We start from the raw sequence: 139261 nt of genomic DNA on the forward strand, positions 1-139261 counted from the left end.
CTGAACCCCTGGGCAAGACAGCATATAGAGAAGAACCCCAAGTTATTGTGTATTTTAAACAAATCTTGTGACTTTGAGTCAGCTTTGAACGGATGGCTTGGGCAACATTACATCTCCTAATCTTTGCTGATAATCTCAGTGCCCAAGCAAAAATCTTATTTAACAGGCAGTACCATTTTAAGAGAATTGTGTGGAAAAGGTTGTACCTTCCAGCATGTTTGCATAGGACATGGCAGTAGGAGGCCTCATTTCCAATTGCACGCTGCAGAGTTGTAATTGCCGTTTGAGCAAATGAAACATCAGGCGCTGTATCAAGTATCTTTTTTCCATCTCATTGTTTTTATTTTACTTCACGGGGAACTGCTGTGTATAGAACAGAATAACTACTGCAATGGATGGCCTGCTGCTCAAATAATGAAAGATGAGGTCTAGGGACTCCGGATTTCTACATTCAACTCTGCAAAGATTTGGAATGTGGTTCTGATGAGATCAGAAGCAGCCAAACTACATCCCTTAGATACAACTACTATTAATACCTACTATATTGCATAGCTCATAAGACACTCGTATCCAGGCCTCTATAACGTAATGCACTACACAAATGCAGAACAGGAGGACTGGCTGAGCCCCCAGAGTGCTCACTACCTCATGACGCATACAGTCATTTTTGGATACTCAGCTTGAAACACATTATGCTCGTTTTCAGAAGTCCCAAGGGGAAGTAGCTCTCAGCAATAAGAACCAGGGTTGCAGGTCCTCAGCATCCTTCAGGATGAGACTCAAGAAGTGAACAAATGCTAAGACCCTGTTGCCAGCATTTCTGGTTGGCAGTGTTTTTTTAAAGGTGCATGGTCTGCGAACAGGAAACTAAGCTGTTTTAATAGGGCTCAGCACAAAGCAAATCTCCCAGATACTGAAGATCACAGCATTAGCAAACATTCTGAAAATGTTGGTAGTCGTCCTTGTGCTCATCAGAATGTAATGTGAAGCAGGACTCACCTACATTCTCCAAAGGGTTCATCAGTCATTGCTCAATGTTTTACAGTTGGTATGATTTGACTGGCATGCTTCAAGAATGCTAATGAAAAAACACGAATGACCAATTTCTTCTCAACTGAAGCACCCCATATACTATCCAGGCTGCTACAATAGAACAACAGTAAACATGAACAACACAAAAAAATACTAAAAAAGCGCGAAGCAGTGTGAGTTCCAACTGCTGCTGTTTAATTTCATGCCAGCACTAAGCAATGCAACAATATGCTAAAAGTTGAAGGGGAAGGCTTTTACCAAAACTGCACAGCATAATGTAAGAAGCAGAGACTATCATTAGCGATTCACTTCCTAAGGGGGAGATAGGCAATTACCACAATTTCCCAAGGGGCTATAACGTACATCAATGAACCTGAAGTCTTGAAATTCTATTCAGTGGCTAATACAATTCTGTTTTGGCAAAACTCCAAAGTCAACTGGAATTTCTGTTCAGTTGAAAGACAAGTTTAACACAAGGAAACCAGCTATGCTATCCCTCTCTTCCTTCACTAAGGCACACACCTTACTTGCAAAAAGAGGTTTGGGCTCCACTCTCCCTTGATCCTCCCATGCTGGGTCTAGAACCTACTGAAGGCTTTGAATTCAGTTATTGAATTTGTGTCCTTTTCATTTTCTTTCTTTCATATAGGAGTCCAAGACTATCTGAGATTGTGTTCCAAGGCTTAATTTTGTTTCATTTTTCGTCTTGTATATAGTATACAGTAAAGAGGCCAGCATTTCTTGTTTAAATGCTGGGTATTTTCCTCCTGATTTCAGTGAAGCTAATTATTCAGTATGTTTCCTGGGTCTGCTTTAGCCTCAGATATCCCATGTACTCAACTATTTATGCATCTTCATTGCTTACATTTACAATGCCAACATAACACTCTTTGCAGTATAAAAAACGGCTGTCCTCTGCAGTAATACTCCTTCACAGGTGCTCAGCAACGGCAACTGAAGAACTGGCGTGTACATGAGGGTCTAAATGCCTTGCCAGCGAGACTTTGAAAGGCATGCGTTTTCAGCATATGTACATAACTTGCTTTCATACACTTTAAGTTAAGCATCCAAGGTTTTGAAAACAGAGGTCACAGAGAAAAATAACTGCTGCATGGAATTAGCTGACTAGGCTGTCACTCAGTCACATACATTTTTGACACTAACAAGTGGGAAGACTCAATTTTCTTCTCTCTTCCAAAGCTACTGCTTTGCCAGTTCCCCTTAACACTCTAACTAGTTACCCCGTGGTACTGTTTTAACAAAAGATCAAGTTGATCTTCAACAGAAAAAAAAAATCATTAGGTATACAGTTAACAAGAAAAAATTATCTTACGGGTTCCTTTGATGAAAGTAACTAGTGATTTATAACTGAAAGGAAGAGGACCTTATGATCGGAAAGCAATGCTGTTATTTTTTTAAGCAACTTTAAGGTTGCCAGTGACATTTCCCTGAATACATGCCCGACTTCCTCTGAAAAATGTGCAGTGGGTTTAACAAGCCTTGTGCCTCCAAAGCTTTCCAGAACCTATATCTAACTTTTTCACATGAAAGAGGCAGAGAGTGCATTGCTCCTCCATGTATTCAATCTGTCTGTCACCTTCCCTCAAGTTCTGGTGTTGTTTCAAACCCTTTCATCTGAACAGAGCTGCAAAAAGAATCAAGATAACGAGCTAGATGCTGTCTCATGTTTAGATTTATGAAAACTTGTGTAACAAGTGGAAAATGCATCCTATTTTCTATTTGTGGCTGCAATTGTGTAGGTGATACAGGATGTGGCTTCTAAGGTGTCTGGTGCAAATGCAACAGCATATACGGGTCTTTTAAGCATCCTAAAAAGTGAATCAGCTTTGCAAGGTAAGACATGTAGCCACAGGTGAGTCCCAGCCCGCAGACATAAATATACCCCAGATCAAGCAAAGGCAAGAAAGATAAGCATGAAAGCAGCTCTGAGGTCAACACTTCCTCCTCTCCACCCTTTCCTGCCACCGCAGAAAAGCACCACTGTCTGATACAAAGGAGAAAAACATTGTTCAGCCACCCTGTTCTTGACAGAAAATAGGAGACTGATTCTGTGACGTTTGTGCACGAGTAAGGACACTTGTTGAGTGTGAGGCACTGGCAAAGTACAGCACCATCTACAAAGACTTTTTGGCATTGGTGCTAAACAGCATGGCAATAAAATACCTTTACCAGCTCTATGTAACTACATTATTTTTTTTGTTTGAATCATCATAGCATCAATGGAGCCAAATGGGGTAGGCACTGAAAAAATCAAATGACAGAAACTCAGCCTTCTCATATTTTAAAACAACAGTCAATAAAGGGACATCTGCATACCCTTGGTATTCTGTAGGATGTGTATTTTGGGTAAGATACAGCTGGAATTTCTAAATTAAAACTCTAGCTGATCTTTAGGACAGTTCTTCAATAAAGCATGAGGAAGCAAATACAAATAGAATGACAAAATTCAAATGTATTACTAAATAAATCATTGGTGTTTCTACCTCTTGGAGAAGCAGCCAGAGTACTGCCTAGAAGGGATGAGAGTGTCAGACACTCCTCCGCAGACCCTGGAAAAGCAGTCATGTGGGAGAGAGCAGGAAAAGTGAGAAAGAAGGAAAATGCATCAAAGTCAACATGTCTGATATAAGACAAAAGGTTTCCAATATCAACTAAATAAATAAACAAACAGTTTATAATTTGTTCTTTTCTCTAGTGGAGAGGTTATACCGATGAAAGTACCCTAGTATAAGAGTTTCATCAGAAATGGCTGAAGATTCCCTCTCTAAAGACAAATGGGACTTTCATCTTGACAAATAAAGCAAGTATTGAGTTGCACGTAATTCTCAAAGAAGGCTTAACATACATACAACAAACCTTGCAGTCCTCCAACTCTCTCTCCCTGGAACTCTGTACAGTTGAGTATTTATTTTACAAAGGTGTAAGTACCTTCTTACAGTAAATTCAGCAAAAACATCAATCTTTGAGCTCTGGCCTTGGTTATATCAGAGTGAATGTGAAGCAACCCCACTGTGTTCTGCAAGTTCCTTCCAACACACAGACAAAACAGAAGTCAGGCTCTGCAGCTCAGGTCCCAGCCTGAGTTGGAAATGAGACAGCTAAGTACTTCTAGTTCCATAAAAGGAAAGCTCAATATACTGACAAGATAGTCACCTTCGCTTACTTGCTTAAATTGTCTTCAAGCACTGAACAGTGCATATTTTAGTACTGGGAACTAATTGGAATGGATTGCTGTGAGACACTTATGAGAAGTTGCCCTTTTAATTTGTTTTTTTCAAAGTAATCATCCATATTGACATGCCATTTTGCTCCTGCAGAAGCATAGAGCAGGGGCACTGCTTATACTGTGAACCTTCTTTTTTCTGTTTCTGGCAAGTATCCTAGATTTTGTAATTCAATATTCCTGCCAAAAGCACTGGAAACATTTGAGATGATCCTCATGGGATTAAGGACAAACTGTGGATTACATTCTTGGCGTTGGACTACACTGGAAGCCTGCATTTTTCTTGCTGTTCCTGAATATTTGCAAGCTAACCAAATAAGACCATAGCAGAATTAAGAGTCACTTGATGTTGTTTTACTTTTTCTTCTCAAACCATCCCAGGATCTAATGCACTCCTGCTCTTAGTCTAGGGAACGTGTTTAGGTCAAGCAGATGTGTTTATGCTCATTAAGCTTGCATATTAACAAAAGGAGAACAGATTGTGGTATGGCTGAGGACATGACTTTTACTTTTTTTTTTTCTGCACACTACAAAATGCATACTCGGCCATGAATCCTGTTCCTGTTCCACAGATGTAAGGGGTCACTAACATAAGGACAGCCACAGCGAATCAGACAAAATCTATAAAAAAACAGACTCCTTCCTCTGACAGTGGCAAATAATGAGTACTTTGGGAAAGCATATAAAAAATGGGGCAAGGTTAACTCTTCCTCTAATATACTCTAGTGAGATCTGGTAATTTGCTGTTCAGAGACAGCCAGAGTCAGAGGCTAGTTTTGCATCCGTGCATTTAAAAGCCTTTCTATGATATTCCTCAGTTCCTTTTTTGAGCCCATTTATACTCCTGGTCTCTGTAACACCCTGCACCCATCAGTCTCATTGTTTATTTCTACTGTGCTATGTAAAAAGAACTTGCCTTTGCTTGAGTTAAACCTGCTGTCTGGTGATTTCAATAGACACTCTGACTTCTTGTCCTGTGGTAGAATAATCCCCTCTCTAACCACCCATGGACCATATGTTGAATAACAGGTCGTCAGCAGTAGAACTACTATCACCACTATCTGTCCCACCACCCTCTGGTGGGGCAGGGGCTGGATTTAGAAGTACAGAAGGAGACAGAGAGAGAAAACAAAGAATGTAAGTTTTCTCTTTTGACATCACTATGCCCAAAAATTACAGAGAAAATTTTCAGAAAAAAAACCAAAACATTGAATCTCAACAGTTCCTGAACTTATTAAACAATAACCAAACCACTCAAAGATCTAGTATGTCTCCCTTGAAGAATAAGCTTAGGGTTTTGTACTTTAAACAAACTGCTCAAGCTAATCAATCACAGCTGTTAGAGTTCACCTCCCAGTACTTCCAGCAAGGGCTGGAAAACATGCCAGCTCAGACATTTTCGAGATCCAAAGACCTCAGCATTGAAAAAGTCAATCAAATAAATCAAACTGCTTGAATGCAAGCTGTAACTTGCTATCTGAGTTTATGGAGACCTTATCAAAAAATTATGTAAGAAAGCATACAGCAAAACTTAAAACATATAAAACTGTTGAACAGTTTAAGTAATTTGTCTTTTACAAATGTGCAGTTGAAATAACTGAGCTACTGATATCACATCCAGAACATTGACTTCAAATTAGCAAGAAATAAGTCAGCTTAAAAATTGTAAGAACCTTGCCTATTAAGAACCATGCCTATTTCCTATATTGTAAGATTATTTTTCAAAAAAGGTGTATGTTCTCTAAAATGCTTATGCTTTCATGAAGCCACTCAAGTCATCCAGCGTATAATATTGCTGTAACCCTGTGACAAAATTGCCCTGAAAATGTAACAGGAATGAGTCAATATGTTTTCAGAGCAGTATCTTCCACAATTCCACAGACTAATAGAGAGTATTAACATTGATATATGGTTTTCAATTATCTAGAGAAATTCCACAGCAGTATTAAAAATAACTTACTTTTCTGTTACATTGAATAATTATGTTCAAATAATGCTCCAGAAGTTTACAGGACTTGATGCACAATTGTAGGATATGTTAATATTGTATGTCCAATATCCCTTCCTTTACTTCTTATAGCTAAATACAAAATGAGAAAGAAATGGATCACAGTGATAGAGCAGGGTCACACAGATTCCAGGGTGAGGCAATGGAACAACTATTCAGCTAGCGCATCGTGCCTGTATCCTCTACTTTCCCCAGTTAACAAATGTAGCCCCTTATCTGTTTAAGACAGGGACTGTAAAAACACTAATGATGGATTAAAGCCCAGTTTTAAAATGTATTTTGATACTGTGCAACTCAACTTTCTAACCTAAGAGACAGCCTATTTTAGAAATCAGCAAAGGCAGGTAAGGCCCTATGTCCCATGGTTTTCACATGGCTCCTTGTTTTAAAAATAAAAGCCATCCTCTTACATCTTCCTTTGATAGATGAAAACAAGATAACTTCTCCAAGGCCTCTTATAAATAAATTTAGAGGGAGAAATCCTGTTTCTCCAGGAAGCAGGCCCATTGCTGCTGTGGCTGGTCAGTATCTCACATCAACGGAGAATAAGGAAGTCCAGAAGAGAGGAAAAGTTTGAAACTTGTGGGAGAGGAAAATTTCCAGGTGTTTCCCACCAGCAAAAGTAGAAAACAGCTCTCTTGTGAAAAGTAGACTCAGGACAGCAACACTAAGGGCTTGTGTTTCCACAAGAAACAGGGCCCTTGGGGAAAACCGGTGACGAGCATGTGATAGTCTAGCCAGGGACTTTCACGGCAGTCTTGAAGAATGGGGGAAGGAGGCATTGGGACAGGGCTCTGAGTGTTATTACTCCAAAAAAAGAATGAAACTGAAGAAGTACCCAGAAGGGGAAGATAATGTAGTGCTGAGATCCAGTATTGTCTGGGACTCTCTCATTTAAAAACTGAAAAGACAATGAAATCCCACAGAACTCATGACGAGGCATGCTGCGGCAAGAAGGCCAAGTTATATAAATAGACAAAAAAGGAAGTCTGATGCTGAGGTAGTGCAGCTGCCCTACAATGTCCTACACCTTATCAGCATTTTGAGATCTCGTACCGAGTAAGTTCTTGGCAGACACCAGTATCAGTAAGAAATTGATTCTGTGGCTTTCAACGCACTGGCGTGCTACTCAAATCCATTTTAATCCTTGCAAGCCACACTGTATGCAACAGGGCTCCCCCGGAGTAGTTCAGTCCACCTGAGAAAACGAACTTTTAAAAAACATTAATGGTTTCCAAACTAACTGTCACAAACTGCCCCCAGAAGCTTCTGTTCTCTGCTCTTGCTGTCCACTTTCCCTCAACGTACATGACCTACATTCATCTGTACAAGGGCTCCTCCACTGCTCTACTCCAGCCCAGTGCCCACTGTCCCTGCTCATAGACTCGCCTCTACAGTCCCCAGCCTCACGTCCAGTGTGATCACTTCTGCTTTGGTGACATTGCCCTGTCCACAAAGCTAGACCAATGTGAGATGAAAGATTAAGAAACTCAGGCAACAAAGGAAGTGAAAGTTGTGATTCACAGATGGCAATTCCTCTTAGGCAAGACTAAAATCAGAGTGCTGCCAAGACATTTATTGACTAGTCTTTTAAGGTGCTCTTTTTCAAACCAGACAAAAGAACAGGCAGTAACAAAGTTCTTTGTTTCTCAGAGTTTTGAAAGACGAAAAAAATTGCTCAAGACAGTGAGTTAATTTAGAAATCCACTAATCTTTTGATGAAGTCCTGTAGAGTTTCACTTAAGAAACACGTGCATTTTGTGGGTAAGCAATGTGTTCCTGACACATACTTTGCACATGGTGACAGTGGTCACTATACAAGGAGCTAGTGAGCTACGATTCTCCACCCTGGCAAAGAGACACCTTTGGGAGGCCTGACGGCATGGGTAGCAACAACCCTTCACTGTCTCTGAAGATATTCAAGAATGAGGAGCCGTCAGTGAAGCTAACAGAAGCTGGGTTCTAGGCAAGCCCTACAGATCACAGAGCTCCTTGCTGGAAGATTTTCTAGCTGCAGAAAATTCTCAGGGGAGACTGAACAAGCATTTATAAGAGAGATCTATTAATAGTCAATAACTAGACAAACCACACCAGGTTAAGGAAACCCCTAAAGTGAAAACACACATAGGCTAGGAGAGTATCTAGGAGAAGTATTATGCCTCATTTTTCTGCTTCCCTGGTGTCTGCTTTTGAGCTTGCTTTGCTTTTAGTCAGTCAGCCCAGTTTGTACTCGGTACAACACTACTAATCTGCTGTTGTACACATTACAAGGGTTGAACCTGTCCCTTCAGCACCGTTCCTGCCCTGGGGGATGTGGCAAGTCTCACCAGGCCACACCTAACCATGATTCTTGTGCACTAGCAGCATTTGTACAAGAACCAGATTCTCTTGCTGAGTTTCTCACAATTCTGCTGAGAGATCTCCCATCATCTCTTCTTGCAGCCACACCACTGTCCCCATGAACCATGTGCGCTTCCTCATCTGCTGGCCTCGGTAAGTGTAAGCTAGGCAGGGCTTCCCTAAGCTTGGACCAGCCGCTTCCCAGAAAGCACCCTTTCACATGCTAAACTCCTGGCAAACCATTAGACAGGGAGCTTGGGGCCTTTGCAGGAGACAGGGAGTAGGTACTTGCTCGGTCTAAACCAGTCTGATCATTTGTACATGTTACTTTAAAGGCACAGCCCTCACTGACACTCAGGGTCATGCATGTGGGGTGCTGAAGGCAAAAAAAAATGCCTTTGGATCATTGAGAATCATAAGTGTTTTCAAAACAGAAGAAATACCTTACAATCCAACCAAGTTTCTATGCTGAGGTAACAGACCTCGTTCTACCCCACCCTGTTCTCTATTTCATACTCACCCTGCAGGATAAGAATGACTATATTAGATTTAAAACAATGGAGAAAGTCAGCTCTGTTAGATCTGGTCATTGAATAATGGCCATTGCAAAACCTGTAGTTATAACTTCTATGAACCAAAAACATGAGGAAAGAATATCTCTTACTTGAGAGGAATTAATGTAATAAGCAGGCCTTATCATTAGTTTTCTGGAGACACTGCAGGAAAACCAGTTTATCTTCTTTTTCATAAAACTCCTGTCTGACCTGATCCCTGCAGTGTAGGCTAAGGTTAAGATTAAGATGGCGCATTAAGCCTACGGTTCCACCAGATGGTAAAACAGCCCCCCAGCACCAGGTTGAAAATGCCACAGCCAGGAACCATCATGAGTCCTGAACTGCCAGCTTCTAGCTGACCACAACACCCCTCTTGTGTACTGTCTCGATTCTTACACTGGTCATCTTCCTTGTCAGCGAGGGTGAGCATAGCACCTTTTTCCATGGAAACTGCTTTCCCGTCCTAAAGCTCTGATGATTCTCCACATATGCATCACAACCCTCCCTGTCACCAGTCTTCCTGTTTGTGCCATCTTGGGCGTTGGCACTGATACAGCTGCTACTTCCCCAAGATTTCAATTTCAAGAACTGCAGCTATTGAAAAATCCTGCTGAATATTATATGATGCTCACTTACGTGTGCCTTACGGAAGTGTGATCAGCAAGTGCAGATTGTGAGATTCTTCAATTTAAAAATCTTGAAAACCACAGCAAGCTACACAAAACAAATGTGAACAATTACAAAGTTACTGGTGTAAATATGATTTAGTCCAGCTGAGAAAAGATGAACTAGAACCTAATGACATAGCTTTCATCCTGTCACCATGCCTTATACCAGGAACAGTTATGAACACACAAGATTCTAAGAGCACTGCAGCTCTTTTGAAATAGAATAGAATAGAATCATAGAACTTCAACACCAGTTGCTGCTGTTACCATAGCCACAGAAAAAAATTTTAGCATCTCTCTCTCGCGAGAGTAGGAAAGCTCTTATTTTGTACCATGATAAAATGTGTAGTTCTTTCTGACACCCTTAGAATCAAGGCTGCTTGATGGGCATTACTGAACTTAAGGGAGCACAAGCTCATGATTTTAGATCTATAAGTTTGAAGTTCAGTTCTGTAGATATACAGGAGCATTTCAAAGACTATAAATCTCTGGGCTCTGTAGAGCTGCCCAGAGAGTACAGCAGTTTCAATCACACTGTCACAGTGTATGTCCGTTACTCAGAAATAGCTGCAGACACAAGTCTCTTCAGACTTGTGAGCTAACTCAGCTGGTCCTTTAGCTTAACTGTAAACAACATAATGATTATTCCAGAGAAGATGCAATGGTGTGTATTTTGGCTCATGGATGGACTTTCATAACAGCAAGCATTACATTTAGTCTGTATAAACAGCTAGAGTGGCCACAAGGAAAAAAAATATATATTATGACACTAGGGCAGGGCAGTAGTGTGTTTGACCTGGATCTCAGTATTGAAAAGAAATAGGGAATCCACTTCAACAGATCACTTCTGCTTGTTCTTTCCCTTTGCTTAGAAAGCTGAGAGAGAGGTTGTGCTTTGGTTTTTTTAGCCTTGATGAAACCATCTATGCAATAGCTATGCTTTTGGAAAATTCATTATGTTTTATGAAGATGGTGCTGTGTAACAGCAAATCTGAAGGCAGAGCTGAAGGAAGGGTGCAGAAGCAGCAGAAAAACAATGGACAGACCTCTCATCACAAGGAAGATTGTAGTACCTGACCTGGAGTACTAGCACATTTCCAGAGGAGGTTGCACGTAGCACATTTTAGTGTCTGATTGTCAGTGCAAACCTCTCCAGGGGACTCACTCTGTTTGGGCAATGCTACATTTCACTTTTTCTCTTCACTTTCATTAATTTTGTAAAGGTGATCAAATCTTAGAGGAAGAAAGGCTTTCTGAAGGCATTTCATAACTTCTCTTACTTTCCATGAGGTAGCCTGAAGCAATTTCAGCACAGCAGCTTCTTGCTCATTCTGTAGTTACCCTTTCTCTCCTTCATACACCCAGGAGAATCAATCCTGCATTAAAAAAAGAAAAAAAACAAAGGGGGAGTCCTGTGAACCTGCCATCCAGACAAATTACTAAGATGACAAATATAGAAGGAAAGGTTGTCATCTTTCTTTTACAACCACATCACTTCTTGTTTCAGCTCAGTGCCCAAAGTTTTATTTCTCTCTCTGACACATACTGAAATACTAACTTAAAACAACTTCTACTGTCATGCAAAAACTTTGAGCCGGCCTCTGTTAAACAAGAGTATTTGTCCAATTTTACCAGCCTTCAGCATCACTTTGAGGTCACAATCAAGGCTTTGTGTGATAGAGCAAACTGGATGAGACTGCTCTTTTAACTTTAAAAGTAACAGCAATGCCAACTTGATGGGGACATTTTCTGTTCTCAGCTAATCTTTTTATTCTAGTTTTCTGATAAGCAACTGCATTAATTCAGTGTTCAAAACAAAAGTATCAACCAGCCTCAGTGAAAGCATTGTGCCTGTCTCGGTCTGAATCAGACTTAATTATGCTTCACTAACTTAGAACATGCAGTGTTTCTTGTTCTTTTGTTAATACTCTATTTGTGCATAGATTCTCACAGAAAAGAAAAATAAGGCAGACAGCACCTAAATATACACAGCAGAGAAGCTTCAGAGCTCTTTTAAAAATACAGGTTAAAAAAAAAAAGAAAGAAAATTAGCAGTATTCTTTTCTTCGTTGAAGGTCACCTTACATAAAATGTGGATGAGTCTAGTTCTTCAAATCTTCTTCTTGAAATCACTGTAGCCCTACAACCTTCTCTAGAATCACACTGGTTTGCATTGGTAGAGGTTTTGGCTGCAAAGCAACTCTAAATGGCTTCACTCTCATTGAAAACAAAACCCACCACAAGACTCTCACTACCACAACACATACAGGTATGAAAATAGATGACTCACTAAGTGATACAATATTCAAAGTCATCTGACCATGTAAATTTTCAGTCAGACTTTAAAAATTGACATGAAGATTTCCAAGAGAAGTCAAGACCTTGGAATTTCACCTAGCCCACTAAAAAAGGGTAAGGTACATTTCCCCAGGTTCAATTCTTGTTCAAGCAAATGCAAGAATCAACTACAGGTTTTCCTTTTGGCTTTGATCTAAGCTCTGAGTGCCTTTTCCCTCTTCCTTTTGTATTTCCAAAGAAACAGAAGTGCATAGAAATTCAACAGCACACACACAAGCTGAAAGTCCCCACCCTTCATACCAACACTACACACTGAAAATGCAGATCAAAATGTAAGCTGTCATTTTCTTGCCTCTTATCACTGTTGACTTGTTGAGCACCTCATACACCTCAGTATGTGCTCCTATTCTCAGTAGAGAGGGGCAATTATGAGGCGAGAAGCACACTAGTTCAAATACATTGAAAGGAAGCTTGAGGGGCTCTCTACAATGCTATTTTACCGGCCAGCAGTTTGGTTATACACATACAAACAGGGCTACAAAAAAACCGCTTTCCTGTGCAAGCTGCCATATTTGATGCCTTGTCTGATATTTGCACCTTTTCCACTGCTGCGAAGGGAAAGTACATGGCATTTGGCTGACATTTCAACCTTAAACTGCTGTTAGAGAGGAGGCCCTGAGAAGGAGTTAATGTGAGAGGATTCAGCACAGAAACAGTATGAGTATCAATTTTATGCTCTGTCACTCCTCTTCACCTCCACCAGAGAGTGCAGCCAAACCACGCTCCAGCGTCCAGCCCGAGAAATCCCAGCCTGTAAAGAAGTTGTGCTTCTAAGATTCAGCAGCAAGAGCAAGACACTGACCTGACAATGTGGTTGCAGCAAAGGAAATTCTCACTAGGTATGAGAAAAAATTCTTCCCGGTGGAGGCAGTGGAGTGCTGGGGCAGGAGCCCAGGGACAATGAGGGTGAGGAGGTTTTCCAAATGCAGCCGGCCAAGGAAGGCCCTGCGCAACCTCATCCAGCCTGCGAACAGTGAACCCCTGGAGTGGGACTAGAGGCCTCCAGAGGTCCTGTTCAGCTGAAGTACCAGATGTTATTAATCAAAGTTTGCACTCAACCTAATATAGAAAAAAAAATTAAATGCTCATCAGCATGAATACATTTTACATGTTTTGTGGCCTAGGCATTTATTTATTTTTTCCACTATAGCTGTGTCTAAGAAACCTGCTCAAAGATCAGAGCTTTACTACAGTAAGTAGCAGGGAAGTGCACAATGCACACTGGTTATTATGAAAATGTTTAGGTAAATCCAGTGGACGCAATTCAAGAAGAAACTCAGCTATCCTACCCAGCCTTGATAAGGAACTGTGGGAAGAGTGCAGTCAAGTTAAACAGATTTACCTCAGCCCCTAAGATGGTAGTGTCCTTCTCCCCCAACAACAGATCTCCTCTGCAAGTAAAGACACACTCCTTCCCTCAGTCCTACCACCAACAGCTCAGGTCTCCCCGCTTATCACAGAATCACAGAATGGTAGGCGTTGGAAGGGACCTCCGGAGATCATACAGTCCAACCCCCATGCCAAAGCAGGTTCACCTAGAGCAGGCTGCATAGGATCGCGTCCAGGCGGGTTTTGAATACCTCAAGAGCAGGATCCCTCATCATGGATCCTGCCCTCCACCTGATGGCAGAAGGGAGTCCAGCTCAGAGGTCTCCGTCCCTTCTCACTGTAGAGCTTCTGCAGCTTCACAGCGTCCTCTGCTGCCAAAGACCAGAATCAGATCAGAAATGAGGAAATTGGACTAAGCCTTCGAGTGAACGTTATCGCTTCGCACAGACCTCCCCCCCGCCCCGCCAATTACCCAACAATGAAAAGAGACGTATAACGAAGCCCAGATCCATATTAGGGACAAACCTCCTTCTCTTCCACAGAGCTACCCTTGAAACTGATCTGCTCTTGGGTACTACAGGTGCAAAACAGTCCCGAAATACCAGAAGGCTCACCGTTTCCAAGGAACGGTCCCATACCAGAGTACAAGCGTTGCAGGGCTGGGCTTTTGATGTAGCTGTTATTTTTCCTCAGCCTAACATTCATACGGGCCCTCAGTCAACAGCAGGTTTAATAACTATAATTACTTATTAGAAAAATAGTAATATGCATATTAAAAAAAAATAACATTAGTAAATCAGCTGTTTGATTTGAAAGAAAACTCGTAGCTTGGTTCAGCACAGTACCATCATCCATAGCTACACTGTCACTCTCGTGTTTCCTCGAGGAAAATTGTTGTATTTGGTCGCTGAAGGCTTTTGTCATTGTGCTAGTTGGTTTGTTGTACTGTCCAGCTGTTGATATAGCCGATGTCAAGTCAGCTGAGGAAACAGAAAATAATTTTAATGAATCTGGTGCCAACATCAGCACCAAGAAAAACAAAACTCTGAGCTGTAAGTCGGTGCTGTGCAGTACCTTTTAACATCTGGCTCTATATAACCCTTCTCCTTATTACTGTGAATTTTTATTAGGAAAAAAGTGCTTCAACTTCAGAAAGAACAAAGAAGGCATAAGCACGTGCCCTATCAAATCCACGGAAAATATTCCCATTGCACAAAACCGGTTGTCCCACGAACTGGTCAGAGTCTAAAACATCCTTACTACAAGTACAAAACCAGCAATGCCATACACCGTCGAGCACCTCCACTCGGTTTACAGGACAGCTCAAGAAAACACATCTTTGCTCCTGTTACAGCCGCGCCCGGCCCCGTACGAGCCTCCACACGCCACTCCACAGTCTCAAGCGGCAACATTGACAGCGCCGGGTTATTCGGTACCAGCGCGCAGCGACGTTTCGTGGGCGCAAGAACAGCAGCCCCCCTCTCCCCACGCCGCACCGGGACACCCAGCAGGGGCGAAACCCCCTCTACGGGCACACATCCATTTATATAAACACCAAGTCATGTAGGGGGCGGAGCGGAGCGGCCCCGCCCCCGGCCCGGCCCCGCCCCGCCCCCGGCCCGGCCCCGCCCCGCCCCCGGCCCGGCCCCGCCCCGCCCCCGGCCCGGCCCCGCCCCGCCCCCGGCCCGGCCCCGCCCCGCCCCCGGCCCGGCCCCGCCCCGCCCCCGGCCCGGCCCCGCCCCGCCCCCGGCCCGGCCCCGCCCCGCCGGTTGCGCGGCGCTGGTGCCCGCGATGGCGGCGGCCGCGCAGCTGGTCCGCGGTGCTGCCCGCGCCGCCCGCGGCCCGCCTGCCCTCGCTGTGGCCGCCGCAGCGGGTCGGCGGGCGCTGGGCTCCGCGCCGCCGCGGGTGGCGGCGGGCCGGGGGGGTCGGCGGGCCGCGCTGGCGGCGGCGGGGGCGCTGGGCGGCCTGGCGCTGGGGCTGTGGCGGCGGCAGGCGGCGATGGCGGCGTCCGAGGAGGAGGAGGAGGGGGACGAGGAAGAGGAGCTGCGGCAGCGGTTCATGGCGCCGCCGGTGAGCGGGCTGCGGGAGCTGCGGCGGCGGCGGCGGGAGCTGCGGAGCCGCATGGAGCTGCTCATCATGGAGACGCAGGCGGAGGTGTGCCGCGCACTGGCCGCGCTGGACCCCGGCGCCGCCTTCGCCGTCGACACTTGGGAGAGGAAGGAAGGTACGGGGGTGAGGGGGGCCGCGGGGGTCACCCCGGGCTCGGCCGCCCCGGGGGCGACGGCCCCGGCGCGGTGTGACGCTGGCGTTCGCAGGCGGCGGTGGCATCAGCTGCGTGCTGCAGGACGGCGAGGTCTTCGAGAAGGCGGGCGTCAACGTGTCCGTCGTGTTCGGGCTGCTGTCCGAGGAGGCGGCGCGGCAGATGCGGAGCCGGGGGAAGTCTCTCAAGGCCAAGGACGGTGAGGCGGCCGGCGGCGGGGGCTGGCTTGGCGTGGGGCGGGGGCCGGGGCGCGGTGACCGGAGCGTTCACCTGCGCGCCGGCCATGAGGACCGGCCGGACTGGTGGACGCTCGAGGGCTGCACGTGTGTCGTGGTGGTCTCTAAGCCGTCAGCCTGACAGGTGGACTTCCGTATCCCTAAGCAGCCGGGTATCGGGGCGTTTCTCCCTGTCTTGCTGCTTCAGTCAGCGTGCGGTAGGCGCAGGTTGCTTCTCGGTAACGACGCTGGAGCTCAGCGGTGAAACGGCGCGGGAGCTGGGTACCGGAGCGGTGGGGAGAGAGAACAAAGAAGACCTGAAGGCTGAAGAGGGTTCAGCCCACGTTTGTGTAGCAAAGGGTGATTGTGAGGACCAGGGGTGGTGGAACGCCTTGGCAGTGCCTTGCGTTTTAAGTGGTCTTCTTCTGTTGCATTTTAGGACAAACATCAAAAAAAAAGCTTTTAGTGAGGTGCACAGAAGTGTGTGAATGAGAAGTAAATTGCACATTGATGAATAATTGCGGTGACCCAACATGAGAGATTTTCCTCTAGTGGAACAGTAGCTTGGAACCTAATGAAAAATAGTGATGTTCCTTAGATGGTAATAAATGAAGTTATTTGAAAAACTGAAGTTTTTCTTCTGTGCATCTTTTCATCTAGGGAAACTGCCTTTTTGTGCCATGGGTGTGAGCTCTGTTATCCATCCAAAGAACCCTCATGTTCCAACCATGCACTTCAACTACAGATACTTTGAAATTGAGGAAGCGGACGGTAAGAATTTGGATGCAGTGAAGTACATATGAAATGTGTGACTCCACGTGAAGGAAGTGTGAGCGCATGGCTAGGGTAAGAGGTTAAGAACCGGTCCAGGTTTGTTCCTGGCTGTGCCAAGAATCTCCTGTGTAGCACTGGGCCTCTTCATCTCCGGGCCTTCGTTTGTAAAATCAGCGTGATGTGTGCATCTGGTAAAGGGGTTTGCAGTTTACTTTTTGCAGAGTGCACCAGGGTTTCAGATTTAAGTTAAAATGTGGGAGGTTATAAATATATGTAAAACATTCAAAGAAGGAGTTCTAGAATTTAGTAGAAGAAAGGTCTGTGAAGGACTGATAAGCATTCTGGTCAGGGTGTACCTTTGTCTCAGAAGCTGGGGGTTGTACTGTTGGAAACTTCGTGCTCTAACTGCGTTGTGCCTTTTTTCCCTGATGTTCTGCAACTTGCCGCTGTCAGAAGTGGGACTCCAGGCTGGGTGGTCAAACACTGAGAGGCCGTCTGTACCTTGTGACGGTGTATGTACTGTCAGGAGCTCAAAGAGGTTTCTTTCAATTATTTTGCCCGAGCATTATGGATCATTTCTAGTCAATTACTTCCCTGGATTTAATAATAACGTTCCCCTTCTTTGGCATGTAGCAAAATGTCTCTGGATTCTTGAATAGGAGTTGCCAGCCCATCTTCTGAAATTGATATCCTGTAGTCAGGGTCAGCGGTCCAAAATACTGAACAAACAGTTTTCACTGCTTTGAAATTTGTGTCACATTTTCCTGATCATCACACTACCTCGAACTCAAATTTTTCACAATTGAGATTTAGGGACACCACTGAATAATGATTTTGGTTTGTATTGTAAAAATAGTTGCTAGTTCTTCATGAATCACTAGTAACATATTGCTGTTTGGAAGTTCAAAAGAAAAATGTTGCTGCTCACCTCTCTCCTATAGGAACGAAACAGTGGTGGTTTGGTGGCGGGACCGACCTCACTCCAACTTACTTGAATGAAGAGGATGCCGTTCATTTTCACAAGACTCTGAAAGAAGCCTGTGACAAGCACGATCTGAAGCTGTACCCCAAGTACAAGAAATGGTATGTGGGGAGAGATGCGCTTGGGTTCCTTTTGTGGGAGCAGAAGGCTGCACTGGATGTTGCCAGTTAGGTGTACTTGGAACAGTGGGTTCTGCTGCCGTTTGAAAAGTATCAGCAAACCTTAATACAAACAGCAGATGTGTGCTGGAACAAAATGTGGTCTAAAACACTCTCTTATTTACAGAGGCCCGAATTTTTTAAATCAAGAGGGCTGACAACTCAGATCATAAGTCTGTAGCCCGAATGACAACCACGCTGACTCTGCAAGACTTTGTAAGCCACAGACTTCACTAGGCAACTTAAAAATTCCGTTTAGCCTCTGGTGTTAAACTAGGACAAGACTTTCGCCCCACGAACTTGCACAAATTCTGCTTATAGTGAGCTCATAGTAAATGTGCATGACTTTAGTGTGAGCGCTTGGGCCAGCTCTGCAGTTGTGAAAATCCCACTCCAGTTTTCCTGCCTTCAGTCTGACCTTCGTGACCTTTTTTTTTTCTGACCAGGTAGTTAATGAAGCTTGTCGTTAATGTAGAAGCTTCATAATTTTTTGATGGAGCTGTACTGTTTTCCCAGTGACACATTCACTGAGAGTTCAACAGCATATTCTCTAAAGATGCAAGCTTTGAATGTTCTTCTTGAGCTGAGAGATACAAGCGATGTTCTCCTTCACTGTTCAGTGGGGTTTTGCTGCTCTGTGTCTGATAATCCTATCTGCTAGAAGCTGTGGTACCCAGGAAGGAGGGGTTACCCTTTTGTAAACTACCAGGTCTTGTCTGAGGACAGGAGATAAAGTGGGTGTTGTCGCTCAGGTGGCAACCGCTTAGTAGAGAAGCACATCTTACAACCTTAAGACTACAGTCTTGTTCTCTGAGGAGTTTTTGCGTGGTAGTTTAGAGTGTCTGCCTTAATGGTCAGGTTGTTTGTAGCGTAAGTAAGCTATCAAAGCCAGCTGCAGGGGGTCGGAGAGAAGGATGCCTGTTCTTTGTCTGAGGGCAGCTCAGGGGAGGACTGATTGTATCCCATGGACAAAGGCAGTTTTCTCAATCCCAGCATGTTTCCTGTAAGCAGCAGCTGTGTAGGGACACATGGGTCTCGCTGCCGGAGCAGTGTGAATCTCCTCTGAGCTTCTACTGATCAGCGTTGCCCCTTTTCCCACCTTTCTCCTATGCTGTCTTCCTGATCTCGCTTTAAGACTTTTGTCAGTCTTGTTCTCTTTTGCATTTCTGACTCATCCTTTTTTCCCTAATTCTTCCTACTCTATAAAATAAAAAAGCTGATCATCCCAGTGAATAAAAAAATAGCTTAGGTTATCTGTTACATCTCCACGTCTCTCCTGCTATGGCCATGCCATTTATATTGCTTGATAACAGCGACTGTGGATGGATACATGTATGGAAAACTCATCCTAAAGGAAGGCAAGGTTTCCTTGCTGTTCATGGTTTCTCCTTCCTACTTCCCTTCCACTTCTCCCCCACATGAAGACTTGCACGGCACGGCTGCCCAAGCAAGCAACTGTAAGCAAGGGCGTGGATACAATGAATCAGCTGATTAATAGTAGTTGCACACCTACATACTCCCAGTACATACAGAAGAGATTAATTGCCTCCCTATTGTAGGATAAGCTGCACTTACTCCTTCATAAACTTGAACATAAGCCATGAAAAGCCACCGCTAGAATGACTCTTACCTTCCAAGCTGAACTATTAAAAAGCCTTTTTCCAGAGAAGACTGCTTCACTTTTGATTTTTCCTTGAGTGACAGTGGCTTTCTTACCTGGTCTTGGGTTTTCAGATTCTTTTAGTTTTGATGCAGAAAATCAATTCTTTTACTAGAATGGCAAAAAGAATAAAGAGCTTCTCTTCCAAGTTCATTTTGAGTTAATCTGAAAGCTGTACAAGTAATTTGGGATCTACATATAATTATGCTAATGAAATCTAGAAATAGCTCTTAGGGTGAAGTTTTGAAATCAGGTGTCCCTCCTGCGCGTAGGTAGAGGATATGGACTGGATCACTCCACATGGAAGCATCTGCCATGGAGTCTGAGTGTTACGTGTTCAGTGACTGTGCGGTGATACGTAGCTTTGCAGAGACTGTTTAATCAGAGCTTTTACTGTAAGTGAACACGGGAGTGCTTTCCAGATGGTGCTGTACCATCCTGGCTCTCGGCAGTCAGTGAAACGGGCACCCGGCGCTGCGGGAACTGACTTCTCATCAGTATTTCACTAGTGCCCTCCTGTGCCACATAGCTGTTTGGAGTTCTGTTCATTTCTTTTGAGTATCGTGGAACATACTAATAACTGTCTGCTGCTTTTTCTAGGTGCGATGACTACTTCTATATCAAGCACCGTGGTGAGCGCAGAGGGATTGGAGGCATATTCTTTGACGATGTGGACTCTCCCTCCAAGGAGGAAGTATTCCAGTTTGTGAAGAGTTGTGCCAAAGCTGTTGTGCCTTGTTACATTCCCATTGTGAAAAGGCACTGCCATGACTCCTTCACACCAGAGGAAAAGCTATGGCAGCAGCTTCGGAGAGGACGGTGAGTACTGAAGGAGCAAAAGAATACACGGGAGGTGGCTTGCGCTGGTGAGAAAAAAATGTGCTAGTTCTTAATGGTTGCAAGTTTATGTCCCATTGTGGTATGGGCTAAGTTTGCATGACTGCTCTAAAGCCTGCCAGAGAATTTCAGAATTTTTGTGCACAAAACTGATTTTGAAATCCAACTGGATTGCTGAGGTGGGTGCAAAGAAGATACCAGCACACCCTCGTCTGTATCTCCCACGTTGCTGCACAAGCAACCCGTACAAAATGCCACAGCTTCTCAAGCTCCTTCAAAAACCAAGAGAAGCTGCTGCTTTAAAATGGGCGTGTGTGTGTGCCCGGTGTCTGGAATCCTGCCCTCTCTTGCAGCCCAGTGATACGGGATACAGCACTGCCCTGTGACAGGGGGAGCACAAGGGTGAGGGAATCATGCTTCCTATTCAGTGATGAAGCTACACCCCAGAAAGTCAGGAAGTAACTACCCAAAAGTACTTTCAGCTTCTTATAAACATATTTATTCCATCTGATCTTGGCACTAAAATGAAGACACAGTGAACTCTTCGTGAAGGAATAAGTATACAGAGGGGTTTTGTTTTTCTAGCATTGTCCAAAGTCACTGTAACTTAAAAGACTTTGGATGATGCTTATTAACATGAACAACTGTTAATGCTGGAAAACCTTAAGTATGTTGGTAGATGCAGTTGTACTCCTTTCTCTATGACCTGTGATTGTGTAAGAAATGGAGAAATAAGAATATGTGTACTTTGTGCTGAACTAGGGAGTCTAGTTTCTGTCTCCTCTGCAGAGAAGTCTCTGAGTGGTATAGAGAGGGTGTAAGCATTTAAGTTTAGATCACTGGCGTGCAGTAGTAACTCAAATAAGCATATATGCTTGATTTGGTGGGGCTGTTCCTGGGAGCATTGGGCTTTCAGGATCTAGTCTGTGGATGGGATTTGGCAAACCTGCTAAGGCTACAAGGGGGACTAGCTTCTTTAAGCTGCAGCCAGGACCAGCTCATGAGGCCTGCTTATTTCCCTGGATCTGTTTGCAGGTTACTGGGCTAGGTAAAGCTCTCCATTTCTGGGAAAAGATAAGAGCTCCTCCCTTCCTGTACCTCTGTTAGCCAGTACTGAAGTATTAGTACTTATTAAGATAACCTCTGCTGAGTTGTCACTGCTCTGTTCCTATGCTGGGGCATAAAACTGTCTATTCAGGCATTTACAGGTCCCAGCTGGCACTCTGAATCTGTCTGACTTCTGCTGCTTTCTGCCCAAGAAACAGAACATCTTGTTCTGACGTTGCTGCTTATGTGTCCTCCAGCATGGAAGACTGCACAGTAGAGTTTTTGCTGTGGTCTTTTTCCATTCCTTTAAGGCTCCTTTTAACGTCTGACACCACCACACAAGAGAGTACTAGCCTAACCAAGCTAAACTTGGTGTTGAGCTTGCCAGCAGGGTTGAGGCCAGGGAGAGGTAAGCCAGTGTAGCACCATGGAGAATGCTCTCCTTTGAACAGTTTGTCTGCTCTAGTCTGTTAGCTAAGGTCATTACTTCCTGTGCTTTGTGGAGTGGCAAGGTCACACCTGCATTCCTAATGCAGAGGATGCTAGAGAACAGTTGGCCCCAAGAAAGGGTTCATTCTGACACCCAAGACGGCAGAAAGACAGGCTGGTTTTGTTTTATGTCTGCTAGTTGAAGAAGGCACAACCAACTTCTGATAATAAACTTGGTTTTCTGTTGCATCTCTGCACTCCCCTTAGGTACGTAGAGTTCAACTTGGTTTATGACAGAGGTACAAAGTTTGGCCTCCTGACACCAGGATCAAGAATTGAAAGCATTCTTATGTCTCTGCCACTGACTGCAAGGTAAGGGCATAGTTACGTGGAGTTGCAGGTGGGCACTGTTCTTATTAAAATACTTCATAGGATTAAATCAAAAGTGTCTCCTGGCGTCCAGTCTCTTAACAGTGGTTAGTTCATTCTTGATACAAGAACTGGCCAAATACATGCAGATGCTTCTCTGGTCTGCTACAGTCGCCCAGTTGCCAGTAATGTGTGGCCTAGATATTTTCTGACAAAAAAGTGGTATTTTTTGTGCTTAGTACCCTTGATAGCTTTCCCCTCCTGGCTCCATGGGTTTTTGTTTGGTAGCTCTTTGAAACCATGTGAGCTTCTGGCAGTCCTGACAAGCCTGTGGCAAGGAGTTCCACAGTTTAACTGTGTGTTGTATGAAAAAATGCCTCTTTGTTTTCTGTTTGCACCTGATGTCTTCATTCAGCTTTTCAGTGAGCAACTAGATTTTCTTCCTATTCATTTTTTCCATAACAGTTCTCATTTTACAGGCTTCTGGGGTTTTTTTCATTATCTGTTTTCCAGGCTGACAAGTCCCGGTCTTTTTAGTCTTTGTACAGTAGATGTTCCATACCTTTGATCACATTTGCCACTTTCTCTATGCTAAAGTTTTCTTTGCCCTTTCTGAACTGGGCATAAGGAACAGACAACATAAGCTACATACGTGTATCCGAGATGCAGGTGTGCTGCTGACTCATACAGTGGCATAATGATGTTTTAGTTCATTATCCCTTTTATAATCCTAATCTGCTGTTTGCTGGCTTTGACTGCTGCTAAGCATTGAGCTCGCATTTTCATAGAATTGTTATGATCTCAAGATCTTATCTGAGCAATAAAAGTTAACTCAGTTTCTCAATGTGTATGTAACTTCTTTCTGTATACATTACTTCAGATCAGTCAACAGTGAATTTCACCTACCATTTTATCGCTCAGTTGCTTGGCTCGGTATTAACTCTTTTCAATTGCCTTTTTAGGTTTTAACCTATCTTGCAATATCAGCAAACTCTGTCATTTACTGTTCACTCCCCTTTTTAGGTTGCTTTTAGATATGCTAAGTAGTAGCACAGGCCTTATCATGAACTTCATAAACTTCATTAGTGACCTCCCTCTGCTAGGAGAACTGATCTTTGCCTGCTACCCCTTGACCACGTAGGCAGTCCTCACCGTATAGCTTCATCCCGCTGCCAACACTAGGTACTTCCCTGACCTGGTGGTGTAGCACGGTCCTATCTTTTGATCACACTGCTGGGATGATTTGGTTTTGCTGGTTTTCGTCAGTGTAAACAGCTTCACAGCATGAATGGGTCCTTCCTGGGGAAAAAAATGGAAGAAGGTTGTACCCATTCCTTTGTGACTGCTGACACTTTTCTTCCTCTGTCATGCCTCTTTTAATTGCCTATTCAGTAAAAAGTGGTCTCTCATCACCTTTGTTTTTAAAACCAAGATTCAGCAAGGACTTGTAGGGCTTCCTGTTCAGCTTTGAGAAAAACTAGGTCTTGTGTCTTTACTGTCAATGTTGTCCGGGTTCCTTTTTTGCTTGTCTTCCTCGTGATACTAGTGTGTCACAAGAAGACTGCTAAAAGATCTTTGCAAATAAACCTGCATGCATTGTGGGGCAGGGGCCATTGCTCTTGCCTTTTTGTTTGTTCTTCCAGCCTTTCCAGAAGTTGGGGAAAAAGATTGAGCTAACATTTCTCCTGTCTGTTCTAGTGTTGTTATTTCTTTTTACTGAACTTAATGATTTGTAGCCATATCTATCGCCCAGTTGTAGAGTATCAACTGTATATGTAGCTTTGCATCCTCAGAAAAGGCAAGTCAAGTCCAAACACAGCCTGGTACGGGTGGCAGCCAGCTGGGCAGTCTGAGTGAGTTTCCCCTCTCCCTGCAGGTGGGAGTACATGCACACCCCTCCAGAGAGCTCGAAAGAAGCAGAAATCCTGGAGGTTCTCCGCAATCCCAAAGACTGGGTGCACTGACACGGACCGTGAACAAGATGGATTGCTTACACTGAGCCATTATGAAAGAACAGGAACACCTGCAAACCAGTTCATTCAAACTGCTGTTGCATGGTGTTTTATTATAGCTATTTATACTCTTACCTGATGCCTTAATAATGCTGTAGACTTGTTATAACTTGCAAATATGTCAACTCATTCTTCAAGATTGATCAGCTAACATTATCACCCCCTGTTGCTGTTGCCTTGTGAAGGACTGGTGATATCCTCACAGGACTACTGTGCATGCTCAACTGATTTGTTTGACTGCATAATGGCAAAGTACTGTGCAGTGTTCTTCCAGTGGAATGGAAGCATTATCTGTGCCTAAATAGCACTGCTTACTCTTAGAAAATGTTGGTATGTTTTAGAAATATTTTTTTAATGAATAAAGGGAATATTTGGTATGATATTAAACCTTAAACTCTGCTTTCAGTAAATTGTAAAAAAGGTGGTATTTATCAAGTGTGTTTTCATTCTATCCACATGGACCTGGAGGGGGGATAATGTTTAAAAATGTGCTGCTGTAGCATGAATTGACTGATGAGTAACTGGGAGATTCTGGGTTGGGGTCCCAGTCTCACCTGAGGACAGTGGAAGGCTGGCTGTCCGTTTTGAGGAGAAAATCTTTCAGCAGCATGCATCTCTGCTGTGATCAAGACAGAATAGCAGCCTGCCTCGGGCCAGCTCCTTTCCCAGGGATGGATCGAGAAGATGTTGGGTGTTGCCCCGAGATCCTCCAAATAGCACTTCCCGTTGCTTCCAGCCCCGAGCTGATTGTTTTTTCCTTCCCCTGGCTCGAACCTCGTCGAGGGCCCCGTGGGGAAAAGCAACGGGGGGTGGGGGGCGGTGTCCCGTCCCCCCCACCCCGAGGAAAAAGAAACGCCCCCTCCCCGTCGGGGAATCGAACCCCGGTCTCCCGCGTGACAGGCGGGGATACTCACCACTATACTAACGAGGAGTGAGGTAGTTGTATTTCTCCTTCCTGGTGTGACGTAGCAGGATGTCATCTCTGATGGGTTTCTGGCTGTCTGCACAGGGTGGGGAGCGGCACCTCGCCGGGCCGGCTCACACTCGCTACCCTCTGATCGCCCAAGTCGAGCTGCCTCTTGGGGATGCCGTGTTCATTTCCGTGCTACATTTCTTCCTATGAAATAAATTAAAAATAAAAGAACAAACAGTAAAAGCCAGAGATCCTCAGAGAAAAAAAAAAAAAGTGGCCCGTACGGGGATCGAACCCGCGACCTTGGCGTTATTAGCACCACGCTCTAACCAACTGAGCTAACCGGCCTCTACGAAGTCCATTTTGCGTGTACCCACAGCTCACGTGCTCCCACGGACACGCTGCGGGTGGGAGCGCTGCCGGGAGCGGCTCCCGCGGCGTTACGGCTCCCGCTCTTTTTAAAAACCGCGCCGGCGGGTCGTTTCAGGGAGCGCTGGCAGAGCAGCGCGGGCGGTATCCGCGCTGCCGACAATTGCTAAAATCGAGACGCTCAAAACGTTCAAAATACCGTTTTTAGACGCCGTTTACCGGCGGCACGGAGCGGCGCGGCGGACACGGACGGCGGACCCACACTCCCCAAGCGGCTCCGGCCGCGGGAACGCGCCCGCCGCCGCTCCAGAGCAAAAGGAAACGCCTCCTCCCCGTCGGGGAATCGAACCCCGGTCTCCCGCGTGACAGGCGGGGATACTCACCACTATACTAACGAGGAGTGGGGTATCTACGTTGCCCCCCCGCCGAACCCCAAGAGCCTCTGCCGGGACCCCCAGCACAAGGCAAAGAAAGATACAGAAGAATTAAACACCTCTGAGCCTATGACAAAGCTGGAGAGGAGGAGGACACCATCAAACTCCAAGTTCTTTGCTTCACAAACTGCCAGTGTGAGGGCCGAGTTCCTCTGTTACTTTCTCCTTTGCCACTGCATTTGCCGCTCACACCACCTGTTGTAAAATACACTAATAAGAACACACTAGGAAGCAAAAAAAAAGGTAACCGCCGCACAGAGAAAGCATACAAATGTGTCATGATAATGCAAGATGTTCCTCAAAACCAGGCAGCGTTCAACCCAGACATTCCAGCACTCTGCGAAAAAGGTCGCAAAGCTGCCCTAGAATACTGACAAATGCAGAGCATGAGGAGACGGTCACGGGTCTGGTGTAAGAGAACCTGGAGTTGGAATGGAACAGGACAGGAGACATCTGACCCAACAAAGAGCAGAAAGACCCGGATGTGCACGAAGAAGGAAGAAACGGAAACCCACACAATAAAGGCTTCCAAGTTCAAAACGCGTAATGGATCAGTGAGATACAGAGGCTTAAAAAAAATAATTGTGGGCAGTCCAGGTGAAATAATTATTTAGTTATCGACAGACCTCGAAGAATGTTCAAAAAGCCACACACCTCAGCAAAGCAAACCCGATGTGCTCCCCATCTCAACAGGCGGTGTTGTCCTTCCGCAGCCCCTTGGCAGCATTGCTCAGTCGCTAGTGCTGTGGGACTCCAAGGCCACAGGTCCTCCTCCGCCAAAGAGGCCGCGGTCCTCAGGAAGCCGATCGAAAGATTCTGGGAAATAGTACCGAAGCAATGCAAGCACTCCAGATGCCAGCTGAAGAGCACCTGGCACAAGCAGAATACAGATTTTAAACTCCAGTCTGTCTCACGCTGTCTCGCTCACGCACTTTTAAAAGATTTTGTCAGAATTTTAAAATCAAGAAACGTCATAACAAAATCACTAGTCAGAGAAGAGAGAAGCTGTAAGGCCTACTTTACGTTTCTGGTAGTGTGAGCAGACCTCACCTCACTGTAAACCAATTTCAGAATAATGAACTAATTAAATTCAAAGCACAGAACAGTGCAGTTCTATAGTTTCGCATCCTTTCGTCCCGATGCTGACAGCCAAGTGAGTTTGAACACTTGGATTCATCACACTGAGTTTATGTGCATATTCTGGTGGTGCTTGAGCACAAAACACAACAGCAAAAGTAAGTGAAAGCACATTGTTCCAGTAATATCAGCTGCAGAAACACGGAAGTGCAGGAAGGGTCACGAGAGAAAAACTGTATATTGGCATCAAAAATATTTTTTCCACAGCAATTAAGTTCTGTGGAGAAATGGGACACCACCGTACTTTTCAAAGATGAGAGCAGTTTCAGAAATCCCTGAGCCACATCTTCTTTCAATACTTTTTTGTGACATGCTTTCAAACCAGCAGAAGGGGCTGAACTGTTGAAGAACATCCAAGAGAGCATCTGCATCACCCACGGCTCTGCTTCCATTTTCCCCTGCAAAACATGCGCTTGGCTGAAAACTGTACGAGTTCACAAGTTGATCTGCTTGCAGACGGGACATTGCTGCCTCGCACTCAAACCGTTGCTCAGGATTTTTAGGGCAGATGACTAAGAACAGTAACATTTTCAGCATACAATTTTAATCAGATGCCCCTAGCTTGTCTGAGTCCTCACTGATGTTTAAGAAATACAGCCATAAAATAATTCATCCTCTTAAAACCAACATCAACAAAAAACAAAAAAGCAAAAAAACCCCCACAAACCAAAATAATACCCACAAGCTTAAGAGATAATTAGATAACTGACAATGGCAGATTTTAAATTATCTCCTAACAAATACCCTTAAATGAAAACTTAAAAGACTTAACCTGATTTTCCCAAATGCTTTGAGGAATTAGCAGCTTTGTCCCTCCCTCAGCGCAGAGACAGACAGGGTTGGTCACCTTTTTAGGGACCAGGATTAACCCCAGACTTTTATCTGCAAAACAGTGGCTTGTTCTCCAGCCTCTCCCAGATTTGCACGAAGCCTGGAAAACTCTCGAGGGCCTGTGCACTGAAAAAAAACCCCAAAACTTGACCACAAAAGACATGCTGAGCTACCTGGACTAGCAACCAAGGCGATTCCCACCACAGGGGGATCGGCATTAACAACCTGAGAACTGCTGGGAAAAGACCTTCTCCAGAGCAGGAGGTCGCTCAGTAAAGAAAGAGCAACCGGGAATTTACATGCCAGGAGCCAGAAGATGCAAGTGCAATTAAATGCAGTGCTTGCCAGCAATCTTACATGCCATATACACATCAAACCAAAAAAAAAAGTAATGTAAAAGCTTTACTTTTCTCTGAGTTTGAGCCTGTGCAGTCTTTTGCTCCATTTGTGCTCATCCTCACCTATTGGCACACCAGAAGAAATGCCCACTATTTGGGCAATCACACTCAATGCATTAGTTTCCAGAACAGAAAATTCCAATGAACAGACAAGTCGGGATCATTTTGAGAACTGGTAGGCTATTACAAAAAAAAGCAGACTAGAAACCAGTTTATTACGGCAGTTGACGAAATTTCATGTTAGCACTGGGACAAATAAGATTTGTGTCTTTCTGCAAGACAACAGGTCCTTTGCAAACTGCCTAGGCATTTCAGCAATAACTCAAAGCTTTTTAAAATGCACTCTGAACTTTGCCAGTACTTTAAGAGTGTAAACAGATTTCAGCCCTCATGTTTGGTTAGGAAAAGGTCTCTTGGCGTTAGTCCAATAGTCTACGCTGCGACTCTTTTCCCCTTGCCAGTTTCCAAGCAGTACAGGTGTTTTTGCCGCATATTGCCACACAGATCAAAGAAATCTAAGGTAAAAACTAATGGAAATATATGAAAAAAAGCTAAGGGAATATATGAAATTACGTGCTGTTTACAAAGAAATAACATTACTGAATCCAAGTGTCTTTGTTTTGCCACTGCATTTAGCTGTGAAAGATTTTAATGACAATGTCCAACGATTTGATGTAGCTTTGGCATCAGAAAATTTTTGAGCTGACTAGCTTTGTGGTCTGCCTTTTGTGTCATCTGACTTGCTCTGTAAGATCCTAGGAAGTCAGATTGCATACCTGTTTTAATTGGATCTACTGCATTCAGCCAGCATGAATTTAGGTGTCTTCCAAAGGTGCTCTTCCCCTTTGCTGACAGTTTGCAGAGCTTAACCCTGTCTTTTTACACTGTCACATTATTACCCCGCTCCTTTTTTTTTTTTTACAGTTCTTCCTAATTTATTGAACACTCAGCCCTTTGAAAATACTAATTTCCAATAATATTTTGAAATAATTATTTTGGTATTTAAAAAAAACACAAGAAGCACAGTTGATATTGCTTCTGTAATATATAGATACTGTGTGAATATAGTTCAAAATACATTTCTCTGTCTTTCAAGGTGATAAGGATGCGTAGGGAGAGGTATATATTCTTTTTGCTTTCCATAGTAAAAAATTAGTTAAGTAACTGTCTTCTCAAATGTTGTTTCGGGAACCTACAGGTGAACAATGGTGAATCTCTGATGACAGGTATTTGTCTAAATACAATACTTAGAACTAAATGTTTGAAATACATGTCATCTTTTGCTTTCTCTAATGAGTCAAATTTAATACCTTTGACGTCTTTCCTTTCCTTTTCCAGGAACACCAATGTAACCTAACTTTGCATTATCACATAGTCAGAAGAACTTGGCCAGGGATGAGGAAGTAAAGGGTAAGAAGAAACTCACTTTTCCCTTCTTAATTATTGTGAAATACATTCATCTGATTCGTGTCAATATGAAAGCTAGAACAGCATGATAAGATGTGATTTTCTGTCTTGCATACCCTTGTATAACCACAAACTGAAATAACACAGTGCTCTGGTTAATATACATTGTTTTTGTATCTTGCAAAGTTGCCTGACAAACACCTTGGTATCCCAGTTTAAACCAGTTTCATTGTTACATAGTGTTACATAAGAGAAGCCCATAGGGCACATGGGTAAAGCCCAGAACCTTCTACATGAGTATGTATTAGGGACAAGAAGAATCTATGGGAAAGTCCAGAACCTTCTCTATGAATATGTATTAGGAACAAGGAGAATCTATGGAAAAGTCCAGAACCTTCTCTATGAATATCTATCAATAGACCATATATAAACTGGAGACGGGAACAAGACGGTGTGTGTCTTGGTCAAGCAGGGAGTTCCTGCACACCCAGCGCTGTTTGCTTGCCTTTATTCGCCTAATAAATTGTTAACTTTAATTGAAATCCTGTTTGGGACTACCTCATTTATCACATTATGGTACCTTGCAGATAAGTGATCGTATCTATATAACTTTTTTTTGTATTTCAATTTAGCCAAGAACTCTTTTACCAGATACTTATTTATGACTTTGCAAACTTTGGAGTCGTAAGGCTGTGTGTAAGTATAATTTTACATTACATTCTACTTCAAAGGATTTTTTTATTATTAGGATTATTTACAGGGAGTCTGTCCTTTGACACAAATGTATAGGTTTACAGTGTGATTTTTGTCAACTACAAGAGTGATTTTTCATTTGCTTTGTAGTAATATAATGCAGAAAACTGTCAGAAATTTTGTAGCTACTGCTGTAAGTTGTGATCCTGCCTGCTAGTTATTAGTATCACTGCTGGTTATTCCCCAAGGTTTGCTGCTGCTCCTTACATGAGGACAAATGATTAATTTTAATGCACAATCTGTCAGAAATACACTGTAGAATGCTAGTGTTTAGCTTGTCAATGTCACAACACTTTGCAGGATTGTGGACTGCAAGGAATCGCATCAGAAAGAAATTCTTTTTTAGACAGGTTACAATAAGCAGGACTGTTTGCTCTGCAGACCACAGACTGTATATTATAATTACATTACATGCAAAGGAAGAAGCTATAGATTTTTAAGGCTGAGAGGAGTGTGTTGATCATTAACAACAGTTTTGCTTCCTCCACTTTCACGAGCCAGCTCCTTTGTATGAGCTTGCAGCAGTTGCTTTAGAGGACCCTGAAAGTTGCTGGAGAGCATAAGGTAGCCTGAAAGAATGCAGACTACATTGCTGTTTTTCTGAAAAATAAATGTTAGAAAGTTATTTCAACCATGGACTAGGCTCAAGGCTTCGTCCTAGGGCTGGGACAAACCCTGGCACCACCACAGGCAGACTCGCAGAAGGGTGTTGCTGTCTGCTAGGCCAGACAGCCACTTGCCAGCCCTCACAGGGTGGGGCAAAAGGTCAGTGGTGGTGGGTTGGAGGACAGTCACAAGCTGCAAACTGCTGTGCTACAATCTTCCATCTCAGACACGCTGGTTGGACCCACACCTGTAGGTCAGGATGGGCGGCCACCAAGTCTCCTTGGAACAACAGAACCAACAAGCTCGGTGAGTTGTGGGAAAGCTGTCCTTTTCACAGGGCATGACATCAGGAAGCCACTCTGATGGTGACCGTAGTGGTGGCCATCGCAGTAGATTTCTGATGTCACAATCTATCTCCCGGCCTTGTGTCCTAGTAACGCCAAGAAGACTTGGAACAAGCAAGATCCAGACAAGCAGAAGCGAGCGGCCTCTGTCCTTTGGGTGGTGTGCCAAAGAGGCCGTTCGCTGAACCATGGACTGAACCATTGGGCTTGGCAGGAAAAGGCAACGGATGAAGAAGAGGGACGTCTGGGACATCATCTTTGGCACGTGAGTCATCACCGGTGCTTGTGTAAATGATGATGGATGGAGCAAAACAGCATATGTACATGTGAGAAACGGATTATAAACGTGCCCAAACATGCTGAAATGTCTGTTAAGTGTAGTGGCAGATTGGTGGTGTGTGCTTCTGGGCCACGTAACAAATGCCGCCCCTGATCACACCTTTCTGCAGGTTCCTGATCCCCCACAGACTAACACTTCAGAAAATCGTAAGTATACTTTAAATTGTTAATTTCTTCCCTTTTGGTATCTAACGGAAAACTGATTACACAGTGCCAAGTTTGTTGCACAAACTGAAAAATACTCCTGTTAAGGCTGAGGCAGCACTTTTCCCTCTACAGTTCAGAGCCTTCAGCAACCTGGCAGAGGTTGGCTGCCTTCCTAGCAGGGAACACTGCAGGCAGTTTTCCTTGGGAGCTGCCATTTTGAAGTTCTGAATGCAGTTAGCCACCCACCAAACCATGCCCACTGCCTTTCAGGGATTACCAGACAGCGGCACCAAGGCACCCGAGAGGCTACCGGGGTTGAGGGAGTTGGGGTGGGTGTGTGTTTCCCTTTTGGCCGCACCACTCGAACCCGCCCGATGAAGCAGGGCTCGCTTCACACCTCATTTTCAAGCTCAGAGGAAAGCAAACGCGGTAGATGGCGGGCAGCAGCCAGCCGCGCTGGCTCTGCCTACGGCGCCTCACCTCTGCCCCGTTTCAAACCCAGAAAGCCTCGGCGGGAGCTTCCTTCTTGCCCGCTCCGTGAGGCCACCCGGCCCGCCCTGACCCCGCCGCCATTTACCTCAGGCGCTTTCCCGCCGCTCCCGCCCTCGGGGCGCCGCCGGCGCTCAGTTTTACCATATCGCTCCTCGTTAGTATAGTGGTGAGTATCCCCGCCTGTCACGCGGGAGACCGGGGTTCGATTCCCCGACGGGGAGAGAGACGTGCCGTTTTGCCGCCCCGGCGCCGCCGACTCCCGTTTTCCCCGCGGGACCGCCCGCCCGGCGCCTCCCCGCGGGCGGCAGGGGTGGAGGGGCGCGGCGGCGGAGGGTGACGGTGTGCGCGGCGGTGGCGCCGGGCGCTGCGCGGCCGTGATCGTATAGTGGTCAGTACTCTGCGTTGTGGCCGCAGCAACCTCGGTTCGAATCCGAGTCACGGCAGGAGCAATTTTTAATTTTTTTTTTTTTTCATTTTTCTGTATTATTTTCAGCCTTCCTACCCGCGCCGCTGCCCGCGGGGACGGGGCGAGGTTCGTCCTCCCGGTCCGCCACGGCCCCCGGCCCCGGCAGCCTCGGGGGGGGCGCTGCTGCGCGGGACCCACGGGCGGGGGGGTCTGGGCGTCAGGGCGAGGCCGCGGGGCGGCCCGCGGGCTGCCTGCAGTGCCCTGCACCGCCCCGCCCGCTCCTCGGCCGCGGGGCGCGCCCGGAACCCCGGCGCGGCCGCCACGTACGGGGCGTGATTTGCGGCAAAAACCCACTAAAACGGCAAAAAAAAAACCCAAACCAAAATACAAAAGCTATTTGGCCCGTACGGGGATCGAACCCGCGACCTTGGCGTTATTAGCACCACGCTCTAACCAACTGAGCTAACCGGCCCGCCGTATGCCTCTTTTAACGGCGTCTATTGACAGCCTATCAGCTGCCTCGGGATTTCCCCCCCCCCCCCCCGCCCCGCCCCGCCCCGCCCTCCCGTGCGCGTGGGGGATGCAGGACGCCCCTCCCCCCGCCGGGACTCCACGTCCTCCTCGGCGACCCGCGCGCATTTCCCCGCGCGCTACTCGGCAGCGGCGGCCCGGGGTGGGGGTGCGCAGGGGGGACACGCGCCTTCTGCGGAGCGGCTTCTCTCGCGTGCGAACGGTCGAGATGAAACGGCGGGAAAGGATGAGGGGAGGAGGGGGCGGAGCTTCTGTCCGGGCGGTAAAAGGCGGGAAGACAAAAGAAGCCAGCACCAGGTAGTCGTGGCCGAGTGGTTAAGGCGATGGACTAGAAATCCATTGGGGTCTCCCCGCGCAGGTTCGAATCCTGCCGACTACGGAGTGCTTCTTTTTCTTCCGCTGAACTCCCCCGCTCCCCAAATCCCCTCGCTGTTTTTTTTTTTCCCCCTCATCGTTAAAAAATTTCACCAGTAATAAACAGGGAAAACGAGAGAATTCCGAGCCGCCCAGCAAGAGCCGCAGCCCACAGCGGGGGACTCTGCCCTCCTCGGAACCCCCGCGGCAGGGTGGGGTGCCCCGGTAGCCTGGCGCCTCGGCAGCGCCCCCGCCCTTTTGGGCAGGGCGAGGGGGGGCAGGCGGCGGCCCGCCGGGCGCCGTGGCTTAGCTGGTTAAAGCGCCTGTCTAGTAAACAGGAGATCCTGGGTTCGAATCCCAGCGGTGCCTGGGCCCGCCCCGCCCGCTCCTTTTTTGGGGAGCCCGAACCCTGGCTGCGGTAGCGGTGGCCGCAGGCGGGCGAGAGCCCGGCCGGAGAGCTGCGGGTGCCGCGGACCGTGTCCCCGGGCCCCGGCGAGCTCAGACGTCGCTTCGGGAGCCGGGAGAAGCGGGGCGAGGGGCCGCGCGTTTCCGCCGTTCCTCTTGCCGCTCCCGCACGGGCTGAGGTGTCCCCGCTTACCAGGCCGGGCAGTCCCCTCCCGCGGGGTGCCGTTCCGGCAGCACCTCTCCCTCACCCCCGCCATCCCACCCTCCGCCCCCGGCCTGTCACAACGAAACCGCAGCAGCTTTTCACGCCGCTTTGCTCCGCAGGCGAACCGCGATGGGGAGGGGTGGGGTGGCTCCCCAGGCACAGTTTCACCTCCTCCGGGCTTTGTTCCCTTCCGCGTTTCTGACGTTTCGGCGCTGCAGGGAGCGGCACCGCGCATCGCTCTACTTCCACCGAGGGGAGGCGGGGAGGACAAACACCACAACCGGAACCCAAAACAAGAGACTGGTTCAGAAAGAAATAGCTGGCCCGTACGGGGATCGAACCCGCGACCTTGGCGTTATTAGCACCACGCTCTAACCAACTGAGCTAACCGGCCGCGCTGCGCCGCTGTCCCCCAGCGCCCCTGATGGCGGACCCCGCCCGGGGCGGTGGTGGACCCGACCAGCCCGGCCGACGTGGGACCAGCCCCACCCGCGATGGCAGCACCTCCGCCGAGCTGAGACACAAACGGGCGGACACCACGCGTGTCCCCGCCGCAGCTGCCTCCTCCGCTGGCCCACCCGCTGCTGCGCGGACACCGCGTCCCCTCCGCGCCCCCCCTCTTTCGGGCAGGGCCCCGCCTGTTGCCGGCCCTCAAAACAGCGCCGGCAAGAAAAACAAGTTGTCAGGAGTGGGATTCGAACCCACGCCTCCAGGGGAGACTGCGACCTGAACGCAGCGCCTTAGACCGCTCGGCCATCCTGACCGCTAGTTGTTCTTCTCGGGCGGCCGCATTCGGCTCCGCCGCGGAGCTGGCGCTCCTGGCAGCAAGACCCAGGAGCAGGGGAGGCTGCAGGGGAAGGATGCAGTTAGGGAAGGGTGGTGCCACGGCGGGTCGCCGTCCCGCCTGCCCGCTGTAGCCGCCAGCCTTCGCTCTGCCTCAGGGCCCGCCGGTATCTGAAAATAACAGTGAAAACCAAACTAACCCCCCCCCCCCCCCCCCCGCCCAAATCCTTTAAAATTTTAACCCTGAATACCAAAACCCACCCACTTCTCATAGCTGCATTAATTCACCGTTTCAGAAGATAGTATCTACAGGTACACGCTCGACCTTCAGCTTCAGAATTTCTCTTAACCAAGGTGAACGTCATTTCAGAGCCCCCTGGTTATTTGGGTTTCCCAAGAAAGGCTGAAGCCCTTTCCCGGAGAGAACTTCCTACAAATAGAACAAGCAACTAAACCCCACGGCAAGTATCTGATGCACCTAACAGTGACGCTGTGTTGAGACTACGGCTACATGCGGCCAAAGGGAGACGCCAACAGATGAAGGGATAACGGGTAGGAGAGATTGATTTAAACTGCATTTAGTAACACACCTTAAAGAAAGAAACCCGCTGTGGTGGGTTGACCCTGGCTGGATGTCAGGTGCCCACCAAAGCCGCTCTATTATTCCGCCTCCTCAGCTGGACAGGGGAAAGAGAATGCAACCAAAGGCGCAGGGGTCGGGCTCAGGACAGGGAGAGATCACTGGCCAGTTAGCATCACGGGCACAACAGGCTCAACTTGGGGAAAATTAATTTATTTCCAAACAAATGAGAGTAGGATAATAAAAACTAAATCTTAAAACACCCTTTCTCCCACCCCTCTCGTCTTCCCAGGCTTAACTTTACTCCCCCTTTTCTCTCCCTCCTTCACCTGAGCGGCGCACAGGGATGGGAATGGGGATTGTGGTCAGTCTATCATAACACATTGCCTCTGCTGCTCCTTCCTCCTCACGGGGAGGAGGACTCACACTCTGCCCCTGCTCAAGCCTGGGGTCCCTCCCACAGGAGACAGTTCTCCATGAAATTCTCCAGCGTGGGTTCTTCCCAGAGGCTGCAGTTCTCTCTGCTCACTTCTTCTGCCTCACCCTGGTCTTCACCACAGGCTGCAGGGGAATCTCTGCTCCAGCACCCTCCTCCTTCACCTGGGTGGCTGCAGAGTTGTTTCTCTCATTCTCACCCCTCTCTGGTTGCAAATTGCACACGTTCCCCACCCCCCACCCCACCCTTAAATGTTATCACAGAGGTGCTACCACCATCTCTGATGGGCTTGGCCTTGGCCAGTGGTGGGTCCATTGTGGAGCTGGATAGCATTGGCTCTGTATGACACGGGGGAAGCTCCTAGGCAGGTTCTCACAGAAGCCACCTCTGTAGCCCCCTGCACCACCAAAACCTTGCCACACAAACCCAACACACCTGCCAGGCTAACAGTAGCTCCAAGGAAAGGGAGCGGAGATCGACCAGAAGGCACGCAAACTCCAGAGAAGAAACTGTAACTCAAGATCTGCTCACATAAACATCCAAACCAAAATAATTTTGGAAAGTTAGTCCACGGCTTCCTGTTTTGTGGAAAACAACAGATGTTCTGTTTTCCAGAAAGCCTGCATAACAAGGCAAAGGAGCAGTCTGCTGTGTCCCTGTGGTGGTACCAAACCAAGGTTACAGTTACATTGCCCAAGCCGCACAGCCTTCCTTGTTTCTGAGAGCTGCTTAAGGCACTGCTGCCATGATTGAATTTACAGACATATACACACAAAAATATACAAATTACTATTTTTGTGCCACCTAGCCTCTGTGTCCACACAATAAATTGGAATAATCCCAAAGCTTCACAGGCGCATTAGGGCAGGTAAGACAAATGAGTAACCCAGCCATATCATACTCCATCAGGATACCGTTGGTACTGACAGGAACCACCCATCTGCAAATAGATCTCACCTTCACTCGAAAGGCCACCAAATGCTACTCTCTTCTTCCATAGGGAATGGCCGTACAGCAACCAACACCTAGTTTGTTATCAGTGGTCTGACTTGTCATGCTCTACCACTTAGCATTAGAAATAAACTCTGCAGAGTTTGGTATAGAACTTACGGGAACTGTGTCAAATCCCAGAGAAATGGTGTAATCAACAGACACCGAGAATATGCAGTGGATATGGCCAAAGACACAGCAGAGGCAGATGGAAGCAGGGAACATGCACTACCAATAAAAAATATTTGCCTAGAAACTTCCCTCACCTGCACATACCACTTCTGAGAGGAGAGAGAATACAAACCATTAATCAAGGACTTGCAAATCATCTACTATTAATAAAGTGGAGCATCTTCCAAGGAAGAATAGTCTACACATTAAAAGGTCTGCACCAAGGAAACCTTACACTATTTCATACTAAGAAGAAAAAAACCCCACAACATCCAGGAATTCAGGTTCTGTTTCACAGGAACATAACAGAAATCTACTTCCCTGCTCGAATAAGTATTTTGAGCAGGGTAGAGAAATGCGTCTTCACTTAGACATAAGAAGTCCTCCTTAATTTTGTTACTTAAACATTCTAAAGTTTATATAGTCATCTTACAGCACTGTGCTCCAAATTTTTTTTTTTTTTTCTTCCTTCATGCCCACCCAACCTCACCACTCAACTTCTGAACATTCCTACCTCACACTTGTCTCTCTCGTTCTTGTTTTACCTATGCCTGTGCTTCTCCCGTCCTGAAGAGGAAAGTTTTCTAACTAAAAAGCATACACAGGAAACCAAGAAACAAGCAAATATTTATTTTTAATATTTACTTAAGTGTTTTAAAACAATAGCTTAATTTATAACTTTAACAACCTTTGGATACATGATCTAATTTTAGTATTAAAACAAATTCCTGAAGCTGCTAACTTCTCTTCCTGAAGAGTTACAAAAATGTAGTTTTTTGTTGAAAATGAATGACGACAGTCCTTTGTTGAAGCCTGCACAGTTACCTGTAGGTATAAAACCACTTTCTGTTGTGTACTGTAAATGACAATTAGATGCCAAAAAGAATTTTGAGGTCAGCCAGAGTGAGCTTGGTGAAGGCCTCGCCTTTGCCTGACAGCACCTGCTGGGCGAGAACTTTCTTCCTCCTCTGGAGTTGTACAATCTTTTCTTCTACTGTTCCTTCACAGACAAACCTAAAAAAACCAAAACAAACCCCAAAGCCACATCATCTCAACTGCTAGGAAAAAGGGTCAGCATTTCAGCGCTTCCCTAGTAAATTTCCAAAGACTTGTCTCACTTATTAACAGCCTACTATGACTGATCCAATATACCTGAGCACAGACGACAGCTGTTCTCATATCCAGATATTACATTTCAAAAATGTCTCATGCATTTTAGGCCCCAACTTCAGTCATCTGAAGCAATAGTGATTCTGTGACAAGTTCCTGTAATGATTGTTTAATAACTGATTGCACCTATTATACTAAAAGCATCGTACACAAAATAGTATTTTAGATTCCAGTTTCTTTGAATTTGCTGTACATTTACAATAATTAAGCTAGTCCTTTAATACTTACAATTACAGACATGTTTCAGAAAAGCCAACTTTGCCACTTATTATAAGTGCTGTATGTTTATGTTAGTGATACTAGAAAGATCCAGACTTAGGGAGCACAATGAAAATTCTCCAGTAAGAGAAGAGAAATGGACTGGTGCCTGAAATGTTCTCAGAAATGAACAGAACATTCCCACTACACCACAGGCTGAAAAACAACAAACCACTGCTAGCTATCGGGACAGCAACACAGAGGCAAGCGCCACACAAACATTTTCATCTGGTCTCTGTCTCAGTGCCCAAACCCTCATCCCACCATCAGACCTTGTGCCTAGCTTTAAGTAAAGGAACAAGCCTCAAACCAAGACCTGGTCTCGCCAACTAAAGCCAGACAGTACGTGAGCAGCAATAGCCTCGTTTGCCGCTAAGGAAAATCCTGACCTGTGTATCACAACATCCTTCTGCTGCCCCACTCGGTAAATGCGGTCACACGCCTGGTCCTCCAGAGCAGGATTCCTGAAAGGTAACAAAAAAATAGCTTAAGGGCTTATGTTCAGGATTAATTAAAATATCGAAGCCTCTGTGCTTGCCTCACTTGCCTGCCTCCAGAGCGATCTGTTTTCTTCCTCTGTAGAACCAAAACTGCTCCCATGTTACCTCAGGTTTACTAGCTCGATGAGCAGTATTCAGCCTGACTGTATTTCCCTTTGCCCTTGGTAGAAGCACGCCAGAACTCCACACAAAGTCAGGTGTATGAACGAGACCACTGTTCCATGTTGCCCCATATTTTTCTGGCCAATAGTTAGTACTCAGAGAAAGCTGAGTAACTCGTGAGGAAAGAGGACAGTGAAGCAGGAAGGCAAACTCCACTGAAAGGGGCCTTCACTCAAGAATATTTACATAAGAAATGGTTCCATTTGATACATGGTTACAGGGAATATTTCTTGGCGTAACTTACATATCGTAAAAATATCTCCTTAATGCTGCTACTCAGCAGCTGGTTTTGCACTGAAGCCCATTAGTTTGCTTTGTAAGTTCCCATGAGCAACATTTAGTTAAAAAAAATAATGAGATTCTGACTTCGATGAGAGACAACATAATTATTAGGAGCTCATATGCACCATTTTCATAGCCCTGTAAAATCCCAGGGTACACTAGCTAGGCCTGATTGCTGACTGTGCTCCACACAATCGATTTGTTTCAATACAGATTCCCTGTAGGCATTACTGTACCGTTTTCATTACTATAAGACATTAAGCCAGGGACTGCCAAGTCCCAGTATCCTTCTGTGATACAGACTGCGTATGTGCTGCTTCGGACTGCTGTTATCCTCCTCTATTTTTTTACCCATATAGAACCATATTTCATGCTGGTGAGCACTGGACTGACAAATCAGAGTGTCTTGGAAGCAGGCCGTAGTAAAAACACCTTTCCACAACTAATCACTAGCCCTTACTCTCAGCTAAACACTTCCCTCCTAACCCAGTTGTATCAGACATCACAATACACCCAGTGAGAAAGCAGGCAGGACACCCTACATACATCCTCTGAGATGGAACTTTTATTTCTCTTTACCAGTGCATGTCAAGGAGAAAGAGGTGGTTTCCTCCAGTCAAGTTCAGGCCAATGCCTCCAGCCAGCAATGAAACCAACATCACCTTCAAAGGGCAAAAGAGAGTTAAGAAGCCTGTTTCCAGAAAATTAATGCTTCATATACTCCGCAAATTAATTTGAACCAAAGTATCCGTTTATCATATTTATATCACATGTGTATATTTATTACTTATTTTGGAGCTTACCAGATGCTACTTGATGAGGCATAGAAGCCTGGACATGGAAGTTGTGGCTCAGAGGCCAGCCTACCATCCCATATATAGTACCCTGATACATTTTTACAGACTAGAGAAAGAACTGAGCAGTTCAGACTCTCTCCATGTCCCACTCAAGTGACAGGCCCCTCTGATGACAGCCTGTTGCCAGCAATGGGACCAATCAGCACCAACTCTGCATTAACGATAATACTACTTAAACACAAGCAACAGGACTGAAATGGCCTGCTACTCCTTTCACTTTTTTTCCACATAACCTAGTATTTAGAAAAAGAGGAGCAGCTGGGGAGGAAGAGGGATATAGCAGATGGACAATTTAGAGAAGATTTCTTTTGCTGCTGTACAAGAACTCAGTTAAGGATAGAGACACTTGCTACACATATTATTAATGATATGGTATCTTAAAACCCTGATCTTGCATAAAGCGTCAGCTATTCAAGAAACTGGCAGAAATCTTCCTTTATTTAAGTTCAAAGCTAGAAGTAGAAATATTTGTTTTGCAGATGGCAACTTGTTCAAGAAATCTACCAAAGAAAACAAGCTAATGCACCACATTCTCCCCTTCCAGTCAGAGACCCATCCTCAGAGGAGACAGCCTGTCCTGCCTCAATCACAAGAACATCTGTATCCAGATGAAAGTGTAATCACTATGAACAACTAATTCGGATTCAGACATCTTTAGTCACCTGGCAAGCTTCCTTTCCTTGGCCAAAGTTTCAAAATAGAAGATATTTTCCACAATAGCCAACACATTGTAGTTCATTAGTATTTAAACACCCCCCACCCCCAACAACTCAAAAGTGAAAGGAGTCACATGAGGTCACCTTATGTTGGATGTGTGCAAAACTATGACTTCTCTCGCCCCAGTCCCAGCCTTCCTATCCTTATACCCAAGTCAGATGCGCTTTCGTTGATTTTAGCCTCATTCACAGATTTAACTGTCATCCTGTCTTCCCAAAAAGATTAGTCTGGTAAAAAGCATTTGATGTGTTGGAAAACAGCAATAACATCTTACAGGTTCCTTGGCAAGCAGGTGACACACAGAAAGAAGTATCTTCCAATGCAGAAGCACGAGCTGGAAACAACCAGCCTGCTCCTAGCAGAGCTAATTGGCCCCACATCTCCCACATTACACTGTGGCAAACACATCTTTGAACACACCAAAGATTTGGACAAACTCTGAACTAGCTTTGGAGTCAGATGATCTCAGTACAGAAGGTTAACACCAGAAGGAGCTTTTTAGCAGCTGCTCCTGCCCATTGCAAGATGTACATTTGTTTTTACAGCTACCTCTTTCCCTACTGATCTTGGCACATAGAGGTCCAAACGAAAGGGGTGCCAGTAAATGGAATCATGAAGTCAGCTATCACAATTGCTCATAGCAGCACTAGTAACTGTTTCCCTGCCCTGACTGCCTACCTGAGGCCCTCTGGGATTGTTATTGAACTCTTCTACCACATCCATTCTCTGTTTAGGATTGACAGAGCCATCCACTGTTGCATACTTCAGCCCTAGTCGCTGGAGGTGCACAGCCACAACTTTCAACATACTCGTCCACTGAGAGACAACAACACTGGAGAGAGAGGAAAGGGAGTTTAGAACAAGTTCTGTGTGTACTGTAACAGCTTGGTTATTGCAGTGTCTCACCCAAGAGGAGACTGATTCAGGCACTCCTCCCCACTGCAAACTGGAGCCAAGTCCCTTCCCAATTCAGAAATAGATTCACCTGTAGGGGTAGTGATAGAATCTGCTTTGGAAGGCTAATACCCAATAAACTTCAGACAAATTAAGTCTCTAACTTTCACCTCTAGTTTTGAATTTTACATTGCCACCTACTGATCACAGTTCTGAGCTTTTTCTGCTACATGAATCAGTAGCAACACCAAATGAATTCACTGGGGTCTCTCGCTCCCCATGCTTGGTAGGTTAAAACAGCTTGGGAGGCAATAATTTTTTCAACAGCTTTTTGGTAGGGAACAAAAGCAATCTTGGTGTTCCCATTCTTATGGTGGGAATGCCTTTTGGAAAAGACTTTGCAAAAAAGCTTTCTACATACAGTGCAACTCTAGAGCAGTCCAAGAACAAGACTTCCCCTTCCAACCCATCCCCAACACGACACAGGTGTCACTACTTTGCAGCCACACACCTGTAAGTGCATTCTACATTGTTTAACAAAAACAAGCAGAAAACCCTGCAACACTGCAGTCTGGTGCAGAGCAAAGAGAATTTGCACAGTGAGAGCTGCAAGACTTCAGGAATACTTAAGTTCTCTGATCAAAGCATCCCTTTATGTCAAACGGGTTCAGTTTTAACCACTACTTTACTCCCCCACTTTTTTTTGGGTGATGGGCCGGGTTGCAGAGCTGAGGGCAAATATTTCTCAGCACAACCAAATTATTGCCAATTCTGTTTCTGGAGAAGAGTCTTCCTGGGCCTCAAGACCCGAGATTCCTCACACATTCTCTTACATTTACACTTACCTACATCTTAAACTACCCTCTTTTGTCTTGGATTTTTCCTCAAATACGCTTTCAATTACTGCAGTACTGCCACCATTTTACCATACCAGGAATTTTGCATTCAATTGTTTTAAACTACTTCTGTTGCTGTCAAGAGACATGCTTCTTTTGATCACTATGACTAAAGAAAAGTACGTGCTTACTAACCTTTTCTGAGACTCTGAGTGACTCTGAATAGTTTTCAGTTCAGCCAAGAGGTGAGCTATCTGCAGGGAAGAAAAAGAACTTAGTCTGCTTGCTGTCATAACCCAGATCATGCTTGGCTACTCTTCATTAAAGTAGAAAGCTATCAAAATTAGTCTTCAACCTGCATTTCTTCTATGCTCAGACTTTCAAGATATTTTGATAGTCGTTAGCAAGAACACTCCCACCATGGAAAACAAGGTCAAGAAATCAAATCACACAAGCATGTTTTATACATTCCACCCTTCACAAAACCATAGGTTGGAAAAGACCTCTAAGATCATGAAGTCCAACCATCCACCCAGCACCACCGTGCCTACTAAACCATACCCGAAGTGCTACAACACTTGTTGTTTTTGAACAACTCCAGGGACGGGGACTCAACCACCTCCCTGGGCTGCCTGTTCCCATATCTGACCACTCTTTCAGTAAAGAAATTTTTCCTGATAGCCAATCTAAACCTCCCCTGACACAACTTGAGGCCATTGCCTCTCGTCCTATCGCTAGTTACCTGGGAGAAGAGACCAACACCTGCCTCACTACGACCTCCTTTCAGGTAGTTATAGAGAGCAATAAGGTCCCCCTTCAGCCTCCTCTTCTCCAGACTGAACAGCCCCAGTTCCCTCAGCCACTCCTCATAAGACTTGTTCTCTAGACCCTTCACCAGCCTCGTTGCCCTTCTCTGGACACGCTCCAGCACTTCAGTGTCCTTCTTGTAGTGAGGAGCCCAAAACTGAACACAGTACTCAAGGTGTAGCCTCACCAGTGCCAAGTACAAGCATCCCTGCTCCTGCTGGCCACACTATTCCTGATAGAAGCCAGGATGCCGTTGGCTTTCTTGGCCACCTGGGCACACTGCTGCCTCATGTTCAGCCAGCTGTCGACCAACACCCCAAGGTCCTTTTCCACCGGTTAGCTTTCCAGCCACTCCTCCCCAAGCCTGTAGCATTGCATGGGGTTGTTGTGACCAAAGTGCAGGACCTGGTGTTTGGCCTTGTTGAAACTCATACAGTTGGCCTCAGCCCATTGATCCACTCTGTCCAGATCCCTTCCTGTGAGACGCCAAGTGATTGCCACCTGTCCTCTTCCTGCCACCCAGTTTCTAATAGCTCTTCTCAAGCACCATGCTCTCACATGCATCCTCTTCTAAACTTCTGTGAATCCAGCACTGAAGAATTTCACTGACAGATTTTCAGCACAGTCGGATTCTCACAGCTTTATTGGAAGTAGCCATCAACACCTGATAAGTTGGAGCCTTCCCAGCAGGGTTCAGCAGACTATCAATCTACTTATCTGATCTCATCTAAATTGCCAACTTCGCCTAATCTGCAGTTACCAAGGTTTGACAATTCATTAACAATTTAAAAGGCAAAGTGCTGAAATCCAAGCTTCTCCAGGAAAGTAAAAAAGCCACAACCAGGATACCTTGGTGCTCTCCCTGGTGATTTCAAATATGTCTGTTTTAAAAGCTGTGCCATTGAGGTAGACTGTTGACTTGGAATCAGGAGTCTGGAGCTCAGACAGGGTCAAAGCACTAAGTTGTTCCTCAATAGAGAGGGAAAGGCCCTCACTGTTCAAGTTAGCTTGATCCAGAGCCTGTGGGAAAGCAAGCAATACAATATGGAATCACAGTCAAGCCCGAGATCACATTCAGTACTGATCCACAGTTTCCACAATGTCTGCTGAGGACAGTGGGTTTGAAGGAAGCTATGCAATATGAAGACAGAATGATTAAGACACACTACTGGGACAGACCAACAGTCCTTTTGAGCCCTTATTCTGCCCCATGAAGGGGCAGCGTAGGGAAAGCATGTGAGCTCAGCCATTTTCTGTGGGCCAGTCTCCACAGCATTTCATGACTGCAGTATTAAAGACGTTAAAAGATAAATCCTGGCCCGTTCCCTTAGTATCTGGGGTTATTCTACAGGTGCTTGATATGACAGAGCAAAGAACTTCTGAAAGATGTGTCTGCTTCATGCAAGGCAACTTTAGTCATGGCGCTTATAGAGCTCTCCAACACACAATCCTTTGAGACAGGCTACAGTTGTGGACTTGTGCACTTTTCACGAGTAGGTTAAAATCAAGACTTCTTTGTCATTAAAATTCTATTTCTTCTTTTTATCAACTGAATAAAGGTATTTCCAGAGACACAGCTGCCCACATAGGTCATGTTGGGGAACTCTTCAGTAGAAAGTATGCCCATCTAAAACCTCTCGTGCTGTAAAACACAGAGTGCTAGAAATGGCTCAGTTCATGTACCCCTAGATAAGAGATGAAAGAGTGTTACAAAATTTAACTCACACAAACTCTTAAAAAAAATCCCCACACCACTACAATACAATGCAATTACCACTTTTAGTAAGGAGAGATGGCAGCAGCACTGACGGAGCCTCAACAGCATGGACAAGACGTGGACAGTACTTGAGACCTGGCAGGCACTTTGGGAGCCAGCTAGAAATTCCTTTTGACTGACTCCAAACTCTTGTGCAACTGCCAAGGAAGCAAGACAAAACATCAAGAGCTCTTGGAGGCATTTCCAAGCACTGCCCAGCCACCTCCAGCAAGAGTTTCATCAATAAGAGACAAGAACCACCAGGCAAGCAAATACTTGATTTAACTCCACTCCAAAAAAAAAGAAAAAAAAAAAAAGAAAAAAAGACTGACAGATATCAGAGCACCACATACCTTATGCTAATACTGACATCTCTTCTCTAAGCAATCAGATTGTTATTTCAGAAGGGAACTTTTGACCCAGAGACGTTAAGATATTTGCCCAGAGCCCCAACAGTGGCTTTTGGACAACAAAACAGACTTTTGGAATACTATAGTAGGATTCTTCATAACATCAGGGGAGAGGCAAAACATTTTCCGCAGAATTTCTAAGTCCTGATGCCATGTGGCCAGGTCTGTTGCCCCTCATTATTTCTGCACTTAAGAGTCACTTCTGCAAATGTTTTCAAGGGAGGGCGTGCTCAAACCTTTCTCAAACGGGTTACCACCAGCATACTCTCTGCTTTCATTTTTCTGCTCTTGTCTCTTGAGGTAGGACTGTAGTGTTGACCTGTATAAACACGACAAAGACTGTCAGATTTACAGCAGCAAAAAAAGCAAGAAAGACCTGAGCTTAAAAAGCAAGCTGTTGATGCATTAAGGTAAGGAAGGCTTCACTAAGCATTTAGTCATAAAATGATCACAAGACACACCCAGAGCCATTTTGGACAACACAAGAGGAAACAAGTCTGCTTATTGGAATACTTTGAATACAATAGGAGCCAGAGCCCAATGGGTAATATTCTTCGTAAAAAAGGACATTTTTAAATGTGTATTTAAAAGGAAGGAAGACTTTTTATAGCAACACTGTTGAAAGATACCCTAGGAAAACACAAAGTGACACTGGCTTGCATCACAGCCATCTGGCAAGGCCAGCATAATTTCTGATTGTGTAAATATCACAGGGCAAAGAAGATAAATTCTCTCCTTTACAGGTGCTGGCATATCATCATTTAAGAACTACTATTGCAATTTCAACTCATTGTAGTCATGAAATCCATGAGCTTAAGTGAAAGGTTAGAATAGAAAGCATGAACAAGTGGGAGAAAAAAAATAATGCATCAGTTTCAGCTATATGAGAAAAAGTAATATATTTTCAAACATGCTTGACAGCTAGTCAGAAAGGGAAAAAATTAACAGGAATTTGTCCAAAAGCTCTTCTCACACTAAGTGGCATTCTCCTTCTGATTTTTCACACCAGTAAGAAACAAAACCACAAAATACCCTATCGCTTCCCACATTCATACCTGGATCTTGCAAAGAGCACATTGTACACCGACTGCTCCTCTGCTGAAAGTTTTAACTGATGCAACTGTGTGCTACGCTGAGGCAGAGATACCTGAAGAAAACATACACAGGATCAGATGTATATAGTGCACAAATCTTACACACCATCACAGACACCAGCATTCCAAGATTTAACACAGTATTCTAAGTCTCAGTAGGTAGCTATTTGTTTCTTCACTGAAGTTAGGCATATGAATGCAATCATGACACTACATAGATACCTACAGAACTCCAAGTAGCCTGCTTAACACTAAAGATCATAAGCTCTATTCCAAATCATCTGACAACAAAAGGCACAAGCAACTAAGCATTGACTTCCACATAGCTACCATGGAGGGATTAATTCATTGCATTGTAAAAGTAGCTTCCAAGTTCCCCATTCAGAATCAGGCAGTACACCAAAACTACACCTTTTTACAGCTTAGAGACACACCAGTGATCTAATATCCAGTTTAATGGACTATTTGTAAAGAGTAATGCAGAAAGACATTGCCCCAGCATGCACCAGGTCCTTCTGACATGTAGCAGCTTTATTCTCAGAGACCTCGTCTAGCTCAGAGACCTAGGCTAGCTTTCCACTAAGTGGGCATCTACTTGCAACCACTTAACACAGTCTCTTCTGCATGTGATTTATAACTGAAAGGTTTACCACTTTATATTTCTGCTTTCTGGATAAGCAGTCAAAGCATCCCACAGGCATTCAACTCCTCTTGAGCAAGAGACTGCAGCAGACAGGCAAATCCACCCATTAACAAACTTACACGTGTAAAGAACTGACTAGCTGCTGCAAGGAAAGCAATGGAATGATTGTCTAGTTGTGGATGGTGAAGTTCTTACCAAGGGCTTGCCAGTTGAATCCAGCTGGTCCTTAGTTCTCCGTAATAAGAGGCTCCTGGTTAAGAGACTCAGCCTCTCTCCTCCCTTTTTTGTGTTGTTATCTACTTGGTACTTCCACACCTTGTACTCATCAAAAGGTGAGCAACGTAGAAACCTACAACATGATGGAAGGAGACTTCACACCAAGGGAAGAAGAGTTCTTCAGTTACTCCTGAATGACTAGAACCAAATTCCTTGCTATCCAAAACAAACCATTTCCAGTTCAGCCACAACTGCTAGGAGCAGTAAACGACTTCCAGTGTAATGATGCCAACAACTGGTTTGCTCAAAAGTCTTACCATCACTAGCACAGTGAAAGCATCTTTCCAATTCTGTACCCATCGCTTCCTCTTTGCTTGTTATGTCTCAAACATCACCAGCAAATGCAGGGAATCAAAATGCACAGGTACTCACCAAAAAGCATATTCATTTGCTATTTCAAAACTCCTGTACCTCTTAATTGAAAATTAGTTTCAATTATGCAAAATTAACTTCAAATGTAAGGTGTCTGGTTCTCCAACACCCTTCTGAAACCTTTTCTTCTCGGCAATGAAGAGCACAGAGTTTACTCTGTTTATCATTTGTTTAGAGAAGTAAAGTTTTCACCCTTTCCTTCAGTGCCCTTGTAGCACAACACCCTTTAATAAGGTCCTCCCAGGCTGCACTTGTAGGAACACGGATGATCACACAAAACTTCTGTTCATTAAAATTGTCTTTGTGGATATTCATCTTGGAGACAGAGGAGATGTGACGTAACTTCCACTTTGTCATCTATGAAAGCAGAATAGCTTCACACAACAGCAGACACATGGTCAGCCTCGAGCAGTGCCTCAGCCACAGCCTTTGCAATCCAGCAACTCAAGTCTTCATATAACTAGTCTTGCTACCCCCCATATATTAGAATCCTCTCAAACTTAGAAACAACTTCAGCACTTCATCAGCGAAGAATTACTGGAATTGGAGCCATGTCCATATGTGCACGTGCAGCCAGCTCACCTCAGGAGAGAGTACATGTCCAGTAAGTTGTTCTGTATCGGTGTCCCGGTGACAGCCCATCTGGCACTGGCTCTCAGTTTGCACACAGCTATAGATGTTTGAACCTTTGGGTTTTTAATATTGTGAGCTTCATCCAATATAACTCGAGCCCAAGCTACCCTGAGCAGAGGGGAACATGGAGATGACCCACTCTAAAAGAAAAAGCAGACTATTTATAACCCAGCACAACAGCCTTGGTAGGCTCTCTAAAGAGCCACAAGCAAATATATTTTCCCAGCAAGAAGCATCTTCCTGATGTTCTTCAGCAGCAATCTGAGCTCTTACTGTCATGAAAGAGGTGCTCTCAAAAAATCATCTCTCCAAAGCTTCCACGGAAGTTTCTAAGCCAACGAATATAACATTTGCCTGTTCTTGGTGACAATTTCTAATTGTTTGCAGTTTTTATTGCTTGTAACACTTTATCGCCTCTTCCTTCCCAAGAGACATTCCATATCAGTAAAATTTTGCTAGGCTGGGACAAAGGAACACATATAATTATTCTGCTAAGGCATAGCCTGTACTTCTAAATGCAGAATCTGTCTAGTTTTACAGGCGCCACCTTGAAGTTTCAGAAAATTCAAAGGCCTGTTTGCTTTAAGAGCAAGATCTAGATTGCAACAGCTGTCTGGGAGTTCAAAGCAATGTTGATGCTTCAGCAAAGAATACCAACAGGACATTCTAGTGTTCCTTCATGGTGTCACCTCAAAAGGAGGACTATGAGATTCATCATTGCACTCTTAAAATTACTATTTAAGATATTTCAACTATATTCATTGTAGTGCATTCTATATCACTACAGAACAGATTTCTTGTGAATATTTTCCCTGTTCTCTTTCTGCACTTCACAGTACTTTCTCTCATCACTTTATTCTTACTGTGCAAACTCAACAGGGGACTTAGGGGGGGGAGAAATATACAACCTGCTGCTCACTGTAGCATAAGGTGCTCCTTGAAACAATAATGGTTTGCAATACCTCAAAACAAAACATTAAGGCAATCCTCTACCAGCAGTATGGCTTCTCACCCCCACATCATGGTCCTTCGCAGGGACTTCCCCCTCCTCTTTGCTTGTGGGAACCTCCTTGGAGAGAAGGCTGTAGGTTGTGACAACAACATCATAATCTGAGAGCCTGCATAAAACGAAAGTAGTAATCAGCAGCAAGAACAAATGAGGAATTAATTTTACAAGGCAGATAAAATGCATGGTCAACGTTTAAGAACACCACAGTTCTACAAGAGCTGAAATGCTCAGCTTCAGAGCAGTCAAACAGGAAGGGCACATTGTCTCCATTTTATGGCTACTGGAAGTAGACACAGCAAGCTCAACAAGACAGTAAAAGCCAGTGGTACAGAATGCACACCACGAGATGAACACTACTTAGAATCTGGTACCTAGCCATACCACTCAGCATGGCCTAAAGTGGTGTCTAGAATTTTCTGATCTGTACATACAGCTGACAAAAAAAAAATATAACCACAGAGCACAAGCATGGAAGAAACTGCCACTGTCAACCTCTGCAAGCAAGAGATGTTTCAGAGAATGTAAACCTCTTTTGTTATCAGGAACAGCACTAGCCTGCACCAGAACCACTCAGCATAGGTACAGGCCATAAAGGTTCTGCTATATACACTTGACAGCAGACATCAGCTTGACCTTCTCGATCCTCCACATTTCCATACTTCAGGTCCTTCCATCATTCTACAGCCACTGAATTTCAACTCCGATATACACAATCTCTTGCTAAGTAGCGTTTTACTTTTCTCAGTAATGTTTATGGTTTAGCACTTACACCTCTGCATGTTTATCTCTGTTTGGCCCATGGTACAAATAGACCCTCAGTTTGCCACAGCCCACGCGCCTGTCAATTTCTTTCTTCCAGTGATGGATCAAGGACGCAGGACAAATGATTAAAGTGCTGTGGGAAGGGATAACAGTGGAATCTGCAGGGAAATATTTCAGACAGGTTTCAATGTCTTCATATTAGACTCCAAGAAATACAGAAGTTTTGGAAAGTCACAACAATTAAGAAGATTGGTCCACTTTTCCTGTGAGCGGTTTGTGAAGTGGACATCTCTGCATTTCATTCTTGGGGACTGTTAGTTCTGGGTGGAAAAAACTCTACTTAAACACTAATGCATCACTTTCTGTCCGCTCAGAGTTATCCTATGTACCTGTGCACTTCCTTTGGATAGGCTGAAAGGTTAGAACTTGGGAACTAACCCTGATCTCTCATGAGACAGAGAGTACCATAAATTCTTCTTTCCTGTCCTAGAAGACTGAAATGTTACCATTTTGAACTACACAGGAAAAACAAGCACAGAGTCAGTAAACTTGACAAGACAGGAAAACGTAATCCATCTAGTTCTATGAGGATGGAGACAGTAACATGTTGTGGACACAAACAATATTCTTTAATAACTCTAATATCCCTTATCTCTACAGACAAGATAAAAACAATCTCGGGGAGGTGGGGTGGGAAGCGTGTCTGTGTGGAAATCAGTCACGGGGAGGCGAGTCCTAACTAATTTAAGTCCTTATGCTATGAAAACTATGCATATGCTTGCATATGTTGAAAAAACTATGAAACTTTTTTCAAAACAGCATATGCTGGCCTTAACCAGTTCAGGAAACGAATCAATTAAAAGAAAAATCCCAAACTGATATAAAGTAATGAGTTGGGAAATTCTACACAACCAATTGAAGAACAAATAAGAGTGATCAAGAAAAAGGCCTTGCAAGTGAGTGCTGTAAACTTTAAGCCCAGTGGAATTTTCCTACAGAAGGGAAGTGAGCAGATATCGCTTTACGAGCCATTAACCTATAATGCTTTAGGCACTTCACATGGCACTGCATCATAATGTATGTACTGCCTGATGGAAACAATTCTGTACCATTTCTGGATAGCCATATTTCTAACTTCTCCTTTCTTTTCTCTGTCTTCAGTTGCTTCTGGGCCAGAATGAGAGCAATCATCGTCAGAGTCTTCCCCAAGCCCATGTCATCCGCTGGAAAAAGACACACAGAAATCGTGATGACCTGCAGAAATGAGCCCCTGTAGCTCAGATCTACACTGAGGTGAATACTGCAACAGAAGTTGCCCTAGGGAACCCAGGAAATAAAAATACACATATGACCATTTCAGGGTGTGATTTAGTAACGGGTTAATTGCTGCAATCTGTCAAAGGAGCACAGAAAAACAAGCCCCTTAGACATGTCTACAAAATAACTAGTTATTTGCCTCCAAGTAAGTCATATGCCAAACTGTTGCTGCCATAAATCTGCCCCCCAAAATCCAGTTCCCTGTTCTGTTGCTTACCCAGAATTCCTCCACACGGCCTCTGACTCTCTCTCCAGAGCAGCCAGGCGAGCGCCTGTTTTTGGTGCAGCAACAGCGGAACCTGAGAGGGTGAGACAGAGGACTTGAAGGAAGCACCTTGCAAAGTTCAGACACTTCTGCTCCCTGTACCAGATTATCTAGCTAAACTGTCCTACTACAAATTCACTAAAGGGACCTTGCCTGCCTGTTCCTTTCCCACATGGATGGGGATACCCAAGCTAAGCAACTCCTGCAGACAGGTCAGCAGTACCTTATATCAGTCCTGCTAATGCTTTATGCACAAACCAACCAAGCTAGCGCCTCACCATGCCCTGGGAGCATGTAAAGGCGGCTCGTTCCAGTGGAAAGTCCACTCAAGCCTACCTTGTTCGCAACAAGCATCATGGTCAACAAGAGGTATTGAGAACACTTCCCCTTTTCTCACCAAGTCTAAGATCGCTACAGGATGAAAACTGCAAAGTACTTCCAAGTGTGAAAGGACAGGATGCCCTAGGGTATCACCCAGATGCTACGCTTCATTCATCAGCATGACATCTCCCATCCTTGCCAACTCACCTTCAATCCAGAGGGATCTTCAGCTGCTGTCTGCTCTGTTGGACAGGATTCTAGAGATTTGTGAAGATGATTAATAGCCTCACTGGTGGCAGTGTGTACAGCCCTGATTTGGTCTTCTGTCATTCTTCCTCCATATAGGTTCTGCACACCATAGTTCACTGGAAAGACACACTATTATGCATGAGATGCGTTTACAAAGCTTACTTTCCCAAGCAGATCTTTCATCTTGGAGATCAATCTCAGTGGCTATGATGCCTGGGGGGCATGCTATGCAGCTCACAGTAACAAAAAAGCTTTAGTACTCTCACGTATATCCAAAAGCTGCAGGATTATTGCAGAAATAGTCCTCACCAGTGTTCTCTTTAATGGAAAAAAGTCTGCACTTACTTCCAAAACTGTGGCTGTAATATTCACTGGAACCCAAAGCAGCAGCAGCAGAGGGGTGACTGTGTGAGACTGAAGAGGTACTTGCTGTAGGATCCTGAAGGGGTAGTGGGGTTGTCAACTTTGTACCACCTGGCCTGCCAAATGCGTTAGACAAAGATTCCTCACAGCAGCCGCTGCTTGTGCTGTCCTCCCCTTAAGAAGAAAGGAATTGCATGTTGAAAAGGTTACACAATGGACCTCAGAGCCTTGAGTTACAGCCCAGGAAATGGCCTTCATTTTGCCCAATAGTCTGCTTGAAAAATATTATTAAGCAGTCACATGGATTTAACAGCAGGGTAGCAGGTTACCATATCACCTGAGCCACTGCAGCTCCTAACATGCATGCTCTTAGCCTGCTCCTACGCGACAAGCAATGCAATTCAGCTCAAGCCTCCACGTGTGGTGTATACCAACACAGTGATCTCTGCAACTGTGATCAGACAGTGCAAACATGAGGTCAATTCTGCACACTATTCCTTATTCCTTTTAAAGACATCATTCTTGTCAATGTTTTGGTCACAAAACATGTCAAAACATCCAAGAACAAATAGGCCAAGAAGTCATGAGCTTTTATCTCCTTACTGGAAAGGTCTGTCTTGCTTAAAACCAGATATGGTACGAGACATTGGGCTGCTTGTTGTGCCGCAGTCTGCGAGCTACTGCTTCCTTGCTGGAGACATCTTCAGTTTCCAGAGTTGTCAGACTGGATCTTTTCATCAACACAATTGACACTATGATCACAAAGTAACTCTCCTGTTGAGGTGATCATACAGGTAACTCAACCAAATGCCTCTGTTCCACAGGTGACTAATACTAGTTAATAGAATGAGGAAATCACTTTACAGGAATGACACACTGGAAGCTGCTTATCTGGCAACTGACACATTCAGACAGCAGCCAAAACATGCACAAGCAGCACAGTTCCGTACTGCAACAAAGAGGAAGTGAACACACTTCACTAGCAAGTTCTCAGAGAGAACTCAACCACGTAGCCAAAGCTGGGAACAGAACTAGCCCTGGGTCCTAATCAGGGGAGAAAACTCTCTTGAGAAGCCATCACACTTCTGGGAAAATGTTTGAGTCATTCCATTCATCCTCTCCCAGACACACACTTTGCAACTAACACTTTTCATCTTCAGTGCATCTCAACAGACAAACTTTATATAAACCCCATGCCATAAGTAAGTTTATGCTATTTTTCCTTGGTATTAATAACTACAGTAAGACAAACTGTTTTGCAAAGTTCTGGGGCAAAACAATTTAGCCCCACCTTTGTCAGTAGTATCTGCTGTCGAAATGTTAAGAGCACTGAGTGCAGATTCCAAATCCTGCACTTGCTTTAATAACCGTTCCCCTTTATCTGGCAGCAGCTGAATGTTCACTGTAGCCAACGTACTCTGCAAAACAAAAAAGAACCCAAAACCTGAGTGTGCTTACCAAGCCCTCTGCCTACAGAGAATAATCAGGTCAGAAGTTTAAAAACACCAACTTTATGCCATAGTAATTTGTATTTCGATACTGTTCTACAATCTCCAGAAGCATTTAAATGCCATTCAGTGTGATTAAATAGTCTTTCAGCAGAAAATAAAAGAAACATTAGCGTATTTCAGAAGAGAGGGAAGGACACAGGGCCTCCCCCTTTTTACGGACCAGCATGAAAAGGCAGTTAAGTGACTTAGACAATTTTAACATCTCTCAAAGCACCCAACGTTCAACCTACTTTCACATCTCTTTCTATACTTGCAGGAATGACAGTTCTCACTGTTTCGAGGTTCTGTTCTGCACTCTAGGCAAACAGGGGTTTTTATAATAAAAACTACAGAACATAGTGGCCATTATTAAAAAAAGCAAACAGACAGGTAGTTTATTTCATCTTAGTGTGAGCTTTCATGGCTAGATCACTCTACTCCACAAGGCCAAGACAGACGACCAGAAATAGCCACGTTGTTTAAAAAGGTTAAGCTGGTTGTGCACTGTCCCATCTTATGCAAATTACTTTCTGGGTAAAAGACAGACACAGCCTCAGGCAGGTCAAAACTGAGCACACCCAAACACAGAAGGCTGCCCTACCTTAAGAGTAATTGCCTCATATGTAGTTTAAAACAACTAGCCTGTGCTTAGGCTGAATTTCCTCCCTTGCCCCATTTTCCTAAACCATCCAAATATTTTGAGTTTCTGCTGTGAGGGGATACTCATGACAGGCATCAGAATATTGTAAGGGAAGTCACCCCTAACACAGAACTAGAAATGAAATAATATTAGGTGCAATAAATTACCTTCTTCTGCTTCAGCTGGACTACAAGACGGTTGTGAAGAGCTTTAGGGTCCTGGGGTCCCTCCACGTGATGTGATGCTGCAGCTCCTGGCAAAGATGTCTCCTGCACACTCTTTGATTTTCCTGAAGGAATCTCACTTGACTGCAAACCCTCAACTGATTTCTCAGGTTTACTTCTACCTAATGAGGAATAAACAAATCCTGCTTCATCACTGCCATTGCCAGAAGCTTCATCAGCAGGCTGTCCCGGCCCCAGCCTGATTTGTATCTTGGGCAGCGCTGCCTCTGCTCCTCCCTTCCGGGCATCACACTCCAATGCCGAATGTGCTGGGAAAATCGCATCTTCTTTAGACATTGGTTTCGTTTCTCCATTCTTCTGACCACTGCATTCTTTCTCTCTGGTTTCTTTATCCCCACAGCTTTTTAAGCTTTCCTCTCTGGGCTGCTCCTCCTCTGGAGGCTTGGTACTTGTACTTTGCTTTTCAAGACTTAGTGGAAAGAGCTTTGATCTCCCACCTGGCTCTTTCTCCACACACTCAGAAGAATTCTTGGATTCCTTGCCACTGCCACCATATTTCTCTTCCTCCCAAAGGGTGTTTTTCCCTCTCCAAGTCTCAGAAAGACCAAGTTTAGATTCAGACACTGTGCTTTCCTTCAGTTCTGGATCACTCCTATTCTGCACGGACTGCTTCTTTCTATTTTTCAGCCCTTCTAGAAGTTCTTTCTCTATGGAGGAACCAGAGGTTGATTTCTTTTCTTTACATGACACCAGCACACTCTCTTTCTCTGATTTTACTTCTTTTGCTTTACTTTCCTCTCTGTCTCCTTGCTTAATTTGTGTCCAGGATGATGATTCACAATTCTTGTCTATGACTTTGAATGGATTTCTTTGGCCACTGGGATTGAAGAGAGGTGCTGTTTTGGGCTGGGATTCTAAGGCTTTTGACACTTTGGTAGCTTTTGGATCCTGAAATGTATACAAGTGAGTAAATACTAACGTACAAGTTATTAAAGCCTGCTAACCATACACAGACCCTGATCATCTCAAGCAAGACTTCATTCTCTACAACAAACATCATCTTTTCTATCATATTAACAGGATCAGGATAAACATTTTACAAAGAAAACAAAATAAAGCTGCTAGTTTTCTGCTTTCTTTGCCATTCCCATGTTTCTTGGGGATCTAGTCCCAACAGCATCACCCTCAAGAAAAGAGGGCAGCCAGAGACCAAACCCAAGTTTCTTTTAAGACTGGAGAACAGTGATTACTTCACACATTTTAGGAGTAAGAGAAGTCTCATCCGGAGGACAGCAGGCTGATACGTTTTTAGCAGGAAAATACAAACTCTCCCACTATGTAGTCTCAAAGGTGACTATAGCATACAGAACAAAAAGTCATGCTAGAATAAACTGATACTGTAATACAAATGAAACATTCATACCTGCCATGGGACGCTTCCACACCATTTCTTCCCATTCAACTTACTTTTAAGGCACCGATAAAACAACCTACCAAAGAATAAAACAAGATTCAAACTGCAGTAGCCAGTAAAGGAACTCTAAGCGTTCTTTAAAAAGTACTTTGCACCAAAAACATCACAGACAAGTTCTCTTGATCTGCACTTTACATCCAGACTTCTGTGTAGCAAAGGGCCATGAACATTGGCAACAAAGCTTTTTACAAAAGCATTGTTCTCTGGATAAAGATTCCTAAGGTTCAGGATTGTGTGTTTTTTTTTATTTTAACAGTGAAAAAAAAGTGCTCGCTTAGGCAAAAATATTGTCTGTTCAGAGCCTCAGAAGTGTCCTATGACAGTGTAAGGAAACAGCTACTCTTTTAGTTACGCTGCATGGGCCACCTCATCTTTAAAGCACCTCAGGAACAGAAAAACTTTGGATGTGATCTTTGTTAAACTGGCAGCCAACCAGGACTGCTGCAAGAACTTTATCAGAATTAAAACTGGTGGATTTGATGCAAGCACCGTGAGTTTTGGATGAACCCAACCACTGAGCCATGTTCAATTCTGTTAAAAACAAACATTACCTGATTACTTGGGTTTACACCATTGAATACAATTGCTAATAAAAACAGCAACCATTTTGTAACACGCTAAGTGAATGCCTCAAGGCTGGATGAGCCTTTCGAACTCCAGAAGCGCACTGCAAGCCAGCCGCCATCAGACAACTCCCCGTGTTCAAACCTCTACAAGCAGCCTTTGTTTCTGCTTTGAGGAACTCACAGGTACTCATCTCTGTCCTGCTGCTGAACCAGGACTTGCAGCTCCACCACGCACCCCTCGTGCGCCAAGCAGTGGGAAGCAGGAATGCTGAAAAGAGGAAAGGAGAAGAGTAAGAACAAAGCCAAGACACGCCGCCCAGGGAACAGCAGCGGCAGTAACAACTGCTGGGGACAAAACACTCGGAGACCACGCGACTAACAAAACTGAAGTTTACGACTGCTGACGCAGCACCGAATTTCCCTCACAAGAGCCGTGTGTGTGCCCCCGCCCCGCCCCCTGCACCTACGACGCCGGCAGGACGAAGCCGCAGGCCGCCGGGCCCGGCGCGCCGCACACGTAGAAGCTCTTCCCCTTGTTGGGGCCATCGCGGACGCCCGTCTTCAGGAAGCAGAGGGACCCTGCAGGGCGAAGAAGAGAGCAACCGGTCAGATCGGGACCCCCCGCACCCGGGACCCCCCTCTCCCTCCCCACCGCCCCTCACCGTGCTCCGCACACGGCACAGCCTCCATCGCCGGGCGGCAACTGCCGCGCCCAGTCTTGGAATCAGCCAATCCCACCGAGCGCCTGCGGACCGTCCAATAGGAGCGGGGCAAGGGAGCGGTGGAGCCAATCGCCACCGCGCCGTGAATTCGCCGTTCTCCGCCCCCCTTCACTCCCCCGCCCCCCCTCCGCGCAGGTTCCGTTTTCGAACGCCGGGAGAAAGGGCGGGAAGAGGACGGCGCGCTGCCATTGGCGGACGCACGCCGCGGGAGGGCGGCCGGGCCCAGCGTGGGCGTGGCCGCGGGGCAGGGGGCGTGGTCGTCGCGTCGGCCCCACCCACCAGCGCGCCGGTGTCCCGGGGGCGGTTCGGTGCCGCCCCCACCTCCCGCTCCGCCAGCCGCCGCGCCCAGCGCAGCAGCTCAGGGTCGTCCCGGTGGATCTGTCCGGCACCGAACGGCCGTCCGGTGGCTCGCAGGGCGGCGCGCTCGACCGGCGTCCAGGCGGGAGCTCCGCCGCCGGCAGCCGCGCACGGAAACCCCGGCCGGCGGCGAGGGCCCGGTACTTCGGCCGTGATGCCTCCCCGCGCTCTGGGAACAGGTCCAGGTGCCGCCGCTGCCGGGCTCATCCATTAAGTCCAATATACTTTTAAAAGTAAAACAGATTAAAATAGGTTTAAACTGAAATTGCGTAAGTGTAAACAAACACCACGGACCACCAGAAACTGGAAATAGCGGTTTTTTGTATTTAAGAAGGGGAATACAGTTGTATAAAACGTGTGCATTTCTTAATTGCTGCTTTTGTTAATGATAACTCAAGTGAGATAATGACTCCGGTAATAACAGAATTATGGAAAGGTTACAACGTGTGTACAAAAACACCAACACCACTTATAGGGAACAACCACTAGTGAAATGAACACCGACGGCCAGATTCAGTCACGGCCTAAACGGGCGCAAGGCCACCGGCCTGCCCGAAGGCTCGGTTTGGCTCGGTATCTGTGCGAAGAACAGGCTTCCGAACGCAATGCTAACAACTCCGTGCTTCCACGTGTGCCTCGGAATTCTTCCTCCTAGCCACGTGCTGTTTGGGGCTACCATGGTGTCACGACGTCGCTCCACCACCCAGCATTCGTACGCAGCAGTGCCCGTTCCACCTGCAGCGTCAGCCTTGCTCAGCTGGTGTTGAAGGAGGAACTTGAAATAAAAGGGATGCAGCTAAAACACTTCCAGCCACCCGCGGCAGGTGCGTACCTTACGGAGTGCCCAGCACTGTGAGCAACTGTGACTGTCGTGTTAATAACAGCAATAATGACTCCAGTGCAAGGGCATTTATTTCCTGGTAAATACTGGGATTTTTTTGTATTTTTACTGCGTGCCCACAGGTGCCAATTTATCTAACACACTAGAAGCAAAAAATACCGGAGTGAGGACCTCACTATTATTAGCCATTTCACTCCTGCATTATGCAAAGCACCATCCTACTGCTGCTTAAGTGTTCTTGCTTTATCAGCCCGTTCTTAACCAGCAAACCACGTACTGAGTTCTAACCATGCAGTCAAATCTTGCATGGGAATGTAGTGGGATTCAGGTTAGTGCCAGAGAGAGACATGAGCTTGTGCTAAAACATGTCTGAGCTGGGAACACAGACAAATCAGATGTCTGAATACAGTACTGGACTGAGGCTCTGCCTCAAAAACAATTTGCTTCTGTGCCCCCAACTCAGTCACGCACAGCCATAATTCAACAGGCGTACACTCAGTTTTTGCCCAGATGGAAATGTCCTGCCCTTGATTTCCAAAAAATCTGCAGCAAAAACTGATGCAAACCACTGCTGGGGAAAGGTGGAGGCAGGGGGAGCAGACACAGAGTAAACAAATGCAAATCTTTGGTCCTTGCGTCCGTTTGCTACTGATATCCGTCCCCAAGAAATGATCCTGTTCACTCACGTCTCCCTCTCTCCAAAATAAGCAGTAAGGCAGGGCTGTAGCCCCCAACAAAGTAAGGGAGGGGCCAGCCCGGGAAGGCATTGAAAGGTTCCTCGAGCAGAGCGTTCTCCTACGATAATCCTCATCCCTCTTCCAGCAACAAACCTCCCCACCTTCGCAGCTTGTTTCAGTGCTGGCAGCTGGGCTGCTGCCAAGCTCCCCTTCTTTGGCAGGCAGGGCTGACCAACCTGCTCACGAAGGCCTGGCAAGGCAATCAATGTCTGTACAGTGCTCAAGAACATGCAAAGTGCAATCTAAGTGTCGAATGTTCTTATTTTAGAGATTAGTGAATTAATACTCCAAGAAATATATGCACTGAGGTAACTATTGCTTAAATAAAACATTCCCTCCCAATTAAAAAAAAACAAACACCAAAAAAAACACCTCAGAACTTTTCTCTCTAGAAAAGATGAATCCTGAATATAAAGTGGTAATACCTTATTTACCTTCTGTCAAGACTACCACAGCCGCAGAGTGCCCTTTCAGTAACAGCAAAATCAAGGAAGTGAACTGAAGTCCTCAAGAGAAACGAAGAACTCCGCATTCACGATTTCCTCCAACGCCATCTCAGTGAGATTTCCGGCACAGACCTGCTCCCACCCATTACACCTAGAGAAGCTGGTGTGTCGCAACGCAGAAGCAATGCACAGTCCAGTTTCAGATCTAGCATTCTGATGGCGGAACAGCCAGAAACACCCGCTAGCACGGGTAAATTGGACCATAATCTGCATGAGCTCTCTGAAAACTCAGGTTTTGTCCCTTAGGGAAGTCCATGCTCCATTATTTGGGAGTGTGTGACAGTAAGGCTATACGTAGTATACAATGCACCAGCTCCTATCAGAGCACTTCAGCTATCAGGTGTAAACTGGTGGTCAGAAAAGGATCAACGCAGCAACGAGTTAAACACTGCACATACTTTTCCTTCTTCATTCCTGTATTGGCTTTGGCCAATAATGGACCCAAGACTTGACAGACTAATGATCTGGTCGATGAAACCAAACCCCACATTCCTATGCACTGTGTGACAGATTTAAGACATGGCACAAAGAGAGTCTATAGCACCCTAAACAGTAAACCAATACTGCTGATGTAAGTACCAGAATTCTGCTGGCTTTCAAGTGTTGAAAAAACACTGAAAACATCCTGACAAGGTATCCTGGTTCTGTCGAAACACTAACAGCTGTAGTAGGTCCCGCTCAGTGGTTTAATTCCATTTTCTTCCTCCAGCGTTCCTGTCAAATACTCCCTTCGTCGATGCTCTGCAACTGAAGTCTTTGGCTAGCATGCGGCCTGATACCACGCCGCGTGTTCATACTGCTTCCTGGCAGAGTCCGCACAGGGAACAGAGCGCCTGGTAAAGCATCTTCCCCAAACAAGCTCATTTTCACGTCAGCTTCAATAGCTCTTGCTAAACTGGATGCATAACTGTCCAGAGATTTATGGACCTCAGCTTTTACATGAAGAACAGAATTCTTTGCAGCTTCTGTGGGGGGAAAAAAAAGGGCAACATATCAGAAAAATAACAGTTGATCAGCACAGCTGCACAAATGCTTGAAGACTAAAATTGATCCTTTTGTAAAGGTATGATCCCGCTCTGTGCAAAATAACTGCCTTACAGAGCACATTTACTGACGATACCCAAGATTCCTAAACCATTCTATGAACACAATGCTTCAGAGTGACCTTGACAGGTCAAGCAGAGAAAGATTACCTCCCATTCAAGTGAAAAAAATAAGATCTAATGAAGTAAAGTGGTTATACGCATGTTTAACTTTGAATTAAGCGCATCTTGAACGATATTCTGAACCTGAACCTAAGCACACAGCATTTTATTGGTATGAATCTGTACCCAGCTGAAGTCAACAGCCTGGTTTCTGGTTATTACCCAGAGTCCAGGATTAGGGACAATGGGAATTGTCTGGCATCAGTCAAGACTTCATGCAGAAAACAGGAACAGAACCCTCAATGTGTACTTACCCTGCTGTAAACACGACTTACAGCCTTACATGGATTCTCGGTGCATTTGGACTAAGACCTTGAACTTCACTGACATGAACAGTGTAGCTCAAGAGTTACTTTATAACATGTTTTAAGCCCAGCAAACACCAGACTTTGCGTTTACAGATTAACAGTTCCCAAATTCCAAGGACTTCTTCCAAGTAGTGACTAAAATCAGTAGTCTGCTGTCCTTATGCTTAAATTCTTTTCAGCCACAGCAGGACCCACTTCCACTTCCAGTGGGGAAGTCGTAGAGCTCTCCATGCCAGGAGAGGTTGAAGACTACAGTACACTTCTTCCTAACCTTTTATTACCTTGGATACACCTGCTCTTCACTGTTGATGTAGTTGCTTTTGTAGGATCTATATACCTGTCTACCCACCAACATGCTGGGCAACACAGGTATTCGTCCTAAATGTAATTCTCCAGTGAGGCTGCTGAAAGAATTTAAAGTCTCAGAGATGCTGAAAACCCTGAGATGTACCAGGGAGACTTGCTAAACCTGTGGGGAACGAATGCATTAAGACCTCCCTCTCTCACTGAACTGCACACAAAAATTAGATGCCTGCCCCTATGTAATCACTCAGAAAGATAATGGGAAATGTATGGTAATGTATTTGTCCAGGGAAATAATCAGCTCATGCTGGGAAGAGGGCAAGAGTGAATTTTGCCAAGATGTCTGAAGAGAAAACTCCACAGAGAGAGTCTTCTCATTATTTCAGAATCACAAAAATCAATCTCGTTTTATTATTACTTGATTCTTATAGTCATTCTGCTCATTTTTGTACTGTCCACAATCATTTATTATTTAGTAAATTCAGTTGTTATTACAAGGTCCTCTAGTCCATATTACCATAACTATTAGCTTAAACTGCCATATCTTACAGATGATCACAGCAATACCTTGCTAGCACAGAATCAACAAGTGAGTTCACTGAAAAAAAGGTGTACGTGATTCATCTATTTTCACTCATATCTGCTGAGAAACATAGTAAAGTAAGTGAAGTAAAAGTTAAAAAAAGTAAGTGAAACAGAATGAAATTATACTCAGACCATTAAAGTATGTAAATGGAAGAATTTCAAATGTGTGAATGACAAAGTTGAGAGGAGGCAGCAAATGATTAACAATGGGATAATGGAATCAAAGCAAGAGGGCAGGAAAATGTATTCCCTGAGAAACACAAAACAGACTGCAACAGCCCCCAGGTGACTGGAGTTTCAAAGAGGATACTACTGTACCACACAAATGATACGCATGCAGGGAATCCCAGCTTCTAACTCTTGTCCTTGTCTGCTGCTACCTGAGAACTGGAAGAAAGACCTGTTCTTACTTTCTGTTGCACTTGCATGAATGGTCAGATCTGTCAGGGCGAAGAGCGGCCAGATATGTTTTAAGGCAATTCTGAAGATCCTGTTACGCTTTCCTGAGCAGGCAATATAGTTGGTTCTGAGCATTTCCATACTTACCCCTAAACCCACCTTTAATTTGCTCTACTTCATCTTCAAACGTCACTGAACTCCTCCTTCGAGGAGGACAGATGCAGTGTGGGGCATGAGGGCCATCTGAGCTATTATCTTCAAGAAGCATCGCATCTGTTCCTGAAACAAAGCAAGAGTTCTCTAGAAAAACAGAGTAACACTGGGATACAATATTTAAATGGTGGCAAAAACTTCCCAGTCTGTAGCAGTTCCTTCAAAAGATGTCTAAACCCAGCTTTTGTGAGTAAATTTCAGCTTGTACTAAACACTACAGAGAAAAAGAATGAGGTTAGAGTTTCCATTGAAAGGACTGGGAAATCTTTTCTTGTTAGCCATCTAAAATCTCAAGCAGCTCTGAAATGCTCAGCTGCAGAGCTTATAATGTCAACAGGGCAGCAGACAAGGGTGAAACCTTACCTTCAGTAAAAGAAAGGCTAAAATTGAGAGCAAATTCCCCCATCTCCTGATGAAGACAAGAGGCTAACAATGGCTACCTGAGAGGCCAACGACCATAGCTGCCAAATGTCATGCTTGTAATCGGGCCTGGATGGAAATCTCAACTGGAAATTTTTTCTGTTCAATTTAGTTTGTCTCTAATAACCTATTTTGACTTTCTTGAAGTGTATATTAATGGGGGAAACAAAAAATCTTTTGCTGGTTGTGAATGATTTTTGTCTCACGAATCTTTTTTTTTCAGTTTAAGAGTCCCTTTTTTATTTCACCTCCCTGCATTTGCTTTGCACCTCTGCAATATAAAATAGAGTTTACCAGCATAAGGAAATTCATCTAGGCCATCCCTGCAATACTTTCACACAAAGGGCGAGGCTGCAGCCTAGTCCTCCCTTGCGATGCTAGTCTTTCTGCTGTGTAAGGGAGAAGCGGAGCAAGCATTTTGGGGAGACCTAGGACAGTGCTGAGTGAGCAGTCCTCAGGGAAGCTGCTGTTGGAAGACAGCCTGCACACACTTGATGCGTGACACTTTCAGTTCAGTTACTCCTGGGGTGTGAGCAAGCGGCTGTCCGGTGCTTAGTTGCCAAGCTGCACTGCAGGCCACAGAACCACATACTACAGTAGGCAGCACTGAAGAGAGAGGAAGACTTTAATTCCTGGTCTTTAGTTCCTAACAGTAAAGGCATTCAGCGAAACAGTATTTCACAAGAATGATCACTGTGTATCCATTCCCAGGGTACGGACTGTGCCGCCTTCATAACAAACAGTGGCACTTCTACCAGCATTAGGTATGTGTTTGGTTTGTTCATTTGTTTAAACTGCTCGGTACCATTCCTCAAAAGATAATAACACAACACCCTCTTAACTGAGGCAGGATGCTATTCTCTCTTATCACACACAGCTGCAGAATACCCACAACGGGCATAAAACTACCAGCGTAAAACAACTGCCAAAATCAATCCCAGCTCCATAGGCTTCCTCTACAAAAGTAAGAAACAAAATTCTAACACCAAGCAAATGTTAGAAAATCACCCTCTAGTGTCTCTAAAGCAGAAATACTCTTTAAAATAACTAGTGCAGTTAAGGAGTGGTAGCTGAATTAACTGCCAGAAAAATCTAGCTACAGTTCCGGATAGAAAATTACTGGCAGAAATATTTTCCCCTTTTGCAAGCAACCTTCAGTTGACAGATCTTAAGCAGTGACGAAATTATGAGCTGAAATGGTCCTAAGTGTTTATGTTTACACCGCAGGATGAACAAGACAAGGTCTCTTACAGACTAGAAAACAGAGCAGCACATTCTCCACAGCACTCTTGCTCTGTTCCTCCTGGATACAGGGAAAGTCCCTAAAGAACGAAAGAAACTAAAGAAGGGCACAAAAGCAGAAACTAAAGAAGCAGGGCACAAAAGCAGCAAGTCCTGTTCCCAGGACACATTAGCAAGGGAGGGTCATCATTCTTTAGAGTAAACAGTATTTTGCAAGTAAATATATTGAAAGCAAGAAAGGAAAAAAGCAACTGCAGCAGTTTTGTTTTAACAGCTGGAACAGATGTTTCATGTCATCCATCCACCAAGAGACATCTGTGCTTGTATATACAGACTATCCCAGAGAGTTCTGCCGAGTTACAAGAGCAATCTTCTGCCCAGGAGAAGAGAGCAAGAGACTTTCAGTTACCTGAATCCTGCGAGCAGCTGAAACCTGTGTCTCCTGTGCTGCTGCTGTTTCCTAATGGCCGCCCACCTGCCATGAGGGCAGTGAGGTGAGGAGATAGTCCCAAATCTGCAAGACAGTTTTGTTCTTGTTACACAATGACTGTTCAAGGGGTCTGCAATAGTAAAAACCTCTTCCAGTAATACACACCCTACTGCCTTATTTATTATTCTACATATAAAACTTGCCTTGCTGATCCAGAGTGCACAGCATCTGGACTTCCCATCTTAGAAATCCAATCAACAGCCTTCAGGTATCCTTGGAGTCTTTCCATATGGCAAGTCTTCTTTACATCAGCACAACCTCCCTCCCCCTCTTCTTGTAATTGCATGTTTTATCAGCCAGACAGGCTGAATACGGAGCATATTCAGAGAGGTGGCCAGACACCTTCTAGATAGAGAATAACCTGGTAACCTCCAGCAGCTGTGACAGGCAGCTCATGCGCAAGGCTGGAGCACTGCAATGCCTGCCTTCTTTCCAATCCCCAAAGTAAGAAGGGACAAGATTCTAGGGTTTTTACAAAGTTGCTGTCTTTGGATCCCACTTCAAGATTTTGTTGTGGGTTTGGCTGGGTTTCTCCCCACCCCCATCAGCCTCCAGCTAATACACCTGACAAATTTGAAGCTGTCAGTTTCTTATTGCTTGGAAACAGGAAGAAATTTCCTGTCTTTTCCCTCCCACCTCAGTTCCCAGCGTATTCATCTATAGCATCTCCTGGATACAGATTTGCCAAAGGGAGGAGTGTTACAGAGCTCCTGCAGCTTGTGGTGTGGCTGCAGCTGCAGAACTCCTTCATTTAGATAGGAGTCTCTTCCAGTGATCCCAGACTGCGGAAAAGATAACAGATGCCTTGCTGCTCTCCCTTTCCTTCTGCGTTTTAGATCTTCCTTCCCAATTAAATAATTTCAGTTCCCGCTTCTGCATGAGATGTCCTGTTTTTGGAATTCGGGTGTTACACAGGTACACTGGTATTAAGGAACAGTGTCTTTTGCAGCCACGCGTCTTACCTGTGATCCTATTGGAAATGCTGAATAACCTTGACGTCCTATGCCGCTGAACAAAGGACTCGCGATAATACCGATCCCCAAAGCACATTCCTAGCAGTTCCTTGCGCACTGTCTTGTTCCACAGCCCATAAATTAGCGGATGGCAAATGGCACTGGAAAAGGACAACCACGTAGCCAACGTCTCCAAGGCAGGTGAAATACTATTTTTTCCCCAAAGTGCCTCTGATGTAATTACTACCATGTAAGGCCCCCACGTAATCACAAAAGCACCGATGACAACCAAGATGGTTATGAGAGCTTTGCACTGGTTGGCTGAGTAGACAACCCCTTGGAAAGCGTTCCTTCGGCTGCCAGAAGAGGACGTGGAGGTGCTGGAGTTCTTCCTCCCGTTCCTCTGGGAGTCCTCCTCCACAATGATGACGCTACCACAGTGGATTTTCCGGGCCTTAATCCTTGCCACGCGGAATATGAATCCATAGCAGACCATCATGACTGCGAAAGGCAGCAACGCGCACCAGACCTGCCAAAAGGCAGTGTAGCCAGCCTCTTTATGCCAGGCCGCCACACACATCCACTTGAACTGGTCAAACTCCAAAGACGACCAGCCGAAGAGGGGAGGGAGGCAGCCAATAAGGGAATGTAGCCACACATACACAAGAGCTACCACTGCTCTGTTGCCTGTTATCTTCATTGGGTAAACCATAGGGTACAGGACAGCATAGTACCTGGGGGACAAGAAGAGAAAGAGTCAACGGGAGCACAAAAGACGTACAACAAAAAAAGAACATATTTCAGTGATGTTGATATGTAGTCCTCTTTGTAGAACAAGCTCTTTTCACCAAACCTCAAAGTCGGCTCGGGGACCCTGTTTATAAAAACAACTACATGTAAAAATACATACTGTTGCAGTCAAGACTGTAAAACTCGGCTGAAGGCACACACGCAGCTATTAAATCTGTCCCTACGTGTCAGTGTGTGCTTAGGGTATAATCTGGAATTTTAAGTCATTGCTTGTTGTTTCTCAAGTAGTATGTTATTATACCATCGATAGCTTTAAAAAACTCCAGATGCATGTCTGCATTTTGCACTACTGGTGACATCACTTTCTTCTGTTACACATCAAAATTTCACAGGGGGCTGAAGGAAAAATGTCATTGCAATGGTACGCAGCATTATCCACTGCAGGGCTTCTCAACTCTATGAACAGCCAACGAGTCACTCTACAAAACTAGGCAATTCGTTACCATTCGTTAGAAAAGAGCTGCTTACCGGTCTATAGCTATGAGTCCAAGAGTAAGCATGCTGGCTGAGCTGATCAGCATGTAGAGCAGGGCTGAGAAATTGCACCAAACGACTCCGAAGATCCATTCCCGCCTGATAGAGCTGGTGACAACAAAAGGTAGCACCAGTACAGAGAGTAGAAAGTTGGAGAGGGTCAGGCTGAACACAAACTTGTTGCTCAATGTGAGAAGGTAAGACTTCCGATACAGGGTGACGACAATCACCAGGTTGCCCAAACAGATGAAAATAGCAATGACGATTATAGCAATGGACTCAGTGACTCTGACCGCCCCGTCTTCCTGCGTGGTGAGGTTCCTCAGGCTCTTCACATTGCTGAGGGAGGAGTTGCTGCTCATGGTCAGAGCGTGCAGAGCTGGGGCAGCCAAGACATGCTGAGCAGCTAGAAGCAGAACAACGCTCAGAAACATTCAGGCAAGATTTCTTCAAACTCTCTCCAAAGACTGGAGGCCCTTCTGCCTGCATTAATTAAAATTTACCTGTAGGATGCAGGGAACCATTTTAGACGGGAAAGCGAAGGGGCAGGAAATTCCCTATGGGTACACCAAAGAGGTCAACGACACAGCCAAGCCTAGAACAGGGAAGAAATTGTCTAAAAGACAAAAAGAGGTGGAGGTGGGGGAAACAAGGAAGAAAACTACCCCGCCATTTTAAAATTTTCTAAGGATCTTATTTGTTTCTAAACCATACTTACCAGCTGTGCATCTCAGTCCCTTCATCTAGGCTGTGAGGAAACAATAAGAATGCCACTAACAGTCTTTGTTTCTCTCACTTTAAAAAAACACACAAACAACTTTCCTTATTTCTAATTTTGCCCGTTTATCCTGATTGTTACCTTGTATTCTGCCTATGCAGCATTTGCTGGTGGTCTGTGGATGCCTGGCAGGTCATACCCTACTTACACTTCCCTAACAGTTGCTAAGTGACATTCAAAGACTCGGGCATCATTGCCCGTACTCTCTACCACCACTTCTCCGCGTTCATTATCACCCTGGCTGCAGCAGTGATTCTATTTTACTGCCAGCACCAAAGGACTGGGGGAACTGGCTTTCTGTACACGAGGTTTGAAAGACGCTTCCTTGCGGTCCACCCTACAGAAACGTTTGAGAGCCTTTAACCCCTGGCTTGTCACTGTTAGCATCCACGCCACTGACTCACAACCCTGTTTTGAGAAACCTCGGTATTCCTCCCAGTTTCTCAGCAGCCTTTTCCCCACCACCTCCAGCAGGCACTCCTACCCACGGCATTCAATCTTTCACCCACCTGCAGGCCAGCACACTGAAAACACCACCAAAAAACGCGGATCACAAACCAGCTAAACCAACGAGCCCACCAATTCATGCATGAAGTTGATATTCGCATTCATTGGGAAACAGGGACTCGGGGAAAGCTCTCCCCGCCCGGCGCGTCCAACAGGTCTACTCACGGCGACGCCCCGGCCTGCGCGGCCGCTGCGGCCTCAGGCGGCGACGGCCGGCTGCACAGCCGCGGTCCTCCCATCTCCATCTGCGCTTTCCTAAGGGCGTAAGTAAAGGCGTTACCGGGCCGCGCTTCGCGAAACGCAACCTCGCTCCCCTCCCGCGAAGCTGCCTGCCGACCGCTCGCCGCAGCGCTCCTCGGCACACACGCACGAAGCCGCCGGCGTGGGGCTGCGGACACGCCGGGGGGGAGGCAGGGAGGGATGGAGGGAGGGGGTCGCCATTTTGCCCCCGCGCTCCCTCCGGCAGCGAACAAAGCGCGGGGGCGGGGTCCTGCGCCCCCCGCACCCCTCACCCCCCCGGGCGGCGAGCGGGTCCCAGCGCCGCTCCCGCTGCCCCCCGCCCCGCCACGGCCGCCGGAGCCGGCGCCGCACTCACCGCCCGCCGCCGCCGCCACAGCGGGAGGTTTCGGGTTACCGCGCCCCGGACCCCGCCACAGCCGCCGCCGGCAGACAGGCCCCGGCCGCGGCCCGCCCCGGCCGTGCCCCCGCCCCGCCCCGCCCCGGCGCGCCCCCTCCCCGGCCTCCCCGCCCGCCATGTTCTCCGCGGACACCCCCCGAGCTGGTCTCGGCCTGCGGCGCGCCGGGCCCCTGGGCACCCCGCCCGAGGCAGAGGGGTCCCGCTCCCCGGGCCGGACCGGGCCGCCTGAAGCGGGGCACCGCATCCACCCTGCGGGCGCAGGGCCCCTCACAGCCCCACGTCGCCGAAAGCGCAGGAATCCCGTTAAAAGCAGGGGGGAACCCACTGCGCAGTGACTTGCCCCGGCACACGGTGCCAGTCCGTCGGGGGAGGGGGGGGCAGATCCCGATCGCTGGGCTTCCTCACCCCCAAATCCCTGTTAGAAATCATAACACAGAGCAGATTTCGGGAGGGGTTCTCATGTAGTCAACAGGTTCAATTTAACGGGCACAAACTGAAGCAGAGGAAGTTCCGTCTGAACATGAGGAAGAACTTCTTCCCTCTGAGGGTGACGGAGCACTGGAACAGGCTGCCCGAGGAGGTGGTGGAGTCTCCTTCTCTGGAGATATTCAAGACCTGCCTGGACAAGGTCCTCTGCAGCCTGCTGTAGGTGACCCTGCTTCAGCAGGAGGGTTGGACTAGATGACCCACAGAGGTCCCTTCCAACCCCTACCATTCTGTGATTCTGTAATTAAAATAGCTGGATAATGAGTGCTGCGTTAGCTGCAGTTGATGAGGAACACCGACTCGAGGTGTGCAAAGGAACAGCTAGGGAGGAACAGGCCTGCAGGATGATGCCCTGAAGGTCACCTCGGTCCTGGTGGAAACATAAACCATATCTGCCCAGCCAAGTCCTTTAGATAATGATTTAGTAGAGTCAGCACCAATGAACTGCCTGACAGGAGGTTGGAGGGAGGTAGGTGTTGGTCTCTTCTCCCAGATAACTACCAACAGGACGAGAGGGAATGGCCTCAGGTTGCGTCAGGGGAGGTTTAGATTGGATATTAGGAAAAATTTCTTTACTGAGAGTGGTCAGGCACTGGAACACGCTGCCCAGGGAGGTGGTTGAGTCACCATCCCTGGAGGTGTTCAAAGAACGTGTAGATGTGGCACTTCAGGATATAGTTTAGCAGGCACAGTGGTGTTGGGTTGATGGTTGGACCTGATGATCTGAGAGGTCTTTTCCAACCTTAATGATTCTGTGAAAGAGGAGTGCCCTCAGAGAAGTTTGCCTCATTGTAACACTAAAAGTCCTGCCCGTAGCTTAGCAGACCCAGCCTGAGGAAGGACCCTTCCACCCAGGGCATGCGTAGTTAAGAGGGAGGACACAGTGGCTTTACACGGAGACGAGACCCTGCCAGGACCAACGGGAACATGGAGGACGAACCTTAGCTGCGAAACGGACTGGCAACAGTCACTTCAAACGTATAAAATGTCGGTCCTGTCCCACCCGGTGTGCTAGCTTGGTGGAATTATCTCCTAGCGCACATTCTTTCCGGCTTGAGAAACCCAGGTGTGATCAGGGTTACAGACAGCTTCCAGAATTTTAATAAACAATATCTTGGCTCACTGCACACCGGGCGAACGAACCCTTTTCGCAGGACACTTCCCCCCAGCCGAAGCAGAGCACAGGCGGGCGCAGCCCAAGGGGCGAAGGGTGACCACACACCACGCTCGGGCACCCCTGAGCCCCGGCGAGGCCCTCGACCGCAGAGCACGGCTGCTCGGGCTCTGGCGAGCTCTGCCGCACCTCGGCTGCGCTGCGGCGTGGGGGAGACGGAGCCCAGCTCCATCCCCGGGCGGCACTCGGGAGCCCGAGACCCGGCCACCGGCCATCGAAAATGGCGCCAGGCGCCCGCGGGCTGGGGCCGGGCGACGCTCGCTGGACCGCCAAGCGCGGCCCGGCCCGGAGCAGCAGAGCTCACCACGACCCGCCCGCCGCCGGGCACAGGAGGCCGGAGCCGCCCGCGGCGGGCGGGAAGAGGCAGCACACAGCTCCCGGAGGCGCAGACGGGCCCGCGGCCCGCCGGCACCGGGCACCTCCTGCCGCCGCCCTGCTTCCGGGCTGCGCCGCCGGAAGCGGAAGCCCCTGCAGGCGGCGGTTCCGGCGGTGCCGTTGCTGCCGTCCGGGGCGTGCGGGCTGCGGCGGAGAGGCGAAGGAGGGCGGGGAAAGGCAAGGCAAGGCAAGGCAGGGCAGGGCAGGGCAGGGCAGGCTCCGCCGCCCCTTCCGGCCCCTCTTGCCTTCACCTCGGCGGGGCCTTCCCGCTCGCCCCCGCCATGCACCCCGTTTTCCAGAGCAGCCGGCGCGACTTCACCTTCGGGCCGTGGAAGCTGAGCGCCGCCCGCACGCACATCATGAAGTCAGCGCAGGCCGAGAGGTGAGGCGGGCTGGGGGATGGGGGACCGCCGGGGCGGGACCCCTCCTCTCACCCCCCGACAGCTGCGGGTTCGGGGCGCCCCGCGCCAGGAATCACTGACGTCCCCTGGACCGGGGGGGGGGGGGGGGGGTGTCGGAAAGAGGCTGTTGATTCCGGTAGCTCGGGGGTGGGGGGTTTGTTCCCTCTTTTAGCGAGCGTAAGCTTGGGTTACAGATGGTTTCCGGAATTTTGTTTTTAATGATTGCTAGCGGTTTTGGAGGTGAGGACCTCTGTCAACTGAGGCCTACTAATTAGAAGCCTGTTTTTCTTAATTACTTTATAACGGTGATTAAAATTCTTTTAAATGCAGTCCACAGACTCTCAGAAGCTGTTTCGTGTTAATGGCTATCTTAAGATAGTGGTTTCCATTAAAAATGTATTGTTTGCTCTCTGCTCGTAGTAGTGATTTCCACTGCTGTCGAACTGTTGAAGAAAATGCTCCTGTGTCAGCATCAAGTGCTGACGTCAGGTGTGCGAAGGTGGAACAGAACAGTTCAGCTGTGCAGTGCCATAGCTGACCTTAGTGGCTGCTGGGTTTGACAGATACTTCTTGGTTTTAGTTTCTGGAATGCGTATGTGGAAATCTTGTTAGTCTTTAAAATGTATCTTCGTTCATGTTATTTTTAACTTTTCTGAGAGTAGTTTGTTTGATAAAGTCCTGTGTCTTGAAATATTATGCTTTTTTCCTTTTGCTGTAGTAAACTATGTAAATGTTACATTTTTTTAACGTAACAGCATTATACTTTTTTTTTTTTAACTGGGTGTCTGCCTTAAAAGAGGTGAAAACTATGTTCTTTCGTCCATCTTTATCCGATGTTCGGTGCCTAAAATAATCTTCTCAAACTGCTTCTGACTAATGGTCCTTCAGATTTTGTGGTTACAGGTAATAAAAAGTGAATCCTGTGATTTAGTCATTTTTCTGTGATGAGGATTCAACATCCAGCTAAGCTGTATCTGTGTCCTGCAGAGGAAGGAGGGCTATTATTAAAGTATCCCATTTTTATGGCACGTTTGTGAAGACCTATTTTTGTAGGGTGCTACTTCTTCAAAATGAAGATCTGTGTGTGTAAGATTAGGAGGATGTTAACTCTCTTCATTGTCTGTGAACAAGAGAGAGACTTAAACTCCCAGTCTAGAAGCCACATTGCCTGCTGTACTCATCTTCTCATCTATTCAGTTTCTTTAACTGTAGCTATTTTAAAATTGTCAGTCACCTCTGTAATTTTCAGAAATTACTTTTATCTCTTTAGGTGTTTTTGAGGGACACACAGTTTTTCTGAACGTGTGGTAAAAGGCTGACAAGTACAGTTGCAGGAGCCACAACACAAGCTTGAAATAACACAGAGGATTTTGCAGGGTAGGGAAAAGAAGTCCAAAATTAGCCCTTTACCTGTAGGTCTTGGTACCTAGCATGAGATCCCCCCAAGAATTCCTTCACTTCAAATTCGAAGAGTCCAGAACTATCCAGTTGCCGTGCTTTTTGTCAGCTTCCTTTTATAAAGTGTCTCTCTTGGCATTTTGCCTTTTTTATTACTTGGGGAATATCACTACTATCTAGGAGTTTTATGTCCGGCAAAATATCACAAAAATCCCTCATCAGCCTCTGTGGAAAGGTGAAGGATTAAATGTGCCATAGCCGAGAACTGCTTTCTGTGCTGGAGTTGGTCTCTGCAGGTCAGGGATGCTTGATGAAATGGAAAAGTTTGTAACGTTATTCTGCCTTCTCTGGGAAAGAGATAGGATCCTGTTCTCCAGGTCTGCGAACTCGCTATTTTTGTTTCAGTTTGGTTAGCATAATGTTCTTTTGTACACTGGGTTACAGAAATAACCACTTTTGTTCAGGAATGCCGTATCATCAATGTTAAAATTGCAATTGGGACACTGTTTTTCCTCCCCTCCTTATAGCATATGTATCTATGTACATATGTATAAATAAGTATAAAGATTAATGTAAAATGAAAGGTGAAATAGGATGGTTTGAGATTTTCTGCTGGGACCATGCTTATTTGGTTCATGCAGTACTCTGTCTAGTTATGTGTATGGCTATGGCTGTGGCTTTCATACCAGTATGTATTCTCTGCCGGAGAGCAGTAGAGCACAGTAGTGTCTTCTGCACTTTTCACATACTCTGCCAGGGTGGTTTTCAGACCCTTTTTGTAGGCTTCTAAATTTGGAGGTATGGACCACTGTGTAGTGAATTTAAACTTGCTGACAATGAGTGCTCGTTCCTAAACCACCTTTTTGGGCACCTGCCAAGTAGTTCATGGACCATCCAGGGATTTGCTGCGACAGGTTGAAAGCTGCTACTTCATGCTGATCGGATGTTTTTTAGATTACTCACGTATGAGACTTTTGTACTAGCCTGATGGAGAAGGAATGTTTTAGGAATACTTTTGTGGTGGGAAAGTCACTTCGGCTCAGTGAGTCTGCAATTCATGTCAAATGATTAAACTGGAAAAGAACAAAGTTTTGCAGAACGTGTTGATGATGTGTCTTCTAAATTACCAGTGTCTAAAGAATATTTACTCCAAAACAAGGACTGCTTTCACTGATCTGTAGCTGACTGACCTCTCTTGATGGGACTTCTGTTTTTCTGTGCAGATTGGCTGATGAATTGCACATGCCTTCCCTGCCAGAGATGATGTTTGGAGACAATATCCTAAGAATACAGCATGATCGTGGTTTTGGAATTGAGTTCAATGCAACAGATGCTTTAAAATGTGTCAATAATTGTCAAGGTATGATCAAAGTGGCTTGTGCAGAGGAGTGGCAAGAGAGCAGGTACAGTATTTCATCACCAGTGGGCAAGTACTGGTGTGTTGTATGTGAAACTGTCATAAAGTAGTTAAGAGACTGAACTCATGAAGACCATGTTGCCTTTGGTTCTCCTGTAGATACAGTGTGTGATCACAGAAGTCACTTGGCTTTTCTTTGCCACTATCATTCTCTCTGTTAAATTGGGTCAACTATATTTTTCAGTCGTGTCTTGGCCGCCTTAAAAAAACCTACAAGTTTAACATGGCTTAATGCTTTTTCTGTTTATTCAAACTCATAGGGTCTCAAGCATTACGAGATTGTATTGTGTGGCATTTCAAAGTGAAAAATGCTGCACATGTTCAAAATCATAGAATGGTTTGGGTTGGAAGGGACCTTATCGATCAGCTAGTTCCAACCCCTCTGCCATGGCCAGGGATACCTCCCACTAGACCAGGCTGCTCAAAGCCCCAGCCAAACTGGCCTTGAACACTGCCAGGGAGGGGACATCCACAGCTTCTCTGGACAACCTGTTCCAGTGCCTCAACACCCTCAGAGCGAAGGATTTCTTTCTTATATCTATCTGAATCTACCCTCTTTCAGTTTAAAGCCATTACCCCTTGTCCTGACACTACATGCCCTTGTAAAAAGTCCCTCTCCAGCTTTCAAAATCTTAGCTTTAGGAATATAGCAGAATAATTACCATGCACAAGAATTAATTGTACTGCTTAGTATTTACGAAATTAGTTGTAGAGCGCCTAGAAATAAAGCACAGAGAGAAATCAAAGCTGTCATGAAAATTAAGGCAAATAGCAGTGATAATGATTGCTGTGTTATAAGCAGATTGCTTTCTGCCTACTTAAAGAAAAAAATTATCTTGAAATACAATTTTTTTGACATTGAAATAAAATATTTTGATTCATAGGACTGAGATAGCACAGGAATTATGGTAGCGGTTTTCTAATGTGTTATGGAACCAGGTGTTGTGAAAGAAGCAATACTATATGATTAAGTCTTGACATCATCATTGCAGCACAGGCAATGCTGCTGCTTTTCTTCTTGAAGAGTGTGAGAATAGTAATACGCAATCTTACACGAGGTTGTAATTTTTTAAGAATTACTACAAAGCATGGTGTTTTCTCTTTCACTTCTTGAGGAGTGAGACTGAGCACACTAAGGAAGTTGTCAAGCCATATGATTGGACGTACACCACAGACTACAAAGGAACTTTGCTGGGAGACACTGCGACATTAAAGGTAACCATTTTCTCCTGGTTAAATGCTGATTGTATGTTGTTTCAGATAAACACTTTAAAAAAAAAAAAAATAGCTGTCATTTACTTTAATAGGATTCTGTAAAATCTTTCATGCTTAATAGTTTCTGACTTCAAGTATAGTTTGGGCTTTTCATGTCTCTCAGCATGTTATCCTACTCAAATCATGGCTTATTTTAATAGCTAAGGTTTTTTTTAAAGCATTTTAGGATTATATAAAGGCATGACATTGTGTCCCTTAGTAAGGACTTAATGAGAGAGTAAAGCACATGGGAATCTTCAGCGCTTGCTGGATTCTCCTCTGAAACCCTGAGCTCTTCACACACAGCAGAACTGTCAAGTGTATAATTCTTTAGTATGTTTACTCTCTGTTGCTTGCCCATTTGTCTAAGCAGATGTGTAGATCTGGCTGCTTTCAATGGCTTTATGTTTTTCTGCAACAGTAACCCCTCATATTTAAACTCACAGGCCCTCCTCTTTATTTAATTTAAAATAAGACTGAAGTTCCCAGCTTCTCTTTACTGTATACTGATTGCTTGCTACTAAGCAGATAATCTATATTAATTCTCTAGGATTGCATTAGTTATAGATCACTTATGTTATTCTGGAATTAAAAGTGCAGCATAGAAATAGATGACATCTTCTTGGCCCGTAGTCTTTAGGCAGCGGAAGTGTGTGAGTGTATGGAGACCATGAAATGGAGAATGTACAGGTACTTGATTTCCGTGGGGAGGCTTTATTAGAGTCCTGTGCAGGGTTTGTAGTGGGCTAGAGATACTACATGCGTGGAATCCTGTTTATAACCCAGAACTTCTCATTTGTATGTTAAACACGAGGCATCCTCAAATGTTGTGACATACGGGAAGTGAGCAGAATTGTTTTGCAGCTGAAACCCTGCTGAGCCTGTACCCAGAGGGCACTTCATTCAGAATTTTCCACTCTTGGTTTTTGCTTTGATCGATGTTCCCTCTTGGCAGCTTTGGTTTTAATTTTAACTTTCCCTCCTAGAATTTTGGGATGTTTTAAGCTTAGTGCCCTAAAAGCTTTTTCCTTTATAAAACTAGCAATTGCGGGATTTAAAAAATCAGGACAAACTTCATGTAGTTTGGCAACAAATTAATACGCTAACTATTCTTAATCTTTTTCTTTAGGTTGTTCCTACAACAGAACACATAAATACAGAGAAATTAAAAGCCAGGGAACAAATTATGTTTTTTGAAGAAGTACTTCTGTTTGAAGATGAACTTCACGATCATGGAGTATCGAGTTTGAGTGTAAAAATAGTGAGTACTGAGAGGTGTATACAAGACGCTTTGTGACTCAGCTGGCTAATGTGTGTAAAATGCAGTCAATTTTTGCATGTTGTTCCTTCTGGGATTTAAAGTTTAAAACGCAGAGTTCTTCATCCTCGCTCTTAGAAATATAATCTTACTGGAAACCATGGTCTGTTGCTTCAGGGAACAATCTTCTCCCTCTGTCAGCATCCTGCCTAAGAATCTTTTGAGACACTGTCTGCCCTGCTGTCCAATGATAGCAGTAGCGTATTAACAGCCCAGATTTTAACTTTAACACTGAAAGCTCCTCATACTATCTTTTGTTCTGAGTATCTGATGTAGATAAGTGCATACTTGAAGTAATACTTTGTAGTATGCTGAGTGGAGCATCTTTATTTTTGCAGAGAGTCATGCCTTCCAGCTTTTTTGTGCTGTTGAGGTTTTTCTTGCGAGTTGATGGGGTACTTATCAGGATGAATGATACAAGGCTTCATCATGAGGTAAACCCTTATTTGTCATTAATATTTTACAGATGCTCCCTCGCCATGTTGCTTTCAGAGAAGACCTACTGATATTCCTGTAATTTAATACTGATGTTTGGGGGCGTAGAGGTTATCTGGACCGAACTTTCAAGTGTGTTTTATTATTCAGGTGGTGCTGAAGTAGCAACCACGTGCTGGGTGCCATGGGGCTAGGTATTGTATGAGCAGAGTAGGCTACCCTTCACGTGAAGTAGTCATTTAAATATATTTGACAGACGCAGGTTAGAGAGGAAGTACAAGAGGAAAACCAGGCAACAGTAAATAGTGTGGTATTGTTTTTATCCCCGTCTCTGAACAAATGGGTTTTGGCTTGTCTAGTACGTGACTGCAAGTTTTAACTTGCAAATAACTGTCCATACTATGTTGAGTTCTATATCTCATAAATAATAGAGAACGTAACAGTTGTGGTTTGCTTGTTCTGTCTAGCTGTGTTCGTACTGATGTAGCAGTTCTAGCTGAGTAAAGATTAACAACCATATTCAGTCATAGATTTTTTTTTTTCCACGCGTGCATGCAGAAAGGTAGTTTTTGGGAAAGAGAACAGTGCTAAACAATTTTCTCTGTCTTCATGAATTTGAATGTACGTTTCTGCTCCCAGGTGAAAATCTGTGGTCAACCAAATTCAGACACTTACTAAATTCAGTGCATTTAAAGTGCTTGTTTTGCACTGATGCTAGATAATAATTTTGTGATTAATTTTTGCCTTTTTTTTCCTATTAGGCTGACAAGGCCTACATGTTGCGAGAATATACATCCAGAGAAAGCAAAATATCAAGTTTAAAGGTATTGCTTTTAAAAAAAAAAAATTTTTTTCTGTCTGCTTTTTAAAATTGTTTCATGGTCAGCATAGAAAATACTGTGTCTGCAAGTCATTCTTTGTTACGTTTCGAGTTGATACAGAGGAAGAAACTTTCTTGTCATGTAACATTTATTTTGGTGATTTGCATTTGTAAATACTGCGATCACATGACAAGGTATGGGATTAGGTTACTTTTTCTACTTTTGAGTTTGCAAGGTTTTTTACTACTTTATTTTTTCATCAAACTTTTTAGCCAGCAGTCAGGTAGTCCATGTCCCATGATGGTCTGGTTGTATGCTTGGAAGTAGTATTAGGGGTTAAGATCTGTTTGGTAATAGACTCATTTAGTTTTTCTTAAGTAGGTTTAATAGCCCACCTTATAACTCTAGTAATGGCTCAAAATAATTTGTGCCACATCTGGAGTTGCAGCTGTTGGTTTTTATTCTTGACCCAACACCTGATCTTGGATATTCTTGTTACTTTCCTTCTCCCTTGTTTTTCCTTCACCTGTAAAATAGTGACTAATGTGTTTCTAACCTTGTGAGGGAACATTTTTGCAAAATGCTTTTCTTTTTGAGGAAAGGGGCACTGTGTCATTTCTTAACAATATGTGAACCCTATAAACAGGACTAAATCCAGACATGAGCTTTTCGATAGTTACATGGTTTTTGAAATGTAAATCAGTGATCTGGGTTTTACTTCACCTCATGTTTAAAAATTACCATCTACACTGTTAAATAATTTTTATTGCCTGTTGTTACAGAGAGGAAATGCCTATGGCTTTTCAATTCGCTAGATCAGCTTGCATAGGTAAAGCAAGAAAGAGTCCTGTTTCACTTAGGTGTGAAATTATTGAAACAGCAGTATGATTCCTTGCATGTCACGGGTAGCCAAAATACACGTTGCATTTGAATAGCTCTGGATACACTTCTTAAAAAATGTTGTTAGAAAGTTTGAAGGTGGTTTGCTCAGTATAGATTCCCCCCCCCCCCCCAAATGTCTTGTATGTGATGAAGTTGTCTACAGGAATCTCCAGAGAAAGATACTGATTCACTTATTAAAAACATCTAATTTCTTCAAATATGAGATTAAAATCCAATGAGTTTTATTCTTTCATATAAATGTCTGTCGTGGACTTTATAAAACTAAGATATATGATGAGGTATATCAATTATCAATAGCTAAATCTGAGCAACTCCAGTGAACAGATTGCAGTAGCTTGAAGATTAAGCATGGGAACCCTTGCAGCCAACCTAGTCTCATCTAGAACTAGAATCTCAAAAAGACTGTTTGTTACATTCAGATGATAAATATACTTTTTATAAACATTGGAGCTGTTCATGAATGCCTCTGACTTTCTTGCGCTCTTATAATCTGCTGCTTAAAAACACTAAATACCTTTCCTTAGCTTATTGATCCACACAAGGAGTAAAAGACATTTGAAATTTTAAGGTAAATTTTAATAATCATGCCTGACTTCAAGTGTTTAAATCAGGTAAATTATAGATTAATTGTCGTAAGTTTGGTTCTGGAATACTTCCCCCTTCCCCCCCCTTCCTCCCCCCCTTCCCCCCCCAGTTCATTCACTTGTTTCATGTAAAATTTTTGCTTCTTAGCACGTTCCGCCTTCCCTGTTCACGGAACCTAACGAGATCTCTCAGTATCTACCCATAAAGGAGACAATTTGTGAAAAACTAGAATTCCCAGAGAAGCTGGAGCCTAAACCAGAAGCATCACTGGAAACCATGTGTGTTAAGTCTAAATAAATGTGACTTTATATGGACTTGAAGTAGACTGGAAATAATGTGATTATGTAAACCATTGCCATGGGGGGCGGTTTCACTAATAGTGGAATAAAGAATTTGGCTAATTTTTCTGTAGCCCTGAGAGAAAACATTTCAGGCAGGTTATGCTAATGGTGTTTTTTGTTTGGTTTTTTTTAACCTGTATCTGGAGTTAATGATAGACTGGTGGTGAGTTAGTTTTCAACGGCATTGGAGAAGGACTCTCACAATTAAGAGTCTGGGTTCTGTTTAGTTCAGTGGTTAGGCAGGAGTATTGTCTGGGCCCTCCACCACAACCACTGCTATGAAGATTTTGTTATTGCTGGTTCAGATGCTAAGAGAATACTGGAGTCGTAACATTGGCATGATTTTATTTTTATTGAGAAATCATCCACAGTTAAAAAAAACAAAAACAAAAAACCCTCTGTATTTATTTTGAGGTATCAGTCCTAAACTACACATTTTGTTGTCCTCCGCTACAGTGAGCTGATAACCAAGAAAGTTACTTCTTGGAGTCTCCAGACTCTAACTTAAGAATATTCATTTCATCTGAGGATAGGTTTAAGGAAGTGTAAAAAAAAAAAAAAAAAAAAAAAAAAAAGGCATTTGTTTGACACTATATAAAGGTAAAATTACCTTATTTGTAAGGCATTAACTCCAGAGCAGGAGAAAAGCTGGAGGCTGACACACACACACACACTGGTAAGTCTCTTCACAAATACTAGTTTAATCTGATGCTAGCCAGATTTCTCTAGGCAGTTCTGGAGACCATTACTTGGCGTCTGTATGCTGCTACAGTCACGTACTGTATTGGAAATGCATTGTACTGTACTGACTTTCTGTTGGATGTATTGGATGGTGCCCGTGTACAATGGTTATGCTGCCCAGACAGTCAAATTATTAAATTGCAGAGTGGCTGATGGCTGGGGAAGAGAGGGTTGTGTAGTCCCTAATCCCTAAAGGATGCTGGTATTTGCAGTTTGAGAAACAAGATCCTGTATAGCCTTAAAAGGATGCTAACATGTATTCCAGATACATCATTTTGGTTTATTTTTTAAATTCTTTAAGTTCTGATGTTAATAGAAGTGCAATCATGTGTATAGTCATGGTTTTAACTCAATGCTTTGTAGATTAAACTTTAAATATTTGTATTGCTTTTGGAAATCCTAAATTAAGTTAATGCTTTGGCCTAAGAATGGGGGAGCTGAACAGACTTGTCTAGGTTTACTGTTCGCACTCAGTGAAGTGCAAGAAGCAAATGATGAGCAAAAAGCAGGCCTTGTGGTTTAAGGTGATGACAGATAAGAATGTGTACACATTCTGATGTCGTGGAGTTTTTGTTTAAAAATCTTCATATTCTACGCTGCATGGCTTAATAGAACAACCCACCCCAGAACCCGGTATTTAACCAGGGTTAACCAGGGTTTCACTTAGAGAAGACCCTGAGGTTTTTGGAAGTAAGTCTACTGCCATCTAAGTGACTCTTTTCTTAATAAAAACACATTTTGTTCCATTTTTGAGGCAGCGTCGTCTAACGAATTGATCATAAGGTTGAAAGGTAGGAACTAACTGCAATTTTTCCTGTGTCACCGGTTTACTATAACCACAGGGAAGGGACTTTGCTGAGCCTCACTTCCCTGTATGTAAAAATGAGAGTTAACACATGCCTACCTCACTGAGGGTTTGTGAGGATTATTTTGTAAAAAGTTATTAGAATTTTTTTTTTCCTGACTACACCTTCAGCCTTATCTTTGGAATCCTTTGGAGAGGATTACTGCACAAAATGTTATGATCCGTAGGATAAAATGAACAAAGATAACTGAAATTAAACAGCTTCTGACAGAAATGATTATCAGCCAGACACAATCTGTGAGTGAATTTATGGCCACTTTGAAATAGAGGTGAGGTCCTCTATACTCCACGTTAGAATCCTAAATCCTGTTGGCTTTTTCCATCTTCCTGCACTTGCTTCCCGAAGATCTTTGTGTCAGGATGAAGAAGGAGCTGCAAATCAATGCAGCATGAAAGTGACCAAAACTCGTTTGGTGATAGAAGATTATTTAGGTTCACTCCAGTGATGGAGGGATATGGGGAGAGAGTGAAAAGGAAGGGAACAACAGATGGGGGTGAGGAGATATTTTGCTGGTGAAAGTAAATCGTGGCACTTCTTTTACTATGAGCATCTATTATTTTACATGTCTTAAAGGTTTATAAAAACACTTTGAAGCCGGTAGTGACTGAGAGGAGAGCTGATGCAGTGCTAGCATGAAGGAAACTATATCTGCATTTGTTAACTAAAATTGTGATTTGGGTTTGGTCAGTGATACTAACATTAAGCTCCATTGGGCTAAAGTATGGGGGGTGGACCCACAGAATTGACACTTGGCACTGAAAAGGGTGCTCTGCATGTTTAGCTTACACCGTGTATTTTATCTTGTCCATCATACATACTAATTTGTGACCTGTTGATACAGTTGTCTTGAATGGACTTGAATCCTGAATATATAGATATGTGATACCCACCTGTTTTGGGTGCTGTGCATTTACGTGGAACACGCATGTTGGGGAAATCACGAGGAGGTGTTTAGAAAGTTACAGTTACTACAAAGTAAAACTTGGAGCACTTTCTGACTCTCTTACACCACGCAGATTATCAAGAAGCTGCAGTATAACCTGGTGTACCACAAGCTCTCTGGTACAGATTTTCCACAGAAAAGTACCACTTTGGATACATAATTTTAGGGAGAGGGAGTGGGGGTGATTCTCCAGCTCTTTTGTGGCAAGTTTAACATGTGGCAGTTTATATTCCTTCTTGTATGTTGCTAAATAAAACGTACCAAACATTTTATAGTTCTGTTTTTATCTGAGCGAAATAAACTGAAATGACTGCTCACAATACTGGGTTCTGCGTGCCAGTGCGGTGTTGCGTCCACGAGCCGTTGCCTGTCACCAGACCCCTCCGGCTACTTGTGAAAATAAAGGGAGGCTGTTTCAGAGCAGGGGCAGAGCCACAGCAGTGGGAGCAAAACGACATCTACCTTACTGCTTCTCTCAGCTTCAAGCCGTGGGTTCAAAAGCGGTGGGAGGAGACAGGGTCCAGCTGGAGAGGTGAAACTGGTGGAGGGCACGGCCCCTGTGTTTTCTGAAGCCTGGGCGGCAGCAGGACAGTTGGGATGTCAGCTCCCGTGGGCTTGTTAGAGTGAGAAGTGCCTGACGGGGGAAGAGCGGGGGTGTTTGATGGCCCTCAAGAAACCCCCACCAAACCTATGAATTGCCACGAAGATCGTCCCTCTGCCACGCCACGCCACCCCTCCGGCCGTTGCCCCGCCCGGGCGGGCGGACTACATCTCCCGGCAGCCTCCGCGCAGCCCCCGCCGGTCCGCTCCCACCTGCCGAGCGCAGGTAGCCCGCGGCGGCGCGGTGCATGCCGGGGCCGGTAGTCCCTGAGGAGGGGAAGGGCAGTCCGGCCGCGCGCGGGGCAGAGCCGCGCGGTCTGAGGCGGGCGGCATGGACAAGCTCAAGCGGGTGCTGAGCGGCCGCGATGCGGAGGAGCCGAGTGGCCTGGCCGAGGTAACGCTCCGCTCCGCTCCCCCTGCACTTGCCGCCCTTCCGGGGGCGGCGGGCTGCGTGCCGGGGCCCGGGCGGCGGCGAGAGGGGGGAGGGAGGCCCCGGCCCGCCCCTCGGCGCGGGTCGGCCGTCGGCGGGACTGGCCTGCGCCGCCTCACCCGGTCGCCGGGTCCCCGGCTCCCCGGGGCGGAGCCGGGCGGGGACCGCGGTTCGCCTGGAGCCCGCCTGGGACCTGGAGCTTCCACTTCAAGTCCCCCGCGGGCAGCCGGTGCCGGGGGAGGCTGGCGCCTGGGGAGGGGCGCTGCGTTCTGAGGAGAGGAGGACTCGGTCTCCCGGATCAACTCGGGCGGGCCGGGCGCGGGAGGACGGGCTGCAGCGAGCCCGAAAAGGACAAGGGGGAGCGCAGAGGGTGGTGGGGCGCGGAGGCCGCGGGCAGGGGGTAGCACCTCGGGGGCAGCTTACCCCCTCCCTGGGCGCCCAGGTCCCTGAGCGGGTAATGGCGTGCGCCCCTGTCGTTCTCCTCGTCTCTAGGTTATCGACGCAACTTCGCTAGGCTGGGGCACCAGAGTGAAGGGCTTCATTGCCTGTTTTGCGATAGGATGCCTGTGCTCGCTCTTGGTAAGGACTTTTTGCCAGATCCCCCTGATACTTGAGTTTCAGGAACCCCAATAATTACAACCTTGCTGTATGCTGTTGCTTGATTGTTTTTCTTTTTTTTTTTTTTTTTGGTTTGTTTGAGTCTCTGGAAGGATGCCTGACTCGGCTACGTTTAGGTGCACCACACTAACTCTTAACAAGAAGGCCAGCAAATGTAATTAACTTTTGCATGTGTGTGACTCCACAGTTTGGGCTGAAGTTTTCCTAAGACTCTCTTTTTGTGACGTTTCTTGGGTATATTTCTCTTGCAATTGAAAAACAATATTAATTTTTTTACACCTCTCTCTCTAAATGTTCGTTTTTAGGGTAGTTGTCTGCTGTGGGTACCAAGGAAGGGGCTGGTGCTCTTTGCAGTGTTTTATACACTGGGGAATATTGCATCTATTGGGAGGTAACAATCTTCTTGTATTATTCCTTAATAAAGATGAGATACTAAATCAGAACAATGGGTGAAGGTGCAGAAGTGATAGAGTGTGTTGCATTTGTGTGCGAAGATTTGTTTACGTAGCTCATTCTCTTGTTGCTGAATTTTAAAGAACGGCGTTTCCCCAGTAGTGCCCTGAAATGGTAAAGAAAAGTTTTCTTTTGTTTGTTGTTATTAACAATGCATTCAAGGTAGAAGTTACTCATCAGTAAAGAAGAATCAAACTCATGCTTTGAGTATTGAGGCTTTTTCATTGTGTTGGTGTCTTCCCCCCGCCCCCCCCAATAACTCTTTGCCATTGTGCCTTTGATAATGTTCCATTTGATAAGCCTCCATGGCTGTTGAGGTTCCTGAAGCACAGCCCCACTGACTTTGTGGCAGACACAACCTTCTGTGACTAAGGAAACTTAACAAGGTGTTAGAAAGCATGAGGAAGGGAACTGGAAATAATATAGTAATGAGGCAGAATAATGCATTATACGAGGTAGAAATACCACCTTAGATAAAGCTTTCACTTTGTATAATTCATGCAGTATCAATCACCAGGGCTGTAAATGAGGGCTGCAAATCTGGTAAGGGATTAGAGAATGGATCTATGCCTAAAAACAGCCCTCTACATAGAGGAATTGAGCTGGGTTACCTGGTAATCCATGCAGAGCCGCTGTGGCTGGTGTTTTTGAAGAGCAGGTTAAAAAAGCATCTGTCAAGAGTGATCTTGTTGAAGCTGACCTTGACCTGTGCTTCTAGTTTTATGGTTCTGCCCTGCTTATGTTAACTGTAACTGAACAAGTGTGAATAAAATTATAGAATAAATACCTTGTACAAAGAAAAGCAGGAATGGATTTTGTCTTATTATGTCCTGTTTGTTTTGTTGTGCAGCACTGATTACCAGAACGACAGTGTACTGATGCCCCATATGACAGCAGGCAATTTAAAAAAATAACCCCACTTAGTGAGGAATCTTACCTAGTTTCACTTTTTCCTTTCTACCTCTGTGTTCTTTGTGGTTTATTTTTCATAGCACTCTTTTTCTTATGGGACCAATGAAACAATTGAAAAGGATGTTTGAGCCTACACGTTTGATTGCTACTGTTGTTATGCTAGTAAGTATCAAAGAAATCAGTTTTAACTCCTGCTAACCTGTGAACAATTTCAATTGTAAAGTTGTTTTATGTACATTGATCTAACTATGTCTTAAGATGTGTTTATGGGTGTTTTTTTGGTTTGGGTTTTTTTTTTTTCTGCTTAAAACATCAAACATCCTGCACATCTGCGATAGTGGAACAGTATGTGTAGCACCAGCAAACCACCTTCCTATTATGACAGGCTGAGCTGAAGCCAAGTTGTTGTGCTAAAGGAGCATGAAGGGTCTGCGGCTGGCGCGTGTGAACCATGCACACGCTTTTTTAGGATGCTTGAGGTCACAACATCAGATTTTCATGTTGCTTGAGAGATGAAAGGTGGGAAACTAGTTTTTAAAAAGTGTTACTATGGAAGTTGTTAGACAATCTATTTTGCATAATTTTGTCTTTTTATATTCTATCTGATTGGCTTTAAAGAGCTGTGTAGGTATTTCTACCTTGATAAAATTTTTACTTCCTAACAAAGCAACTGGGGAATCTCTATGCCTTCGTCATCTTGCATTAAAAATACAGAAATCATCCCAGCTGGCTGGTAGCTTTTGAAACTCATATGACACAATGAAATTGCAAATTCAATGTTCAGCTGAAGTCAGCCCTTGGAATTGTTTTTATCTTCAGAATGTCAGAATAGTGACCAACCTTTTACTGGGGTAGGGGGTGTGAAAATTGCTGCTAAGTTTCAGACTCTTGCTTGTTTAAAGTGCATGTGCTTTTTTTTTTTTTTTTGCCTCTTCAGCCTTCCCATTGGAGAGTCTAAAATCTGGAAGGTGGTTTAACTTGCATGAAACTGTCCTCCCGTTGTCAGTGTGAATGTCTTCAGAGCGTTTGCTTGGCATCAGCGCTTCCTATTTTCTATCTGAACACCTAGAGAGGCTGCTGGCGCTGGTAGAGCTTGAGAAATGGACTCTCTGTGCTCCCAGACCGGCAGCAGGCAAGAAGCCTACTCTGTAGTGTGGATGTTTTGTATGCGCTTAGGATGCCTGGAGCCAGGAGAATGCCTGGAATGTCCTTCACTGGAATAAAGCCAGTTGTTAGATGTATGGTGCAGTATTTAGACCGATACACAAATCAATTTCCTTTGCAATGCATGTGTTGCTCTCTTGAATATGCAGTACTAAATCTCCTTTTTTATTCAAGCAGAAAAATGCACATTATAATCTCTAGTAGCACAATGGTACATGTGCATCAAAAAGCTGTTAGATGTTTATGAGGGAAGTTCAAGTATCAGCATCTGTCATAGCTAAAATGAGCTGTCATGTCTTAAATTGACAATGAAAACTTGAACTAAAAGGAGGCTACTGTTAAAACTGTGGATTAAAAGAGGAAAATAATCCAAAATGGCCTACTACCCCCCAAGATTTTAACTGTAGTAAAGAGACAGTGCAACTGGAAAAAAATTAAAAATGCCAGTTTGAGTGGCTGTGCTGGACTTTGTATTGAGCAGGAAAGCTACCAGGCAGTAGCTGGAAGTTCCTGAAAGTATATTGTAGTCTTAATTGGTGAGAATTAAGTAGTGATGTAACTTCAGCCCCATGGTAACCTTGAGAATCAACAGGAAATGTGGCATCTAGAGAAGAAGGAAGACTGCAGTTGTAACTGAAAAGTCTTACGCAAAACAATGAAGTGTGGTGTATACCTGCGACACCAAGAAGTGTGTGGGGTGGAGTAGGGACCTGCTGATGTTGCAAAAGAGTGGCAGGAACATCTTCCTCGTGTTCCTTTGCAGCCGTAAAATTATTTTCTGGAGCTGTCAGGCTGACACTTCCTCATTGCTTTAATTCACTTCAGAAATGTAATAGCAAGAGCATTTTAAATAAGGGGAACTCTTATGCACTCTGTCTCTGTGAAGGAACCTGTTACGGTGTTACAAGATCTAAAAACTGGAGTTGTTTCTGTGTTTAATAGAAATTGTTTTCTTTTAGTTGTGTCTGGTACTAACGCTGTGTTCTGCTTTCTGGGTGAGTACTTGAGTTCTATATGTATATATAAACAGAGTATATTTTAAAAAAAAAAGGGTTCTTACACTGTTGTCTTATTGTCTGCGGTTTCTTCTCCCCCTCCCCCCTTTTCACCTCCTTCAGTGGCGTAAGGAAGGACTCGTGCTCCTTTTCTGCATCTTACAGTTTTTTGCCTTGGCATGGTAAGTGATTTCCTCCCCACACACTCCGTTTGCTATTGCACCTAACATCGGTAGCTGAGTTGTGAGTGGATTTTGACCTTGTGTGAGTCAGAGGGAAGGAGAGTTTCTGCTTCACTGTTCCCCTAGATGCAAGACAGTGCATCAGTGAGGAGCTGACTTGTTCCTGCTTTGTGATTGCTCGCACCAGTTCAGAGGCTTTGGAGATGGAGCTCAGGGCTCCATATTTTGGGGAAGTTCCTTTGAATGTGTTTAATTTCTGTGAGCTTGAAGTAAAACTGTTTTTTTTTCTTTCCCTTTTAAATCAGTTTGTTGCTTACTGTCTGATACTCTTCTTTTACACTTCCCTGAATTTGTCTTGTTAAAAGACCCAGATGTGCCAATCAAATTGTCAGTGTTCTTTAAGTTAACATATGCTCTGTGTAATGTCACAGAATAGTACAGAAACAGATACGAATATCTAGCCAGCCCTCAAGACTAATCTTACCTGCCTGTAGGTGTTGGGCATGAGGAATATTGGGTGCAGCAGAACTGCATTTAAAATGCTGTTGCAGTATGCCCCCTGATTTTGCCATAGTGTTTCACAACCTGGTGGGGCTAGGATGACTTGCAAGGGCACTCCTTCCTGTTGCTTACAATCCAAAGCTTCATTTTGGCTGTGTATCTTGCAGTTACCTGCTTACAGCATCAGAGGGGTTCTTCCTGTTTGTGACTCTGATAAAAGTTTGACATGAAGAGTAATTTTAAAAATCTTTCTTCTTAGGTACAGCATTTCCTTCATACCATTTGCAAGGTAAGCTTGCCCACTCCCTTACCTCTTGTCATCCTGAAGTTTAATGATACAGAAGCTTAGTTTATAGAAGCATTGAAATGTATGGCTTTAGAAGTTTTTCCAGGCAGGTGTTTTAGGGGAGGAAATACAAGCAGTTAAACCTGAAAATGAAATTAAGCATCTTCTCTAGTGGGAGAACACAAATGTAACAAAATGAGAGGGCTTCCTCAGAAAATATATGAGTGTGCTGACCACACGCTGAACTTCAGGCTTGCCTTTGGAATGCCTAAATGTTGGCCCAAAATGCTACTAGACAAGTGTGTTCTTCTGTGTACCTTTTTTTCCTGTTCTCCCCTGTGAGTGCTATTCTGTGTTCAAGCATGCAGTTGGCTGCCTGGCTCCATCAGCCCCGGGCTTCTTCAGTGCACTGCCTTGATGTGGGCTCACAGGTGTCATTTCCACTGAAGCTGGGCAGGTGGATGGTGAGCAGGGCCGCTTGTCTCTAATGCATGTGTGTAGTCGTGCAAATTGTGTAAGCACAATTAATACGTGGTCAGCTGATCTTTAAAGTCCTCAGTGTCAGTGTGGTAGCACCATGGAATGAGTCTCATCAAGCAGCATAACTGAGGTGACTCTCTGTTTTTTTTGTTGTGTTTATTCTTTCTCCTGCCTATAGGGATGCTGTGAAGAAATGTGTTTCGGTCTGTCTGTCCTAACAGGAATACTGGATGCTTCACGAACTTCTAGGAAGTTTAGTAGAACTGTGTTAAGATCACTGCGTATGTATTTTCCTACTTCTGTCTTAAAAATGTGCCTTTCAGCTTGTTGTTAGAGGCTCCCTGTGTTAAATCCAGTGTATGCAATTGCTTCGTTTTGTAAGCAATGGTGTCTGTAGGACAAGGTGCTGTGATTAAATGAAGTTCAGTCTGGCAGAAGAACTGGGCAGAGATCCGGAATTTGTTATGATGATTCTGAAGTAAAATCATGTATTGGTTTGGTTTTGCAAAATTAAGAGAGTAATGCATGAAGTCTGTAAAATGGAGACCTCGACTCTGATGGGACCATGCCAGTCTAGAGGATTTCTTTTTCAAGAAAAAGAAATCAGTTGCCAACTTCTCACTGAGAACTTGTGCGGGTTTTTTTTAATAGCCTTGTGTCACTGAATCTTTGTACTGTTTGCCTCGGATAATGGAATATTGGTATTCTTTCTTTTCCTGCCTCTCTTGCAAAATTTTAGGTTTATGAGACTTCTTAAAGATTTAATTCTAGATGAAAAGATTTTTTGGAGTAAGTATGAAATGTTTGCATCTTCAGTGACGTATTTAATTTTCAGTTTGGACTGATGTTTTCTTAAAATACATGAGAGGAATGTTTTCATCTGTAAAAACTTGTTCCTGTATGAGAAGCACTTGCAAAATAAGGTTAATAGAATATTTCAGCTGCCAGGAACCTAAGTTCTTTGCCTTGCCTACAGCTAATGGCAATACATACAAGGTAGGAAAATGAAATATTTCACGTGAAGCAAGGTGCTTCTCTTCTCCCCCAGCTGTAGCACAGGAGCAGTGCAAAGCTGAGGGCATGATAGGTAAGCAAAGAGAGAATTCATGTATGTCTTTTCTCAAAGGACAAGCTCTGTTGATAAGGTGGAAGTGGGCTGTTGTTTAAGCAGTCTGGGCTGGGGAGAAGACCTTTTTTTTCAGAACTTGTAAATAAATTAAAATGCCTTTTTTTTTTTTTTTAATAAGTGGGGTCAGTTTCCTTTCTCCAAAAGCTCTTGCATACACTAGAGAGCAACTGCTTTGAGGAGAAAGTACAATTTTCCATTGCCTGTCTTAGCAAAGAAAGTGTGTAGCAGTCTAGCTGCCAGCTCCAAACAAATGCTGAGCAGTCACTATCCAAACTCCAAGGCCGTTCTACTTTCTCTTTATCTTTTGAGCTATGTATAATCATTTACTGCCAAACCATTACAGTGGTCAGTTTAATATCTGAGCACAGATTCCCGCTTCTGCTGTGTGGGATACTGTTTAAGTGCTTTCACCTTTCCTCTTACCAAACTGTCTTGCTGGAGTCAGTGTCTATGAAGATGATTATCTGGTGGACTTCAGTGTGAACTGAAGCCTCGCTGGCCCCATCTACCAAGAGTTCAGTCATTTAACAGCATTGTATTTGCATGGCAAGTGTATCCCTGACATGTACCACAAAGATTTTAATGTAGGAAAAGCCTAGATCTTCTTGGCAATAAAGTATAAGCCCACAGTGAAGCCACATAATTCTATGGCTTCCAGAAAGTTAAGAGAAACTGAGTTAATTCAAAATCTTAAACTTAAGTGTCCTTCTGATTATTTATAAAGCACAGTACCACCATGCCGTTAGGATCCTCTAAAAAAAAAAAAAAAAAGATTCCTTTTTGAGGATGGTATGAAAGGGAAATTTTATCAGGCTTTCTGTGGGTTCCAGCTGGCTAGAGTTACTGTTACAAAGGCATTTGAATGGAAAATGCCACCTTGAAAACATAGCACTGATGTTGGGATGAATCAATTAGACAGGATGATGTTCAAGTGCTGTGTCCTGGTGCTTTTTTCCCCCCCCCAGGTTTTGGAAGTTAGTGTTGAAATAACTAGGTTGACTATTACTTTTCTTGAAAGGAAGAATTAAACACCAAAGAGAGACTGGGAATGAAAGAATATTGACACTTCTTTTCCCTGACTGATCTAAGACAAGTATCTAAACTGATGTTTGTCTTTTTTTTTTTTATCAGGGAGTAAGTTCAAAACATAATTTACATCTGTCAAAAGACCCGTGTTAGTCTTTTATTAGGACTTTGATAATGTTTAGAGAATTCCATTGTATAAGGGCAACTGAAATGCAACCCTAATGCCTTTTACATTCCAGTACTTCTTTAGTTTTAACAGCTCTGGGCATTTCTGCAAAACGCTGCAAGTATAGCATACCTTATTGCTCCTTTCCCTCCCCAGGAAAGTTTTGTTAGATCATCATTGCAGGCTCATCAGCAGTCAACATAATGGAATTTGACTTCTGGGGGTCTTTTTGAATACTTCAGACTAGGAAGAACAAAAGCTTTTTGCTTAATCCTTGACTAGTTTGTGCAGGATTGTGGTACCGTAACTCTCCAGCAGTTCCTCTGGAAGAACACCGGATTTGGGTATGCTGAATGTTAGTTTTTCAACTTGCATACTAGCTAACTGGAACCTTGTAGCTGACTGTGAGCACAGCCACTTAGAATTAAGAAATTTAGGAAACTACCAACACATAGCGGTCAACTTAAATGGATTTTTTTTTTTTTTTCTTTTCCCATCCTCCTATCCTCTTTAAAGCTGTAATTGCAACTCCACAGCCTTTTATTTAGTAAGAGAGAAGAACAAATCTTAATTTGACTGCATAGCACATGAGGCTAAGCAATTATGCCCTTAAGGAAAGGGAACCCAAGGGGAGGTGGCAAAGACATAAGGATCACCAGAGTGCCCCTAGGGTTTATGCTGCCCTTTGGTGTTGTATTCTGTTCCTGTGAAGGTCAGGCAGTAGGAGAGACTCTTAACCATATTCTTGCCAATATGTGAAACATACTCAGAGTTTGTCACTTCATTTACAAGCAGTTTTGATTTAAAATAACTCTTCTCTATAGAATAAAACTCTTCAGATTCCTATTAATTTATAATTAGTTGTGTTCAGGCTATTGCCAAGTTTATCATCAAAAGATTTTTCAATTTTGTGTATTTTATATGATTTTACATAATTGGGGAGTAAACTAGTGTACGAGTGTTCCCTCTTGACCAATTTCAATCTGAATTAGATTATACCATTATACCATTTCTTGTGTCATTAAAACTACTTTGTGTTAGGTTTTGGTATCATCAGCTTTGGTTGGCAGGAAGCATGGTGGGCATTTCTGAAGCCCTTTCTAGCTTTCTATCTTAATGTCCTTCAAGGCAGCAATGTTTGTTGTGTGTGCTCTACTGCAAAAAGAGATGTTTGTGTTTTAAATCACAAAGCTCCTTCCTTTCCAAAGTCCTTGCTCAGTTGCCTGCAGCACTTAAGGCCGACTTTCCTAAAGAAACTTGTATGGTGCTGGATGCCCATCATGGTAGGATTTGGTGTTCTACCAGAAAGTGCTTTTGCCCAGCCTCACTGTTGGTCAACTTTGCCTGTCCACTTTTTTACTTTCTGCAGTACGGATGACATAACCTTAACCGAGCAGCCTTAGCATTACAGTTCTAGCATGAAATGGGCATATCCTGGGATCAACTGATGTGGTAGAAATGGAAATGGGGGGAGGGGGCGGTACTCATCTGTTCCCAAAGCACTGAGATTCTATACGCTACAATGTGAGATTTTTTTTCATTACTTCGAAGTTTTGCTCTGTTTTATTTGGTGAAGTCCGTTGTGAATACTGGTACTATCGGAGATGTTTCTACAGTGATGATGTGAACAATTGCATGCTGTTTCGTATTTACAGTAATAAGATTGTTCATAAGCTGTTACAAAAAAAACAAGGAAGAAATTTCTGCACCGAGTTGAAATTCTTTTGAGAGATCATGTTTTTAAAAAGAAAATGCATGAGGCTCTATGTGTGAATGATTACTATGCAAGTTTGGGGGAGGGTGGAGGCTCTGCTGTAGCCTGGCTTCCAGCTGGGTGCGGGATGTCAGGCCGGAATCGATCACAGCTTGCGGGTCGATTGCCGCTGGCGTGCAGTGCGTGTGGAGGCTCGTGGCACTGTTGCTTATGTGCAGTCTGAAACTCGTGTTCTGGGAACTGCTGTGTGGAGCAGCGCGGGCTCTTGAAGGTCATCCCCTTTTGCTGTGTGCTGAGCGATTGGAAGAGCCTCTGAGTTTCTGAGAACAGTTCTTCTTGGTTCTGGTACTTAATCATGTTAATGAAAGTAAGATCATTGTTGCTATTGTAGACTCTCAAAACTGAGGAGGAGGATGATGTTTAAACACACATTTGTCTTAAATACTGATGTTTACAACCGGAGCAAATACTGACCATGTAGGACAGAAAGCACAGAAATGGTATATTTTCTTAAAACCGTGTGCCTCGCGGTAATGTGACAACACTAAATTTTTCACTGCTGTGGAATTGTTTTGTAAAATAAAAACCAAACTCCGAAATTCTCCACAATGTTTTATACTGTTACTGATTCTGTTTGTTGTGCTTTTTCTATGTCCCTACACTGTTTGACTTCTACTTTGATAAACGCCTTTTTTCCTAACTTAAAATTTTTCCTGTAATGAAGTGAAATCTTTACTTAAAGTGCTGGGGTTTTTTTCTTCAATAAAGTTGTCGTTTCGTTAAATGAATTGTTCATATGGTTAATATGGAGTTGTTAATGATGCTGATTCTCTAGATGATGTTGGAATTGCTGTGGGTCGTTTTTTTTTCTTTGTTAATTTTTAATAAAGGATGATTGTCTTGTCCTCACTTCCTTTGTTGGGTACACAGCATGTACTGCTGAGGGGAGTTTCTGTGTCTGCACTGCTGTGCTGCTGCTTCACCCAGCATATGTCTAGCTCGACCAAATTCTTATCGGTATAGTTGCATGCACCTAGACAACTGGTTGGCACAACTAGAATTGTTAAGGTTGGGATGATATTTTTGTTACTTCTTTCTTACTTACTTCGAGTCAACCTAGATATGCCAACAAACTATTGGCTTACTCCATGCTACAGAGCAAATAATTCTTGGTGCTATTGTCAGCCAAGACTAGAGTTACAAAGCAACATGCCTCTGGTTCTTCTTTGTAGAATATCGATGTACATTGGAAGTAGAAAGCCAATGATTTATAAATGTGTGCAAAAAGTAGAGTTAGAGGCAATTATTTTAATTTTTTTTTTTTTTTTTAACTTAGAGAAAGTATGTCTAAGTTTGTGCCTAATATGCATCCAAACACTTGCTGTGGTTTTAATATTCCGTGGTAGTGTAACAGGGCTGTGAGTTGGGCTGTTCAGAGTACCTTAAACTTTCCTTCTGACTGACAGGGCAAGCCAAAGCAGCTGCATTTTTTTGCAGGGATGGTGGTGAGGCTTGTGTGCTGTGGTAGACTGTGTTATCAGTTACTTCTTTCGGTTTTGATTGTTGTTCTAGGCAAGCTCTGTCCCCATGCTGACTAAACTGAATTTTCTGTTCTACAGGAAACTCCAAAGCTTTATTTGAAACAGAAGCAGGAGCCTGTCTTCCTGCAATATAAAAACCTAGGTGTTTCTATTTTATCTTTTTGAATAGGTTAGAGCTTCCAAGGACTGTCAGGAGAGCTCGATACATCTATTTCTTACTAAGACAGCTATGAATCGGAGTCCTTAAAGGGCAATAAATCCTCTCCATACTAAATAGCTTAGAGCTGTTTTGCTTGCCTTGTTCAACCTCCTGCATAACAACAAAGCTATTGAACTTTGCCACATCGTTCTCCTGCTGAGGTCTTAATACCTGAATGATTTAAAAAAGTAAATCAACTCTTCATTTGAAACCTCTAAACAATGAACGCTCAGCTTCCCTCTAGGGAAAGTGTATTCTGTAGATGCCTTTGCTCCTTAGCAATACTCTGAGAGGGTTTGTCAGTTGTACTACTGCATCTAGTCCCCTGGATCCCATTTATAAATATAGGGGCAGAGTCATCAGCACCACATTCAATTTCGGTGACAAGACTTGGAAGGCTGCAGTACCCGTAGTGTTTGCCCCTTTCCCTTCTCATTCCACAAGGTCTGATGTGCAAGAGAGGGTATTTCATGGATGCAAGAAGTTCGAATTTGGGTGTTGACATTTATTTCCTTCCCTTACTTATACCTCTCCTATTGAGTCCAGTCTTGGTTGCAGTTATCGGTGGGGGTACAGGGTTGTTAGTGCCCAGCCATGAAGAGCTGGAGGTGCCTAAAGGGAAGAAAATCCTCAGCTTTCTCACTTTTCTGAAGAAAGCTTCAGATGAATTACAGATGGAATAGTACATCTAAGCTGTCAATCTTTGGGATTGATGTTTTAAGTTAGCTTATTTGAAACCCTTTTAAGTTTTTTTTTTGTTTTTTTTTTTGGGGTTCCCTTGTGGCATCTCTGAGAGGTTATTTCTGAGAGTTTGTACTTTAAAAATCTCTGTAGAAGCAAGTGTGGAGTAACACTGGCGTGGTGGAAAAACGGTACGTTGGAAGTATCAGCAGGCCAGCGTGATTTCATCACAGCTCTGAAGGGCTGTCGGTTCCAGATATGTGGAGTGAAAACAAATTATTTTATCATGGGCATGTACTCCTGTGTCTTCTAGTTGCATGTAACAGCATGCAGGAGGCTCACCACTTTGAAGAGAATCTAATGCTTCAACCAAGTTATACTTGTCACTTGTTAACTCTCATAGTTCAGAAGAAGCTTTGACTTGCACATCCAAGTCAAAAATGCATGTTTGTTTTTGCTAATGTAAAAATTGAATCTATTATTTTTGTTCTGAAATGTTGTAAATAGAATTTAAAAGTTTATTTAGAATCTCTTAAATTCTTTATTATTTTCTGATCTTAAAAATGGGAACAATAATAGTTTCTTGCTCTAGGTGCTGATCCGTGTCTGGAGACAATACTGAAGATCTCCAAGTAGGAAAGACAAATTAGGGAAAAGTATAATTGTTTAAAACTAACTTACTTTTATCACCAGCTTTTTTTTTTTTTTTTGTCCTTTCTTCTTTTTTTAAAAAGAAGAAAGATTGCTCTGGAAAGCTCCCCATGCTTTCTGAGCTCAGAATTAATCTCGGTTATAGTCTCAATTATACCACCAGGCAGGGAGGTACTGCTTGAACAAGCTGCCTGCCTCGCTGCTAAGAACGTGCCTGGTGGAAGTTATTGAAACTGTCCCCTCGCTCCCCGACATTAATGAAAAGGCTAATCTTCTCTAAGTCTCTCCTAGCCTAGCAATCTCTTGAGGGGCTGGATCCATGATTAAAAAGCAGAGGGCAGGCAGCTGTCTTTTTATCCTCTCTTAATTATTCCGTGGTAGCTGATAGGTGTTGATTTCCTGGGAGTGTCGTGGTGGAGGTTACATTTCCCCGGTGTTGCTGGGACTGAATGTTCAGCGGGGGGTTAGGTGTTTGAATGTTTCAGTGGGAGCTTTGGAGATGGAAAGAGTGAGTCTCGCTCTGCGGTTTCACCTGATCACGACGGGCTGCCTTTCATTTGGAAACATGCACCTAAAGGCCAAAAAACAGCTATCCAATGTCAAGGCAAGGAAGGCCTCTTTAATTGCCTTTTTTCTTTTTATTGTGTTTTCTTTCTGCTGTATCTCACCAGCTGGTGGCCAGGAGGGTTTTAGAATGAGTTTAATTAGAAACTCATAAATAACACCTTGCTTTTTGCTGCTGGAACTTGGTGAATAAACTACAGTAATTGTCACAGGATTGTTCTTTCACTGCTCTCTCCAGTCCTCATTGCTTCATTTAACAATATGAGTTACTAAATTCTTATTAGTAAATTCTGGACATGGCTGGAGATGATTGAGTGTTGTACTTGCATTTTTAACTAGTAGGGGTTAGTTCTGACCTGTGAGCTGCGAGGTGTCTGATTCCTGGTTGGAAGTGCCCAGCTCTCCCAGCTGGGTTTCAGGGGAAGTTTACAACTTTTCAGGTTTTGTATGAACATTTTCCGCTTCCTCCGATGCGCCTACTGATTTGCTTGTTTAATTAAACAAGAGACAGGTACAAGAGGGATAATGGTTTTCTGTCCTTTGGCCCTGCTCTGTCCCACTTGCAGTGGCAATGATTGTCAGTCACCTTGTTACTGTGTTGCTCTGTAAGTGCAGGTACCTTTTCTTCAAATGTCAGGTTCAGGGAGATTCAACTTCCAGCCCAAGAACTAACCCATCTAACATCTGAGAATGGGCTGTTCTCCGTGCCCCGGCAGTACCTACGTCCAGTGACATTAATCTGTCTGCGCTTCAGTTTCAGCGTCTGTAGACTTGGAAAAATTAATCTTGCAAGAAAGGAGGGTGAAGGGGTGTTTGGGAAGTATTCAAAGTCATTATTTAGGTGAATAGAGGGGTATGAGTTTAGAGGATGTCTCTTCCTTCTCCCCAAACAGGCTAAATATCCAAAGTAAAGATTTCCACCCTTAATATTTTTTTTTTTTTTTAAATGAAAAGCCAACAATAAGCAAATAACTTTGGCTATGAGTCTACCTGTTCGGTTTCTCTTCTGCAGCTCTCTCCCATGGCAGCTGTGTGAAGCAGAAACAATATACGATGTGAGGAAGCCTGATGTGTGGGATGGGATTCATACAGGTCTGGATGTGTATTTTAAAGTAAAATCTCAGGCCCAAGTGCATTCAGCTGATCATTTGCTTGCATGCATGCAAGCTTGTTATTTCTTTGGCTAATTCTGCTAGATTGGAAAGGTATGTCAGTGATGAGCTTTGCCTCCTGTATATGTTGCTACATATGCCAGTAATTGCTCTCAGTCTGAACTCTTACAGCTGAAACACCCTTCCCCATGCTGAAAATAGCTACTGGGCTATTCCCACTAGCCAACCACAGGTAATAATCTCATTTTGGAAAACGTTGTGGTTACAGACATCCTGAACTATAGTAACAGAATTAGAAAGTTAAAATTCAAACTGTATGAAAGTCAGGTATTTTAAGAGATTCGATTTGGTTTTTCTTTTTCCTCTGGGACACAAGACTTCCAAGCATCATGCACCTTGTGTGAGTGATAGCCGTAAGCACCCAAGTGTAACCTACTTTTAGAATCTGAAAGTGCATTTTTTTTATTGTGCAGGATGCAAATTTTAGTATGATACTACAAAGCAAATGCCTCTGTGCTTCTCCCTTGGGGACGCTAGCTGTAAAAAATCCAGTCTTACTGAAGAAAAACTTTGCTTCCCAGACCATTACTGGAATGGGTCCATTATCCGTTTGTTCCATATACCATTCCTTCTCCACGGCTCTGTCCCAGGAGTGCTTTGGGCAAGGAATGCGCTCTGAGCAGGGCCTCCCTTTCCTCTGTTTTGTGGCTGCCTCTGTTTCCAATCCACCTTTGCTGAGCATTTTCTTTACCTCCAGCAATACCCCAGTGTCTGCTGGTGAGACAGTGTTTCACTTCCTCGTTTTGAAACCCCTCCACCAACGTGAACTGTTGCTGCTTTTGTGCATGCTTTTGGTTTGCTTTAAGCTCTAAGCATCTTGAGGAAGGCAGATTGGATCTGATTTTTCAGAGGCTCTAGTCTGGTATCACTCCACTCAAAGCCCTGTGGGAAAGATGGGCAGTCAGTACTTCTGAAAACCAAGCTGCTTTCCTTTTTATTTGTCTATAAAAAGGACTGTGCATAACTACTGCAATGTTACTACTTTTATGAGCTATTGTCCATTTACTTGCCTCAACTTTGAATCTCCTGATTTCTGAGCAAGTAATTCTAAAAAAAGCTGTGTGGAAATAGGGCTTTGACTTAAAAAAAATAAAAACAAAAACCCACAAAAAACCAACCACACCCCAAAATAACACAGATCTATTTGTTTTAGAGCTGTCTGAAAAACTGAAGTTGTTGAATGGAAATAGACAGTATTTCGACCAGGTCCAATTTCTCTGTTTATTTACGTTTATAATATAATAAAACTAAAAACTGTGTCACATAGTCTCCTATGCATTTGCTATGCCATTTGATCATGTGCAGGGAAAAAATACAGTACTTGCTTCTCTCTCCTCTTTGAGCATTTGGAATGGAGAACTCAGACATAAACATATTCTGTGACACACAAACACACTACCTGGGATGGAATTATTTTTCCAAATGCAAAGTGGCACATTTCCAGGTACCTAAATATCCTATAGATTTTAAAGTGCATTCTGCAATTGTTCAACAGTGAAAATGGTCTGGATATTAACTAGAAGTTGCTATTTGACACCTAGTGTAACTCACAAGGTGAGCTGACTGATAATCTAGTTAATTTTGTTACAATAATTTAAAGAAGGTATACAAAGGCTGAAAAGAAGAGAGGGAAGATGTGCTAGAGTGTGAAGTTTGAAAGTAACATGATTGGGACTACTCAGATGTAAAAATACCTGAGACCTGTGTGGCTTGCACCTTCTGATGGTGCTGAGGCTGCTGGGAATTGAGGGCTCTCTCCAAAAGTCTCCTGTTCTGCAGAACATCGCATTTCTGCACACCTGCAGCTGTGCAGCTTTGAGGACTTGCAGCAAGTATCCTTACTCCATGTAGGGCTTGAGGGATTAGTAGGACTAGTTGCCAAATAAGGTGCCATACAACACAAATAAGATCAACAAGCTCTGGCCCTTGCTGCTTAGGTAGATGGTATCTCAGGTTTTTTAACTGCAAGATCTGTTGAGCCTTGTCAAATGATGGATTTAATTTAAATCCTATTTTGCAAAGTTTTCCAGACTCTTTCTTGTCTTTATAAATCCCATCAGTGATCCACCAACTCATTTCATCTTTTAGAAAGAACCAGAAGCACAGGAGTTCAGCAGGGGCTGTTGAATTAAACGAACACAAAGTTCTCAAAAAGTAGTCAGAAAATACATTTATCTAAAAACAGCTTCCATGTTTTAATAATCAACCCCTGACCATTTCATATCCAACAGACCAGAAATTTCAGAGACACTGTCGGAGCTAGATGCATCAGGAGAAATTAGGCCCTCAAATGCCTTGTTATGTGCCGAAGTCTAGTGTTTATGGGTCACCAGTATTCACGTGGCCTCCTCTTAACCCTTTAGCATGGAACTGAACCCAGGTCTCTTGCATCCTTGGCTGAGTGCCAAAATTGTTGGACTCCTCAGTAAAATGGTGGCTTCTTTGTGGAGGGTATGTGGAGTTGGATTAAACTTGTCAGGGAAGATCTCAGCCTGAGGCAAGAGGGAATGCCAGTTTTAGGGATGCTGAGAGAGCTTTTGTATGAGATAGACCTTAAGCAAGTCAGCAATGGCAGGCCTCAGGCATCTGGGATCATGCCCAGCACCAGAAGCACTGGGTCTATCCCTGGAAATGCAGCCAGAGGGGAGTTCAGCTGCTCATAACATGCAGCAGGTGTTTTGTGAATGACTGTGGGACCAAGGGATGGACACAGTGGGCATCAACGGTGGAGCATAGGGATGCTACCTTCTCCTTGTGCATTGAAACCTCAGTGCAGAAGGGTCTCTTACTATTACATTTCAATTTGGGAACATAGAGGAAAGAGGTTAATGCATTTATTCAACATACCTGGTGAAAATATTTTAAGACTACCTTCTCTGTGTAACTGTCTTGACTGTTACCAGCTCCTTCAGTCAGAGTCCGCATCAGCGCGAACACAATTTCCATGCATTGTTTCAGTCTGGAAATGAAACAATTTTCATTAATGGAAACCTGGTTCTCAAGCAGAACAATTAGACCCACTTCAGGTTGAAAAAAGATAAAAGCATGCTAATTTGGATGGAGGACTCTTCTTTCAAGGCAGCCAATTGAGTCATCAGCCTGCCACCCACCTGACCGTCTGACAGGTAATTAGGAGATAGTCCTCTTTCTGTGTGGAGTGTGTGCTCCACACGCTGGTGTCACTGCCCATTGGGACTTCCAGGGGAAAGAGCGAGTCAGTGGCAAAAGAGCGAGGAGAGCACGTTTGTCAGACGGTGCCCAATGAAATGACTTGTTTTTTGATTTAGCTCATTATCTGTGTCTTTTAACAGCTACCTGAAGTTTCTGGCAGTAAAGTCGTCATGGCAGACCTGGGCTGCAAAAAACCCAGCGACTGCACCGTCTCCAGGCTTCTCAGTGTGGTGGAGAGCGAACTCCGGGCTGGGAGAGACAAAGGCGACCCCACGGAGAAACAGCTCCAGGTTGTCTTAGAGGATGCGACGCTCTGGCAGAGATTCAGGGAAGTCACTAATGAGATGATTGTGACCAAGAACGGCAGGTGAGTGATCTGCTCAGCGCCGTGGGCTAAGTGTAGGTGACAGCTGGGGGGGGGTTAAGTAGTATAATAATAAACTGTGTGTGCAGTCTCGAAAGAACTGTGATGAGCACATAACGGTTTTATCCCTGCAGCCTCGCAGTCCCCTAAAACCAGCACACGAACAGAATGGGATGCCCCTGCTCGCTGCTAAACCATTCCTGCCACCCTTTATTCCCACTTGTGAAACATGCTGGAGAAATTTATTGACTGACATAAGATTGCACAAAAAGGGAACTTTTGCAGGGGAATAGATGGTACCTCTCAAAACCTTTTGAGTGACTTCTTGTACTAATAATCCTCAGCCTTCATTAGCACGTCCTTACCTGTAGACCTCAAATTACTGTACGGAAGCAGATTGGTGTTGTAATCCCCAGCTGCAGTCCTTGTGTTTCTGGCCTTGGATATTAACAGCTTGTACAAGCAGCCTGTACTTGAATGGGATGCAATAACACTGCCCTCCATGGCATGTATGTGTAGCCCGGACTGCGTGGTTCCACATTGGTATTGCTCCGTAGTTGTTGCTGGTCCCCGTAGAAACAAGTGCGGAATATTGGTTTAACACATGCAGTTTTAGAAAGACAAAATAATGTGATGTAAATTAATCATATATCTTACCATTTGGGGAACGCAGGAAGGCATAGGAAAAGAGTGCAAAACCTGGTGAGAAGGACACTAATTCTGAATCAGATAGTGCTGTGAAGGAGGCTCTCCACAGAGGTTCTGCTCTGAACGGGGCTGGCAGCAGAGTCCAGCACATAACAGACAGGCAGCTACTAGAATAAGGTTGGCCTGTGAAGTGGTGCTAAGGTTTTTATTTAATGTACCTTCACCACCCCTCTGCCGCTCCCCCCCTACATACACACGTTTCTTTTGCAAGACACATAGGAGAGAGGAATTAAGAGATGGAGAGAAAGATTTACTCATGTGGTGTGACATTTATTAATTTTGCAGACTTTGATTTAGCAGAATTTGTGGACGATACTACTGTTGACTGTAGCTTGACAAGGGACACAGGTGAAAGCAGTTAAAAAAAAATCTAATCTGTTGGCTCAGCCAGGTTATTCTGGTGAGAGAACACCTACCTGCCCAAAATATCAGCTCTTGGTGTAACACTGCCTATTGCTATTCTGATTCCTCCTAATAACCTATAGGGATAGAAATCTGCTTTTAAGGTTCTCTTTACACAGAGAAGCTGCTTTTGCTTCATTTAAATTGCTTTAAAAACTGCAGTTAGGCTACAGCAAACTTCTGAGTGGTCTTTCACTTAGTGTACAGTAGCTTAAACTGAGTCCTTAGCAGCATAAGTGACCAAAAATTGGTACAAAGAATCGCGCCTTACTAACAGGGCTTTCTCAGTTTCTTTCGTCTCAGCTAATGTAAATCATGATTGCATGGTGATAGTAGTTCTCTCTAAAATGTCTAGGTGAGTGCATAGATAAAATCTTTTTATGATGATAAGGGAATAGCTCATTCTTTGAATACGCCTGGTTACTTTTTATTTCACTGTTTAAGCTGCCTTATTTTTTTTTTATTCTAACTTACACACTCCTTATCAGCATGATGCTATTTTTCCTGAAGCCAGCAACAGCTCTAGTACTGCCAGTGGGGGAAGGAATAGATTCTTTATGATCAAACTACAGCAATCTCAAAATAAAAAAATATAAAAGCATGTCACACTGTCATCTGCATAAAAACTTTTATAAAGTTTCTGTAGCATCAGGGACTATGAAGAAGGACCTCTTGCGTTTCTGAAAGTATCTTCCATAACAAACACATCAGTGCACCAAAAAAAGGGAATACAGAGTGGCCTATAGCAGAGCTCTCTGAACAACTCCATGCTATTCAAAAGGAGACAAACTTCAGACAGTTTCCTATGAGTGCTGAGTTTTTTTGAGGTTCAAGATTCTTCAGTGATTGTCTCCAGAGGGATTCTCAAAAGAAAAAATATTGATCTAATTCTGCTGCTGCTTAAATCAGTAGAACGAACTCAGTAATTCTTGCTGACAGGTATATGAACGCTTTTGAAAGTTGTGTTCTACGATTAACAAGAAGAGCCAGTCTGAACTTCTGCATCTGAAAACTAAGACAGTTTGTACAGACATGTTAGCAAAATTCAGAAATTAAACCAAAACCTAATATAGAAGCATCCAGGAGAATGAAAGGATGATTGTTTAGTGATCCTCAAGTGTCAAATTCTAGCATGCACAGTTCTGTCATCTGCTGTGATTGAGTCATCTCTAATTGGTACCAAGGGTCCCACAATGTCATAATTAGATGGACCAACTTCAGTGTTAATACATAGATACGTCTCCATTGCTGTATCGTACTTCATTATAATAATCACCTGCCATAGCAATATGCCTAGGTACACAGGGAAGATAGGTATATTCTGAACAGGATAGACATCAGTGAAATTAAACCACATGCTGTATGGCAAAATACATCCCAGGGGGTGCAGGTGATATGGTGGAAATCAGTCTCCTATTTTACTCAGATTTATTGTAAATCAGTTGGCATTTCAATATCAAACACTCTGTTTCTGATTGGACAGGTTTTCTCTCTCAGGGTTCATACCATATTAGCTATGCAGTATGCAGAGACTTTGCAGTCCGTGTTATTGCCTGGAGGCAGGAAGGTGCCACTGTTCCCCTCTGCACGTGGGGAGAATCCACCGTGGATCAATGCAGGCAAATGTGAGTGGGGGGAATGCTAAAGCAACTCTACTGGTTACTACACATTCGAGTTTGATATCAAACATGTTCCCACTCAAGTTCTATACTGTGGAGTAACTGTAGCAGATCTGCTCTAAATAAATTGAAGAGGCTGAAGTGCTCAGCTATTGCAGTAATGGAGGTCACGTGTGTACCTACATGATCATTGAAAAAAAGCATTCTGACTGAAACAAATTTGGAGAAATCATCATTCACTATGCCAAATGATAGACGAATGTGATTTTAACAGTAAAGCAACTTAATCATCAGAACAAGTGAGGTGGTAGGTTTTCCATCGCTAGAATCTGTACAGTCAAGACATGCTGGTCCAAATGAGGTGGCGATTAGCTGTGTACAAAGCAGGTTAACACAGGGAAGTGCTATAATCTCTGTGATACAGGAGGTCAGAGCTGATGATGACTATTCCCTTCTGGCATTAGTCTATAGGTCTTTTGGAGGTAAACTCAAGCCTCTCAAGTAGAAAGGCAGAGAAGTCTCCATTGTGGGCAGAGGAATTAACAACCTGTATGTAACACAAATAGTTCTGAGAAATCTAGTGAAATTAAATTTTCACGTGGATGAATTTTCCCCTCCACTTCAATTTCAGCTAAATATCTACGCGTGTTACTTCGAAGACTGACTGTAGGGAGTCTGGGGGGAGCAGGGAGCAACGCATCCATATTTTTTATCAGATCCCAGTTTGATAGTTGGTGCATCCTGGTCAGAAAGACACATTAAATGTAGCATATAAATCTTTGCCTTAGCTAGAAAGATCACGGCTCTATATATCTCAGTTTCTCCATGTTGTGCTGGCCCTACATCACCAAGTACTTAGATGAAAAATCCAAAACGTCTCAAATCTGTCTTTTCCTGTCAGCAGAAGGTGCTGAATGTATACAGCAAGAACTATACAAAGGTGTCCAGAAAGACAGGTGTGAGTGGGATGTCATAAGGAGATTGTTAGCAACCTGCAGTTGGGTGTCACTGGAGAGCATGGCTCCAGGGGCAGACTTTTGGGGTCCCTTGAGAGAGCCTGGATTTTCAGTCCCCTTCTTGTGTATTTTGGATGTCTTGCACTGCTACCTAACTAAGCCTAGAGAGCTACCTCACCTTAGCCCCACGGCCACGGACCTCAGGCTATTGCTGTGGTTGCTTGGTGTAACCAGTCTCTACACCCGCAGAGAAAAGGAGCTTAAAGAGTCATTGGCCTGTGCATAAAAAAGTGGCATGGCAAAACGGCAGCTGCCAGGAGAGGTCAGTACGGAGGTGTCTGGGGCAGGGAGGCCTCTTACTCATATGAGAAGAATGTAGGAGGTGATATGTAACAGCTGTAATAATCCTCCACAGTAATGACGTGTATTCCTTGACAAGTTAAGAAACTTAATGAATAGGATACCTTTGTTGGGAGACTCCTCTGCTCTGCTGACCACAAATTTTTCCCAGTTGCTGAAGCTGTTGGGGCCTTACTAACTCTATTGCTGCAGACTTCCAGGCACTGAGATGCCAATTCAAAGCTGTGTGGCATGGATCACAAGTACTGGGGCAGACAGAAAACTGCTGAAAGTCTAGCTGTGAGCTGCTGCAAATCTCCTTTACAAAAGAAAAAAATAATTGAGAAGGGATTGAGAAATGGTGACATTGGACCTTTAAGCACAAAAGGACCATTTTCCCAAAACTAAACAAACGCAGGATTTCAGTTTTAAATGCACAAGATGGTGGGGAGGCTGGATGACAGATGTTTAGATCTTAGTAAAGGACAGCATAGTAGCTAAGGTGGAGCTAAAAGCAGAAGAGCCTGATCAAGCTGATGAGGTCAGGGAATATGGAAGGATGGGACCAAATTACTGGAAGAACCGCCAAGTGCAAGGTCTAATGGCAAGGTTTTAACCAGACTTCTCAAACTGGAGATATATGTAACAGTAGTGGGATGGTATGTGAATACTTGCACTTAAAAAAGGGAGAAAACACGTTTCAGCTAACTACAGACTTTTTCATATATCCCTGTAATAAGAATTCAGGATGTCTTTTGAAGGAAAGAGTAATGAAATATGTGGAAGACAATGGAAAATGAGATAAGAAGGCATTTTCTTAAATTTGTCATGACAGACTAACCTGATACAACCCTGACAAAGTAAACAAGTATTTTTTAGACAAGGAGAATGTAGCAGACTTATTAGGGCATTTAGAATAGCGCTACCTGGAAACCATTATTCAGGTGGGATATGTCAGGGATTAACACAAGAACCAAGGCAAATGACAGAGGGAAGTGACTGACTCTGCTCACAAAAATGATAGCATATGACAGTCCCTTCAGAGGCAGGGAGAGAACCTTTTTGTATAGAGTAGTGTGGTCAATAAATCAAATGGGAGTCTGATGAATACCCAGGATTATGTCCTGAGTGCTGGAGATTGCAGGATGATTTCAGGGGCCGTATCCAGAGTCAGACAAGGTGGGACTTGGCCACTGGACAGAGTACAGAATCTAAGCACCAAAGAAGTGCACTTCATCACAGGGTTCTGCAGTTAATGCAGTGAATCTGTGGTTCAGCTCCACATTCTCAGCCATTTTCAACTCTGTTCAATCTTGTTCGTGACTTCTTGTCCCACACCTAAGGATATATTTAGCATGTCCAGACCCCATGGGCTCTGCTGACACTATACACAGTACATTAATTACGTTCATAACTCTTGGCATGATAAAGACCTTAGTGCCCTACTGTAGAGATAACATGTTTTTTTTCCAAATGATTGAAATAAAATAAAAATAAAATGAAGGATTAACCTTTAAGAGACTGCTTCAGCCAGATGGAGGGAGGGAGGATGTTTTCTACATTGACCTAATCTGTGAGCATCTGGCCACAAACATATGGAGGAGAGTCTTTCAAAACCAGTTTCCAGTGGTGTCTCCCTTTCTTGTTTCCCGGCCAGGAGGATGTTCCCTGTTTTGAAGATCAGCGTGTCAGGCTTGGACCCGAACGCCATGTATTCCTTCCTGTTGGACTTTGCCCCGACTGATAGCCACCGCTGGAAGTACGTCAATGGCGAGTGGGTGCCGGCTGGGAAACCAGAGCCGCCAAACCACAGCTGCGTCTACATCCACCCAGACTCTCCCAACTTTGGGGCCCATTGGATGAAAGCTGCCATTTCCTTCAGCAAAGTCAAACTTACCAACAAGCTCAATGGGAGTGGGCAGGTATGGCCTGATGTTTCCCCATACACCTCTTGGCTTCAATTGCAAGCACCTACCAATCAAGAAATATCAAGGGTGCATTTATGTAATTATAGAGGCCCTTACAGGCCTCTTCACCCACAGATGCCAATTATTCTCTGGAGGCCAAATGTAAACAGGAATAAACAGGCCTTAATTGGCGCTTTCAGATTTTAATGGACTTCTTGATGTTAAGAGAGACAGAGTGCTGTGGTTTACTTAATCATCAGGGGGCTTTTCAGAGTTGGTCTTGTGTGCTGGGGATTTTTACACAGGACTTCAGAGAAGGGGGAAAAAATGGTCATGGGTATTAGGTTTTTGTTGTGTTCCCCCATGTTGTTTGGTGTAAGTGGAATGTTGGCAGGAGTCAGATAGCAGAATAAAAGGCTGCTCCTAAATGAAATAATTACTACGTCTGCTTCTGCATCATGATAATTATCAATATTCTATTGAATCAGCTTTGGCCTTTGGAAAGAAACCACATGTACCAGAAATAAGTGACTTTCTCTTTGAACCCCTTAAAAATGCAAACAGGAAAATTAGTTTTGTTTCGTATTTTATTTTGGTGATGCATCTAAAGGTAAAATGTTGCAGAAGACCTTTTGTTTGCTTGTTTGTTTTGTACAAAACTCCTACATTGGATGACACTTGTCAGCCCAGAATCAATTTATTTCATGTAAATATTATATGTTGTCTATCTGTTATTTCCATTAGGTTTGCGAGGTACCTCCACAAGCCTACTACCCTAATTAGGTAGGAAATGATCTCCATTTTTACAGACTGGAGAACAGAAAGATGACCTGACTTTTCCTAAGTCACACATGGAATCAGCACACGAGATTTAATGTGAAGCATAGAACGGGATCTGAATTTGCAAATTCTTGTCTTGCATGCAGGACCTCAGAAAAGTTAAAGGCCTCAGGAAAAGCATGCATGGGGGTAAAAAAGGTACAGGAAACCAACCTGGAGGGTCAAAGAGATCCTGGAAAAAAAACCAGGGGAACACAATATGTATATATGGTGAAGAGGAAAAAAGTAGAAAGTAGAGGAGGAAAAGCCATATGAGAAACAGAGCCCAAACGAAAGTCAATAAAAGTCACTAAATAACAAATGACTAAAGCTCCCTTTGTTTTCTTTTGAAATCTGGACAACAGTGTTAAGGTAAACCATGTCCCCACTCTCTGCTTCAGCTTCCCCTTCTGTGGTGTTTTTAGAAAGCAGTAGCTGACTAGCAGTGCTTTATGCTAATGGATGTGTTCTTCCATATGTATATATATATGTATGCACGCAGCACTTTCCAAAGTACAGATTTTTTTAAAAAAAAATCTTGCAGTAGAAAGAATTAAGCAATATAATAGACCTCCTGAGGAAGGTGTATTGTGGAATCAACACTATTCACAGCTTTTAATGCCAGGTTAGAGACATCTGTTGAGGCTTGATTAGATACACTTCATGTTGCCCAGGGAGATGACTAGGTGACTGCCTCAGCTCCTCCTGGCCCTGATTTCTGTGATGGTGGTTCTGAGTCTTTCAGATAACAGAAGCAGGACAGGGATTGCTTCTTAACTGTTTCAACAGCCTCTAGTGCAGGGGAAACCCAATGGTTTGAAGGTCATAGCTGCTAACACAAATATTCACTAATGTTGCTGTATCAGAAGTTTTAAATGCAAGTCCAGTGAAGTTTCATTCTGTTCAGCCCTGTGGTTCATCAGAAGGGAGAAAAGCACCTGCTCTTCTGCTGTCAGTAATCACTGACTGGGGAGGTTTAGCAGTGACATCTGGTCTATTATAGAGCCAGAGCGAAAGAGCAGCTGTGGGATACCAGAGTGGCATTGGGGTCTGTCTCTCTGTTTTGTTTTCTGCAGATAATGTTGAACTCCCTGCACAAATATGAGCCCCAGGTACACATAGTTCGCGTAGGAGGCCCCCACCGGATGGTGATGAACTGCTCCTTCCCTGAGACGCAGTTCATAGCTGTGACTGCCTATCAAAATGAAGAGGTAGGCAGATGCCACACTGTGCTCTTGGTCACCATTGATGAGATATATTAAAAGCTTATTAACTACAAGATCAGCATGGACAGACCGGTCCTTTTCTTGTTTCCCCGCCAGTCCCATGCAGTGTGATGCTCCATCCGGTCTAATACTCTATCTTCTCTCTGCGGTTGAACATTGTCTGATCTAGTGTCTGGCTGCAGTACTAAGCCAGGTTTAGCTTAATATCCTGTCACAGCTATTCCAAACTGGTCCATCTGTCCTGGCATCCCAGTCCCTTACTGGAAAAAGACCCCTACAGTCAAGTCCAGCATCTTTCTCCAGCAATGACCGATAGTTATAATGATAACCCTATCTCTCCCCGCTCCTCATAATACATACAATTGCAGAACAGTGCAACATTCCATGGGAAAATTTCCTCCCAACCCCAAAACTGTAATTGAGGGATGCTTTGGATTGTGACGGTTCCTAACTCATGTGATATCCCTTAGCTAGTGCTGCTGCAGATTTGATTCATGCTTGGTAGGATTTCAGTGTTTAAATTCTCTTGAAAGTTTTGCCATCTCACAGGATTTGCCAGACTGGACCATGCCATTAGGCTGCCCTGACTGGTGTTATGCCTGTGGCACTGAGCAGTACACAGCACTCTGCAGTGAGCAAAGCTCTCCCCAAACCAGCCCTGGAAAACATAATGTGTGGGGATATAGTTTGTTAGGCTAACCAAGGCAGTTCTACCTAGATTACTCTGGAAGATGTTTTGTCAAGCGTCTATTCCAAATTGCCTTCACTAACATGCCTTGTTTTCTGTAAACTCAAGATAACAGCTCTCAAAATCAAGTATAATCCCTTTGCCAAAGCCTTCCTGGATGCGAAGGAAAGGTGAGTTCTTTTTTTTGCTCCAGTAGCATTTTGCTGCTGATAAGGTTAAAACTGTGGCATCAAAATGTGAAAGATAAATTATATAACTTAATCTTATTTCTGCTGTCTTAAATCCAGAGTCACTCCACTGATATTAGTGGGAAGGCTCTCTATATAATTATTACAATAGGGTCTGAAGTGGGTCAATATCCTCTTGGCAATCCTAGGATTTATCACTGTCTACACAGGAAGCCTGAAATGAGATGGTGTGAACTTCCCCAGTAATGTTATACACTGCATATGTTTGCTACATTGTACTTACTCTCCAATGAATCTGTAACTTGATAGCTCAGGGGAATAAAAGTTAACTGCAGATGTCGAAAAGCATAACTAAAGTGAAAGTGCGTGAAAGTGCACAGCAACTTCAACGTAACTACACTGCTATTATTAAATCTGTGTGATAACGTATGATGTGTTTATTAACAGTAACCTGTAGGTGCTCACTATATAAGATGTTAGAGACGGTTCCATCAGAAACAAATTGTGGTTTATCTTTCTAAAGTTTTACTTGCATCATCCACGCTGGTGCAGAGGGGCATCCAAATGATGCATTCCAGTCCATAATTGCTAATAAATTTTGTTTGGACCTGCTGTGTCTTGTGACACGTGAAGTATCCCACATGCCTGCCGGAGAATCTGTATTTCTTCCCATCCCTCTCACCCCTTAAGAAGCTGCTGTGTCTCAGCGTCGGGGTTTCCAGCTGCGGAGGGGGAATCCTGCCTTTGGCTTGCCTGGCTGAGCAGGAGGCAGAGCCCGGCCTTGGTCTGGGCGGGAGGCCAGGATGAGGCTGTTGATGCAAGCAGAAACGGTACCCACAGGTAGATTTAGAATTCCAGGTTCAGCCCCCAAATTTGGCACAAATTTAGGAACATTTTTATGTATGCCATGAAACATAAGTTCCTGCTTCCCTCATGGCAGACTGCAGAAAAGTCTTCTGCTGCCTAGCAAGTCGTTAAAGAAGATGGATTTCCCTCCTTTTTAACTTACTTTTCCATTTTTTTAGTGAATAGTTCTGGTTTTAACTTTCTTTTGTAATTTCTCAATGAGAAATTTAACCATTAAGCATTCTGCTTTTCAGAAATCATCCCAAGGATGCTCCAGAAACAGTCTCTGAAGGTCAACATATGACATATTCTCACTGTAAGGTTTTTATTCGTGTCACCTGGAAGTTTTGTGTAATATGTTAGGTGCTGGGAGCTGGGACTTGCTTAACTGGATCATATCAATCATTCACCAAGACCTAAATTGTGTTCATAGACAAGCATCATTTAAAAAAAAAAAAAACAAAACTCAAGAAACCTCACAGTAGGAAATAATGTGACACTTTCTGCAGAAGGATCATTTTCCTTATGATCCGTTTTTTCATCATTAAAAGGAATTTAGAATCAAGATAATATGTGGCATTTGTAGGGCTTTCTCCCCCTTTTTTATGTATCTGTAACTGTGAATTTTTTATCACCTAAAAAATTACCTTTCATTGGTGAACAGGTAAAAAAAAATGGGGGGAGCACAGCTTGTGTTTGTTTTAACGGTCGTCAGTTTTTCTTTCATTCATTCTTTGATATTTATGACATTTTGTTAGTTGTTTTCAGGTCTTTTTTTAGGGTTGGTGGTTTGGGGTTTTTTTTGGAGGGGGGGGGTGGTGGTGGTTTTTTTTTTTTTGATTGTCTGTTGTTCCATAAACCACTATCTTGGAAACTGCTTGGTATTTCTGAGGCACAGCTTATTCTTCAAGAAGGCTGGCTGTTTTATTGTATTGCAGTGGTTTAGTGCAATCATAGTTTTCTTCTCCCTTTCCCCTCGAAGTGGGCGGCTGGTTGATTTCCAACCCAGACACAATGTGTGCGTCGGGAAGCTCTAATTATCAGTACACTGGACCTTTGCCTCTGCCAGCTCCACACACTCCCCATGGCTGCGAGCGATATTCAGCACTGCGAGGGCATCGGGCTGCTCCATACCCACCTTCCTACGTGCAGAGAAATCACTCACCTACAGGTACAACCGTAATGCTGCTTTGCTTCCAGGGAACAGACACTTTCTGCCTGACCGACCGTTGCTTTAGGTTAGCATGAGCATTAAAACGAGCATGAGCTGAGGCTAGGAAAGAGCACGATGAATCTCTGTAACAATCTGCACTGAACCTTGCATGGAGTATGTTTAAGGCAGCAAAACAAGAGGTACAAAGAGCTGGGTGCACTGTAACTGTTAATTATAAATGAGAATGAACAATCTTGCTTAAAGTACAGCTCCCAATTATACATAAAGAGCATTGCAAGCCTTCTTTCAATGTCATGTCATGAAGCGGTTGTGCTCTTAAGTTGAAGAGGCCCTTAGGAACATGGTAGGAGCTGACTTGAGATGAGGGAATTTTGGAATTTCCAAAATGTCTTCTGACTCCCTTTCACTCTCTAGATCTGGGTGCAGAGTTCCAGAAATTGATTCTACTTTGATCAGAGGAATTTGGCCAGAAACAAGAGTAAGGATAAAGCAATCTGCTCACTAATTGTAATTTAGCATGGCATCCTGTTTAACGGAAATATTTAAGCTCAAGTTATAAGGAAATCTGTATCAAAACATTGCCAGTCATATGGCAATTATCATTAATGAAAAGACTATTAGTCAGACTTGTGAAAATGCATATCCTACGTCTATCATGCTGTACCTTCTCATATACCACCTGGAATTACAATAGCACCTTGCTACTCTCTTATTAAACGTGAATTTTGTCCTTTTACCTATGGTTAGGAACCTCATGATCAGGTTGCTTCCTCAGGCCTACCCATGTTCTGCTGTTGCCTTAAGACGATGTCTCTGCAATAGTCACTGAGGATTTCTTTGTTGCTTTTTCTCTCTCCCCTCCCTGCCCCCCAAGTTAATTTGTTGGAGAGCTCCAGCAATAATCTTCAGGTATTCTCAGGACATGACAGCTGGACTTTGCCATCCTCTCCACATGCTAATTTGCTTTCAGTGCCACACACAAAGGGAGCTGCCAGCCCTGGACCCAGGTAAAGTTCACAGAATCATAGAATGGTTTGGATTGGAAGGGACCTTAAAGACCATCTAGTTCCAACCCCCTGCCATGGGCAGGCACACCTGCCACTAGACCAGGTTGCCCAAAACCCCATCCAACCTGGCCTTGAACACTTCCATGGAGAGGGCATCCACAGCCTCTCTGGGCAGCCTGTTCCAGTGCCTCACCACCCTCACAGTAAAGAATTTCTTCCTAATATCTAATCTAAAACTACCCTCTTCCAGTTTAAAGCCATTACCCCTTGTCCTATCACTACAGGCCCTTGTCAGAACTCTCCAGCTTTCTTGTAGGCCCCCCTCAGGCACTGGAAGGCTGCTATAAGGTTACATTAAAAGTGCTGGTATTAGGAGCAGCGAGGCTGCCTTGGTGAGTCACACTTTGTTCCAAGCTTTAATCGGTATCCAGGATTTGAAACATGTCCTAAGTGCCCAACTCGAGATTCCTGGACAGAACTTTCCAACAAGTTAATTATCTCCTGCTCTGAAATCAATGGGTGCTTTGGTTTTCCCTAGCACTGATGAGAACCAGGATCTTGGAACAGCCACAGAGAACTCTGGTATCCACAGCCTGTGAGCGTTTTAAAGCCAAATTATTTTTCTCTATACATTCCTCACTATTCTTCTGCATGAAATGAGGATCCTACTCCCATGCAGGGATGTAACAATAGAATTCATATTCTACTATAAAAATATTATTAAAAGGGTGGTAAACAGATCTAGGAGTGGCTGGAATTTAGACCTAGAGAGTCAATTAATTATCAAGCATTTCCCCTTCTTTTCCCAAAATAAATGCACACATTTCTTCTCTAATTTAGTTGCCAGAACAATCAGCTGCAACTCTTTAAAATTCATAAGCATGGAATCATGGAATCATAGCTTGGAAAAGACCTCTAAGATCATGAAGTCCAACCATCCACCCAACACCACCATGCCTACTAAACCATACTCCGAAAGTGCCACATCTACATGTTTTTTGAACACCTCCGGGGATGGTGACTCAGCCACCTCCCTGGACAGCCTGTTCCAGTGTCTGACCACTCCTTCAGTAAAGAAATTTTTCCTAATATCCAATCTAAACCTCCCCTGACGCAACTTGAGGCCATTGCCTCTCGTCCTATCGCTAGTTACCTGGGAGAAGAGACCAACACCTGCCTCACTACGACCTCCTTTCAGGTAGTTGTAGAGAGCAATAAGGTCTCCCCCTCAGCCTCCTCTTCTCCAGACTAAACAGCCCCAGTTCCTTCAGCCACTCCTCATAAGACTTGTTCTCCAGACCCTTCACCAGCCTCGTTGCCCTTCTCTGGACACGCTCCAGCACCTCAATGCCTTTCTTTTAGTGAGGGGCCCAAAACTGAACACAGTACTTGAGGTGTGGCCTCACCAGTGCCGAGTACAAGGGTCCCTACTCCTGCTGGCCACACTATTCCTGATAGAAGCCAGGATGCCGTTGGCCTTCTTGGCCACCTGGGCACACTGCTGGCTCATGCTCAGCCGGCTGTCGACCAACACCCCAAGGTCCTTTTCCGCCGGGCAGCTTTCGAGCCACTTCCCCAAGCCTGCAGTGTTGCATGGGGTTGTTGTGACCCAAGTGCAGGACCTGGCATTTGGCCTTGTTGAACCTCATACAGTTGGCCTCGGCCTATCGATCCAGTCTGTCCAGATCCCTCTGCAGAGCCTTCCTACCCTCAAGCAGATTGACACTCCTGCCCAATGTGGTGTCATCTGCAGACTTAATGAGGGAGCACTCAATCCCCTCATCCAGATCATTGATGAAGATGTTAAACAAGACCGGACCCAAACCTGAGCCCTGGGGGACAACACTCCTGACCGGCCACCAGCTGGATTTCACTCCATTCACCACCACTCTCTGTGCTCGGCCATTCAGCCAGTTCTCTATCCAGTGAAGACACCCATCCAAACCATGGGCAGCTAGTTTCTCCAGGAGGATGCTGTGGAAGACAGTGTCAAAGGCCTTACTAAAGTCCAGGTAGATGACATCCACAGCCTTTCCCTCATCCACTAGGCAGGTCACCTGGTCATAGAAGGAAATCAGGTTGGTCAAGCAGGACCTGCCTTTCATGAACCCATGCTGGCTGGGCCTGATCCCCTGGTTGTCCTTCACATGCCCAGTGAGCGCACTCCGGATGAATTGCTCCATGATCTTCCCCAGCACCAAGGTCAGGCTGACAGGCCTGTAGTTCCCAGGATCCTCCTTCCAGCCCTTCTTGTAGATGGGTGTTACACTGGCGATCCTCCAGTCATCTGGGACCTCCCTTGTTAACTAGGACTGCTGATAGATGATGGAGAGTGGCTTGGTCAGCTCCTCCACCAGTTCCCTCAGCACTCTTGGGTGGATCCCATCTGGCCCCATAGACTTGCAAGTGTCCAGGTGGCATAGCTGCTTCCTCCTGGATTATGGGAGATTTATTCTGCTCTCCATCTCTATCTTCCAGCACTGGGGGCTGACTACCCTGGGAATAAGCAGTCTGACTACTAAAGACTGAGGCAAAGAAGGCATTAAGTACCTCAGCCTTTTCCTTATCCTTGTTGGCAATATTCCCCCCCGTGTCCAATAAAGGACGGAGACTCTCCTTGGCCCTCTTTTTGTTGTTAATGTATTTGTAAAAACATTTTTGTTGTCCCTTACAACAGTGGCCAGCCTGTGTTCTAGCTGGGCTTTTGACTTTTTCATTTCCTCTCTGCACAACCTAACGAGACCCCTGTATTCCTCTTGAGTCGCCCACCCTTTTTTTCCATAAATGGTAGACCCTCCTTTTTTTTCTGAGTCCCAGGAAGAGCTCCCTGTTCAGCCAGGCTGGTTGTCTTCCCCGCCAATTCATCTTGCTGCACAAGGGGACAGCCTGCTCCTGTGCCTTTAAGACTTCCTCCTTGAAGAATGTCCAGCCTTCCTGGACCCCTTTGCCCTTGAGGACTCTCTCCCAAGGGACTCTCTCAACCAGCATCCTGAACAGGCCCAAGTCTGCCCTCCGAAAGTCCATGGTGGTGATTTTGCTGGCCCTCCTCTTCACCTCGAACCGAGAACTTTGTCATTTCATGGTCACTAAGCCCAAGATGACCTCTGACCACCACATTTCCCACCAGTCCTTCTCTGTTAGTAAACAGCAGGTCTAGCAAGGCACCTCGCCTGGTAGGCTCACTTACCAGCTGAATCAGGAAGTTACGTTCCACACCCTAGGAAGCTCCTGGACTGTTTCCTCTCTGCTGTGTTGTATTTCCAGCAGATGTCCAGTAAGTTAAAGTCCTCCACAAGAACAAGGGCTAGCGATTGTGAGATTTCTGACATCCTCTTGCAGAATATTTCATCTACCTCTTCATCCTGGTTGGGTGGTCTATAACAGACCCCCAGCAGGTTGTCTGCCTTGTTGGCTTTCCCCCTCGTCTTTACCCATAAGCATTCGACCTTGTCATCACAATCATTGAGCTCTATACAATCGAAGCCGTCCCTAACATACAGAGCCACCCCACCGCCTCTCATTCCTTGTCTGTGCCTTCTGAAGAGCTTATAGCCATCCATCACAGCACTCCAGTCATGAGAGTCATCCTGCCACGTTTCTGTGATGGTGACCAAGTCATAGCTGTCCTGCTGCACAATGGCTTCCAGTTCCTCCTGTTTATTGCCCATGCTGCGAGCATTGGTGTAGAGCTGGGCTGTCGATCTCACCCCCAACACTGGCATGCCACGCCTGGGCTCATCTCTAGTGAGCCAGGTTATATCCCTTTCCCCCTTCGAACCTAGTTTAAAGCCCTCTTGATGAGCCCTGCCAGCTCCAAGCATTCACAAAAAGGTCTTTAAATCTTGAAATCTCACACATATTTGTACATTTCTTTTCGTGCCTCTCTCCATGGTCACTGGTGGTTTTTCACTTAAGATCTGCAGTTCAGTAACTCGATTCAGATAGCTGCCTTTTAGCAGATAATGCACTTGACTTTACTGTGGTAAGTCCTGTGCAGGGGAAAATGCTTTGAAATAAGTCATTCAATTTGTACTGCTTTTTTTTCCAGCCACTACCCTTGCCTGTGGACAGTGAGTAACAGTGCTGTAAATGTTGCCAACCCGGGAAGCGAGGTGAACAGCAGCCCTTCGAGCATGTTTCTGAGGGGCAATGTCCCCTTACCCACTGCATCATCAGTCCAAATCCCTCTGCAGGGATCGGTGTCTGGCAGCATGGAAACGCAAGGGGAAACTGCTCTGGCCAGACTCGCCGACTCTGCGTGGACGTCCACACACTCCTTTTAACGGCCAGGCAGCTCATGAGGGAAGCTCCGCCAAACAAGACTGACACAAATGGCAAATGATCCCCAAGAACTGCAGCTCAGAGCAGGGATGTGTATGCAGAAAACTGACTTCATCAAACATCACTTTCCACAATGTACGTCTGGTGTGCCAGAGAAGCCAAAATGCATAATGCAAAGGCAGGAAATGTTATGGGAACCAGCTTATCGCTGTAAGCTTTACACATCATTCAGTATGATGTCCAGAAATAATCTTTATAGTTAGTTGTGCTTCTGTATCACACAATATCACACAACCCTCCCCTCCAAAAACAGTCAGAGACATGGGACTGAGTGAAGCAGACATGGAAGCTGGATATTTGCATGTCATTTTAAAAGTCCTTTCTGTAACTAACAGCCAAGTCCAGGGAAAATTGTGAGCAAGCTCACAATCTGTAATTTGAAGGGACTTTGAAGTCCCTTTGAAGGGGCTTTAAAGACTTTCTGAATCTGCCACAGGAAGGTTTTCACAATATCTGAAACTAAACCCTTCAGGGGATGAAATTAGTCTGACACCCTATTCTCTGTCCCCTTCCCTTCTCCAGTTCCTGTTTGCTGTTTGTGTGCTATAAGGATAAAGGACACACTCAAGCCGAGAATGTGGCTGCATTGTAGCAGCAGGGTGAAGGGCATCTGGTTTACCATTTCTAGTCTGATGTGTGATGGTCTTTGAAATTAAAATTCCAATGTTTTCTAAATGTGCTATTTTTGAAAGGGTGGAGGGAAAAGAATTATAGAAAACAGATTCAGCTTGCATCTCCATTTTGCTTCAGGTATAGAGTACAAATAAAATATGAATAAATGGCATATTATCTCTTCAGTGCCTTTCCAAGCTGTGAACACATATACAGTCTTTTTCACCTAACAGCCTCTGAGCAATTTAAAGCATCTCTGCCACAAGCAAGTTAACAGGACATGAATTTTCTGTTCCTTAGCCAGTGACTGGCTGTATGTACTTGGGCATGGTATTTAATGTCTTTGCATCTGCTTCCCCTCTCACCTTTTGTCTGTTGCAGCTTCCTTTTTCAGGCTACAGCTTTTCCTATCCTGTGTGGGCATACAGCATCTCGCATTGTGGAGGCCTGATCCTGTCTGGGATTTCTAACCACTAGTGTGATGCAGATAATAACAGTCGTTCCCCCAGTCTTCCTTGTCCTCTCATGTACCTCCTCAGGCAAGCCCTATCAACTTCTCAGAGAAGAATGCTGTCCTTTCATCTCTTGTAGGGGTAAAGAAAAAATTGCAAGCTAACTCATGTAGCTTTATCTCTGTATAATGAAATGCCCAGCAGCAATTCAGTTCTGTTTAGTCATGAGCATTGAAAGGGGTGGGATAGATAGCCCTCGAAGAGGAAATCCTCAGCATAGGTATAGAGGAGGATTCTCCAAAGCTCTTTCGAGCTGGTGTCTCTATAGAGGTGTTTCTGCTTCTGCCAGATACGGCAACATTCCCTGTGTGAATACTCAGTTATTGCATACAGGCTCTGGGAACAGCATTTTATTTCGGGTAGACTTTAGGGGCAGCAGCAAGGAGAACATTTTCATTCAGGCCATCAAATGTATGTCTGCGTGGTGAACTCAGCAAGCTCCTGTTCTATTACCTTGGCCCTGAATCATCCCCGTAAGGTGCTCTCGGTGTTACGCATTTTCACAACTTTCCCATCTGGCCTTTCAGATTTGCTGCAGGCAAGACAACATGGTCGGATGCACTCAGGAACACTGTTAGTTTTACTGACTTGTGCTGCTATCCCCATAAAGCAAAGCAATGAAGTTGCTTTGGATGTGCATTTTTATTAATAGAGGTATTGGTCAAACAGGAGCTAATGGAGTACAAAAAGTTTTGTGGCCTGCTATCAGTCTAATCCTCGTCAGTTCTGACTGTAAATCTGCCTTTCCACATTCTGTCAAAAGCTTGGTGATGAGTTTCTCAATGTTATGTTTCTCTGCCTTGCAGCCAGAAATGTAAGTAGGTGTTTCTCTCAAAAATAGCTCAGCTTTACAGATGGGGTTTATTAACTAACTTACGCTACCCTCTTCTGGCTGTTCACCTCCCCACATACACACCACGCGCTGAGTCTATGTAAGATGGCTACAGATGCTAAAAAAAGGCAAGTGGTGACTCCTCTATTTTCCAGGACTTGCTATGCTTCCTTCACGAGTTGGATAATTTCTTAGTTTTCCCGTATACTGCATTACAGTAGCAGGAAAGTGATTATAAGGTGTTAACACAAAATGCCTTTTTATTTCACAAATAAACAATCTAAGAGAAAATCCAATTAACTTTCATGATAGTCTCATAGGATTTAAAGAATAATAAAAGGATCAAAATGAACAGGCAGTGTAATTTTTCTGTCTTATCACTGTAAGAGCAGCCATGACTCATGTCACAGGAGGCAAAAAGTTCTGAGATCTCAGAAATAAGGTAAGTTTTTGTCATTGCAGGTAATCTAATTTAGCCAAAGGATGAGAAATGACACAGAGGGACAAAAATACCCCAGGTTTGCTTGCTACCTTGACATTTTGCTACTTTGGTAAAGGCTTTGAGAATTGCTATCTGGCTTGGACAGATCGCTTCTAAGGAGCAGTGGGAGCACTGGAGAAAGCTTTTGCCACTTGTTCACAAGAAAAGCTGCTGTTTTGATTTTGCAGATCTCCTTTCCCAGTGCAGTGGAGTTCCCCACAGCACAGTAACAGGCTGGGATGCTGGCTGCACTGTCGTCCTGTGGGAGGCAGATTCCCTTCAACTGTATATAAACCGTTCCTTCCCAATAAACCATTATTGTGGATCTGGTTTTGCACCTATAGCGCCCTTGTTCCGCAAGAGATTTCTGCTTGCCGTTAAAAACCGTACAATAGTAATTTCTGACTGAATATTTCACTGGTTGCTCTAAGCAGTAATTGAAATTGCAGCAAGAGAAGAAAGCAAACACCCCCCCCCCCCCCCCCCCCCCCCCCCCCCCCCCCCCCCTGATTTTTATATATTTAGACAAAGTCACTCTGTGATTTTGTGGAAGAGAAATACATCAAGAGACTGGAAAGGCTCTTTTGAGGTCTCCAGGGTAAATATACTACCTGGTATTAATGACAGTTTGTATTTTTTAACTTCACTAGATTACGCAGTCTCTTTGCCCATGAAACACGGTAGGTTTTGCCCCGACCGAGAAGCGAGGCCAGGTGCACGGGCTGCGAGGCTGCCATGCCCTGCTGTCCACATCCCCGTCCCCATCCCTGCCGGGCCTCTCACCTGGACAGCCGGAAGGCAAGGACCTGGGGCACGTTTCCATCCAAACCTTCATGTAATTAGAGGGAGGAACCATTTGTTTTCAATTTCTGCAAGGCCTTAGCACTGTGCCCAGCTGCTAAATGTGAAGTTGCAAGGTGGTTCCATGTGACATCTTGTTTAACTGTATCAAAAAAACAAACGGGGGGAAGGGGTTAGTAAAAGCCGAAGATCTAAAAGGTGAAAATGAAAACTTTCAACAAGCTGGTTTGCCTCCGATGCCGCAGTTTCTGCTCCGTGGTCTGCAGCTGTCTGAAGGCCCGGCCTTCCCCATCCCCTCCCAGCACTGCCAAGCCGAGGCGGCACAGCGCTCCCACGGCCGCAGCGCCTTGCCCGCCGGGCTGGCGCCATGTTGGGCCGGCGCCATGTTGCCCCGCGACGCGTCGGCCCGGCGGGGATGGGTGGCAGCGGCTCCCTCGCTGCTACCGTGCGCGCTGCCCAGCGTTCGGGCGCGGTGGCCAGGTTGCCTCTGTGCAGCGTGGAGCGGTCAGCAGCCCTTCCCTGGGGCGGCAGCAGGCTCCACACAAAGCCGCAGCAGTGGCTGCCAGCCCCAGGCCCGGTCTGAGGCAGGTATCTGTTGTCTCAGGCTTTTCCCTCAGGGTTTGTTTTCCTGACACTGGGGCAGGTGTCCTCCCAGGGAGGTGAGGAGCTGCCTCCGGCTATGCCCGTGGAGGAGGTTTTCCCTCAGAGGGTGGCCCACAGCTCCCCAGGTAGCGCCCATTTTAAGTATGCAAGAAAGGCTCATGCCTGTCCACCTCTGCACGGCGTGGCAGGTGCCCCCAGCAGCCTGGCTGGCCTCATCCCACAAAGTCACACCTCCTTGCTGGGTCTCCTTCCGCGACGGGTTGTTCCTGGCCTGTGCCTCACCTCAGCGGCCTGTGTGTACGCCGGCAGAGGGGCTGATGGCTTCGCGTGTTCCCGTCCACGACTGTGAAGTTTTAAGGGAACATCCCTTCGCTCCCTGACAGGCAGACAACCAGAAAGCAGGTAAACACCAGCATCCTGAAGTCCCCAGCACTGCCTGGATGCTTCTTGCTGAGCAGCCCTGGGTGCCCATCACTGCAGATGTCCGTGCCTCTGCTGACAGCAGAGAACAGTGGGGAACCTCCACAGGAGCAACGCTGCCCCTTCACACCCTTGTCCTGCCCTGCTTCCCCCCCAAGTGGGCTGTAACCTGCCCTCCCCAGGAGATCCTGCCTTCGTTCTTGCACAGGACCCCTTGTGGCTGGTCACCGCCCCTGCGGGTCTGCCTGCTCCACCTCCCAGAGTGGGCTTGACAAAGTCTGAGTTCTCAGACCCTCAAGAGCTCTCGGGCTTAGAAATTTTCAGGTGTTTTGGGGTGTTTAATGATGATGTCCTGCCTGCTGTGGAAATGCTCTAGGACGACTGCCCAGTTTTTCCTAGTACGTACTGATGCAAAAACACACAGGAATTTTGAGAAGGCTGGGTGTTTGACTAGGCACAGGGTAAAACCCTTCTTGTGTGGCACAGTTCAGCCAGGATTGTAGTGAACAGAACAAATGAAAATATCATGGCCTGGTTCCCAAAACACTTCCTAGGCAAGGGTGCATGTGTTTGTGAAGGCCACTTTTACCAACAAAACTCTGCAGTGCCTTCTGCACTCAGCTGGGGCACTGGCTCAGCACCGACTGAGGCAGAAGAGTGCTCCATAGTGAATCTCTAGCATGACTGCTGGGAGGAGTCTCTGTGACTCTGTGACACTTTTCTCCTCTCTGTGACTCACTGTGAACTGTTTTGCTTGCCCCGGTCTGTTATGCTCAGACGTATCATCTCAGCCGTAACGCTGAGGGAATTCAGGAAGTCAGCAGTACCGCTGGTGAACCAGCCATCCATCCACCTGCTTTCCTGTCAGAGAGATGACTCCGAAAGGGCACACTGTATGCCATGCTCTTTGTAAGTGCTGGCCTTGATCTTTTGTCTTTCAAGGTGTCTTTTTAAAAATCAGCTCATGTTAGTACATTCCTCTAGGAAGACAGCTGTATATTGCAGTTGAGAGATACTTTGCTGTAATCTGTGTTTGTTCATCCTTGCTTTCCTCCTGCTTTCCTCTTCCTTTCCCAATGTGGGCTCTCCACAGAGTGTAACGGTCCCATTAAGGCACCCTGGACCGAGACCTGGATTTGACTTTTTTGCATCCTGCTTTTCTGGAGTATTTACAACTTTGTGTTCAATACAGACATGAACTATTTTTGTAAAATATGGATCATTGTTTGAGTCTGAAAGGCCATGCAATTTGCAGGGTAAGAAGAAGAAATTTGCTTCTGTATTTGAATTCAATCAACCACTGGAGCAATCGCAGATTTTCTTAGGACACAGCAATTTTCCAAGTGCTAGATCAGTTTCCACAGTCATAGCTGTTTAAAAAAGTTGTGTCACATCTTCTGAATCTGTAAAAAAGACTTGGTAGTGTCCAGAAAATCGGGCCTAGCTGCCAATATTTCAATTTTCTCCTGTTTTTTTGACCTCTTCTGCCATGAAATGTCAATTCTCTAACACTTTTTTGGCTGGAATTCAGCAAATGCAGAGACAGAGAAAGAACAGCTAGTAGTAAAGTTAACAACAGTTTAAAACTTAGAAGAATCTGGAATTTTGTGCTATTAGAAAATATTTGTGTCAGTTTAAACTTAATTGCTACCGTTTGTCCACGCTGAGATGCGACGCTGGGTGCTCGGTTCAGCGCTCAGATGTAGTTTTGTCCTGAAGCTGGTTCTGGGTTCTCGTCCTCGGGCAGATCCTCTGTGCAGCTCATCTGGGCTCTGTGTTTCTGTTTGCTCTTAAAATAAGCACAGTAACAACTGATAATATTTAACCATTTTCATATTTTAGCCATATATACTGGTTATACAAGTATGCAGGTTAATAATAATCCATCTAAATAAAACACATTGGTACAAACCCACTGTTTCTACCTAATGGCTGTAGCTATTGTGTGTCATAGTCTGCTAGGCCTACAGCAACAATAAATAACAGTACTTACCACAGAGATGTTAATGCGTACTATATGATTTGAAAGTCTCTCATTTAAGATGTTATTGAAACATAAAGTATGAGTGATTTTTATAGTGAATTTAAGGATATACTCAGTTTTTAAATGAAGAATTGATGGAGGAAAAAGTGAACTAGGGAAGGATGTGAATTATCTGGACTGGATGCCCATAGTATTCATAGACTTTCTGTAGGACTTCACATAAATGACTTACAGCCTCATAGATCAAGTGCCTGAGCGTCTTTTTTGTCTCAGGAGCAGCATTGCATCAGACATCTCCGTTTCTCATCTGAAAACTGGGCATTTTGCCTTTCGCTTAACATCTGTAGTGAGAGATCTGTGGGGTAGGAGTTCCTCTTACTGCACGTATGTACAGCACCGGCAAAATGAGGCCTTGTCTTGCCAGGGCCTTTTAGCATACTCTTAGGCATAAAAATTATGGAGCCTTGAGTGTTTATGTGTATCACCAGTGGAGGCAGCGGTCGGTAGTGCTGTGGTCCTCGTACTCTAAAACCTGTGAGCCGAGCTCTGACTGAGACATCGGTGTTCGCAAAACACAACTTGACTCCTAGAAGGAAGCAGTCCATTTAAGTAATCTGCAGTGCTGGATTGTGCCACTGAAAATCTTTTAAAAAGTTTTAGACATCTGTCTGCCAGGGTGTGCATTTGCAGTGAAACCGAGGTAAAGCTGTCTTCTGTCTTTCCAGGTTGCTCTCTGAAACATCAGGAAAAGTCCCATGTAATTCACTTCCCCTTTACTATTGTGACAAACTTGAAACTCAGGCCAGATTTAGACCTGGACCAGGACAGACTTGTGGGCTTTGTGGATTGCACAGGATCTCACCCAGGAGCACCAAACCCTGGGAGGACAGGCAGGACTAGAGCCTGTGTCCCCACACCACTGCGATCTCTGCAGCTGGTGCATCACTCCTAGCAAAGGAGTGAAGAGACAAATTCCCCAGGCACAGGGCGCTTGCTGGCTGCTATAGCCTGTACCTCCTGTATTTTATATTCCAGCAGCTAGGTTGCTTTTCAGAGAGCAAAAAACCAAAATAAACCCCTGTAACTTCCTGGTGGTGAGACATTAACAAGGCACATAATTTAAACCACAAAAATATACTGTTACCTTTGGTTTTGTCAGAGCCCTGGGTGCACTAATGAGCCTTAATTTCCCTGACCAGCCTCACCTGGGGCCTCCGCCCAGACCCCCGCCCTTGGGCCCAGAAGCCTCATCTACGCTCAGCCTGAGGGCCTGAGTTTCTGCCTGGGCTGCAGTTGGGGAGTGTGTGTTCTGAGTTGCTTCCTGAGTATGTGTTCACCTTTCCCGGACCTGGCTTCTTCCCTTGCCTGATGCTCACTGGGTTGTTGCTAGGACATGTTTCCATCACAGCCCTGCTCTGCGTGCTGGGCTCAGCCATAGTGGGCTTGTGACCTGCTGATGAGAGCCCTGCCTGCACCATGGCAGCCTTTGCCTCCCCATCCTTTGGAGTGCAGCTCTGCTTTTCTTTCACTTGGCAGGTTTGTAACTGTTTAATTTCCATCTCCTGTTGTGTGATCTCCTCTGATGAATGAGGAGCTCAACAGGGCAGTCTTGATGCTGTCCTGACCAGCTTTGTGTTTACTATGTGTATGACACTTGGACCTTCAGAAGGTTGACACTTAGAACATCCCTGATCATGGTGTGCTGGCTGAAGGTCAGGCTTGCGTAGTATATGCAGCTCAAACTTCAAAGAGAGAGGGTCATTTCTAGGACAGAGCTGTTTTACTCTCTAAATCTATACTCTGCTTGGTGAAGAGCGGTTGTTCCTTGCTTGCACAGTGGCATCTGTTGAGTGTTGGTGTACTCTCGAGAGGTAGGTCTCCAGGGGAGCGCAGAGGAAACAGAGACAAACCTATTTAACGCCTGTGTTTTGCCTCTGCTTGTTTATCTTGTCTGTTCAGGCTGTGAACTCTTCTGAAATATGATAATCTCTCCCTGTGTTTTTTGTTTGGTTTTTCATTGCTTTTTGGGGAAAGCAGTTGGGGCTTTTTGTCACAAATGTAATGATAAATAACTGCAGTGGCTTAAAAATTGCACTTACTGATAATGTGACAAATCAAATGTATATGTATGCAAAGAGGTGAGGGTTTTCATGGCCAATATTTATTGTTGCTGCTACTATAAAATGCTAGTTTCATAAAAATCAGAATTTTATTTTCAGGGAAGGCCCATTTTTATTGATATTTTAAAATTGTTTTGGAGAGGTTAAAGTGTTGCTTAAAATGTCCAGAAGGGTGGTTGAATGGTAGTATTTCAGCTTAAACTGACTTTAACTTTGAAATTCAGAATTGTTATGGCTTAAAAAAATCAAATAACAACTTATTTTGAGGGCACTGAACTCCTTAATTTGAGATGCTTACTATCGTTTCTCTCTAGATTTATGTCTTAGTATTTATCTCTCAGTTTGGAATATGGAGACTTCCAGATCATTCTTTTTGGGCAGATCATTCTTTTTTCCTAATTGCCTAAATGTGTGGGAGTCAGCGTGTTCATTAGTGCGGATGTTCAGGAGAGTACTCAGTCTAATGGAGTGCTGGTCTTGGACAGGTCCTGCTTAACATGAAGTCACTGTGTAACTTGTCAGACTGCAGGGCTGAGCTGATTCTACTGGGCATCAGAGAGCCAAGTTGTTTTGGGCCAGGCTTTCAGCTACTGTGAAATTCCACTGTGCCAGTGGAATGGGTATCACCAGCTCAGCATCTTCCTTTCAAACCTTAAAGTCTCCAGACTAATCAATTTTAGCCCTAGGACCAGCTGTGTGTGCCTGTGGATAATCTGTGCTTTTAACCCTTCCCATAACAGCAGCTGGCAGATAGAGAACGTGGCCTGATGTGTTTGAATGTCCTCAGGTCCTTGCTGTCTGCTGCTATAAAAGTTCCTCTTCACACAAGTAAATAACCAGACAAAAAAAATCAATTTCTGGAACATATGTTGGTCAACTGAACCAATTTTGCCCTGAAAAGTCAAATGTCCAAAAGGGACACACTGCTTTTGATCTATTCTGTCAGCATGCAATAAAATGCTTTGTCTAAATTTATTTGAATCTTTGATTTGAGTCATCTAGAGCAGATTTTTTCTTTTTGACATTGCTTGTAGCAAGAAATCTAGTTTCTGGAGCCTTTAAAATGTTTTCAAGGAGTTCACTATTAGAAGGGTTGATATAAATAGACAATCAACCTAGGAATGTAGGATTGTTAGGGAGCTCCAAGAGCATGTTCTATTCCCCTGCCATTGGAAGGAAAACATCATTAATTTCATAAACTGATCAAGATTTCTTGGAATATTAATTGAGGCTTAAGACCTAGTAGCCTAGTGAGAAGGCTGACATTTAGAAAGCGTATTTTCAGCCTAAATGTATTTATGCTTTATTTATAAACATTAGTTCTTGGGCTGGCATTGTCCCTTAGATGAAATTATTGATTTCTTCTTCCTTTTTTTGTGGTTTTTCTTTTGTGTTTGGGTTTGGTTGTGTGGTTTTGGTTTTTTTGTGGGTTTTATTTGTTTGTTTTGGAACTGCTGTACTTAGTAGCACTTCACAATTTGCCCTCTTAAGACGGCTTTACATTATGCCCCATTTGATCTTGCTTCTGCTGAAAGAGGAGATGCTAGCTTTTCCCTCAGCTGCACACTCCTGGTGTTTTCTTTGTCCACTCTAGTGATGCTGCAGCAGCAGAGCAAGCTGTATTGGCTCATGATCTCACACAAGGGAGACTGTGGGACCTGGGGCAAGCAGGACTGCCCTTCCCATGGCAAGCTGCTGTTAGATCAGATTAAATGTATTTTGAAACTGCAATCCTAGCCTTAATTTTGCTGGTTTACCAAGCAAATGTTTGGTTTTATTTCATCCCCCTTTCACAGGTCTTTGGTTTTCTGTTGCTGTGTTCATCGTAGAGCCCTTTTCTGTGGTGATTCAGTTGAAATTCATTCATCCTGAACTTGGTGAGCAGAGCTGTCTGCAGTATTTCAGAGGCAGTCTTACCAGTGTCTTGTACAGTGCCACAAAAATTACCCTCTTTGTCCTGGGAATACTTCAACAAATTCATCCTGTGCTCATACTTGCCTCTATCACAGAAGGTAAGGTTTCACTTTGGGCAGCACCGATGCATGAGGCATGACCTTTATTTCCCATTACTGCTAAGGGGAACCTGTGATTCAGGGCTCCTTGTAGCTTTTACAGCATTATCTGAACCAGCCTGTGTACTGCTGCAAGATTTGCTTTGCTAAAATATCGGTGCTTCCAGAAAAGCTGGAGCAGAGGAAAACCTTCAGTAAGGGAGCAGATGCATCAGCTATACAGGGTAAAATCCTGGCAGAACTTTCACTAACTTAATAGGGTAAGGAGTTAATGAAGATAATTTGTCCTTTCACAAAATGTCTGGCTGACTAAATCAGGACCTTACATAAAATCTGATGTCTAATAACTGTTGAACATGTGATTCATCCCTAATTTCAGTATGAAAATAGGAAAGCAGTGGGGAGAGACAAGGAGTGGGAAGTAGGAAACACACAACCTCCACAGTGTGTTTAATACCTGATTTAATTTCAGCCAGGCCTGTGTTTCACCTTGGTGAAAGAAAAAGCTTACCCGCTGCATCCTGTGTTGTAAGGAGCTAGGTGATGTGTAAAATAAATTTGACCTGAAGAAACAAGAAAGAGGGTGCAGCCTCCTGCCATAAATAACTAATTAAAAGCTATCATCTTGCATCCAATGGCAGTGGCAGCTGCCTAATTGGATGTTAAAAATATCCCTGGCAGTCTTTGAAAAGTACACGTTTGCATGGTGGTGAGACAACTGGTACTTTGGCCTTTGTATAGGATTCAAGAAACCGGGGGCTAATGTCTGAGCGTGTAATGGCTGCTTCCTCTCGCTGCACAGACTCTGCATCCCCAGCTTCTGACTCATACCGAGGTCCTGGATTTTCAACAGAAAGCCAGCTCCTTTCTGCACTCCTCCTTCGGAATTGCACCCTGATTTTGCAAAAGGCTTGTTTTTAGGGTAGCTCCTTTTTCTGACGTTATTTTGTTTTTGTTTAATCGGGAAGGGGTAAAGCCGGTCTACAGATCAGTGGTGATCTTGAGGAACAACTGCGTGTTACAGCCCCTTGTACCAGTTGCACAATCCAGAGCAGAAGACTTTCTGTCTTTGTGATTGCCTGTTAGTGCCAGCAGCCCAGATTTGCTTATCAAAAAGAGGAAAAAAGCCTGAAATAATGGGAGGTGGGGGACATGGGACACGGCATGGGACGGGATGGGACCCAGTCAAAGCCAAGCCACAGACACCTTAATTTTTCTTCCTTTCTGCCCGGCAGTAAGTTGCTGGTATAATTTTTTTCTTCACAATCCAGCAGATGGTGTTAGATGGCTATTTAATGAGTCGCATGGGACTGAAAGACGATCTTGTGGTGATAAAGCTAAAAGGATGCAAGAAAGATCGGTTTTGCAGGGATGTGCTGTGAATTTGAAAGATGTGATAGGCTCCTGTTTTAAGCATCTGTGTGTACGCTTTCGGCTTACTACTAGGAGGGGGTGGGGAGCTTCATAGCTGTAGTACTCAATTTAAATTAAGACTTCTGTGAAATCTGTCATACTCCTTCCTCCAAGGGTTTAGGTGTGTTTAAGTCCAGTGGAGTAGAATGAATATAACCACCAACCTCCATCAAACACTTTGGGGTTGGGAGGTGTATAAATTATTTTTGCTACTTATTTTTTCATTGCATTTCTTTTTTGCATGCACCTGAAGAAGGAGAGTGAAGCAGTACGATTCTCTGCTGTGCACTGCTGTGGCAGTAGTATCTCTTAAATCACATTGTCCACATAAAGGAAACAAGTGAGGTGGAATGAATAAAATGGGAGCTTAGCAGGCTGTCCACTGTCCAGCCAGGGGAGTGCCATAAATGATATGGTAAAGATGACCAGGAAAAGACTATTGCTGTTTATTGAAATGCAATTGGAGGCAGTGCCCTAACAAGTTTTTTAGAAAAAACAAACCCTGATGGTTCCTGTAGTGCATAATGAAACTGTGGAGCTTGTTGTCACTTAACTTTTCAATTTTTTTTTTACTTTTTTGTGGAAGTTGGGAAAATAAATGGATCCAGAATAGGTTGGACAAATTCAGAGGACCCATTGCTGGCTGTAAAATATGACCATATGAATGCAGGCTCTGACAATATGACATAAGAAGGGTCAGTCTACACATGCCTTTTCAGTCTTTTGCCAAGCTTAGTTCTTTGCTGGTGGTTCCTGGGAGATCACCCATAGATCTGTCCAGTGATTACTCTAGGTGGTTACTGGAAATGGGATTACAGGCCTGTGAAGGTCTTCCTTTCCTGTGAGATAATGATGCTTATTTAATTGATGGATTTCAATGGCAGAGGTCTATAGGTATGCTACTGTAAGTCTACAGGTAGGCTACTGTACTCTGTCATTCAGAGAGCTGCTCATAAATCTCATTCTAAACTTGCTTATTCCTTTTAAGCAGCCTTCATTCTGGACCCCAGGGCTGGGTTCAAATATTCTAGTAAGATTCACCTTAATATCAAACAGTTAACAGACTGACATGGAAAATCATGAGCAGAATAGCCTTGACATGCCAGTCAAGGACAAAATTTATACAGTCCCAGGAATTTTGTTTTATAAATTGACAGCTTTTAGTGATGGGATAATGTATTAATGTATTCTACTTGGTAGACTTGTTCCTGAGCAGTCACTAAAAATAGCAAGCACTAGGGTATGCAAATGTCCTGGGTAGAGGCACAGAAAATGAGAGAAAGGTAGAGCAGCACGACTTGTCTGTTAATAGACAGCAGGACTGGTGTGTTTTGGGAAGGTTTTTTTGTGGTGTGTGTGTGTTGTGGGTTGTTTTTTTTTTAAGAGTTATCCCCCTGACAGGACAGGGGCTGGTTTCTGTCCTGTAGTCCATGAGAAGTAGTGCATAAATCCACACCTAGTAATGAGAATAATTTATTCTATGGTATTTAATCTTGGAGCATTCCAAAGCAATTTACAGATGACTAAACCACAAAGGGAGCCTTAATCAATATCTGATCTGGGAAGCTGAGTCAACCCTAAGTGTGACCAGCCCTTTGGTAGGATGCTAGCTGGAAATCATGTGTCCGTTCTGGCCTGCGGAGGGGGCAAAAAAACCCCAGCAACCCCCAAAACAAAACAAACACCACCACCCTCAAATAAAGCCCTATTTCCTATTTTCTGGTATTCCTGGCCAGCTTGCAGTATCCTTTAGAGGAGGGAGGGCTGTGATCTTGCCTCACGCCCTGGGTTTTCAGAGGGGAGCTGCTTTCCCTAAGAAAGGTCTTTCCTTTTTGTTGGTTTGCTTAAAAAATGGTAAAGAGTATGCAAGGAAAGGCTTCTGGCTAGTGCATCTCAATGCCCTTCCTGGTTTGAAGGGGGGTGTTGTGGTTAGTAGTACTGCTTTGTCTGATGTACGTGCAATTCTGCATTGCAGATCTGGTGTAGATGAGCTGGCTGAGTATGTAATAGACTGTGCTTGGGCATTAAAGCTGTTTCCTTAGGCTTGCTTAGCTCTCAGTTACTTTTTCGAGATCTCTTCACTGCTTTCATCCCTTCTGGTTTAAATCCATAGATGCAGTCCATGGTGGAAATGGACTTATCCTTGCATTTGCCGTACAATAATTCTCTTAAGATACTGGGGGTTTTTTTGGTGGTGGTTGGTTTGATTTTGTTTGTTTTTTATTCTGCTAGTGTCAGTTTAGCTTATCAGCTTCTGAGGCAGCTGTATGTGTCCCCATCCTATGTGGGCTGAAGGGGAGAGGAGGCTTTCAAAATAGTCCTTGGCAGCCAAGAAGGTTCAAGTTCATAAATAACTGTTGCTGTGGTAACACATCAGCACTGTCCCTGGGCTGAATTTTCACTGGTAGGTGCTAACATTTGAAATTATTAACCTGGAGTGGGAGCTGTGTTGGTGGCAGAGAATTGCAAAATGGGATTAACAACTTGAGGTGTGTTAAGAAAACATCCAGTACTTCCCCAGATGGCTCTCTGAAGATTGGTGAAGGGATAATACAGCATTTACGGGTTTTTGGCTCTCCAGTGGTTCAGACAGAAAGTGTGGATATGTGAGTGCAATAGTGGATGAAGTCCACAGGCTGTCCTTCACCTTCTTATTGACAGTCTAAGCAATAGTCCTAGGACTAGATGTAAGAAATTGGCACGCTTCAGATAAGCTCAAAATCCTCCTTTCCTTGCCAGTTACCACTGACCAGGCAGTATTGGGAATCTATGCTGGTACTGTCCATCCTGATGCCAAATCATCAAAATCTTTAGGATGGTTTTCACTAAAACTGAACTTGCACTAAGGATGGAAGTGTTCCTTAGGAATCTAAGTATCTTCTTCTCTTCTCCCAGTTACGCTTCTTAAAAACAATTTGCTCTATATTTAGAGGCCATCTAGTAAGATTAAAAATGTTATTTAATGTATAAATATTCTCTCCTGACTGGAAAAACAGCACGATTATTCAGCTGGCCTGTATGCTGTATGTTTGTGTTTTGGTGTTCATTCTCAAATAAAACTGAGTTAGAGCAACTTAACTGTATTTACTTTCAGTTTTAATTTCTGGTGTGCATGCATTAACTCCCTGCCCTTATGTCATCTTCCTGGGATGAAGAAAGGTTTATTTCACCATTTTTTTTCCTGTTTATGTGGTTTTTGATTTTGTTTTTTTTTAGTATGAAAAGATGTTTGTAACTTCTATTCATGTAGGAGCTCTGGAGCTTCAGAGGTCTTTTTTTTCTAAAAGATTTTGTGTTTTCAGAATGAATGAAATAATATATCCTGTTTCTATATGAAGTATCTTTTTTCTGGTGATAGCTGTGGATTTCATGGGTTATAAGCTTGGATTTAAGGTTAATCAAAAAAGGGTTTGGTTTTTATTTTTCTGTCTTCTGACTGCTATTCCATCCTTTCTCACATGAAATATGTTTTGTTAATATAAAACATGATGATTTCTCCTGGACTTCTTGATGATGTCTTAAAATATTTACTCCTCTTGTAATGTGCATGCAGTATTACATCAATGCATCCTTAAATTGCCAGATTTTTCCTGGTGACTTGGTACAGGGTTTTCAGAAGTTCCAGATATGGTGATTGCTATATGACATTGGATCCTATTCTGGTTTTATGAGCTGTTGACCTTTTGTGAACTTCTGACACAAGCAGCTTTTGCTTGAAGAATTTTACTCTCTTTTTTTCCGATTATCTCCTTATGATACATGTCTTGAACTTAACCTAACCTCTTCTTTTCTGTAGTGAAGCAGCGTTCCTCTTTTCAGTGATGAAGGAAACTGCTTGTCTGGCAAAGCTGTAAAAAATAACTGCGATACCTCAGTATCTTCATAGCGATTTGGTGTCTGAGAACTGACTACTGGTGATAGTTGTTTGCAAACACTGGCAGTGTAACCCTGCAGAACTCCCCTATGACCATTACTGAGAAATACTTACATTCTGAAGGTGCGTTTGGTTCAGATTGTGGCCTCATAATACAGTTCTTAAATTGCTGACGTCCATATTTGAGCCAAAGTCTGATCTGGAAAGTTTGGAGCAGGTGGGGATTACCTTTCCAGAAAGTCTGTGATGCAGCCTGCCTTTTCTGCAAAACTTTCAGAACTTTGACCAGTTCAGAAAACCTGTTGTGGTAATTTGCTTGTGGCTACCTTCAAATGTTAGCATCAGCTGATGGATCTTCACCTGGTCCTCAAAAGGATGAAGAAAAAGAGTGAATAACCATTTTTACCAATGCTACAGGAAGTTGAATTATTTCTCCCCCCTTCCCTCATCTGAGGCAAAAAGATGCAGCTTCATTCTAGAAATCGGTTAGGTAGCTAACACAAGGAAAGCTTCTCACCACTGAAATCGTGTCCCTGTGGCAAGGGTGTGTAAGGTTTAGCCTTTGGGACTTAAGCTCTGCAACGTTCCTTCAGTTCTGCCATCAGGCTTGGAGTTATCTGGCAACGTTAAGGGAATTTAAAGCATGAAATGAAATTCGGGTGAATGGCAAAATGCCTGAATTTGGGAAGGGAGCCAGTATTTACTTTATCCTTCCCTGATATCTTATCATAGACAAGAAAGTACTGTTGACAAATAGAGATTGTTCTAGTGTGAGTGTGAAGTCCCATGCTCCTCTCTCCTTCCATCAACCCTGAAAAAGAATATTGTGGAACAAACTGAATTTGAAGGTAGCTAACTAGTTCCTTCCCTCCCACCTGTTGGGAGTCCTGTAGTAAGGAGTCCACAGGGTCATGTGAATTATTGTTCCTTGCAGGGAAGATTTCACCTAGGGACTTGCGTAAATAGCTTCCATTTCATTTAGCTGTTTGTTGTGTTTTTTTTTTTTTTCTGCCCAGCTAGACTGAAAAAATGAAACTCAGAGTGGAGATAAGGAAGAACCTTTTTCCTGAGAGAACAGTCAGGTGGAGGAGCAGGTTTCACAGCAGGGCTGTGGTGGCTCTCAAGATCAGAGGTTTTGATGACCTGGCTGGATAAACCTCTGAGCATTCTCATCAGACCTCAAAGCAGATTGTGCCTGGAGCAGCAGATTGGACTAGGAACCTCCTAAGGTCTCTTCCAACCTGCATTACCCTGTGAACACAAACCTCCCTTAAGTCCCAGGCAGTGCAGTCATATTTGGTGCAAGCCTTTATGGACTGTCAGGATCCTAAATTCTCAGCATTGCTCACTCATACAAGTTCAGTGAAGGCTTTAGATTATCTCCTCCCGAGATGTATTCTTACTATTGTAAAGTAATAAAGGTACTGCAAGGTGTATTTTTTTAAAATCCCATGGGACTAGCTGGAGTGCGTCAGCGAGCAATCAGTTTAGAACAGGCTATTCTCAGTGTGTTTTCCTGAGAAGACTAACTTTGTGTGCACAAGGAGCTAATGTCAGTAATATTAGAATCATACCAGTGTCGTTCTGCTGGGAAAACCCCCCTTTGTAGGGGAGCCTGATGACTATCATACTCCTCAGTTTGATCTGAAAGGGCCCATTAGGCTTAAGCTATGTCTGGTCAGCAAAATAGTCCAGCACCTTAGTATGAGCTTCAAAAAGCTCAGAAACTGGTATCTGTAAATGTAACAAATGTAACATGTAGGGGATGTTATCACTTCAGGTGGTCAGAAACAAGTCTTGGTTTTTTGTGAATATTGGGAAGGTTGCAAGACAAGGGACTCCTGAATAATCCCTTTAGGCGCCTGGGCCTTGGGAGAACAGGTATGCAAACTACAGAGATAAGGAGGCTGCAGGATAATCTGAAGACCCTGCCTATGAGAGACGCCAAACAAACATGTGCGACGGACATTACCATATATTAATGAGTTCTCGGAAAAACCATTACTATGATAAGCATTTCTTGGAAATGTAATTAATATGTATGTTAACATAGCATAAATACCTAGTAACTGTGTCTCTTCGGTGCACACGTTTGGAGGAGAGATTCCCCGTGTGCCCAGCGCCGTAATAAAGAATACCTGCTTAATAGTCTGCCGACTATTGAGTCTTCAATTCCGGCTTTTCATGGCATCAAACTCATGTTGTCTCTTTGGCTGTTGATGCCAAAGTGCTGGACATGAAAGACCAAAAGCAAAGTCTCTTTGCTTGCAGCATAAATGTTGCCCTAGCTGACTTTCTTTTTTTGTCTCACTGGAAGGATTGCTTTATCCATAGCTTTCACATTCCTGTAGCTCATGTCATACAAGTGAATGTCGGGGTTATTCATCTCATTGACCCAACAGGGTCAGGCTGCTACCAGCCGCCATTTTAAGCTGCCTTCAGGGGATAAGTTAGTTAATTCATGACGTAACAAAGAGTAGAGGTGAAAACAAAGGATATCAGACTAACTTTATTGCAAGTATTTTGTGGGATCTATGATAGCTACATACAGAGTAGACAAAGATTCAGGCTTTCATGTCTTGTCAGAGGTAATCTAACATCCACTGCATGTACACCAGAAGGATGGTGGAGAGGGGTTAACTTTGGGTGTTGTTTCAAGAGTTTGGTATTGCTTAGCAACAACATTTGAAGCTCTCTTGAACCCTATCTTTCCACTTGAAAGGTGGTGAATAGGGTATTTCAAAGATGAAATGACTTGCCTGGAGTCATTCTGCCAAGGTTGGAGGTAAGGGTAGGGCTTAGACACCTTATGTGCACTGTGCTGTGCAAGCTTCTGCGCTACAGCATGCGTTTAAATTATGGAGCATCTGACACTGATGTTGAAAATTGTAGGTTAATGTCTAGGACAGGATGTTATGTTTTATTTATAGGCATTGCTTAATAGTAATGGTAGTTGGTTGTTTTGTTAACCACGCCTGTCTGGAAGGAGTATGCAGGTTGAATAAAACCAAGTGTTTGCTGTCTCTGCCCTTCCACACCAGAAGCTTTATTCCTCCTTCTTTAAGTCTTGAGACTAGCACATTCAAAATTCAAATGCTCTTTGATAGGAGTTTCTGTGACTTTGTTGCATTATCTGTGCAGGTCCCGGTTTCATTGGACCTTCACACAGACAAAACTGATCAGCAGCAGGAGGAGGAAAATAGCTGTTGCCACAGCAACCGGTGATGACTCATCCTTGGTAGCAAGCAGCTGAAGCTGTGAAGCTGCAGTAATTTTCCAGATGCTTAATCCAGCTCTCAATTCTTCATTTCTCCTGCTGACAGGCAGAAATCCTCCTCTGCCTTTCTTTGCTCAGAGACCCACGCAGCCTGCAGCCGTACGTGATGCGGAGTAGTTCGTTGTGGTGCTTACCCAGAATGGCGTCACAGAGACGTGTCTGAGTAATGCAAACGAGCTACTCCAAGGATTGAACTGTAGCCCCCGAAGGCAATAAAAATAGAACTGTAAACTGCCCGTCTGCAAAAATACCCCAGTGTGTCACTGGCTGCACTCAGTTCCTATCTACCAACTGGCATCACGTTTACTGTAACTCTAGCTATGATATATTAAATCAGTTCATCTTGTTCCTTTTCAGTAATGAGGTTGTGTCTATTCTGCACACAGAATGTGCTAAATGAAGTGAACTGCATTCAGCACATGTATTTCCATGAATTAACTTCTCTTTTCTACAATCTACTAATTTTTGTGCATGAATTTCAGTCTGCATGTGATGAAAAAGAACAGGTTGAGAGGCTTATCCAGGACAAGGGCAGCAAAAGGAGCAATACCTTCCATGTCACTCAGGGGATGTCTACCTTGCAGTTTTCCTGCAATGACTGCATTGTAATACTGGCATCACCCATTTGGGGCACTGTTACAAATGTCCAAGTAGTTATTTATCCACTCTGGTATCGATGCAGAGTTCTTCATGATTGCAGTATGATGCAGAAAAAATCCAAGTGTAACTAGATTAAAGGTAGCTTCAGCTTATTTACATGAGGAAGGTACACATTTCCCTGTTGAGCAGAAAGAGCAATTAGCACAGGATGAGAGTGGAATTTGGTTTCCCTGTTCAAGTGAGTTCAGCTGTGGGGGATGTGAACCTGCTCTGTGTCATGGGGAGAAGGAAGAGCTTGTGGGAAAACAGGAGAAATGGCGACAGAGCCCTGTGTTTGTTTTGGGAAGGGAAAAAAAGCACTGATGCTGCCAGCTGCTGTGTCCTGGAAGGCAGATGGCTTTCTGTTGGTGAATCAAGTGAGACCATCGGCTCCTTCTCCCACAATGCAGTCTCTTGCTTGCAAGTCCTCATTAATGTGTTGGCAGGGTATGCAGCTGAAATGAGCTGCTGCATTGCTGACAGGCTCTGCAGCGTGTTACTGGCTGACAGCCAAATCTATTAAAGCCACCCAACGTATGGGCATGAGGAAGCTGTACGTGATGTTTGTTTTCCACTTCTTGTGGTGGTCAAGTCATCTGCTAATAAATACATGAACCATATCACATGAATACATATTGCCTTGCATCTTTGTCTCCTGTCAGTAGGTGGGATATGTAAGCATTTAATGAATGTGCTGTGGCTGCTCTTCAGAGGAAAACAGTTTTAAAGGGCAGCAGTAGAGGCTCATCTTTTTACTGTGTGATCCTGAGCTCTTTCTTGGTGTGCAGCTGTTCCTGACTGTGGCCAGGTTTTGTATAACCAAAGGGAGAAGTGTTCCATGATCAATCACAGCTTAGGGCATTAGCCCTATTTCCCTTCATGTCTTTGCGTGAGAAGTAATG

The 139261-nt window shown here is 44.5% G+C and overlaps 6 protein-coding genes, 1 long non-coding RNA gene and 10 other non-coding genes across 25 annotated transcripts; 8 read left to right on the forward strand and 9 right to left on the reverse strand.

The window, feature by feature from the left end:
* The first annotated feature begins 15324 nt into the window (after positions 1–15324).
* On the forward strand, positions 15325–24700 carry CPOX (coproporphyrinogen oxidase). The gene is made up of 7 exons (XM_075436304.1): positions 15325–15757; positions 15849–15992; positions 16669–16779; positions 17724–17865; positions 20183–20401; positions 22163–22267; positions 24141–24700. The coding sequence occupies exons 1-7, from the start codon at positions 15325–15327 to the stop codon at positions 24226–24228; spliced, it is 1242 nt and encodes a 413-aa protein (XP_075292419.1). The 3' UTR covers positions 24229–24700.
* Positions 22266–26806, reverse strand: LOC142363226 (uncharacterized). Its single transcript, XR_012765603.1, has 4 exons — positions 26647–26806; positions 26052–26187; positions 25191–25393; positions 22266–23563 (listed from the first exon to the last, which is right to left on the reverse strand). It is a non-coding gene; the product is annotated as an uncharacterized LOC142363226 (long non-coding RNA).
* TRNAD-GUC (transfer RNA aspartic acid (anticodon GUC)) lies at positions 25136–25207 on the reverse strand. The gene has a single exon. It is a non-coding gene; the product is annotated as a tRNA-Asp (tRNA).
* Positions 25464–25537, reverse strand: TRNAI-AAU (transfer RNA isoleucine (anticodon AAU)). Its single transcript has one exon. It is a non-coding gene; the product is annotated as a tRNA-Ile (tRNA).
* TRNAD-GUC (transfer RNA aspartic acid (anticodon GUC)) lies at positions 25887–25958 on the reverse strand. Its single transcript has one exon. It is a non-coding gene; the product is annotated as a tRNA-Asp (tRNA).
* Positions 26807–32595: 5789 nt separating the features above from the next.
* Positions 32596–32667, forward strand: TRNAD-GUC (transfer RNA aspartic acid (anticodon GUC)). Its single transcript has one exon. It is a non-coding gene; the product is annotated as a tRNA-Asp (tRNA).
* A 150-nt stretch (positions 32668–32817) lies between these two features.
* TRNAH-GUG (transfer RNA histidin (anticodon GUG)) lies at positions 32818–32889 on the forward strand. Its single transcript has one exon. It is a non-coding gene; the product is annotated as a tRNA-His (tRNA).
* Positions 32890–33250: 361 nt separating this feature from the next.
* TRNAI-AAU (transfer RNA isoleucine (anticodon AAU)) lies at positions 33251–33324 on the reverse strand. Its single transcript has one exon. It is a non-coding gene; the product is annotated as a tRNA-Ile (tRNA).
* A 356-nt stretch (positions 33325–33680) lies between these two features.
* On the forward strand, positions 33681–33762 carry TRNAS-AGA (transfer RNA serine (anticodon AGA)). The gene has a single exon. It is a non-coding gene; the product is annotated as a tRNA-Ser (tRNA).
* Positions 33763–34032: 270 nt separating this feature from the next.
* Positions 34033–34106, forward strand: TRNAT-AGU (transfer RNA threonine (anticodon AGU)). The gene has a single exon. It is a non-coding gene; the product is annotated as a tRNA-Thr (tRNA).
* A 561-nt stretch (positions 34107–34667) lies between these two features.
* TRNAI-AAU (transfer RNA isoleucine (anticodon AAU)) lies at positions 34668–34741 on the reverse strand. The gene has a single exon. It is a non-coding gene; the product is annotated as a tRNA-Ile (tRNA).
* A 286-nt stretch (positions 34742–35027) lies between these two features.
* Positions 35028–35110, reverse strand: TRNAL-CAG (transfer RNA leucine (anticodon CAG)). The gene has a single exon. It is a non-coding gene; the product is annotated as a tRNA-Leu (tRNA).
* A 2869-nt stretch (positions 35111–37979) lies between these two features.
* Positions 37980–58352, reverse strand: TTF2 (transcription termination factor 2). 3 transcript variants are annotated; one of them, XM_075436333.1, is made up of 23 exons: positions 58278–58352; positions 58079–58194; positions 57797–57883; positions 56999–57065; positions 55558–56523; positions 54552–54678; positions 53243–53434; positions 52856–53013; positions 52280–52361; positions 51855–51968; positions 50753–50903; positions 49987–50092; positions 48924–49114; positions 47889–48042; positions 47012–47103; positions 46193–46275; positions 45565–45704; positions 44640–44810; positions 43179–43237; positions 41932–42085; positions 40259–40341; positions 39125–39199; positions 37980–38321 (listed from the first exon to the last, which is right to left on the reverse strand). In XM_075436333.1, the coding sequence occupies exons 2-23, from the start codon at positions 58159–58161 to the stop codon at positions 38177–38179; spliced, it is 3480 nt and encodes a 1159-aa protein (XP_075292448.1). In that variant the 5' UTR covers positions 58162–58194; positions 58278–58352; the 3' UTR covers positions 37980–38176. The 3 variants fall into 3 exon arrangements, with proteins under 3 accessions (XP_075292448.1, XP_075292440.1, XP_075292456.1); XM_075436325.1 differs by having other exon boundaries at positions 58083–58194; positions 58278–58346; XM_075436341.1 differs by lacking the exons at positions 37980–38321; positions 39125–39199; positions 40259–40341; positions 41932–42085 and adding an exon at positions 42092–42238 and having other exon boundaries at positions 58083–58194; positions 58278–58346.
* A 643-nt stretch (positions 58353–58995) lies between these two features.
* On the reverse strand, positions 58996–69716 carry GPR161 (G protein-coupled receptor 161). 3 transcript variants are annotated; one of them, XM_075436362.1, is made up of 7 exons: positions 69631–69716; positions 68684–68775; positions 68175–68586; positions 66906–67630; positions 65863–65967; positions 63726–63857; positions 58996–61743 (listed from the first exon to the last, which is right to left on the reverse strand). In XM_075436362.1, the coding sequence occupies exons 3-7, from the start codon at positions 68540–68542 to the stop codon at positions 61496–61498; spliced, it is 1578 nt and encodes a 525-aa protein (XP_075292477.1). In that variant the 5' UTR covers positions 68543–68586; positions 68684–68775; positions 69631–69716; the 3' UTR covers positions 58996–61495. The 3 variants fall into 3 exon arrangements, with proteins under 3 accessions (XP_075292477.1, XP_075292487.1, XP_009937756.2); XM_075436372.1 differs by lacking the exon at positions 69631–69716 and adding an exon at positions 69468–69531; XM_009939454.2 differs by lacking the exons at positions 68684–68775; positions 69631–69716 and having other exon boundaries at positions 63738–63857; positions 68175–68605.
* On the forward strand, positions 69536–83880 carry TIPRL (TOR signaling pathway regulator). Of its 3 annotated transcripts, none has more exons than XM_075436385.1 (7): positions 69536–69728; positions 75160–75339; positions 76469–76568; positions 77737–77868; positions 78264–78359; positions 79122–79184; positions 80817–83880. In XM_075436385.1, the coding sequence occupies exons 1-7, from the start codon at positions 69544–69546 to the stop codon at positions 80964–80966; spliced, it is 906 nt and encodes a 301-aa protein (XP_075292500.1). In that variant the 5' UTR covers positions 69536–69543; the 3' UTR covers positions 80967–83880. The 3 variants fall into 3 exon arrangements, with proteins under 3 accessions (XP_075292500.1, XP_075292519.1, XP_075292510.1); XM_075436395.1 differs by lacking the exon at positions 69536–69728 and adding an exon at positions 72242–72519; XM_075436404.1 differs by lacking the exon at positions 78264–78359.
* Positions 83881–84437: 557 nt separating this feature from the next.
* On the forward strand, positions 84438–92113 carry SFT2D2 (SFT2 domain containing 2). Of its 2 annotated transcripts, XM_075436418.1 has the most exons (8): positions 84438–84554; positions 85083–85169; positions 85514–85599; positions 86654–86735; positions 88697–88732; positions 88856–88914; positions 89675–89704; positions 90360–92113. In XM_075436418.1, the coding sequence occupies exons 1-8, from the start codon at positions 84492–84494 to the stop codon at positions 90397–90399; spliced, it is 483 nt and encodes a 160-aa protein (XP_075292533.1). In that variant the 5' UTR covers positions 84438–84491; the 3' UTR covers positions 90400–92113. The 2 variants fall into 2 exon arrangements, with proteins under 2 accessions (XP_075292533.1, XP_075292541.1); XM_075436426.1 differs by lacking the exon at positions 88697–88732.
* A 10208-nt stretch (positions 92114–102321) lies between these two features.
* Positions 102322–118721, forward strand: TBX19 (T-box transcription factor 19). 2 transcript variants are annotated; one of them, XM_075412637.1, is made up of 8 exons: positions 102322–102562; positions 108241–108505; positions 110386–110520; positions 111332–111393; positions 112512–112573; positions 113240–113428; positions 114306–114438; positions 118487–118721. In XM_075412637.1, the coding sequence occupies exons 1-8, from the start codon at positions 102366–102368 to the stop codon at positions 118719–118721; spliced, it is 1278 nt and encodes a 425-aa protein (XP_075268752.1). In that variant the 5' UTR covers positions 102322–102365. The 2 variants fall into 2 exon arrangements, with proteins under 2 accessions (XP_075268752.1, XP_009937757.1); XM_009939455.2 differs by having other exon boundaries at positions 102347–102562; positions 113327–113428.
* The last annotated feature ends 20540 nt before the right edge of the window (positions 118722–139261 follow it).

The sequence above is a fragment of the Opisthocomus hoazin genome, chromosome 1 (assembly GCF_030867145.1).
Source record: "Opisthocomus hoazin isolate bOpiHoa1 chromosome 1, bOpiHoa1.hap1, whole genome shotgun sequence".
Classification (NCBI taxonomy): Eukaryota; Metazoa; Chordata; class Aves; order Opisthocomiformes; family Opisthocomidae; genus Opisthocomus; species Opisthocomus hoazin.

What these genes read in the sequence shown, in the direction of transcription:
- SFT2D2 (XM_075436418.1), top strand. Translation starts at nt 84,492, where the DNA reads ATGGACAAGCTCAAGCGGGTGCTGAGCGGCCGCGATGCGGAGGAGCCG. An exon ending in GATGCCTGTGCTCGCTCTTG is followed by an intron (nt 85,170 to 85,513) that starts GTAAGGACTTTT and finishes GTTCGTTTTTAG; the next exon opens with GGTAGTTGTCTGCTGTGGGT. An exon ending in TCCTTCATACCATTTGCAAG is followed by an intron (nt 89,705 to 90,359) that starts GTAAGCTTGCCC and finishes TCCTGCCTATAG; the next exon opens with GGATGCTGTGAAGAAATGTG.
- TIPRL (XM_075436385.1), top strand. Translation starts at nt 69,544, where the DNA reads ATGCATGAAGTTGATATTCGCATTCATTGGGAAACAGGGACTCGGGGA. An exon ending in GAGACACTGCGACATTAAAG is followed by an intron (nt 76,569 to 77,736) that starts GTAACCATTTTC and finishes CTTTTTCTTTAG; the next exon opens with GTTGTTCCTACAACAGAACA. An exon ending in ATACAAGGCTTCATCATGAG is followed by an intron (nt 78,360 to 79,121) that starts GTAAACCCTTAT and finishes TTTTCCTATTAG; the next exon opens with GCTGACAAGGCCTACATGTT.
- TTF2 (XM_075436325.1), bottom strand. Translation starts at nt 58,305, where the DNA reads ATGGAGGCTGTGCCGTGTGCGGAGCACG. An exon ending in GTGGAAGCGTCCCATGGCAG is followed by an intron (nt 56,524 to 56,998) that starts GTATGAATGTTT and finishes TATACATTTCAG; the next exon opens with GATCCAAAAGCTACCAAAGT. An exon ending in AATATGGCTATCCAGAAATG is followed by an intron (nt 50,904 to 51,854) that starts GTACAGAATTGT and finishes ATTTCCCTGCAG; the next exon opens with ATTCCACTGTTATCCCTTCC.
- TBX19 (XM_075412637.1), top strand. Translation starts at nt 102,366, where the DNA reads ATGGCAGACCTGGGCTGCAAAAAACCCAGCGACTGCACCGTCTCCAGG. An exon ending in AGCTCAATGGGAGTGGGCAG is followed by an intron (nt 108,506 to 110,385) that starts GTATGGCCTGAT and finishes TGTTTTCTGCAG; the next exon opens with ATAATGTTGAACTCCCTGCA. An exon ending in TTCCTGGATGCGAAGGAAAG is followed by an intron (nt 111,394 to 112,511) that starts GTGAGTTCTTTT and finishes TCTGCTTTTCAG; the next exon opens with AAATCATCCCAAGGATGCTC.
- CPOX (XM_075436304.1), top strand. Translation starts at nt 15,325, where the DNA reads ATGGCGGCGGCCGCGCAGCTGGTCCGCGGTGCTGCCCGCGCCGCCCGC. An exon ending in TACCCCAAGTACAAGAAATG is followed by an intron (nt 17,866 to 20,182) that starts GTATGTGGGGAG and finishes TGCTTTTTCTAG; the next exon opens with GTGCGATGACTACTTCTATA. An exon ending in CAGCAGCTTCGGAGAGGACG is followed by an intron (nt 20,402 to 22,162) that starts GTGAGTACTGAA and finishes CACTCCCCTTAG; the next exon opens with GTACGTAGAGTTCAACTTGG.
- GPR161 (XM_075436362.1), bottom strand. Translation starts at nt 68,542, where the DNA reads ATGAGCAGCAACTCCTCCCTCAGCAATGTGAAGAGCCTGAGGAACCTC. An exon ending in CATTTCCAATAGGATCACAG is followed by an intron (nt 65,968 to 66,905) that starts GTAAGACGCGTG and finishes ACTGTCTTGCAG; the next exon opens with ATTTGGGACTATCTCCTCAC. An exon ending in AATTAAAGGTGGGTTTAGGG is followed by an intron (nt 61,744 to 63,725) that starts GTAAGTATGGAA and finishes TTCCCCCCACAG; the next exon opens with AAGCTGCAAAGAATTCTGTT.